The sequence below is a fragment of the Gigantopelta aegis genome, chromosome 10 (genome assembly GCF_016097555.1).
Source record: "Gigantopelta aegis isolate Gae_Host chromosome 10, Gae_host_genome, whole genome shotgun sequence".
In the NCBI taxonomy this organism is placed as follows: Eukaryota; Metazoa; Mollusca; class Gastropoda; order Neomphalida; family Peltospiridae; genus Gigantopelta; species Gigantopelta aegis.
Genome location: NC_054708.1, coordinates 28,051,632 through 28,178,422, shown reverse-complemented (window position 1 = coordinate 28,178,422; position 126,791 = coordinate 28,051,632). Strand labels below are relative to the sequence as shown.

Here is a 126,791-nt window from a genome sequence, read left to right as displayed (position 1 = left end):
CAAGTTAATTTGGTGTCTCGATTTATTCCGCTGTAATGACATATTTCATCGATACAGCGACGCATGTGCTATCATCATTTAAACACTTGCAAGGCATATAAAACTACCCTCATACTCACCCGCTCATGTGAAGCTAAGTCTCACTACCAGATGTCATCTGTCACCTGAAACCCATGTGAACTGCCCCACTTCCAGCGAAGATGTGCCCATAGAACGGGTTCTCGTTGGCACTAATAACATACACCATTGCGAACATACATTATATAAGCATTTATATTCACTCCAAAATTGTGAACATTTCCGTCTCTGTTTTATAACCGCATCTGGCTGTAGTACCGGTCCGAACAGGTGGTTCATTAACCGATTCACTCCGGCTGTCACTTACGCTATATACCCATGTCCCAAAAGGTCAATGCACAATATTACAAAATAACATGGGCAAAATACAGCCAGAAGGCTTACCATTAAACATACATATTGTTTTAATTCTTCACCATTTCCTAGAAGTGAATATGTGAACCATAACATGTGCCACAATTAGGAACTATAGTGGATCTGTGTAGTGAGACCTAAGGTGATGTGTGGAGTTATCTCCCCTTCAGAGTATAAAGTGATGACACATGGAGTTATCTCCGTTTCTATATAATACACACACGTTTCAAGGTTGGACTATACCAATTCAAATCCCATAGGCGACCATGTTAACGTTTGCGTTTAAAAACACTATATGCAATATATCAACCAAATTGTGACCCATAAATATCAGTACTACAACCCCTACCTCAAAGTATTAACTGCAGAAAATGGTACCTTTCATGGCTCATTTTCGGTATAACCAGATGTTTCTGCAACACCCCTAGTTTCGCACAAAATTTTAGTACTTTTTTTTACAGGTACCCATACATGTTCCAAGCACAAGGCTACTTGACCACTGTGGTACTACATCAAATAAAATTGCATACATTTTTTAGCCCAGATGAAAAACTAATTTTGTTTTTTAACAACCAACACACTCACATTTATAACCAATCACAGGACTTGTGGTGTTAACTTCTCTATCAAAAGGTCGGTACACCTCGAACTTCGACCCAGCCGGAAATTAATTGGTATAGTGCAAACCTATACTGATAACATACATGTTTCAAAAGGTGGTGAATCATGTGTTTTTATGACAACCAGGATCTGGTTGTCTTCTGACATAAACTGACAACCTCACTGAAACTGTTGTTTCTACAGTGCAACCTAACTTTAATGTACACCTCACAAAACACATGTATTTTGTACAGTTTTGTACAAATGCAATATTTCATATTTGAAAAAATAATTTTTTTAAAAATAATACTCCTGAAGATATTTATTGTCAGATGTGTGTGTGTGCTCAGCTATATATGTAGAGACAGCATGGCTATTCAGAGTACCTCAACTCCTTAAACGTATTCCATTGAAACACATGTACTTGACTGACCCCTAGATTATGAAGACCTCAATAGGCACATCAAAGAAATATCAGTATTAAAAAAATACAATGTCTGAGGAAGGAAAAAACCAAACATGACTGCATCTGTATTATGAAGTAATGACTTAATGTCCTGCACATCACTGTTGGAAGAAAATCCTGTATGCTGAGTGTGGGCATCTTCAAGTTACCATGTGCGGGAATTTCAAATCCATCAGCTATGCAGATTTTCAAATTGGACCATCAAAAAAACCATTGGCAGCCACCAATATTCCTGACTATATTTTATGTATACCCTACTGTAGTTGGAGGTTTAAAAATTTGTTATATCTGGAATTATCATGCAGCTTTCGCATATTTATTTTTGATTCATTACTAAAAAAACCTGTTTTTTAAGTGACATTTATTTTTTTTTTTTTTTTTTCTTACCCGAACATCTATTTTTATTGCATTATTTTCTAATCCAGATCAATACAATATGTATATTGGATGTATTCCTACAATCTGTAATCCAGCATATCATTTAGCTATTAACATGTGGATAATACAGCATTACAATAAATAAATCATCAAATTACACCAAAGGTAGATAATCCAAATCTGGAAAAATTGGTTCCAAATCTAGTATACACTAAAATACACTTCATGGGAGCAAACTAAGTGATTATTTTTAAAAAAGATTTGATCTGGAGACCTAAAGATATGTTTAACAAGCTTATTGTTATGTATATAAATGAGAACAGAAGGCACAATAGTGACAAAAATTTAATTATGGCTTTGGGTAAAAAATTCTTCAAAGTAAAAAAATGTTTCCCCTAAACTACAAATTTGTCTAAAATATGACTTAGCACCCTATAAATATGCCAAAAGGACAATATAAAATCAAGGTCTTTAAAAAAGTTAAGCTAACATAAGTAAGTACACACATGAAACATTAACTATGTTTTATAGAAGTTAAAGACATTATCAAAGAACCCCCCCCCCCAATATTGGCACATGTTATTTTTTAATAGTAAAAATAAATTGCTATTAAATCTAAGTTCAGACTGCCTAGATATATTAACATATTTAAGCGCAGTTGTATATGGCAAGTCAAACACCATGTAAATAAGAACATTCAAATCTGTATAGTATGAATTATAGGCCAAAACCAACTTTTCCTCAGTGCTAATTTTTGTTCAAACTCCATTCAGGAGCTAATGTACAGTAATATTTGTCAAGGTCAAGGTCATTTTGTGTGAACTTGCATGGCCCGAGTGACGGCTAATTAATCAAATAGTGTAGTTTAATTTAATTAAATCACAAAAATCATAATCTTTTTTATTATGCACTGAATATGTGCTATAGGTTGGACTATACCAATTCAAATCCCATAGGCGACCCCCATGTTAACGTTTGCGTTTAAAAAACACTATATGCAATATATCAACCAAATTGTGACCCATAAATATCAGTACTACAACCCCTACCTCAAAGTTAATAATTGTACTTCTCCTACTGTACAATATAAAATACGCTTCACAGAGTTTATATTTAGAATTGAACATGTTTCAAATATTTTTATATTAAGTCTTAATGATAATACAGGTAACGGTTAATTCTCTATTAAAATGCAGTATTTCACATCACAAATAGCCTTTAAACCACTGCTCCAGTGATCAACCGCCATTATGCTGTTCTGAAAGTACCACACTTTCGCACCAGGCTTCACCCTGTTGCTACACGATCTAAAATACTGCTACATGATACAAAATACAGATATATGCATCAACAACCTACTATACCCATTACAACATACATACAAGGTGTTTTGGAAAGCTAAAAGATTGATATAGAGAATGCCCATAATATCGCAGGTGCGTTCGACAGTTCAAACGGACTATCTTGCAAATTTCTAAAACAACTGTTCCCGGTTAACCGAACACATTATAATCTATTCTAGTACATGGGGAACATGTTTGCGAGTGTGTTTTGATGCTTTTACATACCTGAAATATATAAAAACAAGTTAAGTTGGTGGTCATCGGATTTATTCTGCTGTAATGACAATATGGCGTCGAGACAAGCGACGCATGTGCTATGACGTCATTACTTCTTGTGATTACGTCTGCCGACGACACATTGAAACATTTAAAGTAGTCTACTCTGTTGGCAATCTAATTAAAATTAGCTCCGCTATTACATGTGGATCTAAAACCAGCCAGTTGGAGCTCATGTCCACCAATCAAAACCTTACTTGCAGAATCCTGCCAGTGATTTAAAAATAATTTGAAAACATTCCGAATTATCCTGAGGGTATACTACGAATGCCTTAAAACATGTTTTATTTTATAAAATAAATAATTTGTAATGTAAAACTCAAGACTGATTTAGTTTGTTTCTTTTTATAAATAAATAAATAATTTTTCATGTAAAATTGAAGACTGATAACCCACCCCGTACGTATTGGTATGGTTCGCTATACTGCGGCCACTAAAATAGACTCGCCCGATATTTTTAGAATTTGTATGCTCCCAAATAACGTTATAAAAGGCGAAGTGTGATTGGTCAATATTTAAATTATTATTTACAGACAAAATGTTACCTGAACATTGGGGACTACGCAGTGTTGTTAGTTTTAAATCACTGGCAGGATTCTGCACGTAAGGTTTTGATTGGTGGACATGAGCTCCAACTGGCTGGTGTTAGATCCACATGTAATAGTGGAGCTAATTTTAATTAGATTGCTCTGTTGATTCAATTATAAAAAAATTATATAGGGGTAACCTAAAACTCTAATAAAAATACAAACAACTATTGGTCAGTTTGACCAGTTCAACATATGAATCCTTGTCTGTTAATGATAACATTATACTCATCATACAGCCCCTCACAGGTGTACGGGCTCCAATTTTTCCGGGGGTGGGGTGGGGTGAGCAGCCTACGTTTTGCCCGAATTTAGAGGGTTTTTTTAAATGCCCGAATTCTCGACATTGCACCTTCGACGAATGAAGATGGGGAAAACGTTTTTCTATTTAAACTGATCACTAGTCGTTCCAAATATGTTTTTCAACAAAATACTTGAACATAAGCGTGAAATTAAATATCAAGACTGATCATTTTTACCTTGGACACGCATGATCGGATCAGACATAAAGTATATATTGGCGTATTTAGAAATTATCATAAAATAGTGTACGAGATGTACCCATTATATAAGCATATATGCATGTTCCATATATTTACGTTTCTTCTATCCATACACATATGCAATATACTCAATTAAGTACATTATTCAATGTTAACGGTTTTACAGTAATGTAACAAGACAACGTGTCACACATTTAATGTAGTTAAAGTTTACTGCTACTCTAAAAATGTACGCGCTTCGACATCAAAATACCTGATATAAAATATTAAAACCCCATCACAAATAGCTCCAGAAAGAAAGAAATGTTTTATTTAACAACGCACTCAACACATTTTATTTACGGTTATATGGTGTCAGACATATGGTTAAGGACCACACAGATTTTGAGAGGAAACCCGCTGTCGCCACTACATGGACTAATCTTTCCGATTAGCAGCAAGGGATCTTTTATTTGCGCTTCCCACAGGCAGGATAGCACAAACCATGGCCTTTGTTGAACCAGTTATGGATCACTGGTCGGTGCAAGTGGTTTACACCTACCCATTGAGCCTTGCGGAGTACTCACTCAGGGTTTGGAGTCGGTATCTGGATTAAAAAATCCCATGCCTCGACTGGGATCCGAACCCAGTACCTACTAGCCTGTAGACCGATGGCCTACCACGACGCCACCGAGGCCGGTAAATAGCTCCAGAATGCACGGTTTAGCATCTACATTTAAATATTTTACGGGGAAGCATTCCCCCGAACCCCCCTAGACCTCTCGCGCCTTTAGGCGCTAGATTCGGGTGCTTTCGGCACCCATGATATAAATTTAGTTCCACCCCCCGTAAATATGGCTGGCTACGGGTCTACCCCCCCCCCCCCCCCCCCCCCAATGTCTACTTGCTTCCGCCGCACCTGAATAAACAGACAAAACAAACAAACAATCAAAGACTTACCTCTATCGATATATTCACTCAACACTTGTAGAAAGTATCAAATCCATGCGCAGATATTTTACATTTAAAGTTACATTCTCTGGTTACCATATTATAACATCATGTACAAATGTGAAATAAAAGCTCAAATGCACTTGTAAAAAAGTCGTGTGAGTTTGCTGTGAACGGATATCGTCAAACGTATATGCTTGATTCGTCGCCTGTGCTCGGCAAAGCACAAACGACAGCCTGTTGTCAGTTTCAGTTAACACGTCCGTTTGCCGATTTCAAATTGTAGGGTTCGTCTCAAAAAATTAAAAGAGAAATCTTGCGCTGTACGAAGAACGTTCGGTTGAGGATACGGTACTAGAGTCTTTAATTAAAACCGTTTTGATCTTGACAACGTATTATCGACAGTCGTACCTTCCTATTTCAGAATTGATATTTTATAAAGTGTTAGTAGAACTTTCAAAGTTTACTTTGTATACTAGTAACACATTAATCGTGTATATATTCTTAATTTTACGTGTTAAAATCGACAAATTCAAATAAATATTATTTCGTTTGGAAAGGGTAAAGTTCGGGGGGGGGGGGGGTATTTAACGACATCAAAGATAAAGCATAGTGATTTAATAATCATCCGATCCTATACAACCGTAAATAAAATGTGTTGAGTGCGTCGTTAAATAAAACATATCCTATCCTTCCTTCCATCTGCTGTTGGATGTCTAACATTTGGTAATTTGACATATAATGTTAGAGAGGAATCGGGTGCATGTGCAGGGGGAGGGTATTGAAGGTCGAAACCCTTACTTGCCGAAGCTTAAAAAAATTGAAGTGTATTTTTGGGGGGAGCATGGCCCCATATAAATTTCGCTCAACAGTCTATAACCCCAACCGTACTGAAATCCCTGCACACGCGCCTCGGAAACTCGCTACATTTGTTTTTAGCAAGGGATCGTTTATATGTACCATCCCACAGACAGCATATCACATAAAATGGTCTTTTTGTATACCCGCCGATGGGGATCGATCCTAGACTGACGGCGCATTTCCATAAAACATCTTTTTAGGTCTAAGTAATGAATAAAAATAACGTATAGTCTTGAAAGAATGTTACGTAAATCGAACACAGTGCCCTCTTCCTCTACCCCTAGAGCGTTACGTAATTAATAACACCCCCTTACATGTAACGCGTATGCCAACAGCTGGCCACTAAAAATTTCAAAGCAAATCCCCCACTCACCGACCCCTGGAAAGGCGTTGTACCATACCTCTATGGATATAAATATGTTTTGGAGATATGAGACGACCCCTCAATCAACACAGTTAAATTTGTTCAAAAATTGCGAAATCTCACGTGATCTCTTGTTGGGGAATTCTATACTTGTGATAACCCAATGAAAACCGAGATCGGTACGAGCCCGTCAAAAGTGTCCCACTTTCAAAATACTGGCTTTGTTTTTGACCTGGATAAGCCAGCGTAGTGAAACCATTGCGGAGTGCGGCGTCATATATGCACCAAATGTAATTGGATTTGCTGTTCTATATGCTTAAATAATAAAAACATTCCAGGGAATGTAGTTTTAAAATAAATATGATTATAAATGTTAAATAGCGATTCTTTTGGCACATTTTTAAAATTAAACTTCTTCTTTTTTTAAATGTACTTAGTATCGCTTTGTCATCAATAATCATATTAATTAAACGTAAAAGTATTGTTGACGTCATGTCAAAGGAATGTTGACGTTTTCATGGGATCGTTTCCAGTAATTTTTGTAACTTAAAACAAAAAATATTGAAATATCATTGTAATGACTGCACCTCATTTCATTCATTTCAACTTATTTTCGTGCTTATATCCAATTAAGGTTCAAGCACGCTGTCTAGGGCACACACCTCAGCCATCTGTCTGTCCAGGACAGTGGGTTAGTTGTTAGTTGTTATAGTCAGTGAAAAGAGGATGTAGTTGTCTTACACCTATCCACTGAGTCGTTCTGAGTGGGAGCCGGTACCGGGCTGCGAACCTAGTACCTACCAGCCTTATGTTCGATAGCTTAACCACGACACCACCGACGCCAGTAGTAGTAATACCATCATATCAATTAGACACTATTACATCATCCAATATGTCCGCCAAACTGTGCAGTAGGCGATGATGCAAGGCAATGAAATAGGTGACGTCTGGAAGCCACGCCCCCGTGAAGAAGAATCTCTGACGTGACGAGCTTCTAAGTGGGTGTGGTCTGGTCAGTGAACCCATTTACCAAAGGTTAGAGCACGCAAAAACAAAACAAAAAAAAGAGTTTTATTTTGAAACAAAAAAGAAATACAAATAATACTGAACGGCCCTTTTCTTAATACAGTGAAAGTTTTTTAAACAACTATTTTTGTGAGATAAATGGTATCTAACGGACACGAATGTATTATTCTATTTCTTACATATCCTCAAAAACCAGGTTTTAAGCAAATTTTAACATCTTTTTCGATTAAAAGTTATTTAGGCCCTACAGCCGTTGCACTTGTAGCTGACTTACGTGTCACAGACAAGATTGCCAGGTTAACTATACGTCACAGTGTAATCGATTTCCACCGTGCTGTTTGTTTTACTGGAGGTATGGCATTGATGACCTGGGCCCCGTTCCACGAAGCGATCTTAGCCCTAAGATCCACTTAAGTGCATAGGGTATAACAGACAGATTTAGACCAATCTAATTAAAATTAGATCCAAAGACCTATTTGGCAAGATATAACTCAGTGATAGTGTGTTTGTTTTAGCTTTAATGGTAGAGTGTTTTTTTTTAGATCTGATGGCTTCAATGGTGGGGAGAACCATTTTTTTAAAATCCAATCATTGCTCCATAACATGTATATCAAGGACCACAATGTGTGCTCTCCTGTCTCCATACTAATAAAACTTACAGAGTCTGGACTGAAGACTCTAATAGTCTGAGACTTTAGCGTCATGACAACGCCATACAAAGTGTATGTGTGTGATGTCATTAAAGATCAAGTCTGGACTCTAATAAAAAGGTTTTATAAGCATGGGCACTGAAGCCAGTTGGTAAGTTAATGTTAGTTTTGTTTAACGACTCCACTAGGGCACATTGATTTATTAATTATCGGCTATTGGATGTCAAACATTTGGTAATTCTGACATATAGTCTTTGAGAGGAAACCTGCTACACTTTTGAAATGTGTTCGGTTGTTTTTAATGAAACCATCCTTGTCTTTCTACGGATCCATGTCATTGATGGGGGATTTATATGAACTGATGGTGTGTTCCTTTAAGATACACTAAAATAAAAAATAAAGGAACACTTGGCATTGTACACTGAATTTCACATTATTAGCTTCATAATGTCTGTACAAAGATGCAATCTGGCATGGGCGTAGGAAGGTGCCAAAATGGGGGGGGGGGGGGGGGCACACACACACACACACATATATATATATAAATATAAGTATAAATTTTAATATATAAAAACCAACGCTGCTGCTAAAACAGGGAACCCCCTGCCCCCCACCACCACTTCCTACTCCAGTGTGTCTGATTTAATGTCAGTAACGTGAGACTGGATATCAGTAGCACAGTTAACTTTCCGACACTATGAATGAAGGTTTTGGTGGCAGTCACTCTCTCCAATTATTGTTGGTGTGATCACTTATTCTTTCCATCAGTATATTTGAAAATTTGATGTTTTCCTTTTTCCCCCAGGTAAACAAAAGTACACACTTCCCATCTACAAAGCACTTATGAAAGGCACCAAAGAAGCCAGGCAGTTTGCCACTGAAGTTTTCCAACAGACCAAGGATAAACTTCACTGCACAGTCAGCAAATATATCTCAGAAATTTTGTCTGGAAAATAGTTTTCAAAGCGACCAAACATAAACTTTTTATAGTCAACAAATATTTTTCAGATAATATCGTATGGACAAATGACACTTGTGTTGACATTATACAGATATTTTCACTTTCTAATTTTTACTGTACATCAACCACAATAAAATTGATTGTCATTAGACATCAATAGTGAAAATTTAATTTTACAAGCTTTGTAGATATGAGTGGGTGCGAAGGAATGAGAAAGGAGAGCAAAGATGATGGAGACAGAGATCAAATATAATCATATAGGTTAATCATTATTAATTACAGAATTCAAATAATTTACTCATTTTCATATTGCAAGCAAGTACAGTGAAACTCCTTTAAACCAGTCACCTTCGGGACCAAGTAAAACATCCAGCTTAAGAGGTATCTGGTTTAGAGAGGTTCTCTTCTGTACAGATATTTAAAAGGGGGCCGCACAAAATGTCCAGTTTTGAGGGAAGTCCAGTTTACAGAGGGTTCTGTTTTGAGAGGTTTCTCTGTACATCTATCGTGATATTTTCTAAATATTAATACCTACATTTAAATAATAAACATTTGCAAAAAGTGTTAACTGATCCAACGTGAAATGTTGTTGAAATATAAATATTTATATTTATTATTTATTATTTAAATTAATGCATTAGACAATTCACTTTTGGTCTGAATTGGAAGGGATATGTAATTTCACAGATAACAGTTAAAATTATGTATTCAGTTAACCAAAAGATAAAATTAAAAAACAAAAGATTAGAAAGTATTTTTTAGTGATACCATTATTTTATTTTTTAGTGTTATTTTCTTCAACATTAGCAGATAGTGTGCGATTGTAATCATGCTTGTTTTGGCTAGTCTAGAGTTTGCATTAGTCCTCCTTTCCTTTCTACTAATAAATACACTGTCTCACACCTGATTATTGTTGTTTTTATCACCAGGCAATTTCAATACTAGATAATGTTTTCATTATTAAGGCTTTGAAACAATAATTAAAAAAACTATAGTTTTAGTATGGTTGACTGGTGTGGCCAGGAAAGGTAGTCATAGGCATATGAGCTCCCATTTTTGTAGGGGGGGGGACAGGCTTGTTTTTGCCAAAATTAAATGAAAATGCCCGAATCTGGATAACATTTATTTATATTTGCATTACTATCAAACAGCTACATGTATATATGGTTGCAAACGAATCACTATGCATTTTTACATGGATAACAACTAATTTTGAGGGTAAACTGATGAAATTTGCCTGAATTTGAGGTTTTACTCCTCGACTAGGATAAGAGATAAAACAATTTAAAAAGATTAGAAAGTATATTTTTAGTTTAATACCATTATTTTATTCTTTTATTTTGTGTTATTTTCTTTAACATTAGCAGAGAGTGTGCGATTGTAATCATGCTTGTTTTATCTTGTCTAGAGCTTGCATTAGTAGTTGTTTCCTTTTTATAAATAAATACACTGTCTCACACCTGATTATTTTTGTTTTTATTACCAGGGAATTTCAATACTAGATAATGTTTTCATTCTTAAGGATTTAAAGCAATAATAAAAACTAGTTTTAGCATGGTTGACGACTGGTATGGCCAGGAAAGGCAGTCATAGGCGTACGGTTTCCCCATGTTGTAGGAGGGGGCATGCTTTTTTTTGGCCAAAATTAAATGAAAATGCCCGAATCTGGGTGACATTTATTTATATTTGCATTACTATCAAACAGCTATATATGGTTGCAAACGAATCACTACGCAGTTTTACGTGGATAACAAGTAATTTTGAGGGTAGAATGATGAATTTTGCCTGAATTTGGGGTTTTCCTCCTTAACTAGTGGGGCAGTTGCACAACACACAAACACATACACAAACATCACCCCATGTCTCGTACACTTATGAAGGTTGTAAGTGCACATTTTTAAAACGAGGGAAGTAGGTAGCCCCAGTATAAAAAAAAAAAAAAAAATTCTTATTGTAGAGCTTGAAGTAATGATCGCACCAATGGCAATTATCATAGATAAGAAATTTGCCCTAGGTCATTGACTATACCGATGGATTACGACTGCCATATATGTTGATGGGGTAATTATTTTATTTTAAGTTATGGATATTTACAAAGTTACTTCTTTAAAATTGCTGTAGGGCAGGCTTAAAACTGCCATGGGTGAGCAATATGCATTAGTACGAGCCCTGTAATATGGTAGGTTTCTCAAGAATTTGTTTTTCCTATGGACGTTTTTTTTGTTTTTGTTTAATGACACCACTAAAGCACATTGATTTATTAATCTGCGGCTATTGGATGTCGAACATTAACTGCGACAGTCTTAGTGTGGAAACCCGCTACATTTTTCTATTAGTAGCAAGGGATCTTTCATATGCACTATTCCACAGACAGGATAACACATACTATAGCCTTTGATATACCCATCGTGCTGCACTGGCTGAAACAAGAAATAGTCAAAAGGACCCATCGACAGGGATCGATCTCAAACTGACCGTGCATGAAGGCGAGTGCTTTACCACTGGTCTACGTCCCGCTCCTCTTTTCCTATGGAAGACGAGATGTACATAATATTACATGTAATATATTCATCCCTGGTTGATTAGTACAAAAAGAAGACACTTTTTGGCAAAACTTTTGTTTTTAAAAATAGCATTAAAAAATGTTTTGTATTTGAATTGCCATAAAGTATAGGGGTGATACTAGCCCAGTGGTAAAACCCTCGCTTGATATGCGGTTGGACTTTGATGGATCCCAATCAGTGGGCTCATTGGGCTATTTCTCATTCCAACCAGTACTCCACAACGGTGTAACAAAAACTGATGTGTACTATCTTGTTTGGGGTGATGCATATTAAAAAATTCCATACTGTAAATAAATAAAAAAGTAGCCTGTGGTTATTCATCAAGATAAACGTTTCGGCTCGTTACATTATTATTATGATATGTGTAGTCTGTGGTAAGCATGGTCACTGTGGATCTCTCATTATAATTATCTGAGTGGTCCTTAACCATATAACCATAAATAAAAATGTGTTAACTGTGTTGAGTGCACTGTTAAAGTAAACACGTCTTTCTTCCAATATTGGTAACTTCAGTCAGTGGGAAAGTGCATATATATATTAAAATACCTTGTTGCTAAAATGGAAAAGTTTAGCAGGTTTTCTTTGAAGATGCGTCAGAATAACCAAATGATTTGGATGTGTTGTTAAAACAAACGTCTTGGTAGGCTACAAGACAGAGTACCCGGTACGTGTAGTGTGACAAAATTTTAATGGAGTATATTCATTGGACTGGTTTTTAAATAGTCAAATTGAAAGTCTCGATTTGCATATATCGGTTTATCAGATCTTAAGTCATTGACTTTTTAAAAATCTTTACTTTCGTTAACTGCTTTCTGATGTTCACTGAACATATGATTACCAGATACCCACGTGGATTTGTTTACGTGTCGCTATTAGCGCCACCTGGCCACGTAGTCAAATTGAAAGTCTCGATTTGCATATTTCGGTTTATCAGAACTTAAGTCATTAACTTTTTTAAAATCTTTATTTTCGTTAACCGCTTTCTGATGTTCACTGAACATATGATTACCAGATAGCCACGTGGATTTGTTTACGTGTCGCTATTGGCGCCACCTGGCCACGTAGTCAAATTGAAAGTCTCGATTTGCGTAGTACGGTTTATTACCTTTTAAAAGCATAGACATGGTATTGAATAGCCAAGGCTAGACACATACGTCAAGATGGCGGCCTCCACAAAGATGGTGTCACGTTCTTGTCTGCTCTTTGCATTTGTGGTATTCTGTAGCTATTTATTTACTAATTTTGAATTTGTTCATGGCCATTCTCACGACGATCACCACGGTCATAGTCACGACAAACCAGCACATTTTAAGTACTCGAAAGAAGCAAATGCTGACAGTGACCACGGACACGGTGACGATCACGTACACGATCACGTACACGATCACGGACACGATCACGATCATGGACATTCACATGATCACGGGGACGATCACGGACATTCACATGATCACGGGGACGATCACGGACATTCACATGATCACGGGGACGATCACGGACACTCACACGATCACGGACACTCACACGATCACGGTCACTCACATGATCACGGACATTCGCATGGTGGAGAACCCTCACACACAATACAAGCAGAATATGATGCATGGGAAAGTGCCAGACCCAAACCTTCAAAGCCCAGAACATCCGCCGGTTTATCTTTATGGCTGCAGGCGCTAGGTGCCACAGCGATTATTAGTGTTTCACCGATTGTCATTCTTTTATTTATCCCTATTGAAGACAGCACAGATCATCAAAGTCTGTTAAAGGTTTTACTCAGTTTTGCATCAGGGGGATTGCTGGGTGATGCCTTTCTCCATTTGATTCCTCATGCAGTCTCACCCCACAGTCATGGGGAAGATGGTCATGGACATAGTCATGGTGACAGTCATGGACACTCACATGAACATGGCGGACATGACATGTCAGTTGGGTTATGGGTTCTTGCTGGAATACTTGCGTTTCTGATAGTTGAGAAATTTGTCAGATACGTTAAAGGTGGTGATGCTCATGGCCATAGTCATTCGCATGTTAAAAAACCAGTAAAGAAGACGGAAGATAAACCTGGCAAAAAGAAAGAGAAATTAAGCGATGATGAGGATTCCAAAGAAAAGCCAACAAAAGAAAAAGATGAAGAGAAAACTTCCCCAAAATTGCCAAAAGATAAAGAAATAACCGGTGAGAAAAAAGAAGCCAAAGATGAACAGAAGGAAACCGATGTAGCTGGTGAGTAACACTACTAACAGTTGGCTATGTACATGTAGGTGTTGGTTATATGGTACAGTAAAGTACACGTATAACAAACATGCTCAGAACAAACTACAGCATAGAACAAACTGATCGTAAAGTCCCATTTTATTTATCTTCCTATACACTAATAACCAACTTGTGCAACAGTGTACAATGAACTACTAGTACATAACAAACTAACTAACATAGTCCCTTCCGGTTCGTTATAAGAGTACTGTACTTTCCTTAGAAACATTTACTGATGGATTTATCAAGCATGTTTTTCTTAAACACAGATGTTTAACACTTTAAGCATTTAATTATAAATTTATAAACATGTATCAAGTTACATGCATGTACATTTTAAGTCAAAAATGGGCTTTGTAAATTCAGTCTTTAGTCTTGTTATTTTGCTTCCTTTGGTGCATTTTTCTGCAAGTTACATAAACATGGACGTATACATGTAATTATATTTTTACAATGCTGACAGTTGATGATATAAAATCTTATGTGTATATTTTATGATATTAAGCATGAAAAGTTGGCAGCACTACATGTAGTGGTAGTAGTATCTTCAGGTGATCTTGCTATGGAAATAAGATAGAAAGAAAGAAATGTTTTATTTAACGATGCACCACACAGATTTTGAGAGGAAACCCGCTGTCGCCACTACATGGGCTACTCTTCCGATTAGCAGCAAGAGATCTTTTATTTGCACTTCGTCCTTTGTTGAACCAGTTATGGATCACTGGTCAGTGCAAGTGGTTTACACCTACCCATTGAGCCTTGCGGAGCACTCACTCAGGGTTTGGAGTCGGTATCTGGATTAAAAATCCCATGCCTCGACTGGGATCCGAACCCAGTACCTACCAGCCTGTAGACCGATGGCCTACCACGACGCCACCGAGGCCGGTTGCTATGGAAATAAAGTCATTTCCAAACTCATTACACTTTGTGCGACACTCCTAGTTACTCTATATATTCATGTACTTTGTACTATATTCAACTTTTTCTTGGTGGATTACATATATTTTTTTTTTGGTATCTAATTTTAAAAAATAAAATAAAATTTTAGTCATGTATGTATTACTAGGGTGATGTATGGAACATATAATCTCAGTGATTTTATGTTTCATAAATTTAAGATGTATGTACAAATCATGAAATGGTTTATCATGACATATATATTTGGTATATCCCGAGTAACAATTGAGTAACTATATAACACTTGGGCCTATATGTACCTGACTATGTATGCATATAATTTATGTACATTTTGTCTTTGACCATTTCAGAACATTTTCAAATATATATTATTGCAGAATCTTAATATACATTTTTGTGGATAACTTGGTGATAACACACATCTCTGTTTCAGTTCAAGAACCTGACATTAAAGTGGCTGGATATCTCAATCTGGCAGCTGACTTCGCACACAACTTCACAGATGGACTGGCCATTGGTGCTTCATTCCTTGCTGGCCAGAATGTTGGGATCATCACCACGATCACAATATTCCTGCATGAGATTCCTCACGAGATCGGAGACTTTGCTATTCTTGTGCAGTCTGGTTGCACAAAGCGCAAGGTGAGGAATATAAATCCACATATATATATGTACAAGAACTGTTCCACATGTACAGGAATGGTTTGACAAATCATTTTGTTAATTCGTGAACACATTTATATACATGTTTAACTCTTTGACATCATTGTGAACATGTACTTGAGAATTAACACTTACATGTTTGTGTGTGCTTACTTACAATTTACATGTATACTAAAAGGCAAAAGTTATTGTGACATGGATTTTTTGGAGTAATAAATTTGTGAATGGATTTATGGATGTAAACCAGAGAAAATGTGCATGAAACAGCTCGAAGAAATGCAACCAAGCAGATGTTGCAGCGATTGCATGCTTTGTGCAAGCAATCTAATTAAAATTAGCTCCACATGTCGTATACCCTCAGGATAATCCGGAATGTTTTCAAATTATTTTTAAATCACTGGCATGATTCTTCAAGTAAGGTTTTGATTGGTGGACATGAGCTCCAACTGGCTGCTGTTTGATCCACATGTAATAGTGGAGCTAATTTTAATTAGATTGTGTGCAAGAAACATGGAATATTCAGGGGAAATCCTGTCCAGTGTTCACCATAAACGGCCAGATTCTGTCCCAAATCATTGCCACTCTGTGCAGCCTTCAGAAGTCCACAAGTCAGAAAAACACTATTAGTGAACTGTTTGATGCAATTCCATCATGCCATGCCTCAGTGCAAATGACAGATGTCTAGTCATAGGGATGCTTGAATCTGGGACCTCGTAGCTTGACGTCGCACGTCAATTCAACGTCCACAGAAACACTCCAGCGTTTAGTGGCCTCAATGAGACGATGGTGCCAGGCCTGTATCAATGCTCAAGGTGGACACACTCACTACTGACTGTGTGAACTTCGCTCTGGCCCCCTTCTAGTGATGTGGCTCATTTGCACATGGCAGGTGTGCCCTTTTCATGGACTATTGCTCGTTTCCATACCTTCGGACATTTCTCTTTCCATATTATGTATCATACATGGCAGTAAAAACATATCATCAATTATCTTTGTCTTTTGTGTGTCACAATAACTTTTGCCTTTTAGTATATTTTGTGTAGTGATACTTAATAAAATAAGCTGTAGGCAAACATTATATGTAATAATATTTGGTCTGATAAATAAGTACATATAGAATTTAGTAATTTTTTCACAACATAATATACTCATAGTTATACCCTTCCCCGACATAAATTTACATTCATTTTTATATACCCTACGTACCAAAAAATAAAAGATCATCCCCAATAATTCTCAGTCTTTTTTTCTTTTTTTGACACATTTACAATTATACTGTTTGCACTGAGTGCATGGGGATTTACACATCACCACAAACAGTCAACTGGTATTTAATTTTTTTAAACAAATATAATACTATATTGGATTATGAATTGCTTTTTTAACTTTGCTTTTGTGTAATAGTAAATCTATATAGCTTTCAAAACTGCTCAAATGGCAGTAATTACATGAACCTGTTTTTGCATGATGAAATATCAAACCAAATGCATCCGTAAAAATAAATATAACACCTGTAGTAGTCTGTCTTTTAGTGTTTTCTCCTGATGATGTCAGCATTTGGTTGATGAAACATCAAGAAGTTTACCATGTGCTTGTAAATTGTTTTTAAAATTTATATTGTTTAATTTGATGTGTTTACTATGTATGAATGCTGGTCAAATCGCCCCAAAACCAACTCACCCCAGTATTTAGACAACTTGCCCCAAATTTTACTGTCCGTAAATAATTGTGACGAAATTAAAAATGGATGTCTACAAATTTGGTGTCATTTTATTTATTAATATTACAGTAAAACTCCGTTATTACGGCCTCTTATTAAATGGGTTTTTTTGTTAGGGAGATCCTAAAATGAACTGTCAAGCTTATTTTAATGACGTTTTGAGTTTTAAAGGAATGATCAGGTAAAGGCTTTTGGATTCTGACTGGTGTGCATATTCAACAATATTTAATGCACATTATTGCTCAATCTATTGATGTGATTACTATTATTATGTTTAATTAATAAAATGGTAATGATATGAGTTGACTAAACAGTGTGGGGTGAGTTGATCAACCACTGAGGCGAGTTGGTTTTGGGGTGAGTTGACCTGCTCCCCTATGTATTACATATCTTGTAACCTCCTACTGTTTTTATCATTAAACAGGCCATGATGCTACAGTTCTCCACGGCCATCGGTGCTATGCTTGGTACGTTCTGCAGTCTGGCTGCTCAAGGTATTGGTGACGCAGCCATAGCCTGGATCCTTCCATTCACTGCCGGGGGTTTCATATACATCGCCACGGTTTCTGTCATACCCGAACTGCTCAAGGATACCAACCTTGTACAGTCAATTAAAGAAATAGGTGCTTTGTTTGTTGGTGTATACATGATGGTGCTAATAGCAGCTTATGAGTAAATGATGTTAAGTATTGTTGAAATTGAAAAAACCCAAAACAAAATGGTTTATTCCACCTTTTAAAAAGAACTGATTTATTCCATTGTGGTATCATATTAAACATTTGTTGACAATTGTTGCTAACTGTTATGGAATCTCCAAATTACTTATTTGCATTATTGACAGTATGCTGTTTAGTTATTTTTAGTGACAAAAATCCCATAAATATTTGTTTCAAACTATCAGCTTGGATATCATTTTCATTTTTGAAGTATATGTGCTTAAATAAAGTTATTGTTTTTTGTTGGCTTGCTTTTTCTTCTTTCTGTTTTTTTTTGGTGAGAGTCAAAAAAGATAATATATAACTATGATGTCGATAATCATAAAATTTGTTTTTCAAGTTTTTGAGCAAATGGGACAATGAAAATATTTTGCACTTATTTACTCCATAACATGGATTACAGAACTGATAGAAACATTTTAAATACAATCAAAGCAAAATATTACTTGTATGTGGCCTGTTGTGTAACTGATATTGTAAATTGCTCAAAATGGTGCATTTTTTATTGAGCACATTGAAAATTTATTTTGAAAATGTTTCGTATCAGAGTTATTTATTTGTAGTTGCAGTTCACAGATCTATATAATTGTGGCAGATATAAAACTGTATAGTCCTTTACCTTGATGGTCCAGTTTGACCGTGACCTTTAATATTATAAAACTGTTTTTCGGTTAAAATACATATAGGTACATGTAATTTGTATATTATGTTCTAGTCACATCCTGTTTAATATATATATTTTTCTTTATTTAACAAAATTAAATGTGTAAATACTCAAGTACAGTTAAAAAAGGGAAATGAGAAAACTATAACAGTTTCTGTAACAAACAAAAAAATCACTTGTAATAATATTAAATGAAATTTTTATTTGGCACTTTTTGTTTAAATGGTGTATCTGTGTGGAGGTTTCTGCCATTGTTAAGATTTGCTTGACTAACATGGCTTTTTTAACCACTGCAAATGCAGGTTAATTTTACATTTGCTATTTAAAATGCCAGTGTCTGATCATCCTAATGTTTCTTTATGTGTCCTAATTATTTTGATGTAAAATCCGGTTTGGGCTACTATAAACATTAGGATGATCAGGCCTGGTGCTTTTAAAACGTTTAGAATCTAGACGTGAGACTCTAATACGGGTCAGAGACACTAATGTCATGACAACACCATACACATTGTATGCATGTGATGTCATTAGAGATTGAGTCAGTCAGAATCATGTTACAAAGGGAAAAAAAGAAACCTGTTACAGTGGCATCAAATTTGAGACTTCAAAAAATGCTGAATTGAATTTTTAAAATGGAATTAAAGAATATGGGGGAGCATTTCTTTTCCTTGGCATTAAACCACAACTGTGTTATTGCATAAAAATATTTTATTGCTTCTGTATCCCTTTTATGTCTGGAATGGAAATTGATTGAGGTTTGATTTAATGTAAAATATTGGTGATGCAAATGTTTTAATAACTGTGGGTATGGAAGGTATTTTATCATGTGTACTTAAAACAATCAGTGTACATTCAGTTTTCATTCATCATGAGTTGCAGCCAGATGTGTTCAATACATCATGTTGTGCTTATTTATTTCCCACCACTATAATCCATTGATCCATCTCAGGCAATCACTTTATTATCTTAGCCGAATCCAACCCCTATCGATGGACTTTAATGTATTTTTTCCTGTCCCAATTGGTACTTGTTAGGGTTTTTGCCAGAGGGTACAAAGGGTCAAATTACATACCCTAAAATCTTGGAAATTAATTGACACATTTTTAGAATTTTTACAAACATTATGGGAAGAGAACTGTTGTTGTGAAAGTACATGAAATTCAGTGTCCAAATATCAAAAGATCTCTCACCCTCAACCACCTAATAAGGGTAGGCCTACTTATGATCGGTTTTATTTTTTCTTACATACCACCCTCAAATAATTTTTTGACAGATAAATAATCTATTGTTAGAAGAAACCAATGTGGTGGTAGAAGACTTCCTCTCTTGTAGGGGGCGCGATTTAGCTTGAGGTGGTTGCATCGCAGGATTGAACCACCTCGGTGGATCCATTTAGCTGATTGGGCTTTTTCTCTCGTTCGAACCAGTGCATCACAACTGGACAAATGCTGTGGTATGTGCTTTCCTGTCTGTGGGAAAGTGCACATAAAGGACCCTGCATTAGAAAAAATGTAGCAGGTTTCCTGATAACTACGACTAGAATAACCAAATGTTAGCCAATGATTAATTAATCAATGTGTTCCAGTGGTGTCGTTAAACAAAACAAACTTTTTTTTCCTCTCTTGTACTCGTGTCAAAATATGTTGGGAAAGTTGTGTAGTCATTGTTAAAATGTGTTGAGGTGTTGTTAAACAAACATTCCATACTTCTCCAAATATTTATAACACTGGTCCATATGGTTGAAAGGTATGTAAACAAGAATACTTATCCCAGAAACTGTTACTTTCAAGAATTTAGTTGTTTTTCATATTTTCAGTCTTTTCACTTGTGAAAATGGCATATCATATTTTAAAAATATTTTTCTTTGTCATTCCATGTCTGTGTACATATATATTTCATCTTTATTCACTTGGCTTATGGTAAGCATTTGAATTAAAAAAACCCCAAAAACCCAAAAAACAAATACTTAATGTACCATAACTAAACTGAGTGCAACGAGAAGGGAAGTAACTCTGTATTATACTCGATAATAAAACTGGATTATTTTGATTAATGAGAATATCTCTATTTGTTAAATGGTCTATCCTTAGTTTGCTGCATTGTAAAATGTTTCCGAGTAATAAAAATTTTTAAAAACTAAAATAGCATAGTAGATATAGTTTCTTGTTTAAAAAGTCACTGTCTGAATAATATGCAATGTGTTTCCGAGTCTTGATGTTTGTAAGTAGCACAAACTAGATTTGATTTTCAAATAATTTCAAGCAAACAAGAAAAAATACATTAGGAAATAAAACGAAGTTCGAACTAGTGGTAACATTTTATGCAGAAAAATATACCGTATTTAATAAATAATTATAGTTGTTATAAAGTATCTGTTAGTCGGCAACATCTTAACAACTGCAGCAAACTTAGGACAGTCTCTATAATGTGTTGTAAGTACATTTAGTACTTGATTACTCAAAGATTAACTGTTACACATACAGGTATTTTGTACTGTTATTGTTGTCTTTTTGTTTTTAATTTTTTGTGTTAAGAAATGGTGGTGGTATTTTGTTATTTATTTGATCTTTTTGTGCAGATCAACATGTACAAATATTTAATGGACATCCACATTTCTACCATGGTTCATTCTACAAATTATATTAAAATTGTAAAGTAAAAAAAAAATAGTGTCAAAATAGTGTCGCATAGTAAATGCTGAACTAAACCAATTGATTATGGCATCACTTACAGTGAATTAATAAATTTATTGTTGGCTAGATTTGTTTTTATTCATTACATGTATGTTCCATGTATACATTTGTTTCATGCTTTTGGCAATGCATTTAGGCATTCATAAAATTCACAACCAGAACACTCACAAACTGTTGAGAATCAGTCATTTCATCTCCTAATTTTTTCTGGCACAGAAAATTATTTAAAAATCAAAATCAAAAAGGTTTTTTTTTGTTTTTTTTTGTTTAAAACAAATACAAATATATATAATTTTCCAGTTTGATAATTTGAGGTCTTATTTTTCGTATTCAGTACTTGTACAGTTGGTTGTGACATATACAGGTAGTACTGGTTTTGGAATAAGGGGCATTTTTGCGGATAGTAATTTTATCCCTTGCTGCTAATGCGGCAATTTTCATCTGTAGACTACAGGGTGGGATGTAGCCCAGTGGTAAAGTGCTTCTTCGATGCACAGTCGGTCTGGGAATGATTCCCATCGGTGGGCCCATTGGGCTATTTCTCGTTCCAGCTAGTGCACCACGACTGGCATATCAAAGGCTGTGGTGTGTACTACCCTGTCTGTGGGATGGTGCATATAAAAGAACCCTTGCTGATCGAAAAGAGTAGCCCATGAAGTGGTGACAGCAGGTTTCCTCTTTCAATATCTGTGTGGTCCTAAAACATGTCTGATGCTATATAACCGTAAATAAAATGTGTTGAGTGCATCGTTAAATAAAACATTTCTTTCTGTAGACTACATGTCACAATTACCAAATGTTTGACATCCAGTACCTTATGATTAAGAAATTGAACTTTGGTTATCAGAATTCTTCATACAGTGTTTGTGACTGACCTTGTTGACAAAGGCTTTTGTGTTCTATGTGCTAAAAGGTGTACCAGAACTGATCATATTCAGGTTAGCTAGGCACCATAATTATTTTGTTATGCTTGGTGTTTTTTGGCTGCAGTTTTTTCTATGAATAAATTTTAATTATTTGGGTGGAGGGTATACCAACATTTAAAAAAAAAAAATGTCTCCTGCCTCTTGCATGTGATCAACTTTGGAAAAGCTGCCCTAATTTGTTTTGTTGTTGTTTTTTTGTTATCAATTACTGGTCATTACTAAGATTATTTTGTTTGAATATTCTCTGCACTTGATAGTACTTTGTCATCTGCTAACACTGTTGAGTATTTCTTGCTAAGACCTTGTTTTTTGTTTTTCTTAAAAAAAGTGTGTTGCCCCAGTCTCAATGGTGGCTTTCCATATGTACCTCAGCCTTACATTATCCATCACCTGTTATCCGTTACACAACATTTTGTATGAGATTTCATCTTCTCTATAATTATGGCGGTAGGCCTAACTTTCATGTTGTAGTTTAACATATGTAAAAAGTATGAAAAGCTCAAGGACTAGATATGATCGAGTGCAGGGAATTCCATGTTCATCACACCAAGTTGTCTCCGAAAAAAAAGAGGAGAAAAAATGCACTGGGTGGCAATTAAAATGAGTGGAATGACCTGTTGGATATGTGGTAAGGGTACGATACATTTTGAGCAGGTTTTCTTTTTTGTGCAACAATTGATGGATGTGAAAATAGTACATATGGAAAACCACCTTTATGCTCTCTATATGGTAACTTTAAAGCTGAGAAACCTTGAATCATTACCAAAGCGATCTTGGCGTTACGATTACCTTAATTGCGTTGCCTTCATATGCACTTAAGGTGAACTTTAGAGCCAATACCAGTAAGATCACTTCGTAAAACGGGGCCCAGCTGTTCTCAATATAAAACAAGTAAAATACATAAAGTTTAACATTTGTTATTTTACCATACTGGTACTGAACATTTAACTAAAAAATATATATTTAGTTTTAAAGCTGAAACTTCAAGAGTTCACCCGTAAACGCTTTGCACACACACGCAAGTCTTTTCTCCTGATCACAATTCTTATTACCAGCTGTTTGAATATTGAGTAAGCTGACTTGTTTAGAATAGAATATTTAAAAACACTATCAAGATATGTTTGTAAATATTTTAGTTTATTATTTTGAATGTTGAAGTAAACATGTATATACTTGTCATTAATCTTGCACATGGATACCTTTTTAGTTGGGTCATTATTCTGTATGTTATTAAAGTAACATGAACACTTTATAAAACTATTCCTGTAGGTATTCAGATTTATAGATTCACATTTTCAGTTAAATAGTATTACACAAATACAGTATATATCAAAATCATAAGCTCACAGCCTTCCGAGATAACTGAATTAAACAAATCTAAGTATCAAGTGTTTGTTTTTAAATACTTTTAGAGTAGAGATTCATGGATTCACATAGTATTACACAAATACAGTATATATCAAAATCATACGCTCACAGCCTTCCGAGATAACCGAATCAAACAATTAAATACTTTTAGAGGGGATCACTGCTAACCCTAACCCAGAGGGAACATAGAATAGAGCTGACCCCCTTTTTGTATGCCCGTCTATGATGGGTCGTATTATGGTATGACGTCCGTCTGTTAACTTTTTCTTGTCCGGACCATACAGGAACTTGGGATGGTGGTGTCATATACAATTACTAAAGAAAGAAAGAAATGTTTTATTTAACGACGCACTAAACACATTTTATTTACGGTTATATGGCGTCAGACATATGGTTAAGGACCACAGATTTTGAGAGGAAACCCGCTGTTGCCACATAGGCTACTCTTTTACGACAGGCAGCAAGGGATCTTTTATTTGCATTTCCCACAGGCAGGATAGCACAAACCATGGCCTTTGTTGAACCAGTTATGGATCACTGGTCCGTGCAAGTGGTTTACACCTACCCATTGAGCCTTGCGGAGCACTCACTCAGGGTTTGGAGTCTGTATCTGGATTAAAAACCCCATGCCTCGACTGGGACCCAAACCCAGTACCTACCAGCCTGTAGACCGATGGCTAACCACAACGCCGGTCCATACAATTACTAGGTCACTATGATACAAATAAATAAAATAATTGGTCTATATTCTGATCATAGAAAAAATCTTGTTTAGCCTCTGAACTGTTCTGTTCATCCATCCCATTGCAAAAATTTCACATAATTATAACTGAATCATACCCGTAACATATTTATTAATATTTATGGTTTTCCATCAAACAACTGATGGGCATATCATGTACTTCATTGGTACTCTTGTTTTAAGAGTAGAGAGGGCTGTACATTCTACCTGTACCTTTGAAAAGTTGGCATTTCTGCTTTCAATATATTCTATAGCATTTTTTCTCCAGCACTTATGGCCCACTGCATCTATATTAGGTATTCAAAAGCAGTTTACTGTATTGTGTATTGTCTACTGATGGAGAAATATTCATTTTGTAAAATGGCCCACTTAAAAAATGGCACACAATGCAACACATAATGTAAAAAAAATGCTATACACATCTACGTACTATCAACAATGATCAATCATCACACTATTTTCTTTTCACACAGCTCATATTTTTTTCTTTTGTGGGATAAATAAAAAACCCACTTCTGTGATTCTTAGTGTAATTTTGCCCCCAATGTTTCAAATTTCCTTTTTAAAGTCCCCCAACTGCAACCATATGGACTATTCAATACAGGACTGTCCATCAACAGATTGTGTGGACAAAAATAAACCTCTTAAGAAATAAAGAAGTGTATTTCATCCTGTAACAACAGACTATGGGCTGTAAGAAATAAAAATAAGCCAATTGACCATCATCAGTATGTACAGTAGATGCTGAGTGAGCTTTCATTGGTATAGTAATTTTTTTTTTTACATCATATTTTATATTCTGGTGCAATTTTAATAGTAAAACGTACATTTTTTAAAATTGTAACATCAATACACAGCACAATGAACTAGTTTTGTCAAACAGTTCTTTGTTCTGTACAGTATACTTTCCTGCTATTAAACTTTAAAAAGTGTTTTTTTGTTATTTTTTGAATCACCTGATATTATAGGTAGGGTAATCTAGTCCATCAGTTCTAACCTCAAGTGCTTGTGTCACAGAATCAAACTACATGTGCATGTACCCCAGCAGACCAATTGACTGTTTTTCCCTATCCATCCAATGCCCCATGAATGGTATATCAAAAAGTGGTATGTGCTGTCCTGTCTGTGAGAAACTGCTTATAAAAGATCACTTAGTACTAATAGAAAAATATTACTCAGAATTACCAAATATTTCACAACCATTAGTCAATGATTAACTAATTGATGTGCTGTTGTGGTGTTAAAGATATTTAACTACAGTATGGCTATTTGATATACATGTAGTTGTTTTCCACTTAATAAAGAAAGAAAATCTGCTACCACCACACTTTTCTCTTTGGAATTAAGATTCACAAAGTGTTTGGATACTAGTACATAAACAATATGATTTAAAAGATACATTAATTCTACAGGATCGCGGGCAAAGTACTTGTCTTGACAATTTACAAAAAACTCAAAATGATTGTGTACATGACATTTTATTTTCTATTTCTGATACTGAAAACAAGTTCAATGTAAAATGCACCATGTAATACTGATACGGTGGCATCATAGTAAATAATAAAAAAACAAATTCTACTATCGTAATCACACATTTAGGGCCAATAACGACAGGAAAGGAAAAGAAAATTTGTTTATCCAGTATACATTAATTTTGTCTTTTTAAACTACAGCTATTTTGTGTTCAATACAGGACACAATATTTCATGTGAAGTGTCATTTTGTTTGCATATTGGTTAGGCAACTTTTAAATTCAAGTGAACTGTCATTCGGTTACATGGTAAAACATGACAATTTCAGGATCACCAATATTTTATTAACAATGTGTGCAACTTAACATGAACAGCTTTGTTCAGAATTACTTCCCCACACATATCGCAGGGTACAATATTTCATGTGAACCTGTCGTTCTGTTCGCATGTTGGTTACACAAATTTAAATTCATGTGAACCGCCAACTGCATATTTATAAAGTCACTTTACTATGTATTAAAGAAACTGCTCTTCAATAAAATATTTTTATTTTATATTTTATTTTGCAAAAATTTGCATTATTGGCTTAAAATAGTCATTAAAATTAAGTATGAGTTAATTAAAGAAAGAAAAAGAAATGTTTTCTTTAACGACAACACATTTTATTTACTTTTACATGGCATCAGACTTATGGTTAAGGACCACACAGATATTGAGAGAAGAAACCCACTGTTGCCATTCAAGGGCTACTCTTTTTGATTAGCAACAAGGAATCTTTTATACGCACCATCCCAAAGACAGGGTAGTACATACCACAGCCATTGATATACCAGTCGTGGTGCACTAGCTGGAACGAGAAATCGACCAATAGGCCCACCGACGGGGATCAGTCCGACGGCAACCATGCATCGAGCGTGGAGTTAATTAAATACAGTGAATAGTTTACACTATGTGAAATGACTTTCAGTTACCTAAGATTTAGGGGCAGGATCTAGCCCAATGGTAAAGCGTTCGCTTGATGCGCTAATCAAAAAGAGTAGCCCATGAAGTGGCGACAGCAGGATTCCTCTCTCAATATATGTGTGGTCCTTAACCATACAATGTATGTCTGACGCCATATTTAACCATAAATAATTTAAAAAAATTATCCAGTGGATTAGACACAAGATGTACAACTTACTCGGCCTTCTCCATAATTAGTCACTATAGTAATACATTTATGCAATTTAAATATGAACAGAAATAAATATTGAAAGAGAAAGAATTTTTTTTTGTTTAACGACACCACTAGAGCACATTGATTAAATAATAATCAGCTACTGGATGTAAAAAAAAAGAAAAAAAAAGAAGAATAAATGAAAAAAAGAAAAGAGAAGCACTAAAGTTCACTATGGGGAACTGACTGGGATAAGAAAAGAACTTGTCCACCAAGGGCAGTTAGCCCATAATAACCCGACCGCTCAATATTTGCAACAAACATGGCTGGAAAGAATATGCATTGTACTTTAGTGACAACAATTAGAAAGAGAAACATGCAAATACTATTCTATAAATCTGTCTTTTTTTTTATTTAATTACAGTACACATTGCACATATATTTGTAGGCGAGTATTGCAATCGTAGCAGCATTAATGGGACAACATTTAAGAATAACACAAGCATGCATGAATATCTATTTGATTTTCATCATCATTAAAAGGTTAATTTAATCTAAATGTAGTCTATGACTATGTGAGAAAGAAAGAATAGTAAGAATTGACTGGAAGACAATTAATATTAAAGGTTTAACGTCGATGCTAAAAAAAGAAACTGATAAAGAAAACGTTAATCACAAGTTCACAACAGTCAAGATAATGTGTAAGTACACAGCAATGTCAAGACTAAAAACATAGTACACATTCATATCACATATTAAAAAATTGATATTAAACCATGTAGATAATAAAATTCACTACACATTACAGAATATACAACATGGCAATACACAATATTTGTGACATTTAAATTTAGCAGGATCAATTCTGTACGTTCATGAATCCTAGAGTTTGGGTCAGAAATTTATGAGACAGAATCTCAAAAAAACTCCCAATTCAGTGCCTGCATTACCAGACATCCGACTAGACACTTGGTACTAATTTCAGTACCATTAGTGAACAGCCATCAGCTTATGAAGGAATGTTTGATTAATTACTTTCCTTGGGACATAATATACAGTGGCTACAGGTATACACCTTGATCCCATTCCTTAAAGTGATCTTAGCACTACGATCTCCTATAGTGTATAAGGTAGTTATATATCTTAGCACTAAGATCTCCTATAGTGTATAAGGTAGTTATATATCTTAACACTAAGATGTCCTATAGTGTATAAGGTAGTTATATATCTTAGCACTAAGATCTCCTATAGTGTATAAGGTAGTTATATATCTTAGCACTAAGATCTCCTATAGTGTATAAGGTAGTTATATATCTTAGCACTAAGATCTCCTATAGTGTATAAGGTAGTTATATATCTTAGCACTAAGATCTCCTATAGTGTATAAGGTAGTTATATATCTTAGTACTAAGATTGCTTAGTGGAATACGGCTCTGGAAATTAAGCACCACCTGTTAAGTGGTTAAAAAGGTGCGTAGAAGTACATGTGTAGAACTTTGTTTGTGCAGACGAGGTTCAAACCAGATATTGACAATTTTTACATATCCTGTGACCCAGGCTCACACAGGAACACATTTTGGTTCAGCCAACTTTTAGATATGTACATGTATGTAGAGTATTTCCTTGAAAATTGTTAAAATGTGGTTAATTTAAGGAATATTTTATTACCCATAAAAAAGAAAGAAATGTTTTATTTGATGGATGCACTCAACACATTTTATTTACGGTTATATGGCATCAGACATATGGTTAAGGACCACACAGATAATGAGAGGAGACCTGCTGTCGCCACTTCATGAGCTACTCTTTTCGATTAGCAGCAAGGGATCTTTTATATGCACCATCCCACAGACAGGGTAGTACATACGACAGCCTTTGATATACCAGTCGTGGTGCACTGGCTGGAACAAGAAATAGCCCAATGGGGATTATTAGCCAAAAACTAAATGTTGTAGCCACTTTTAATAAAAATTAGCAATTGGCTAATTTGGCCATGTACAAGCTAGGTGAGCCCTGCCTGTCTCTACAGGGTATTTATCAAGATGAGATCACTAATGAGAAGAACATAAGTACGATTCTTGTTCCCTAGAATACAGTAAATATTGATGTGATGACAATCTTACTTGCTGCCAATCATCATTACTTGCTGCCAATCTTTTCCAACATCCTCTATCATGCTTTAGGCTGAAACCCATAAAATATGAGCAATTATGGCAAATTTGCTAAGAAAATCTGTTACCAAATTCAGCTCATTTAACCCAACAGTAACAATGGTGGTACATCTACAAACCACAGATGATTTTCAAATTATCGTTTTGGCAAATTAGTACTGTAATAAAATATATTCCATCTTTAATTGGCATGTACTGTGATTTGATGAGCGAGACTGTTTAAACCCTGCTCTATATACACAGAATTTTAATGTCTTATAACGACAAAAAGGTCACAATTATTTGCCAAGTTTAAAGTTTGTATTGTTTAACGACACCACTAGAGCACATTAATTTATCAATCATCGGAAAGAAAGAAATGTTTTATTTAACGACGCACTCAACACATTTTATATGGTGTCAGACATGTGGTTAAGGACCACACAGAGTTTGAGAGGAAACCTGCTGTCGCCACTACATGGGATCTTTTATTTGCGCTTCCCACAGGCAGGATAGTACAAACCATGGCCTTTGTTGAACCAGTTATGGATCACTGGTCGGTGCAAGTGGTGTACACCTACCCATTGAGCCTTGCGGAGCACTCACTCAGGGTTTGGAGTCGGTATCTGGATTAAAAATCCTATGCCTCGACTGGGATCCGAACCCAGTACCTACCAGCCCGTAGACCGATGGCCTAACCACGACGCCACCGAGGCCGGTTTATCAATCATCGGCTAATGGATGTCAAACATTTAGTAATCTTGACTACAGGTAGTAGCCACCACAGAAAACCTGCCACATTTTTCAATTAGTAGCAAGGGATCTTTTATATGCACTTTCCCACAGACAGGAAAACCCAATCAGTTGAATGAATTTACCAAGGTAGTTCGATCCTGCGATGTAAGCACCTTTTGCTAAAGAATTATGACTAGCAGACATGCACATACATTTGTACATTTTCAATTTATTTTAGTGTTGGGAATCTGATAAAAATTCAACATCAGTCATTGGCTAGAATTAGTATGCACCAACCAATCAACTTTTGATTACAAAATTGGTTAAAATTATATGATAATAAAGAGTATTTGAATTATAAAGGACCACACATACATTGTGTATATCATTGTTGTGTTCACCAGGAGAAACCCTAAACATTTCAAATTTGACCTACAACCACTACATGCACATTGTATTTAATCTCTTTTTTCTTTATGAAAACAAACACAACTCCAAAATACATGTACATGTGTATACATCAATTCCACTATCTAAACTGGAGGAATAAATGTTTAGAAAAACAAGTTTGGCAGTTAACATTTTCCGTGACAATTGATCATCATATTGGTAGAGCTCAACAGATTAAAGGGACATACCCTAGTTTCAACCCTTGAAAATTAACACTATGTTTAGTTAATCTACAAACTTGTAACACATTTGGATAAAGTTAAATTAAGTGAAACATGAGTCTGTGACTTTGAAATGGTGAAATACCCTCTAAAAATAGACTAAAACTCCACTCCATAACTGTTACTTCTAAGACGCACATGTGTTTTAAAAAATATGAGAAATGCATTTTGTAATATTAAAAACACCAGGATGACCAAAAACACTTTGAATGTAAAGAAATTTGATATCTAAACAATAAAATCTTAGATTCTAAGTAAAGTATGATTTAAGTTATCAAAAACGGTTATAATAGTCTTTTGACTATGTGTTAGTGTTTAAAAAATATGTCCCTTTAATTTTTTTATCATAATTAATCATTGGAACATCAATTCTATCCAGGGAAGCATACTTTCATTGGCCCTTTAAATGTAGCGACTTGTCAAGGACAGAGGTTATGATACTTGGTTAATGAGAGTAAAAGTCAGTGTAATTGCAGCCACCGTAACAATACATGTATCATGGCTGATATGTCTACATATAATTTACATGCCCGAGTACTGCAAGTCAGAACAAAAACAGTTATCTAACTTTTAAAAAATAATTATTTGAGGTGGAGAGAGGAGGTTTAAAAAATAATTATTTGAGGTGGAGAGAGGAGGTTTAAAAAATAATTATTTGAGGTGGAGAGAGGAGGTGCCAATACATAATCTTTAAATGTTTGTAAAATATACTCAAAATTTGTTACAAATAGACATGAAAATTACCTTTTAAGTTTTCTAGAAAAAAGTCTGGAAAACTTTGCACTGTCCTGAAAAGTAGAGATTTGATAAGCTTTCCAGGAAACTGTTCCATAGAAATCATAATGTCTTCAATCCCTTCAGTAATGGGTTTTAGAAATGATTCACCTTCCACTATCCATATAATTATTTCCCAAACAGCCAGAACAGTAAACATTGCACGCCATTCCTTACATCTACTACACGGAAAAATACTCCAAAAGGAATTATAATACATGTGTATTACAAACTTATAACTGAATTTTCACTAAATGTATTGCAGAAATATAATTCTTAAAATGCACTATCCATATACCCCAGTAATTATTTCCCAAACAGCCAGAACAGTAAACATTGCAGTCATTCCTTACATCTACTACAGGAATATAATTCTTAAAATGCATGTCACTGTACATTCGTTGTTAAAAATGAAACACATTAATTAAATAAAACTGCAGATCTGAATATTTATTCAAAAACCAATGTTACGTACCTGTAAACATCTAAAATAAATATTAAAAAAGACAAAAATCTTTTGGTATTTACACATAGAAATACCTCTGAGATGTACGTACAGTTTATATTATGTATATTAGTATTATTACCCAGTTGCTACATTATTTTCCTTTCTTAGCCTCAGTTGTTTGGACTTTTCCAAACACCGTTTCGCTTGGCTGATAGCCATAATATTTCCAATTTTCTTCGCAACAACCAGAGCATGACTGCAAACATTGTGTGCATTATCAGAGTCTGCTTTTCGGAGGAATATTGCACCCAAATTGATGTACAACACTGGCGTTTCGGGAGAATCCACTCGCTCCCCAATCTTAATGGCTTCTCTGAGATTACTCTCCGCCTGTACGTAGTTCTTGTTGAGTATGTCCAATGTCGCCAAGTCGTTCCTCAAAATCAGCGTCTGCACATGATCCTCGCCAAGTGTTTTCTTGGCGATTTGCAGAGCTCGTTCAAAAAGTGGCTGAGCCTCTTCCAGCTTCTTGTTGTACATCAGGTAGCGACCATAGCTCTCCAGGGCCAGACCCAGTAAAGCCACCGTATCCTCACTGCTGTCAGCATTTTCCTTCACCTTCTTTTCTTGTGCGTCGATGCAGAACTTGAATCCCTGCACTGCTTCTTTGTCACGTTTCATCATGGCGTAGATGCTCGCCAGCTTCACAGACATTTCGATGAGTGCGTTGTCATCCTGCGATTTGCCCATCTGCAAACAACACTTCATAGTTTCTTTGTACAGTACTTCAGCATCACTGAAATGTCCCCGAGAAAGAGCCATGTCGGCCATGCTGTCGTATATGTTCGATTTTGCATGAAGGTATTCGCTCTCATCGATTTTATTTTCTTTCTTCTGGTCATTCACGACGTTCAGACAATCATGGAAGAGCTTTTCGGCAACGTCGTAATTTTTCTGAATCTGTGCAGTACGAGCTTCGCGGAAAAGGGTGGTAACAGGATCTTCTTTTTCTTTTTTGCTAAATCCCAACAGTGCCCGAGATGCTCCCATGTAGCCAATCACATACGGCAGTGCACTGAAAAAGAATAAAAATGATAATTAAATATTAAATGTAGCTGGTTTAAAAAACAAAACCATCTTGAGAAAACACCCCCTTCATCCAGTGGTTTCAGTTTTATGTTTACTTTTTTTTTTTAAATATTAATTTCATCCATCTGCAGGCCCTTTTATAATGTGTGTCAGGTATAAAAAAAACACACCATATTTAACGGTCATGTTTTTTATATGAAAGGGGGCGAGATGTAGCCCAGTGGTAAAGCGTTCGCTCGATATGCGATCAGTCTGGGATCGATCCCCGTCGGTGGGCCCATTAGGCTATTTCTCGTTCCAGCCAGTGCACCACGACTGGTACATCAAAGGCCATGGTATGTGCTATCCTGTCTATGGGATGGTGCATATAAAAGATCCCTTGCTGCTAATTGAAAAGAGCAGCCCATGAAGTGGTGACAGCGGGTTTCCTCTCTCAATATATTTGTGGTCCTTAACCATATGTCTGACACCATATAACCGTAAATAAAATGTGTTGAGTGTGTTGTTAAATAAAACATTTCCTTCCTTTCTTCCTTCCTTCCATATGAAGATACTCTTTAAAACTTTGAAATTGTTAAGTTATAGTGAATACTAATAATTAGCATAACAGTGTTTAAAAGTGTGGGAAATACAGATAACAACCGAAAGGCCCATGTTTAGAACGTCGTCATGCGTGTCTGCTGAAATTGTCTGCCAGCGTAATTGGCTGCTAGAATCCACTCGGTAAAAAAAAGAAAAAAACAGTTGGACTTTTTTCCTTTAATTCAAAGTGAATATCGTTTCAAAGTAAGTATTTCTTGGTCTCCATGAGCTCAAAATACACAATTAGGGTGTGAAAACGTAATGGTAGTTGTTACTTTGACGGCAATTCAGTACCGAGCAAAATTCCCCGGATCCGTTCAGATCTGCTAACGGCTTAATGCCTCGGCAGGATTAACCTCGCATTGTGCTTGCACTCAAGGTTAATCCTGATTCATGATCTAAGGTCGACGACAGTCACTTTTCACACCCTTATTTTGGCTTCGTACACAGTAAATAAAACATATCCAACGGTAATGTTTTGATACGATATATTTGACAAAAGGTACTTTTTATTTCTTTCATCTTTTGAAACTTAAAATTAATATTTTGTCCAGAATTATGAAAAATACCAAAATACCAACCTGTAAACAACGTTGTCCGCTTGTTATAGAAATTTGACAGGGGTCAAGGTTAGTAGACCAGTTTTTATTTTAATGTGGCGAAGCATTGTAATAATATAGCTAATTTTAAATTTGAATGACGTCAGTATTCCAATGACGTCACTTTGAATCGCCTTAAGTTACAATAACCATACATGGGTACATGACGATTCTGTTTTAAGAATGCTGGAAAAATTTCAATGCAAACTTGCTATTGAAATTTTTTTGTTTGAACATTACTAATGCATCTGAATGTGTTTTAAGAAAATCTTGTGATTAAAAAATTGTACCTTTTACGAAATATAAATTTCAAGTGAAATTACAGTAAGATATGTTATATTTATTGTGTACGAAGCCAAAACATGGGTGCAAAAAGTGACTTGTCATCGACCTTAGTCATTCTGACAGATAGCCTCTAGCCTCTCCGAACCAAATTGTTAACAACTACAAAAAATTACTCTCCTACCTTTAATTGCCGTTAGATTTCCTCGAAAGTTTGTCCAGACACAAATCGCAAAAAAAACACTACAAATATAAAGCCCAGTAGGAAATAGGATTTACGTACTTCCCGACAGATAGCCTCTAGGCTACTGACAGTCATCAGAGGGAACCCCCTACATTTTCTTGAAGTTAATGCAGCAAGGAATCTTTATATGGACTTCCCACAAACAGGAAAACACATATCACAGCCTTTGACCAGTTGTGGTGCACTGGTTTGGGGTCACCCGAAATATGCCAACCGGGTTTTTGGAATATTTACAATCAAAAAACCTTTTTGCAATCCAAAAACCTCACAAAAACCATAATTCTGCCAAAATCGTATCCAATAAGGTTTTTTTATATACTTTATTGACAGTTTATTAACATTATATGATTTACGATTTACATGAAGCACAAATATTGTTGTCAGACCTAAACATATGCATACGTCCGTTTCTGCCTTGTTTGTAAAATGCGGAACAGGAATGATTTTAGGGTCCGACTATTTACTCTCAAGATACCCAAAAATACACACAGACACCACACTTTTTTGTATTGGTGTACTCCCTGGGTATATTGATATGCTGTTTATATTAGTTTTATTAGTAAACGTTAACAGAATATAAATATAAACCTTTATACAAATGAATACCTTTGGAATGACCGTTGGCCTATTATATTACAAAGTTCATTTGGCCATTTGAAGAAATAATTACATTTGTAATTACAAAGGCAAAACTTGTGATGTGTGAAATAAATGATTTGGCTAGTTATTATTTCACATCTACGTTAACAATAATAATGAAAACAAAGGTGCTGTATTGGCATCTTTTTTTTCTCTCTTGAATATAATAGTATTCAAAAAAAATAAAAAGCTGTTACACCCCTGCACCGGCGTGAGGTGCAGCACTTGCAGGGGAAGGGCTTCTTTAGGAAATTTTTTAATATATGCCTACATTTATTAATAAAACCCAAATAACATTGTACATAACTGTATGTCTGTATACAAATCGTCCAATAACTCTTGTCAGTTAACGTATAAACCTTTTTTACTCATAAATAATTGGACCCAGTATAAATGAATGTATTTAAGTATAAACGTTTCTCTATGCTAAGACGATAATGAAACATCATTCGCTACACATTTTACATGACGATTTTATTACTAGCCTAATATGTTAAAAAACGTGTGTCTGTAACGTTGACTATTGAACAGTCGAATTGATAAAGTGAGTAATGTCATAATTAATTAATTCCCCAGTGCAGACACTGAGGAATTTATTGTCAGCTTAATTGAATCAATGGATGGACTTTATTAATGATATCACTGACACATTCCTATAACATACATGATAGAGCTATTTTCCTGACATATTTTCATTTATTAGTGCCAGACTTACTGACACATAAAACAGACATTTAATTTTAATTATAAATGCATAAATTTATTACTCTGGTATAAATAAATATAAGTTAACTATAAAACATTATTTAAATTTAAAGATAATCATAATAGAGGTATTGAGACATACTGATATGTTTAATGTATAATGTAATTAGGCACGATGTCACACGTACAAAAGATACTTTTAAAATTTCCAATTTATTGCTGACATGTACAATATTATTGGCTGTTGTCGTGTCGATGGGTATAAGAATAAACATCTAAAGAAGCCCTCTGTCCTATAAAATAGGACAAAACATAAACCGCCACCATTAACAAACACACATTACATAAATAACTATATACATTTAATTTGTCAACCAGACCTACTACAGTGAATATCCAAGTACACACACTACACACAAGCAGCAATTGGGGAATCGGTTAGAGGAGACCGGTACACCTAAAGGTGGTGTCAATATGCCCTATACTCGCTACCGTCCCGCCGTTAATCCCCAGGTTGGAGTGCCTGGTCGAGTGCTTAAGGTCGCTCTTCCATCCAAGGGATGTACAGGCGGGTGGTTTTGAGTAATTGTTAATTTATATTGCTAATTTATGCCAGCTAATTTGGTTGAGTATATGCTTTTACTTTTGTCGTTTCACTGTTCTCCCCCCAGGTTGGAATACGTGGTCTGTTTGAGTGCGTAGGGTGGATGTTCCACCAAGGGGGGACGATTCAAGCATTGTCATATCTAGCGGTTATTAAATCATTCGCTACCATCCCGCCGTTGATCCCCGGGTTGGAGTGCTTGTTTGGTCGAGTGCTTAAGGTCGCTTCATAAACTCTCAAATCTGTTCTGTCCCGCTTTTGTGAGGGTTTTTGATTGGGAAATGGGGGTTTTCATTGTAAATATTGTAAAGCGGATTTTTGGTATATTTACGTCACTAAAGCAATAGGCCTACCTATTAATTATTTCGTATAGTACAATCCCGAAAGCTGCTCATCCAATACCGTTAACGTTTACTAAAAAGTGTGGTGTCTTCGGTGTATTTTTGGGGTATCTTGGGGGTAAATAGTCGGATCCTAAAAACTGTCCTGTTCCGCATTTTACAAACAAGGCGGAAACGGACGTATGCATATGTTTAGGTCTGACGACAATATTTGTGCTTCATGTAAATTATAAATCATATAATATTGATAAACTATCAATAAAGTAGGCCTGTATAAAAAAAACTTATTGGATACGATTTTGGCAGAATTATGCTTTTTGTGAGGTTTTTTGATTGCAAAAAGTTTTTTTAATTGTAAATATGCCAAAACCCAAGTTTTTGGCATATTTCGGGTGACCGCTGGTTTGAACGAGAGAAAAAATCTATTGAATGGACAATGTGGTTCTTTAAATTTTAAGTAAAAATCAAATACGTACCGCCGACGGTCATTGTTAAAAAAACACCTTTTTGCAAAGTAAATTACACCATAGTTAGACTGTGAGAATGCTTTGTTTTGGACAAGGTTAACATATTTTGACACATGATATCGACAAACTCGAAAGACACCAAACACACGTGATGCAAGAGTAGCCATTCTTCTTTCTTCTTTGGTTTATTTTGTCCTTTTACAATAGCACCTACGAAGAAAGTGGACACAAAACGTACCCCCAAAAAAACGTGCCTATTTTTGGTCAAAACGTACACATACCAAGACGTACACATTTTTGGTCAAAACGTACCCATACCAAAACGTACCCTTACTTTGGTCAAAACTTACCAATATGTTTATACATTTTTAATTAATATAGAATTGTGTAAAATGTAATACTAGTAATTATATGTTGTACCAGGTTTTAATGTACCATTATGTTTATAACAATAAAATAATATGCCTAAGTAAATAACGTGAATAACGAACAACAGACGTGCATTATATTTAGGGGATAAAACGGTAAATTTGCTACTGTAAAACCACCGATATACGTACGCAAATCGGAAAACACAGTATGGTTATCCCTATTCTAATTAAACTGTTTGCTGGTTGATTTTAAATAGGAAATTGTCACATTTGTAGTAAGAGTAAGCCTATAAACGTCACCAGCTGGTGACGTCATTAGGCAGCCCATTAACAGACGATGGGTGGTCGGACAGCTAGCGGCTCGAACACAGATGTGTAATTTGACATATTTAATCTGGTCTCATGATTAGATAACGACTAATAAAGAATAATATGTTCATTTCTGACATAAAAACTTCACAGTATTTAACGACTTCTGTACGTAATATGAACGCTACAGAAATTGTCTTTATGACGTCATTACAAAACAACCCTGTTCCTCGCTTAACCTATGACGTATTTCTGCCAGGAAATTTGCGACCGGTATATCGGTGATTTTACCACCTGAAATTTTTAGCAGGGATCCAATCAGATTCGTTCTTAGAAATGTGTTGAATTAGAATATAGATTAATATGAAATTGTATTTTTATGCAATTAGTGAATCGACCATATCATAAAAGCGGTTGTACTGTATATTTGCAACAACGATGTAATGTTTTGTTGTTGTTTTTTTTCCCCTTTATTTTGACAGTTAGAAATTCAGAACACGTTATCGTGCAACGTTATTGATACTCATAATACCCATCAACTGTTAACGTATTTCCATCTTACCTGACCTGACCATTTACTACTAACTGTCAACTTCTACAGGTTGGTCCTTACGTCGATCATGTAGCAACGTCCTGGTAAATAAACTGTCAAAAACAACAAAACAACGTAACAGTGGACCAAGAACATTTTTTTTTTTTTATTACACCGTTTATAAATTTTCACTTGTTTCTTTTCTGATAACAGTTACAGATTGTTGTTTTTTGTTTTTGTCTTTTAAGAAGTTTTATATGTAATGTTATTTTGTTAAAGACACTACAGGGGTGATATCACGTCTGACATTACAAATTTTGGTTATGGTACGAAATGACTTTTCACAATGGTACGAAATAAATATGGTATGAAATGACTTTTGCAATAAAAAATAAGAGTAAACATTCAGGTGTTCCATATAAAATTCTGATTGTATACATTGCCTTTAGCACACACACACACACACACACACACACACACACACGCACGCACGCACGCACGCGCGCGCGCGCGCGCGCGCGCACATTAATAATTTAGTCTGACCCAAGAGGCCATCATATTTTAAAATGCACAGATATGACTTAGGACAAAAATTAATTGCATTTTGGATAATATATTGATCAATAAAAATATTATAAACATGGGTACGTTTTGGTATTTCAGCAAATTTGATAATTAATTTCCTCTCCACAAACTTTAAGTTACACTGGGTAAGTTTTGATAAAAAGTCGGTACATTTTGGTAAGGTACATTTTGGTTTAAATGACAAAAACAAAAATGTTCATGATTCCTCTCATTCCTAGTGTAATATGGATATTTCGTTTCTATGATCTAGAAAAATCCAAGGTTACTTAATAATTACATTAATAATTTAGTCTGACCCAAGAGGCCACCATATTTTAAAATGCACAGATATGACTTAGGACAATAATGAATTACATTTTGGATAATATATTGATCAATAAAAATATTATAAACATGGGTGCGTTTTTACCAAAATAAAGGTGTGTCCTGGTTGGTACGTTTTCTATGGTCACGTTTTGATTGGATACGTTTCGGTATGGGTACGTTTTGACTCAGCCTTCACAAGTTCTTAAAACTATAAATAATGTTTAAACGATAGCAGAGAAAAATAAAGAAAACAAAACAAATTACCTTTTTCTAAAATGTTTCTCAAAAGTTATACTATTAGTATTACACCAAATACATAAGGAAACTGAATTGGAAATCTTACCTTTAATTAAATCAATTATATCCAGGATTCATACGGGGTGTTTCAACAGATTTCGTTCCAAAACATACAATTATGTTTTTATATAAACCATGGTCAAAGAAAGTGTAGTTTGAAAGTGCTGGAAGTTTATTTTTGTTTTTCATTTGTTATTTTTGCAATGATTTATGTCCAATTGAAGAAGTGACATTCGCAGAAAAATATCATTTATAGAAAATGTGATAATATTTTATGTAAATTATAATGTCTTTCAATGCATCCATTAAGACAGAAGTATTAAAACAAATAAGAGCTCTGCTGCTTTCTTCTCCTGTTGGTTTGACCCTTGGAGAACTGAAAAAAGACTATGAAACGTTTATTGGTACACCGCTCCCGTTCAGAAAACTGGGTTATAATACAGCAGAAGATTTTGTCAAAGACATACCAGAAACTATTAGTATCTCATGGAAAAATGGCATGCTCGTGTTGCAGACACCTTCTGACTCGACAACAAAGCACATTGAACGTTTAGTCGCTCGTCAAAATATCCCCAAACCTAAAAAATATGCTGTTTTACGAAATAGAACTGGTTCGTCAAATAGTCGAAACTGGAGATCAAAACATCAGCCATCAGTTCCTTTGTTTATTAGAAACCAAATAAACCAATTGTTTGCATCATACCCTGATGGTTTACCACTAACACACTTTGATATAGCATTTTCAAGGAGATTTGGGGTGGCATTAGATAGTTGCAGACTGGGGTTTACTTCTACTCAAGATCTACTTGGCAGTGTTACAGATATTGTCAAACTTGATCAATGTGGCAGGGAGTGGAGAGTGATTCCAGCATTTGTAGATCGCGAGAGATACAGACATAACAGCAACTACCAAGCTGCTCCCAGTTACAAACATTCAGAATCAAGAACACATTATTTTGGTAATGTTATGGTGTCATATTAATTAATTATTAATACAATAATTATCACTTGGAAGAAAATTAATGCCTGTTTTGTTTAATGACACCACTAGACGGGGAACATTATGTTCAGTCGCTTTGCATGTTTCGGAGATTGCTACACAATTTTAAAACATTAAACTTAGTTGCTAATCAATTTTCAATTGACTTAAAATATTGCAAATCAAGATTTTGAAAACAAAATGTTCTCTGCAATTGGATTTATTAATCATCAGCTTTTTGACATCAAACATTTAGTAATTTTAACATGTAGTCCTAGGAAACCTGCTACATTTTTCATTAGTAGCAAGGGGTCTTTTATATGCACCATCCCACAGACAGGATAGTACATGTATACTGTATGTATTGGCAGATTTGATAAAAAAAAAGTGGCAAATTCAAGTCCTATTTAGCCAGACAGCCAAAATGATGATTGTTAAAACAGCATACAGTTTTGAAATTACCTCTGCTTTTGAATTATTAATAAAATATCTATAGGTGGACGGTCTGTCTAGAATTTTTATCTATTTCTCATTCCAGCCAGTGCACCACAACTGGTATATCAAAGGTCGTGGTATATAATGTGCTATGCTGTTTGAGGAATGGTACATATAAAATATCACTTGATACTAATGGAGAAATAAAGCAGGTTTCCTGCTAAAGACTATATATATATCATAGTTACTGAATATTTGACATCCAGTATTTCATGATTAATATTTAAATCAGTGTTCTTAGTTGTGTCATTAAACAAAACAAATTTAAGCTGAATAATGAAATATATTCACCCAATTGAACCTTAATTAGCATTTGGCAATTTTGTGAATGACAACTTAATCCCTGCACCTTTTTATAACCGAGAAATAAAGTTGGTATGATTCAAGTTGAAACTTTTTTAAATGTCTACTTTCTGTTTTGTACTACATAGAGGAATTTAGTCTAGATGTAAATTACTGTAAACCAGGAAAAAAATTGTGTGCATATTCATTTTGCGTCATTCACATCCAACCTCAAGTTGCGAAATTTATACACACACATTATTTTCACACACGTTATTTTTTACAGATGCCATCAGTCATTCGCGAAATTTAAATTTGCGAACATGCACTAAGGTGTGTGTTCGCAGAAAAAACATGTCACAATATTAATCCAGTTTACAGTAGTAAAATTTTTTATTATATGTGAATTTTTTATGTTTACATTTTGCAGAAAAAGAAAGACGTGTTTCTGATGAAAGTTCAAAATCTGCTCATGATGTGTCATGTCCTCCATCGCCAAACAGTTCAATTGAGCCAGATGCCAATTTTGATGATGTGGCAATTGATTCAATTATACAGGATAATATAGCACAGGTATTGCATACATGTATAGGTTGTCGATAAATCTACACACAGTCCTCACCACACCCCATACGATTTACAGAGAATAATATATAACACCAGCACTTGAAATTCACAGAATAGGATGTAGCCCAGAGGTAAGGCATTCGGTATTGGATTGATGCCTATTGGTGGACCCATTGGGTTATTTCTCGTTCTAGCCACTTCACCACAACTGGCTAGAGGTTTCTCCTCTAATGTCATAATTACAAAATGTTTAACATCAATAGTCTATGATGTATATAAAAGGTTGTGGTATGTGCTATTCTTTGTAAGATGGTGCATATAAAAGATCCCTTGCTACGAATAAAAAAATGTAACAGGTTTCTCCTCTAATGTCATAATTACAAAATGTTTGACATCAATAGTCTATGATGAACAAATCAGTGTGCTCTAGTAGTGTTGTTAAACAAAAAAACTTTTAAGTTTAGAACTTTGCGACGGCAATCAGCAGTGCCACAGCAAAAAGTTGGTTCAAAATTGATCTTCAACAGCATTTTGACCATTAATGAGTATTTACATTCATATTATTTGTATTAAATTGCCATCGCAACATGATCTGAATTCGAGGGCTGAACAATGTATGTATTTTTGCCAAGCTTTAAACATTATACATGTATGTTAATATACATAAAACAAGGTGATGTCAAATTGGTATTGTTATATGTATCTTTTATCACTTTTCATGTCAAATGTTAAAAATACTTACATGTACATACATATATATATATATGTAAATCTACATCTATATTACATGGTTTTATTTTTTAGCTTTTGAAATCTCGACCTGAAGGGATCTGGGCAAATCAACTTTCTAATGAATACAAGGTTTGTATATATATATATATATATATATATATATATATGTGTGTGTGTTTACATGTGTGTATAAATATATTTATCCTATAACTTACCCATGATATTTATGTCAAAAACTCATGTGATAATTTTGTGTATTAAAGCCGCACACCCTAGTTCCATCCAGCGAAAATAAATTATAATTTGGTTAATCTACAAACCTGTAACATACTTAGATCACGTTTTTATCAAATGGAGTGAAAAAGCAGGTTTTATATCGATAAATACCATAGGAATCCCCATGTCCCAATTGCTTGAAATAATTTTGAAAGTTTGTATTCTGATGTCACCGGTAGATGTCGCTCGAAGCACAACAATGCCTACATCACGACAAATTTCACAGACTTGGGGTGCGTTCTTTTCACCTCTCCTGGACATGTTCCAACTGTTCTGTCCTGGTTGTATCCCCTCTCCAGATATCGTAGGACTTAGCAAAATTATTGGTTTTAAGGGTTTGTAACATTTTGTATTGAGATACTTACTTGTCTGAACTTTATTGTTACTGAAAATGTTCACGAACTGTGAAGAAAAATCTCACAAATGAACAACAACAAATCGGATGTTGATTGCGCGAACCGTGCACGAGAAAACAAAACCGAACCAAAATGATAACGGTCACGTGGTATACCAACGTCTGTGACATTGAAATGGAAATATCCCGTCTAAAAATAGATTAGACCTTGTCTGCTCAACGGTTTTTTCTCAAACGTATGTCCGTTTTTCAGAAATACGAAAAATGCATTTTGTGGTATTACAAACACCAGGATTACCAAAAACACTTCAGGTGAATGGAAATGTATATTCTAAATAATAAACGGTAAGTAAAGTGCAATTTTATTTGTGAAAAAAATGGATTTAATAGCGAAAAACAACGCCGTAATGGTTAACAACTAGCCGTAACTAGGGTGTGTCCCTTTAACCTGGTTAATAATGCTATACAGATTTGCAAGGCCTCTAGGTAATGTGGATGGGTCATTTGCTTACAAGCCAACAAGACCTGTGTACCTGAGCATAACGTTTTCAAAGATTTAGTTAAAATGTGTGACGTCAAACTAATCTGTGCTAATCATGATGACATCATATTACTGGTGGTGGCGACTTTAGAACTGTGATTTACTAAAAATTGAATTAAAATGTTATTTTAGAAGTGTTATAGGATTAATAGAATTCGCTACTCCTGTTTGTTTAATATTTAAAAAAAATATCAACCTTGTCTAGTTAATAGGTATTTGTCTCGGCAGAGCTTTGACAAATACCGATTAACATAGACTTGGTTGATATTTTCTATATTAAAAAATACTTGTGACGAATGCTCTATATATCCTTTCTTTTCAGTGCCTTCCAAAATTATTTACATTTATATCAAGGTTCATACAGCTCTTTGAAATACTGAAATTTTTCATGTCTTGGCAGTAATGAAATTTTGAGTTGGTCCATAGAAGGTTATGGAAAATTAACTCAAGTTGAGAATTTGTTTTCTTCAGTTAAAAGAAAAAAAGCAGAAAGAAGCAATTTGTATAAAAACTTTGAAATGTTATTAGATTATGTTGATGATACCAGAAAATTCTTTAAAAAACCCAATTCCTGGTGTTAGTTTAATAAAACTGTGTGAGCCCTGTTAATATCAGTGTTATACAAATGTTTTGCAAAGTCACTAGCCCTTACAGAAGGTTTGTCTAGTGCCCCATGTATTATAATTTATAGTAATACAACTCGATAATTTACACTAGCCAAGATGAAACATTCACAAGCCAGGAACAAGCAGGGCTACATGTAGCTCTTAGTGATCAGAAAATTTCGCCAAATCATCATTTTAAACTTCAAAAATTGCCAAAAAAACCCCTGTTATTTTCTAATAAAATAACATTTATTATACGACATTTATGTGCCAAATTAAAATAAAATTTGCTAATTGTTTTTAAAATTCGCAGTTGGTGAATTTGGTGAGTGCCAGAGCTAGCCCTGGCAAGTGTAGTGGATTTGTCGAATCCTGATAATATATTAATTATTATGTAATAGTTGGGATGAGTTCACAAATGGAATTATAAATATTACCGATATTCAGCCCAGCACTTGACTATTTGTAGCAAAATGTCGGCAAGGAGCTGCAGTTCAAAGAGCAGGGTTTCCTCAGCATCATCGAGTTTGTGTCTGCTCTGCCTCACATTGTCAAGATTGAACGTCCAGTGCCTAAAGGGGACTGGTGGTTGACCCATGTAGATCATAAGAAAACTGCTGGTAAGTGAAAAGGCAAGCAGAAATATCGTACGTAGTTTAAGGTGGACACCACTGACTTACCCATACAGTCTTTCTGCCAGAGAATAATTTGAAGGTATGTAATAAAAACAAAATGGACCATAATTGCCCCAACAAGGTAGTTACGGGTTTGAAATCTTTTGAAATTCAAGGCTATATTTATTGTATTTTTACAAATTTTAAACAGCAGTTCTCGTATTATAATCTTTCTAATAATTGAAAAAATGTATCCACTAATTTCCTCGATTTTAGGGTACATAATTTTACCTTCGTACCCTCTGGCAGAAACCCTGCCAGGATTTTATATTGGGCATGGGTTTGGATCCATATTGCCTATAAGTGTGTTATGGGGGAAAAGAAAAGAAGTGACAGGAGGGGGGCATGACAGGAAAAGCTTGTTAAAAATTGCTTGTTTGTGAAGCCATAGTTGCATTTTAATTCCCTAAAAGGAACTTATTTTTGCTATACGTTTTACAGGGCTCAAAACGGCATTTGGTCAGGTCACCAAATGCGACCAATATCCCATTTGGGAGACTTAAATATTAAAAAATAATGGCGTTAGTCACCCAAATAGTATTATTTGGGCGATCTTCTTTAAAGCTATGACATATGAGCCACTATTAATATTTGTATTGCATATATTTATTCCACATTAAAATCTTGCTCATGGTTCGCTTTCCATAATTTGCCAACGTCCATTAATATTTTTGGGGCCACCATATTTTTTGGCACGTTTTGAGGCCTGATTTTAAAACAGTGCTAACAATCGTTTGTACCCATCTAAAATAGCCAGTATGATTATAATCTGTATTATTTGACTGATAATGTATTTTCAGAGCCCATTAAAACCAAGGCAGCACCTGTTGAGAGTTCTGAATACTTTGGATCTCCACCGACTATTGAAACGGAACTGCGGGAGAGTATTCGACAAGTGCTGCAGGCTCATCCAGACGGGGTTCTCATGAAGGACTTCCCCGATGTATTTTTAGTATGTTCATTTGCTGTTTGTACTGCACACCACTCAAAATATACTGACTTCCAAAAGAAACTTTACATACATAAAATGTGAATAATTTGATCAATATTATTGCTAATTGAAAAGAACCAATTTAAAAACCACATTACAAACACTTTGCATGTATCATGAAGTGCACTGACATTCAGTTGTTTGACTTCATGATATAGAGGATACTCACCTCATGTCTTGTGATATCATAATTTATCATCACGAGTTGATAAAAGTATCAAATCTGAGGCTTGCCGAGGATTTTTATACCTTTATCAACGAGTGCGGATAAATTATGATATCACAAGACACGAGGGGTGTATTCTTTTTATCATCCATTATCATTATTTTTATTGGCGACAATTGTAAACAATGTCAATATTGTGGGTTGAATGTCACTATAGCCTATTTGACAGCAGTAGACTCGTTAACTAGCAGAACGACAGTGACGTGACGTCACTAATGATAGGTTTAGCGCTGAAACATATACAGTGACGTAACACAAAAAGTGATATCTCCTAGGAGAATATCGAGTAGATATCACAAATTATAGTGCCAGCGATATCTCCTACAAAAGACTTTAATGGATGATAAACTTTCATATCCTACCATACCGTTTTTTTTATTTTTATAATACAATTTCAAGCCTTGTAAAGTTTCTTTTGGACGTTAGTATAGTTGTTGTGGTTGTTAAATAGAGAATGCTACTTGAGTGGGTGTTAGATATAGTAATTATTTATTTTAAACTGAGTTGTTTTAAAACATATGTAATTATTTGAAGCAAATTGGATACATTTTAAAACAACAATGTATAAGAAAACACTTGAATGACCAGTGCTAGATCTGGGTAAGCAGAAAACGTTTGTCAAATTATCTGTTCAGCTTTTAAAAACGGCAAAAATGTAGTTATTTTCCAACAAAAACTCATTCCTTAGTTGAAAAATTTAAATAAAATTTGCTATTCGTTTTTAAAATTCACAATTGGCATATTTGGCAAGTACCAGAGCTAACCCTAATTTGTTTTCCATCTAAAACTTATTTGTGGTGCTTGCAAGGTTAATTTATTCACAACAGAGCAATCAGTTTCGATAATAATATTTCATTGAATACATGGAAGATTGCTGTGTGATACTAATAATTTATAGAAAACATGTTTTTAACCATAATCGTTAATAATACATGTGTTCAATGTTTTTTCCAGGTGATGACTGGCATTAGTCTTGAGGAAATGTCGACAAAGTTCAAAACACTGGAGCGTCTCCTCTTGTCCGTCACTGATGATGTCCTACAGGTCCAGTACAAGGGAGAAGGTTGGTATAACATTGGGAGCTGGTTGGTGTACATTATAACACAGAGAATGTTGGTGTACAGTATAATGCACGGAGCAGGTTGGCGTACATTATAACATGGGGAGCAGGTTGGTGTACATTATAACATGGGGAGCAGGTTGGTGTACATTATAACACAGAGAATGTTGGTGTACAGTATAATACAAGGAGCAGGTTGGCGTTCATTATAACATGGGGAGCAGGTTGGTGTACATTATAACATGGGGAGCAGGTTGGTGTACATTATAACACAGAGAATGTTGGTGTACAGTATAATACAGGGAGCAGGTTGGCGTACATTATAACATGGGGAGCAGGTTGGTGTACATTATAACATTGGGAGCAGGTTGGTGTACATTATAACAGAAAGAATGTTGGTGTACAGTATAATACAGGGAGCAGGTTGGTGTACATTATAACATGGGGAGCAGGTTGGTGTACATTATAACACAGAGAATGTTGGTGTACAGTATAATACAGGGAGCAGGTTGGCGTACATTATAACATGGGGAGCAGGTTGGTGTACATTATAACATTGGGAGCAGGTTGGTGTACATTATAACAGAAAGAATGTTGGTGTACAGTATAATACAGGGAGCAGGTTGGTGTACATTATAACATGGGGAGCAGGTTGGTGTACAGTATAACGGAGATTGTTGGTGTACATTATAACATAGGGAGAAGATTGGTGTACATTATAACAGAGAATGTTGGTGTACAGTATAATACAGGGAGCAGGTTGGTGTACATTATAACATTGGGAGCAGGTTGGTGTACAGTATAATGGAGAAGGTTGGTGTACATTATAACATAGGGAGAAGATTGGTGTACAGTATAACAGAGAGAATGTTGGTGTACAGTATAACACGGAGCAGGTTGGTGCACATTATAACAGGAAGAAGGTTGGTGCACATTATAAGACGGAGCAGGTTGTTGCACATTATAATAGGGAGAAAGTTGATGCACATTATAACACAGGGAGCAGGTTGATGCACAGTATAACAGGGAGCAAGTTGGTGCACTTTGTAACATGGAGAAGGTTGGTGTACATTATAACAGGGAGCAGGTTGGTGCACTTTGTAACTAACACGGAGAAGGTTGGTGTACATTATAACAGGGAGCAGGTTGGTGCACTTTGTAACACAGGGAGAAGGTTGGTGTACATTATAACAGGGAGCAGGTTCGTGCACTTTGTAACACGGGGAGAAGGTTGATATACATTATAACAGAATGGTCAGAATGCTTGCCTGAGTTGTCATATCTTTTTTTTTTATGATCTGTGGCACTGAAAATAAGTGTTAAAATCTAAAATTAATGGATGGCTATTTACACAAGCACTTAAAATAGGTGGGGTGATCTGGAGTCATTTAGCAATACAGAAGGTATTGGCAACAGATCTGATAGGAAAATATTAAATTTGAATAAATAAATTGGTGAGGAAATGGGCATTTATAACCAACTGCGCCCCCCCCCCCCCCCCCCCCACCACACACACATTCGCATTTGAAGATTGATGCCTCTTGATAAACCGTTTATAACATTATTTCCATTCCATGCTGGTACATGTATATCAAAGGCCATGATATATCATACTGTCTTTAAACATTTTTTATTTAAAGAGCTACATGTACTGACATAGTTGTTATCATGAAACAGTTTATGAACATATAAATTATCAACTATATTTTTATAACATGCCTAATTGTTTTATTAACAGGTATGTTGATTGAAACATTACATCGCTTCAAGAAATGTGCACTGAACTGCATAAATTTGCATACGTGAAATAGATGCATAGGAGAATGTAAAGTGCAATGTAAAGAAATCTTCTTTGATTAAAACTTAAGTTCATTGTATTGTAAATGTGAATAAATATTTACTCTCTGATTACCTTAGAATATAGTAAACACATCATCATGCTGTTTCTTGTATTTTTGTGTAATAAGCCAAATTTGTTATTTTACATATTTCATTGTTTTGCAGGCCGCTTAATGTTGTATGCAATTGAAACAAAAGATTCTCGAAAGTTTGATCGCTTGCTTGAAAAATATCGTCCTCATCTTTCACCAGAGGTGAGAAGGAACATAGCTGCTAGTGCCATGATGACATCCAATTGATTGTATTTCACATTACCTGAGGGTGGGTGCGGCATTGTCCAGTGGTTAAGCAGTCGCTCGATACCTGTTGGTGGGCCCATTGGGCTATTTCTCGTTCCAGCCAGTGCACCACGGCTGGTATATCAAAGTCAGTAGTATGTGTTATCCTGTTTAAGGGATGTTGCATATAAAAGATCCCTTGCTACTAATGGAAAAATGTAGCAGGTTTCCTCTTTGTCAGAATTACCCAGTGTTTGACATCAAATAGCTAATGATTAATAAATCAGTGTCCTCTAGTAATGATGTTAAACAAAACAAACTGTAACTTTCACATACATTTTGATAAGACACGAAAGAAAATGACCCTTCTTTAATCATATTATTGACCTTAAAGTAAAGCATATTAATATAAATAGTCGGTGTTAGATTTGGCTAGTGCCTTATATATTATAGTGATAGAGTTGATTATTTCCATTAGCCCAGACCAGATACTCACTAGCCAGGACCGAGAACTTGTGGATTTGTGGAACCCTGAAATATTTTAGAGACACATGAATATTCACGGTAGACACTTTTTATTTAAATTGTCATGCTCTGCTTTATGTGGTAATTTCAGGAGATCTTTCCCGGGACAGTTAGTATTTCAGAAGATGGATATTTACGGTAGACACTGTACATTTAAATTGTCATGCTCTGCTTTATGTGGTAATTTCAAGAGATCTTTCCCGGGACAGTTAGTATTTCAGAAGATGGATATTTACGGTAGACACTGTACATTTAAATTGTCATGCTCTGCTTTATGTGGTAATTTCAAGAGATCTTTCCCGGGACAGTTAGTATTTCAGAAGATGGATATTTACGGTAGACACTGTACATTTAAATTGTCATGCACAGCTTTATGTGGTAATTTCAAGAGATCTTTCCCGGGACAGTTAGTATTTCAGAAGATGGATATTTACGGTAGACACTGTACATTTAAATTGTCATGCTCTGCTTTATGTGGTAATTTCAAGAGATCTTTCCCGGGACAGTTAGTATTTCAGAAGATGGATATTTACGGTAGACACTGTACATTTAAATTGTCATGCACAGCTTTATGTGGTAATTTCAGGAGATCTTTCCCGGGACAGTTAGTATTTCAGAAGATGGATATTTATGGTAGACACTGTACATTTAAATTGTCATGCACAGCTTTATGTGGTAATTTCAGGAGATCTTTCCCGGGACAGTTAGTATTCCAGAAGATGAATATTTACGGTAGACACTGTACATTTAAATTGTCATGCTCTGCTTTATGTGGTAATTTCAAGAGATCTTTCCCGGGACAGTTAGTATTTCAGAAGATGGATATTTACGGTAGACACTGTACATTTAAATTGTCATGCTCTGCTTTATGTGGTAATTTCAAGAGATCTTTCCCGGGACAGTTAGTATTTCAGAAGATGGATATTTACGGTAGACACTGTACATTTAAATTGTCATGCTCTGCTTTATGTGGTAATTTCAAGAGATCTTTCCCGGGACAGTTAGTATTTCAGAAGATGGATATTTACGGTAGACACTGTACATTTAAATTGTCATGCACAGCTTTATGTGGTAATTTCAAGAGATCTTTCCCGGGACAGTTAGTATTTCAGAAGATGGATATTTACGGTAGACACTGTACATTTAAATTGTCATGCTCTGCTTTATGTGGTAATTTCAAGAGATCTTTCCCGGGACAGTTAGTATTTCAGAAGATGGATATTTACGGTAGACACTGTACATTTAAATTGTCATGCACAGCTTTATGTGGTAATTTCAGGAGATCTTTCCCGGGACAGTTAGTATTTCAGAAGATGGATATTTACGGTAGACACTGTACATTTAAATTGTCATGCACAGCTTTATGTGGTAATTTCAGGAGATCTTTCCCGGGACAGTTAGTATTCCAGAAGATGAATATTTACGGTAGACACTGTACATTTAAATTGTCATGCTCAGCTTTATGTGGTATTTTCAGGAGATCTTTTCCGGGACAGTTAGTATTTCAGAAGATGGATATTTACGGTAGACACTGTACATTTAAATTGTCATGCACAGCTTTATGTGGTAATTTCAGGAGATCTTTCCCGGGACAGTTAGTATTTCAGAAGATGGATATTTACGGTAGACACTGTACATTTAAATTGTCATGCACAGCTTTATGTGGTAATTTCAGGAGATCTTTCCTGGGATAGTTAGTATTCCAGAAGATGAATATTTACGGTAGACACTGTATATTTAAATTGTCATGCTCAGCTTTATGTGGTATTTTCAGGAGATCTTTCCCGGGACAGTTAGTATTCTAGAAGATGGATATTTATGGTAGACACTGTATATTTAAATTGTCATGCACAGCTTTATGTGGTAATTTCAGGAGATCTTTCCCAGGACAGCTGGTATCCCAGAAGACTCTGTGGGTCCCGGGGCGGCATATGTATCAGTCGATCTTCCGTCACTCACCGACTACACAGAGATATACGTGTCGAACATCTGTTCACCGTCGATGTTCTGGATTCAGTTGCGAGGAGCGCAAACCACGCTAGCTCTCGAGAGTCTGATGGATTCACTAGAGTAAGATTAATCAGTAAAACCCGTTGTGCAAACCACCATTTATAATACTGTCTATAAGGAGATGGGACATGGCTCAGTGGTAAAGCGTTCACTTGATGCACTGACGCTGTGATCGATCCACATCGGTGGGGCGATTGGGTTATTTCTCACTTCATCCAGTGCACCACGACTGATATATCAATGGCCGTGGCATGTGGTGTCCTGTTTTTGAAAAATATAGCGGGTTTCCTTCCTAAGACTATATGTCGAAATTACCAAATGTTTGATATCCAATAGCCGATGATTAATAAATCAATGTGCTTTAGTGGTGTCGTTAAAACAAAAAGCTAAATTATATTACTGTCTATAGAGACCTGACTGTAAAGGCCATCTCGGGGCTGACACTGGAACAAAGTTTGGTTGAGCCAGTTTTCAAATATGTAGAGTATATCTTTGAAAAGTATTATAATGAGGTTCATTTTAGGAACATTATATTAGCCAAAGACTAAATGTTGCAGCCAGTTTTGATAGAAATTCGCAATTGACTAATTTGGCAATAAACAGGGTGAGCACTGCCATCTTATATAATTATTATATCTCTATAATGGCCACCCCATGAAATAACTGTTTTTACTGCTGACCTTGGTAGTGTCGTGGTTAAGCCATCAGAAATAAGGCTGGTAGGTACTGCATTTGCAGCTCGGTACCTGCTCCCACCCAGAGCGAGTTTTAACGAATCAGTGGGTTGGTATTAAGACCACTGCACAGACTTCTCTCTCGGTAACAACTGACCAATAATCTACTGCCCAGAACAGATAGTACAGATAGCTGTATTATGTGTCCAGGACAGCTTGCTTGAACCTTAATTGGATATAAGCACAAAAATAAGTTGAAATGAAATAACTTGTTTAGAGTCCATATTATATGATAATGTATGTTTAAAGACCACCTTGTGAGTCTGTGGAGAAACAATGGTCTCAGTGTTTATGTCTGTCCTTATCTCTGTCTGTCTGTCTCTCTGTCTCTTTCTCATGTTAATAATATAAAACAATTCACAGTGACAATATAGTTTTATATGCTCATCAGTTTAAGCTTCAGTGGCAGCTGTTAAAATAATGATAATATTTGACAAGCATTCTGTAAAACATATGATGTACAATGGTAGAGAAATAATTTTAACATCTAATGTTTTTAACGTTTTCACAGGCGTTACAAGTTTGCCGATGGAGAGAAGTACCGAATGCCGGAGTCGTTAATTGCAATAGGTCAGGCATGTGCAGTACTCTTCCCGGAAGATAACAACTGGCACCGGGGGATTATTACTGGCATCCGGGACATCGATTTAGTCGAGGTAAGAATTGCATGTTGTATTTATTGTCCTGACAAGAAAGCTTTTCTTCCTGTTTTGTCACACGATGGGATAATGTTTCTTTTTGTCTTTTGAAGTAGCTTAACTGAGGTGCAATGGGTCACAAGATTGATTTCCCTCAATGAAATCCAACCAGTGCACCACAACTGGTCAAAGGCCATGATATGTGCTTTCCTGTCTGTGGGAAAGTACATGTAAAAGATCTCTTGTTGCATTAGGAAAAATGTAGCGGGTTTCCTCTGATGACTATGTGTCAGAATTACCAAATGTTTGACATCCAATAGCCGATGATTAATTAATCAATGTGATTTAGTGGTGTTGTTAAACAAATCAAATTTTAACTTCTAATGAAATCATCCCCCCCAATCCCAATCAGTGCCCCACAACTGATACATGCATATACAAGATCCCTTGCTGCGTATTTGGTAGGAGTAGCTTATGTGGCAGAAGCTGGTTTCATCTCTTGCACTCTCTCGAAATAGCCATGCGTTAGACACAATGTAGCTGTAGTTGAAAATATGCTGAGGTGTCGTTAAATAAACATTGCTATCCTATCTTATTATATAAATGAGAATAACTCATATTATCATCCATTAAAGGGTTTTGTAGGAGATATCTCTGGTACTATAATTTGCGATATCTCCTGTGATATTCTCCTAGGAGATATCGTATAACCGGAAATTTTTATTTTCGTGGGTTTCGAGGGTAAGTAGTCCGCATCGAAAATATAAATCCTTGAAAATATTTGAAAAAATCAACAAATTCTAACTAAAATATTTATTGTGAAAACCATAACACACTGACAATTTACCGGAACATTTTATTTCCTGTCATGCGCAGTCCACCGGATATGACAAGAGAATAGTATAGTCAAAACAAGTTAGAATTTTTAAAAAGTTATTGCGTGAATCTCACTGTTTGTAGAATATAATTGAATAGTAGAATAGCATACTGGGTATCACAGTGGCCAATTAGGCTATTGTTTAACTTTACACGTCGGTAGTATCGAACAACTGGCATCCTAGGTGAAACTTTAATCAACAATAGCAAGTATTCTCGCAACTAGACTTGCTAAAACTCGAAAATATAATCACTTTCAATTTAGATTTGGCAAACAACGAAAATAAGAAACCTTGAAATGTTTTTATACCCCAAACCACGAAAAATTAAGACCACGAAAATTTCCGGTTATACGGTATTGCTTCTTTTGTTATGTCACTGTGTATGTTTCAGCGCCAAACCTATCATTAGTGATGTCACGCCACTGTCGTTCTGCTAGTTAACGAGTCTACAAATTTAGTGATATTCAACCCACATTATTGGCATTGTTTACAATTGTCGCAAACGAAAATAATGATAATGGATGATAAAAAGAATACACACACACACACACACACACACACCCTCTCATGTCTTGTGATATCATAATTTGTCAACTCTTGTTTATAAAGCTATAAAAATCCTCAGCAAGCCTCGGATTTCATACTTTTATCAACTCATGCTGATAAATTATGATATCACAAGACACTCTGGAAGTATCCTCTATATATTTTTTCACCATACTCTTTCTTTTTAATTTATGCTTTCATTTCTTTCTTCAGTTTATTACCCCAACAGGCATTGATAATGGGGAAAATAAAAATCAATTTTTCACTGAGAAAGCACACACAATGACGGCATGTAGTTTAAAGAGTTTGCTTTTACGTCTGTCTGTTTTTGGTGTTAAATTTAGAACAAAATGTCATTTTAATGCAATTCGTTATAGATTTTGTATCAGAATAAAGGGAACTTTTGTTTTTGAAAATTATCTATGAACGTCATTAAACTACAAAGTTATAGCACTACTCAGAACAGTGTGTAAAGTGGTTTATATCGTTTCTATACATGTACGTGCATGTGTGTCGAAAATAAAGGCTTTTAAAGATAAAATAGCTCAGATAATAAATAGAATAACAAACTCGGCACCAGTTACTATCAAATTTATGTCCCTCGTGAAATAATTTTCATTTGTTACCCGTTGAAGCTCGTGACAACTGAAAATTATTTCACTTTGGACATAAATTTAATAACTGGTAACTTGTTTATTATCCTCTATATAATATATGTATGTTATAATATATACAAACATTTCTGAAATATACAGGGTCAAATTTTACCCAACCATAAACATTTTCTCTAACCTGAATATCTATTTTTTTTTGTACCTTCATCACTATTTTTCATTTAAATGGAATTTTACTATAATGTTCCGGTTTTTGTTTTAAATAAAGTTTTAGAATGTTTTCAATTGCCTTCAATTTAGTGGCTTCATTTTGTATTTCAGGTATTTTATGTTGATTATGGAAACACTTGTTCTGTGCATAAAAACACATTGCGACTCCTGAGGTAAGTCATTACAGTGAAAATAAACATTGTGTTATTGGGATATTTGATTACATAAATAATATATGCATGCATATAAATCATTTTGGTAAAACAGTTGTTGATGATATTAAATATTGTTAAATATATTGCTATGCTAAAAGAGTCTTTTTTGTTTGTTGCCATTGTAGGGTGTATACTGCCAAATCAAGTGAATCAGAAAGAATTGGGGGTCAAGCTGCTCATTTCTGAGATAATGAGTAGTATCTATGACTACCCTAGTTCCGCACAAAATTTAGTACTTTTTTGTACAGGTACCCCATACATGTTTCAAGCACAAGGCTACTTGACACAGTGGTACTAGATGAAATAAAATAGCATACATTTTTTGCCCAGATGAAACTATTTTTATTTTACAACCAACACGCTCACATTTATTACCATTCACAGAACTTGTGGTGTTCACTTCTCTATCAATAGTTGGGTGCATCTCGAACTTTGACCCAGCCGGATGTTATTTGGTTTAGTACTACCTGTAACACGTTTGTGACAACTGAAGTCTTTTTTAACAAATAAACTTACACAAAATATATTTAATGTTTAATCGTAGTCATTAAAAAGAAGTTAGTTGGAAACATCTTACAATGGCAGCTAACTTAGGACAGTGCCTTCAGTTTTAATTTGGATTATGAATTTTAATTTCATATACAGTAAAAAAAACTAATGCTAATCTTATTTGTTCATATGAGTTATATATTTGCATGTTGTTTTTATTATACATCATACAAAATACAGTCAAACATTATCAGTAGTAGTAAAATTCTGGGTTCCATGTAGCTGAGAAAGAAAAAGTGATTAAGCAACATACTGTTAGGCCAAGATATATTTGTTATAAAGTTAACATCGCTCTTTTTTTTCTTCTCTTTTTTTGTCTTCAGATCTAGATATTTTCGGCTGCCAGTGCAAGCGATTCAGTCACGTCTTGCTAATATCAGTCCACTTGGTGGTGTAAGTAAAACTTTATTATTTGTTTTGGACTGACATGGATGGATAGATAAATGACAGATAGTTTATTTCCGAACAACAGCTTTCTCTGATTATATAGTATGCTTCATTCCGGGTGGGTGCTCAGTAGTAAAGCGCTCACCTGATGCGTAATCAGTCTAGGATTGATCCCTGTCGGTGGACCTATTGGTTTATTTCTTGTTCCAGCCAGTGCACCACGACTGGTATATCAAAGGCTGTGGTATGTGCTATCCTGCATATAAATGAAACAAACTTTAACATTCAAGGTGGAACTGTTTTGTTTTCCTGTCCCAGTCAGTGGATCATCACTGGTATGTCAAAGGCCATGGTATGTCTTGTCCTGTATCATGCTAATAAATGAATTCTTGCTGCTCCTCAGTAGAAGTACTGATGTGTGATGGTTGTGGGTTTCCTCTCTGATCTAGAATAAGTTTCGAAACAGCCATGTAGTATACACCAAATAGGCTTAGTTTAACTTGTGCTGAGGTATTGTTAAAAGAAACATCCCTTTACCTTCCTTTCATACTCCACTGTATTGAATGTAAAACTGAATAATTCATGTTTGTTTTACTTTCAGACATGGACATCACAAGCCAAACAAAGGATGCTTGACCTCTGCCGATGTAAACCACTGATAGCTCTGGTCACTGGAATCAAGGTATCCTGACATTACAGCAGAATCTCGGTTTTATGGCCATGTATTATACAGTTGTCCTTAGCCCCATTCCACAGAATGACTGTTCTACCAAAATTACATACTATTCAGGCCTCTTATGTTAAGACTTCTCCACTTGCTCGGGACAAGTGGAATTTAGTGTAGGACTAGTAAATTTTTCTAACAACTTGTCTCAAATTGAAAAGTACAGGGCCCGTGCTTCCAGACTCAATCTTTAATGACTTTGCACACATGCAAGTTATATAGTGTTGTCATGGCATTACTGTCTCAGACTCAAGAGCAAGGAAGGAAATGTTCTATTTAACGACGCACTCAATACATTTTATTTACGGTTATATGGTGTTGCATTTGCATGTATCAGTTACTTCATAAATTAATAATGCTTGGTTTTCACTCGCCTTAGCATTTTGATGAGTGCAATTTTTTACTCGCCTAAGCATTTTGAGATGTGCGATTTTTTACTCGCCTTTGTTTTTCGAAGCCGAGGACTGGGTATGTTGGTCATAATATAGAGATTAACTGTGTTGTTTTTATTTTCCAGATGTTTGATTTTCTCTCTGTGTTTCAGGACCGTGTTCTGTCGATCTGTCTGACCGATACGACATCCGACATGGACGTTCACATCAACGACCTTCTGGTCCACGAGAAATACGCCATTTTCTCCCCCGACCATCTCCAGAAGGCAGACTCTAACACGGTAAGTTTAGTATTCTATAAGTTTTCTACATGTGGATCACAGCCATCCAGTGCCCAAACTTTCTGCCAGAAAATAATTTGAGGGTACGTAATAAAAACAAAACTGACCATAAAGTTTATTTTGTTTTAACGACACACCTATAGCACATTGATTTATTAATCATCGGCTGTTGGATGTCAAACATCTGGTTATTTTGACATGTAGTCTTAGAGAGGAAACCCGCTACATTAGTAGCAAGTGATCTTTTATATGCACCATTCCACAGATAGGATAGCACATACCACAATCTTTGATATACCAGTCGTGGTGCACTGGCTGGAACGAGAAATATCCCCACTGACAGGGATCGATCCTAAACTGACCGCACATCAATCAAGGGCTTTACTACTGGGCTATGTCCCGCCACAAACAGATCATAAGTTCCCCTTCTAGGTGGTTATGGGTTTGAAATCATTTGAAACTGGACACAGCATTTCATGTACCTTGATAACTTTTACACAGCAGTTGTCTTACTGTAATCGTTCTAAAAATTATAAAAATATGTCCAGTAATTTACAAGATTTTAGGGTAGGTAATTTTACCCTTCATATCCTCTGGCAGAAACCCTGGTGCCCTAACTAGTGCATTACTTTTACTAGAGTCAGTTATGGTTTTATTGAAGAATAATTTGTTTTATTAATATTTATTGCACTAAAGACCACTATACTGAATTTCTCATGAACCACCACCCATCATGGTCTGTCTCGGATAAACAACCCAGATAGCTAATATGTGTGCCCAGGACAGCTTTAACCTGACTTTGATGTAGATCCAAATATATCGTGCAGTTTCATGTTAAGATTTTGTTGATGATATTTTGAGTCGTTTTTTAATGTGTTAGGGAGCATTACTGAAGAGAGATGTTCACATGGGGCCAAATAAAAAAATATGTATGGTTCCAGTTGCCCGACCAACCATAATTGTTTTCACCAACCATTTTCACCAATCCTAAACCTTTTTCCACCTGATCTTCAAAACGGTGAGAGGACGCATCATTTTTTTAAATTGTCACTTTACTGCTCTTTGCCAAGACAAGTTTGACAGATTTTAGGAATAAATAATAATAATAATAAAAAGTTATAGCTTACCTACCTACATATCCAAATTTGATTTCATATGTAACCAGACCCAAACATACTTTTTTATTTGGCCTAGTGTTACTTCAGTTTACATAATCCATGACTTTAGTAAGCCAACTACTGTATGACCCAGAGCTGGTTTATCCTAGTAGCACATGCTACAGGCCCTGCTCTTTAGGGGGCCCCGCGGTGATGTGTATATTTATTTTCATCATGTCATTTTCCCCCTCTCCCCAAAGTGATTGCAAAATATATATCCTGGGAAAGGGACTGTTATTTGTGCTACAGGCCCTACAGAGTCTTAAACCGGCTCTGGTATGACCGCTGCCCTTAAAGTCATAATTTTAATTACTGGTGAGTTGGAGAGGGGGCAGTATCTAAGTCAGTCAGTAGACTGTGTTTTCCTGAAGTTCTTTTTTTAAATTTTTTTGAGAGGGGGCAGTATCTAAGTCAGTCAGTAGACTGTGTTTTCCTGAAGTTCTTTTTTTTTCTTTCTTTTTTTAAAATATATTTATTGTCCCAGATATTTATATATTGATAATGTCAGGGTTGGGGCCCTGAAATCATTATTTTACAATAGATACATAAATATAAAGTGCATTCAATAAAATTACTAGTTAATTGAAACAGTCAAACTTGGAGCACAAAATTAATGACAGACTAAATATATAATAAAAAAGAAATTAAACAGATAGACAGAGAGAAAAGAAGAAAAGAAAAATCCATATTTCCAAATATAGAAAACAAACGTTATTGGCTTTTAGGTTACAAAAAACCCACCACCAACAGTATGTGTCTTATATTGGAGTTATTTTTAACTATTAAGGCTAAGTTTAATTTTCTAGACATCTTTGCCAAGATGCCCAGTTTTCATCAAACTCTTTATGTGAACAGTTTTTATAGAGTATGTATTTCTTTATTTGTAATTTATCTGTAATTACATTTTTAATTCCAGTTATATGAAGTATATTCTTTTGAAGTTTTGTTCTATATATATAATGCTTTACATTGACAATGAGCCAATTCACAAATTTATGATTTGTATGTATGCTGCCGAATAGAACCATACTTTTATCAAACTGAATATATTTGTCTTTTTGTTGTAACCATTGTTCTATAGTTTTCCAAAGTTCACTGACTTTAGGGCAATCATAAAACAAGTGTTGCAATATTTCTGGTTGCTGATTACAAAAGTTACAAGTACTGGAAGCAATATACTTTATTTTATATAAAAACAAATTTGTTGGTATAATCCTATGTAAAATTTGGTACTGAAACTATAGTAGAGTTGGGTCTTTCAAAATCATAAATGGAAGACTATAATAATTTGCCCATTTTGAAGTAGGAAAACAGCATCCTTCATGAGAATATTTCAATTGTGATGTAGGAACTACAGTAGCATTATTCAGTACTTTATATATTTCTCTACTTCCCGATTTGTTTTTCGCAAGAAGCTTTATTTTCGAAGGAAATACTGGATGTTTAGGCACTTCGTATGTTTGTTTATTTAAATTTGTTTTGTTTGGTATAAATAATTTGATTGCACATATTAAAGACGCATATTCTAAAAAAATTGATCGTATATTATATTTTGCATTAAAAGTGTTATAATCCATAAACTGCCCTTGGCTATCTAGTAAATCATATAAAAATATAACGCCTTTTTCAATGAAATTCTTATATAATATAGGTTTTCTGTCTATTAGTATATTACTATTATTCCAAATGTTCAAACTTAGAATTTCTTCTTCATTTTGAAATGTTAATTTTTGTTGAAATAAAATCCAACTATTTAATACATCCTTCCAAAACATATTTTTAATTTTCTTTATCCTAAGCTGAATTAAAAAATCACCTTGTATAACCAAGTCTCTGGTTGTTAAACCTGTTATAGACTGAAACATATTTGCCAATTTAGAATTTGACCCAAACAGTCTTTTTATCCAAGTCAGTTTTAATGCTGTAGAGAAATGTATAATATCTATCATTTTAAGCCCACCTTTTTCATAATCTTGCACTAGTATTGTTCTTTTTATCCAGTCAGGTTTGTTTTGCCATACAAAATTAAAAAGTAATTTATTTATTTGTTTGCCTGAAGTTCTTGGTATGAAGGATTCAACATCAGTCGGTGAACACATTTTCTGATTGGGTTTCTACTCATCCCATCCCTTGTCCCATGACTGGTTTGTGAAAGGACATGGTATGTTCTGTCCTCATGTGAGAAAGTGTTTAGATAAAAGATCCCTTGCTACTCATGGAAAAATGTTGCAGGTTTCCTCTAAACATACATGTATGTCAGATTTGTCAAATGTTTGACACCGGCCTCAGTGGCACAGTGGTTAAGTCATCGGACTACAGGCTGGTAGGTACAGGGTTCGTAGCCTGGTACCGGCTCTAACCCAGAGAGTGTTCTTAAGGACTCAATGGGTAGGTGTAAGGTCACTACACCCTCTTCTCTCTCACTAACCACTAACCAACTAACAACTGGATATAAGCATGGAAATAAGTTGAAATGAAAATGTTTGACATCCAATGACCAATGTTTTAGACATCGATATGTTCTTGTGGTATCGTTTTAAAAAACAAATTTTAATTACTTGACCTCTTAAAAGTCCTGGACCCATATTCACAAAAAAGTGTAAATTTACGTCTACGACTAGCACTTAAGTGTGCCGTAGATTTACGTTTACGTGCAAGAAGCACCTTATTCTCAAAGATGGTCGTAAATGTAAACGTAACTTAGTTTGACGTAAATCTACGATTTAACATTCTCACTGGAGTAATTCACAAAAACACATTAGAAACGATGGCTACCGGGTAAATAACAAATGCGCAAAACGCAATTTTGTTTGTCGTCTGCTAACAATAACATTGCGAACAGTGAACCATGGCATTTTGGTATTGGTGGGGATCCGCGTTTTGGTACGAACTTGAGGACATTTCTTAAAAAGGAAAAGATAACTCAGGAGAAATTGGCCGAGTAAAAAACATCCGTTCGATCACGAACAAAAATATGTTCAATCCGTGGGCGTTCGCCATCGCAAATTGCTTCATTTATTGGAAATACTGCTAGTTTCCGTAAATAATAGTAAATAACGGCGATCGTGCTTGATTTATTATATGTACACAACTTACGTGCAGCGTTAGTTGCAACCTGAGGCACTCTTATATTTACGTCCAACTTTACACGTAACTTACGTTTTCGTTGTTTCGTGAATAGCTCTTCAGTCGTAGATTTACGTTTACGTGTAAAACTAGGCTTACGATATTTTGTGAATATGGGTCCAGTATGCTATTATTGGCTTGTATGAAACAAAATTGAAAGTCAGTAACCACATAAATAAGACTTTTATTTCACACAGTAATAAACAAACTGAATGTTGATTATGACTGGAAGTCTTTATTAATGGACAGTTATTTGATTATCACAAACACAAAATGGCTTTCTATGTACTAGCTGTCATGGACAAATATCAACAAATAAATATGAGATCACTGGAAGTAAGACATAAGTACACAAATGAAAACGTTTAGGACTGAATTTACAAAGCCTGTTTTTTGTCTTACATGCATGATGTAACTGCATGTATTTACAATGCTTTAACACTGTGTTCAAGAAAAATAACCCAGGCTTCGTAAATTTGGCACATTAAATAAATAGTGTATAACAAAAATATGAGATAACTGAAATGTGATAGACAAACAATATGAAGCCATTACAATAACTTGAAATGTGATAGACAAACAATATGAAGCCATTACGCTAACTAAGACACTACATGTATCTACTGATGTGGATGAAATATTAAATTAGCAAATTTTTGGCATAATTAAAATTGTGTATGGACGGAGAATTATAAAAATAAAAAATGCTGATAAACAGTGTAACAGACTTAGATATGTTATCTATCTACTAATAACATATCTAAGTCTGTCGGGACGGTCTGTTTTATAATGCAAGAAAATGCTGATTTCCCCCCCCCCCCCTGAAAATTGTAAGGGGAGACAACTCTGTTAAGAATGAAGACCAAAAATTTAAATGTTTCTCTTATGGGTTCTCTTTCTTGTAACAAGTGCTCCACTGTTAACTGTAAGCACCGGCCTTGGTGGTGCAGTGGTTAGGCCATCAGACTACAGGCTGGTAGGTACAGGGTTTGCTGCCTGGTACAGGCTTCCACCCAGAGCGAGTTTTCACGACTCAGTGGGTAGGTGTAAGACCAATACACCCTGTTTTTCTCTCACTAACCACTAACAGCTAACTCATTGTCCTGGACAGACAGCCCAGATAGCACAGACAGCCCAGATAGCTGAGGTGTGTGTGTGTCCACGACAGTGTGCTTGAACTGTATTTGGATATACTCACCAAAATAAGTTGAAATGAAATGAACTGTTAAGTATATATACTGAGAGGTATATACCTACTGAGAGCCATGCCAGAGACTGGGTGTGGGAGAGATGTGTCTGAACCTTAATAGGATAGAAGCACGTTCACGAATCGGGAATAAACAACACAATGGGTATTTTATTGATATTTTCTTGTAGAAATGTCATATCATATATAGTATACATGTATATGTGGACAAATGATTTACTGATGACAACTATAACTGAAAGAAGATTTTGTTTGGGAAAATGTAACAAAATACATTTGAAACACAAAAACAAATTGAAAAAAGACAGGAAAACTTCTTTTTTGTTGTTGCTTTCATAGGGAGATCAGTGCAGGCAAAGCATATGCAAAACGATTTTCATGTGCAATGCTGTGTTGTTGCAATAAACACAAAGTTTTTGCTTTCTCCCGATTAAAAAACATCTTAGTTCATTTACTGTTGTTACCAGTATGTCATTTGTCCACATACTTAATATATATGATATGACATTCCTGTAAGAAAATATTCATTGAAATATTTCCACACATTTACGCTTATGAAAATGCACAATAAAATAAATATGCACTTCCTGATAATCAGCTTGACAAAAGACCTTTGCTTCCCATGTGGAGAGTATTCCAGATATATTTATATTTTCCTAATTTTCAAACACGATAAACTTTTATCGACATTTATCTCTAACCTTTCACATTGTTGTTAAGTAGTTAAAATATGAGTCTTATAAGAAAACTAATTCTAATATGTTTCAAAGCAGCAGTTATTTCCCCTTTCACAAAATGAATTTTGAGCCGTGGTTATACATGTAATATGTATGGAAAGCACATTAAAATAATCATCAAGATAGACAGCCAGACTAGCTGACTAGATGTATCTGATAATAATTTACCGATGTGTAGTTGGTGTGCTATTTGTTCATGGTGGATAGCAAACCCAGTCAAATTGGTCATGACATCATCAATTAAACACAAATGTTTGATGTATCTGTGTCTAGACTTTATTCTTTGAGACCGGCCTCGGTGACATCGTGGCAGGCCATCGGTCTACAGGCTGGTAGGTACTGGGTTCGGATCCCAGTTGAGGAATGGGATTTTTAATCCAGATACCGACTCCAAACCCTGAGTGAGTGCTCCACAAGACTCAGTGGGTAGGTGTAAACCACTTGCACCGACCAGTGATCCATAACTGGTTCAACAAAGGCCATGGTTTGTGCTATCCTGCCTGTGGGAAGCGCAAATAAAAGATCCCTTGCTGCTAATCGAAAAAGTAGCCCATGTAGTGGCTACAGCGGGTTTCCTCTCAAAATCTGTGTGGTCCTTAACCATATGTCTGACGCCTTATAACCGTAAATAAAATGTGTTGAGTGCGTCGTTAATTAAAACATTTCTTTCTTATTCTTTGAGAGGGGCTGGACGTAGCCTTTGAAAGGGGCTGGACGTAGCCCAGTGGCAAAGCGCTCACTCGATGCAAGGTCGGTCTGGGATCGATCCCCATCGGTGGGCCGATTGGGCTTTTTTTCGTTCCAGCCAGTGCACCACGACTAGTATATCAAAGGCTGTGGTATGTACTACCCTGTCTGTGGGATGGTGCATATAAAAGATCCCTTGCTGCCTTCCCAACCCAGACATTATCAATATATAAATATCTGGGGCAATAAATATTTAAAAGAAAAAAAAAGAAAGAAAAGAATAGCCTATGAAGTGGCGACAGCGGATTTCCTCTTTCAATATATGTGGGTTCTTAACCATATGTCTGATGCCATATAACTGTAAATAAAATGTTTTTTTATTTTTTATTTTATTATTCTTCAAAAACCCCAGGGTCCAGCTGTTTAAAGCATGTTTAAATTAACTATTAAATTAAAAATGTATGGATACCTTTGGTTGTTCTAAATCAAGTTTCAACATGTTTTGAAGTATTATTTAACCGATTCAGTCCATGGTATTTGGAAATTTCTGTTAACCAATGATTAAGGTATCTATTCTTTAAACAACTGGCTTCAGGAGTTCAAGAAGTTGAGCTGAGTTGTGTGCACAGTTGTGATGCTTAAACCCTAATCGGATATAAGGAAGGAAATGTTTTATTTAACGACGCACTCAACACATTTTTAATTACGGTTATATGACATATAGTTAAGGACCACATGTATATAGAGAAAGGAAACCCCCTGTCGCCACTTTATGGGCTACTCTTTTCAATTAGCAGCAAGGGATCTTTTATATGCACCATCCCATAGACAGGATAGCACATACCACAGCCTTTGATGTACCAGTCATGGTGTACTGACTGGAGCGAGAAATAGCCCAATGGGCCCACCGATGGGGATTGATCCCAGACTGACCGCACATAAAGCGAACGTTTACCACTGGGCTATGTCCCGCCCCCTAATTGGATATAAGCACACATATCTAATTAAAAGACAACAATATAGTCATGCCCATGTCAGTAGCAAGTTGATAAACGATGGAGATTTATTATTTAACGTCTTGTGTCTGGAAGCATGGGTCCTGTCATTGTTTTGTGAAGAGGCTGCTGTTGTGGGATAAATTGTTCTTAATTATATTACCATCTTTACCAGACCTAACAGTGTTCTTGCTGTGTGAAAATTAAAGGAGGGTGGCTGCGTGGTACCACACCCTGTAAAATATAGTAGGGTGCATGAAAATAAAAGAGGGGCGCAGAAAGATAAAGGAGGGCGGCAGAACGTGAAAGGGCGGCAAAATGCAATAGTGGGGCTTAAATGGAGCAGCGAGAACACTGTCTAGTAAACCTTACTGTTACATTGCAGACTGAATATTACTAAGTGTCATACATGTAATTCTTCATGTAGTTTCAATCCTTAGAATTCAGTTGCCTGAAATATATCACAATGCATAACAATACATGTATAAACACACATTCACATTTGTGTTGTGATCACAGGATATGTGCTTTTAAATCCTTTATAATGATTCAGGTGTAGTGGTTAATACGAATTACATGTACAAGCCTACAAAGTAATATTTTTTAGTACAGTGAAACCTCTCAAAACCGGACCCTCTGTAAACTGGAATTCCCTCAAAACCGGACGTTTTTTCATAGTTCCCTATTAAATACCTGTGCAGAAGAGAACCTCTGTAAACTTGACACATCTTAACAGCAGACTTTTTACTTGTCCCGAGCGTGTCCAGTTTAGAAGAGTTTCACTGTAGTAGAAAATTGGAATAATTTAACTTTTTAGACTTCTGTAGAGAATTAAGTATTGTTTAAACAAAAATTAACTGATTTGGAATAATTATTATAGTTTTACCAGTAGGTACAAATTACCAAGTAAATTGAAAGAAGATGTAAAGTTAAACTTGATGTTGTACATCGCCTGAGAAACGCCATATCATATAATATCAGATACATCTTAAAGGACTTGCGACTAGTCATGAATATAAATATACAGAGGAGAAATAAAAATTGAAATCAGTTTTTGTTTCAGTCAAATAACAAGTTTCACCCACCCCAAGTTATATTTTTAAAATTACTATTTTATACCAAATATTTTTCAGGGCTAGCTCTGGCACTTGCCAAATTTGCCAGTTGCAAATTTTAGAAACAATTGGTGAATTTTATTTTAATTTGGGGAAATAAATTCATGTATTAAGTGATATTTTTTTGTAGAATATTAAAGGGTTTCTTACATTTTTTAACTTTAACAAATCAATTTGTTGAAATTTTCTGCTCACCCAGAGATAGCCCTGTGTTTTTTGCCAAATTTAATTAGGAGTGTTTAGATTTGTGGGTGTTACTGTCTATATGATTTCGCAAATGTCATTTTTGACCGAAGGTGTTAGCCTGAGGTGAAAAATGAAACATTTGCAGCCATCAAATGGACAATAACACCCACAAATCTAAAAACTCCATATGGTTATGTCCATTGTAAACTGAATCGTTTTTCTACGAAACCAACTGTATATTTGGTATTTGTTAAAAAAAATATCTGGCTACAATCTAACTGTAGACCATTAACTGTTAACTTGGCCTGTTCCAATTGCTAATGACGTCATTACCTTTCCGGGTGTTATTTTCATTTGATCCCGGAAAGAGAATGTAATTAACCAGTCACAATACAAAACACACTCGCCATCAGTTTACAATTAGCATTTGATTATGTTCAAGTATGACTTAAATGTATATAACATACCAACTTTTGGAGATTGACTGTTCCTGTAATACTCTGTGTCACCAGCATTGGTTATATCATATTACGTGTATGTCCAAAATATACTGATTGTAAGAAGTTTAATAAATAAGTGAAAATTATAGTGATTGCCTACTGTACGATTTCAGCAACAAATCAGCATCAAAGAAACAACAATAAATAAAAATAGTCTCCTTCTACAAATACTCGTAAAATTTTATTGTTCCTTCGACTGTTGCAACCATGAGCAAGTTTTCTGGTAAAGAAACTGAGACCGATTTGATGTTGTCTTCGGGATAGAGACATTTCAAAAGGTGACCGTGTTTATCGAGAACGTCAATCCTTCCCTCGCGTCTGTCCGTGACGATCACGTTCCCCTGCTTGTCTGTGCAGACGGCATCCGGCCCCTGGTATATCTCCTCATCATGGTCTGTGTTTCCATACTCGAACAACAGCTCTCCATTCTGAGTGAATCCACACACGAGATGACTGCCAGAGTCTGTGACGAAGATGTTGTTTTTCGTGTCCACGTATATTGTGTACGGCTTTTCCAGCAGATAGAGGCCTTGTTCGATGAAATCATCATTCGTGATTCGTCTCACGAGTTGACTGTCAGGGTTGTAGATGGCGATGTTTCCGCCCGACTTTGATGTTTTCGTGTGGGCCCGGTGCGTGTACCTGCTGGATGAGACGATCACCTGGCAGCACGAACTGGCCGTCATGTAGTTAAGACCGAAACTTTCCAGATGTACGTCTGCTAGAATTGCGCCCGACCCATCAGCCGACATGACCCTCACCTTGTATCGATTGTCTCCCCTTGCAATCATAAGTGCCACTTTGCCGTCTGCTGCCACCGAGTGGATCGTCCAACCTTTCTCTATCTGGATCTGTCCTCGAACTATGCCTCGTTTCTCTATGTAATATATCATATTGATTCCGTTGGAAACAGTCGCTATGACGATATCTCCATTGGCATTTATTGCAACACCCTTGATGCAGTCTCTCTGAATGTTCACAGGCAAGGGAAGCTCTTTTTGGGGCGTGGTCAGATTCTGGCACGGGACGTCATCCTGGCCCGATGACTGAAATGAAGATTCTTCCACCGGCTCATTGGAAGATGCCAGGAGATGCATCTGGTCGCTGGTGTTGCTGCTGCGGAAGGGATCGCTCGCGTAGCTGGCGCTGAGCATGTCACTATCCCTGTCCTCATATTCCTCCAGCTCGGTGAGTTCCGTGTTGTTCTGATCCACAGAGTCACTGGTGCTCGTCAGGCCAGACGTTGCTGCACTGGTCTTTCTCGAGTTCATTCTGGTGGAGTTCTTCCCTGCCTTGAGTTCACCAAACAGATCACAGATGGTTTCCACGTTGACGTCCGGCTGGTACAGGCAGTGATTCGTCATTTCTGTCTGCACCATCGGCAGCTCCTCCTCACACAACTCACGCACCCTCCTCCCGATCCTGTGCCGCATGGCCACCTTCTCCTCCGATGATCCAAACGAAACAAGCTTCTCTGTGAAGTCCGTAACAGCTTGGATGGATTCAAGCCGGAGATTTATTTCACACTCTTGTTCCTCAATGTTTTGTAGGTAGTTATTGTACCGCTTGTCGATCTCCTCCAGCACAAATGATTCGTACTCCTTTATCATCTTGCAGAGGAATTTAGTTCTGCTGTGGACAGTTTTTCGTAGTTCGCTCTGCTCACCGTTGATAATGTTTCTGGACATTTGTAGGTCTGACAACGAGGCGTTCAGCGTTTCAGCATCGTGGGCCAACTCTGATATGGGGACCTTTATCTTGTTCTCAAAGTTATCGGCCACGGCAGAGAGCTCAGCACACCTGTGATCATTGTGGTCTTTTGGGTGACACTCTGAGCACAGCGTCATGTTGCAGTCCACACAGAACATGGAGCCGATGTCGTAGGGATCGTAGTATTCGCAGCAGCGTGGCAGTATGTCGGGATCGGTCGGCGTGGAAGACCCAGTCGACTTGGGCTCGCCTTCTTCCTTTATGCTCAGCATCTTGTGGCTGGCGGTCTCCACTTCCAGCTGGTGACTCTCTGAGCATGTCGTACAGAGGAAGTCATCGCAGTTGATGCAGTGCATGTCGGCCTCCGCTCTGCTGCCGTTCTGCTGGCAAGTGCGACACGACTGGAGCTGTCTGTCCCTCCTGGAGACAGGCACGTGGACGACGGGGTTGCTGAGTCTCCGAGCGAACATGTTGTCGGGCAGCTTCTCGGCGTGCTCCTCCTGGATGGTTGTCTCTGTGCCGCACACGGGGCACGCGAAGTAGCTGTCTTCGTCCTTGTTGGAGTCCACGTAGCCCTCGATGCATGTCTTGCAGAACGAGTGCAGGCACGGCAGCATCTTGGGCTGCTGGAACTCGTCCCCGCACAGCCGGCAGCACAGGAACGGTCTGGGGACCACCTCGCAGTGCTCCTCCATGATACCTGCAAGTAGAGCCGTTATAAGATCATTAATGGTAGGTAAGACACTTCATTATGTGAGGGGGCAGGACGTAGCCAAGTGGTAAACTGCTCGCTTAATGCACGGTCAGTTTAGGATCAATCCCCGTCGGTGGGCCTGTTGGGCTATTTCTCGCTCTGTCCAGTGCACCACGACTGGTATATCAAAGGCCGTGCTATGTGCTATCCTGTCTGTGGGATGGTGCATATAAAAGATCCCTTGCTGCTAATCGAAAAGAGTATTCAATGAAATGGCAACAGCGGGTTTCCTCTCCCAATATCTGTGTGGTCCTTAACCATATGCCCGACGCCATATAACTGTACATAAAATGTGTTGAGTGCATCGTTAAATAAAACATTTCTTCCTTCATTATATGATATGTGGCAGGGATTTTTAATATTTTCGTTTATTATATTGGAAAGAAAATTAAGAGAGTTATGAACTATAAAGCCCATAAACAAAGCAGAGGTTACTCTGGACAATTTGTGTTGGTAAGTTTACATGTACACCAAACAGTATGTGGTTTTCCTGGCTTGATGGCGAAAAAAATGGTTAAGCAGTCAGATTTACGGTGCTGGTTTCCTTTCCCAGTACCTGCTTCAGCTGATAATGTCCACACAGCTATGTAGGGAGATAACCTGGCTATATATTAGTATTACACTAACTTCTCTGTCATCATTTACTAATCACTAACCTGGACAGACGGCCATAGATACAGGTAGCTGAAGGGTACATGTATGCGCAGGATGGTGCATTTAAACATTAATTGGATATAACCAAGAAACTAAATAAATCAAACAAAATGACAGTTTAATTAAATTCAGTGTCTGGGGCATATGTTCCTTGTAATGCACCCTGATGCGGTCAGTGACTTGATACTTGTAAGCTGTAAAGTAAACAAATAAATCAACTTTGGTGTGTAAGTGTTTTGGAGTGCCTGTGACTTTACTGGGTCAGTTGTAAGTAGGAAAACAATTACACGTGAAAATAACTTGTGCAGATCGGGGCACACTTGTTTAAATCATGGTTAGGACAGTTTCAAAATTAATCTCATGGCAGGCCTACCAAGGGGTGGATCAAGAACACATTTTTTTTTTTTATCTCATATTGGCAAAGTTAAAACCAAGATGTATATGTAGGTATTACTTCTCTAGTGGCAGCGTCAGCGTCAAATTTTGTGGAAATAGGAAATAGCCCAGCAACGATTGAAATTCAATCTGAGGAGCGGGAAGCACTCTTTGCTGCTCATATTTCAAGATTCAAGGCCATGCTAGAAACAGAAGCAGTTCTAGAAATTATACTTGTATAAATAATATTAAATTTTAAAAGCAATGTTGGTGATTTAACACAAATGTTAATAAAAGCATAAGATTTATTTTATCCCTTGTGAAAATTAAGAATTCTCAATACATCTGATACACTGTCAGACTCAAAGCAAACATTGCTTGTTAAGCGGATTATCAGAAAGCATATTATGCATTTTGCATTTTGAATGGCATTTGCTGCCTGCTTCCTGTAAATGTCAACCCTTGGCCCAGTGCTAAATAGTGCTCGCTTGATGCTGATTGATCTGCGATTGATGTCTGTTGGACTAGTTCCTGTTCTAACCAGTTCTTAACAATTGGTGAACAAAGGCTATGCACATACATGTACTATCCAGTCTGTGCGATGGTACATATAAAACAGTGCTACTAATTGAAACTAGTTGTCTCGCAAACTACATGTATATGTATACATGTACGTTCAAGAACAATAAAACATGTCTTATACATGTAGTTGTATCTACATTCAGGGCACAATATTTCACGCGAACCGCCGTTCTGTTCGCATGTCGGTTACGCAAAATTAAATTTACGCGTACCGCAAATCGGTTATGTCGTGATCTGTAGACATTCAGAAATTAAAACTTTCAGACTTCATGATTACAGTAAGTTTATTCATGCAGACATACTACTAGTATTCCGACAAATGTTTTCGACTGATTTTTAGATACTTGATGCGCGGCAAACCAGTAGACAACGGTATATTGCAACGGTTGTAACTTGCGACCAAAGACTCAGTATAGAGTCGAGCCAAACGTTTTAAAGAAATGTGCACGGACCGCTAAGACGCCTAAATTATCTGCTGCTATTCTATCTCTAAAGGAATATATGTAGACATAATATTGGATTGCCTATAATTTTACAAAGGTTGAAAACGGTTTTAACGTAAACAAAAATGCAAAAATGTCACAAATACTAACATCGCATAATGAGCTTTAAATAACAAACATTTGGAACGTCACTGTAGTATAGAAGTACCAGCGATAAAGTGAAAGTAGCATCGCCACCGCAAAATATCAGTGTCAAATTGTGATCTTTCTTTTTATGTTATTATAAGATTTATTTTTATTAATCTAATCATGCACCAATGAGTAGCCTGTTTTATAGTTCAGAGGAACTGGACATTTGTTGTTTGGGTTTTTGGTGGGCTTTTTTTAATTGCTGTATACTAAATTTTACATATCAGTGACAAATGGTAGCCTTTATTTATTATTTATGAAAGAAAATTATTAGTTTAATCATGCACCATGGAATGGGCATTTTCCCTCCAAATGTATCTATTTTGTTTCAGTACTGGGTTGATATTTAGTCCTTTTACAATAGTATTAACTTCCGCAAGCTGCACAGAGGTTCTAGAATACGGTGGCCCGATGCCCGAGGACAGTGGTTTTTAGATTCGGGCAACTAAAAATTACTTTTTGCGATCCCGATGGCAAATGGTGAATGATGATGATAATGATAATAAATCTACAACGCTACGATCGTACGAAAACAAAAGAAACATCTACAAGTCACTTCTTTTGATTTGCAAGCATTAAAGAAACTGTTTTATAAAAAAAAAAAAAATTGTATTTTGTTTTAACTTTATGTTTGAGCTAAAAATTATGTATTTAAAATATAATTTCAACGTAACTTTGAGGTAACCGATCAGGTAATCCACAGGTTACGCAAATATAATTCACGTAACCCAACAATTGGTTACCTAGGTAAAAACCACGTGAACCGACTTCCGGTTACCTCAGATTTCGAAATATTATCCCCTGACATTTTAACTTATTTTCGTGCTTATATCCAATTAATGTTCAAGCACACTGTCCTGGGCACACACCTCAGCTATCTGGGCTGTCTGTCCAGGACAGTGGGTTAGTTGTTAGTTGGTTAGTGAGAGAGAAGAGGGTGTAGTGGCCTTACAGCTACCCACTGAACCCTTAAGAACTCGCTCTGGGTTGGAGCCATTACATGGCTGTGAACCCTGTACCTACCAGCCTGTAGTTCGATGTGCCACCGACGCCAGTTACATTGTACTGCACATGGTTATCTCAATGCATGTTGTTAAAACATTTTTGATTTTGAAATATTTGTTATAAGTTTTTTAAACAAACATTTATGCATGCAAAGTTCTGTAAGTGACATTGAGTAAGTTTATGTTAGATGACATTTAATTCTGCAAAATTCTTGTTTTGTACATGGATGTATGTTGTCCCAACCACAAAATAAAATTGTATTTACACTAAATATGTATATGGTACGTGTACATATAGGAAGGAAATGTTTTATTTAATGACGCACTCAACACATTGTATTTATGGTTATATGGCGTCAGACATATTGTTATAAGGACCACACAGATTTTGAGAGGAAACCCGCTGTCGCCACTTCATGGGCTGCTCTTTTCGATTAGCAGCAAGGGATATTTTATATGCACCATCCCACAGACAGGGTAGTATATACCACGGCCTTTGGTATACCAGTCATGGTGCACTGGCTGGAATGAGAAATAGCCCAATGGGCCCACCGACATGGATCGATCCCAGACCGACCACGCATCGAGCGAGCGCCTTACCACTGGGCTACGTCCCGCCCCTTGTACATATAGAGTAAACAAACTGCAGCAGACTCACAAGACATAAAATAACATAATTACTGTGCCTCCTGTCTCCTGCCTCCTCCGTTGATCAGTACTGGAACTGCCCTAAACCTAACCATATGTTACCAGGGCAGGGTTTCCTCCAGAGGGTTTTAAAATGGGTATGGTGCCATACCCAAATGTTTTTGCAATTTTTTTCTTAAGTTAAACTTTTGACAAAATTAATTACTCTTATCATTAATGTATGATTTTCTTAACCCAAACTTTAAACTTAACCCACTTTCTTTCTAGGGGAGGCCCCCCACCCCACACCCACCCCACCCCCTGTTGACTGGTTGGATTGAATTCCATAGCGCCATGCATACCCCAAAAATTCTTTCTGGCAGAAACACTGGTTACTAAATATTTCTCCTTTTGTATGATTGTACATAAATACCAAAACAAGTTAGGATTTTGTTGTAATGCAATCATCTCTCTACATGTTCTTTATAATAATATTGATTTAATGTTTGGTCATGCAGAATTTAACTTAACAACAGATTAAGCTAACTTAATTTTCAACTGCTTTATTACTTTGTGTGTGTTAGATTATCTGTGAATTATGTGGTGAACAATAACCAGCCTTGGTGTTGTTGTGGTTAAGCCATTAGACTACAGGCTAGTAGGTACAGGGTTCACAGCCCGGTACGGGCTCCCACACAGAGCGAGTTCTTAAGGGCTCGGTGGGTAGGTGTAAGGCTACTACACCCTCTTCTCTCTTACTGACCACTAACCAACTGACAACTAACCCACTGTCCTGGATAGACGGCCTAGATAGATGAGGTGTGTGCCCAGGACAGCGTGCTTGAACCTTAATTGGATATAAGCACGAAAATAAGTTGAAATAAAATGAAAATGGTGAACAATATCATTCCTAGCTGTTGCAGTATACATGAATGTGCATGTTACTGAAATGGATGGGTGCAGCAGTGGTAAATGAACACAATTAAAATTTTCTGACAAGTGTGAAATCACTTGTTCGTGGTGGTCTACTTCATGGACAAGTGTGTTCAAGAAATTCAAGAACATAACAAAACATGTAAGATGTGCTTATGCAGGGGTCTCACTACATGTCATAAGCAATGGCGGGCCCGCCATCTCTTAAGACTAATTTCCAATACGCCCGCCATCCATTGGAAGCGATAGTAATACCCGCCATCCATTTATTTAGGCTGCCATCCAAATTCACAAGTTATGCCATCGTCTTGAACTACCACTAGTACCAGAGTAATCAGGTTCACCGTCGTTTACAAAACATTTTACCCTGCAAGTCGTAGGTACTATCCCTTCCTACAAGTGGAACCAGCGCTACCAATTCCCTCCATCCCTTTCCTGAATACTGGAGAGACCACTGTTACGAGAATATATTGATACTATTTTTTTGATCCAGCAATTTCAGTATATTACAAAATGTGTATCTTTGCAAAACCACAAACATTTGTGCCCATAGGAATAAAGTATTTCACAATATATGAATGCTTTACATATATGTGTATGTAGTGGAGAATGTACAAGAAAGTGTGGATTAGTGAAACATAATTCAAGAGCCTCACCGGGTATATTGTCCAACATAATACATTATTAAATTTAACATGACTGCCAAATTCACTTCTATATCATATTTTTTAAATGAATTTTTTTTTGGGTTAAAATGGCATGAAAAATGCCAAATTAAATGGATTAAAATAGCAAGGAATAGGTATAATACTAATGACCCAAAATAACAGGATCCTTTTGAACCTATAACCTGAATGATACAGCCAGTAAATCCTCAGGAGTGGATAACTGGTATTAAGCATGATTCATGTGCATAACATCTAGGGGCGTGATGTAGCTCAGTGGTACAGTGCTCGCCTGGTGCCCGATGGATCTAGGATCTAGGATCGATCCCTGTCGGTGGGCCCATTGGGCCATTTCTCGTACCAGCCAGTGCTCTATAACTGATGGAACAGGCTGTGGTATGTACTATCCTGTCTGTGGGATGGTGCATATTAAAGATTGAAAAGAGTTGCCCATGAAGTGGCGACAGCAGGTTTCCTCTCTCAGTATCTGTGTGGTCCTCAATCATAAGTCCGACGTCATATAACCGTAAAATAAAACGTGTTGAGTGCGTCGTTAAATAAAACCTTTCCTTCATTCCTTCATAACATGTAATCTTTTACTTTCTATTTAGTATTTGGAAATCTTCATTGTATTCCATCTGAATACATTACTATTACCAGTATCAGGTTTAAAAGGCTTAAATTACATGTTCTTTCGATGAAGCACATGGGAAGTCCAATGGGCTAAAGTGCTGTACTTGTTTAAAATGTACAAGTTCTGTCAATTGTGGGTTCAAATCCCTGATCAGAATGCATAAAACATTCACTGCATTGTTTCACAGCTGTAGATTCATGAACAAATAATCTGCTAGAACAATGGTGTGATATCAAGACCCTGTATGGATGAATACCTATAGTTGGGTTATTATCTTATCTGGACATAATTATGTACCATTACTAAACTGCTAATTTTCTACTAACTATTTCTGATTCATCCTTTGGCATGTAATTATAACAGCCAGGTCTTGTGTATTAAAATATCATTTATTGAAACAAAAAATACTAGATGTTTAGAGAAACCAAAAAAAAAGAAAGAAGCAATTTTGGATATACTTGATTTGTATTTTTGCTGTCCTCAAGCAACCAGTGTTCCTCAAAAATTAAAGAACAAAAATATTTGTGTTGTGAGAAATTATATGCTAGCTACACCCAAAAGGTATATACACCAGATAAAACTTTAATATCCCCTTCATAATCCATTCCTTGACGTGGGGAGGGGGCTTGTATGTATCAGTGACCCAGAGAGCTATGCCAGCAGGAGCTTTGGCTTCTGTTAGGGACACCAAAGCTGGACTGGTCAGTGGGTAGAGGCTATACTGATATGGACTAAGGGTGAGGTAACCCTAACAGAAACCTTGAGTGCTGAAGTCAGAGGTATTGGCTGCACAGCGCACTCTGATAGACCACAATACCATCATCAACAGCTATTATGACTACAAACTTTAATATAAATTGTTTACTGAAACCTGACTGAAATCACACATGGCTCATGACCCTCCCTCAGTCCTACACAGTAAATAGATTTGTTCCTAAGTTCTTCCTTCTATTTTAAAATACCGTATTTGCATATACATGTATACATAATGATAAATGACAAAGGTATATATCATTAACATGTACATGTACATGCATAATTAGATTAAAATAATACATAATTGTATAAGTATTTAATAAAATAATAAATAAATAAATGAAAACTGAAATACTGGATTGACAAAAACACCCCCACCCCCCCACCCCACCCCACCCCACCCAATATTCCCCACTTGAATTCATTTTAGCGCTACCAGAGAATTGTTGCTGTCCTTATTCTTTGATAAAATGTTCAAACTAAACCCACACAAGACCCTGCAAAGTTTTCATGATTTTTTGTCTTATGTTATTTTCATCTCAGATTTTTTCTTATAAGGAGCCTGTGCCCAGGTATGGCTATTATGTCTGGTGCCATCTATTTCCATACATGTGTAATGATTGATGGCATTATTATACACATAAGTAGATCGACTGATGCTGCACACAATAGCTACCTGCCCATTACAATGCCATATTGATCAGGCACCATATTGATCTGTTCATTGGCTAAATGTTACAATCTTTCGCGATTCGCATTACATGACAGTTCACTTTTCTCCGTGCAGCGTATACTGTTTGCTGCAGTCACTTTTTTCCTGTAGCACTTTTGTGCTAAGAGCATCTGTAGTTTTTAACTCTTAACACATTACAAGCTCGGTACATGTATATGTACCTGAAGAATGTGGTGTTAACAACATAAATTGTTTACAGTTGCTATAGTGATCAATGATGCTTCTTTTGTATGAAGATATTTTATTAAGGCCTGTTCAAGACTTGAACCCAATGATGGGTGCATCATGGGAGGTAATTTTGTTTACGCACCATCAAAGCTCTGGGTGTTCAGAAAATTGTGCCAAATTATCTGAACATTTGAAAACCTATAGCTATTTTCCAACAAAATATCAATATTACACAATTTGTTTTGGTCAAAATAAATTCTTGTTTACACTAAGTACATGTATGCATAGACGTGAAACATTGTACATACCATTTAGGCATTAAAAAATGATGGTGCCCTGTGACCCTCCCCAGATGATCAATTTGAGAACAGCTCTAACTTGTTTAATAATTAAGTCCAATGCAGTGAAAGTGGAGACTCATATGGACGGTGAATTAAGTAATGTCGAGAATAAAACCAATCATCAATTTTAGAATACATTGCCGATTGGATTGTCTGTTGCCGTAAAATCATTAATACTAATAATAGTGGCAGTCTTGTCTCCTCATCAGTTAACGTAATATTTTATTAATGAAAAAACCCCACAACGAAACACGAAGTTCAACAAACTACTGATTTTGCTGTCAATTGATTTGATGCAATAGATAAACAGGCATCAAAATAAATTGAGGGTAAGTATTCAGAGGTTGCCATATATGCCAGAAAATCTAGAATAGTACTTTGTTGTACACATAGTTATTAAATAAAATTACAACTACTCCTAAATGTAAATGTTGATAAACTGTATGTGATTGAAATATAAAATACACATACATGTACAAGTATTGGTACAGTAAGAAGAGTTATATAATGAACAACAAAATATCAGTGTGTTTGAAATTTATACTCTGACAAAATTTATCTTAGTGGACCCATATTCTCTGACTGTTTTTCCCATTCCAACCAGTGCACCATAACTGGTATTTTAAAAGCTGTTGTATGTACTGTCCTGCCTGAGAAAGTGTATTAGTATATAAAATATTCCTTGCTACCAATGGAATAATTAATGTAGCAGGTTTTCTATAAGACCACAAGTAAAAAATTACCAAATGTTTGATATCCAATAACCGATGATTAATAAATCAATGTGCTCTTGTGGTGTTAAAACCGGCCTCAGTACCGTCGTGGTTAGGCCATCGGTCTACAGGCTGGTAGGTACTGGGTTCGGATCCCAGTCGAGGTATGGGATTTTTAATCCAGATACCGACTCCAAACCCTGAGTGAGTGCTCCGCAAGGCTCAATGGGTAGGTGTAAACCACTTGCACCGACCATTGATCCATAACTGGTTCAACAAAGGCCATGGTTTGTGCTATCCTGCCTGTGGGAAGCGCAAATAAAAGATCCCTTGCTGCTAATCGGAAGAGTAGCCCATGTAGTGGCGACAGCGGGTTTCCTCTCAAAATCTGTGTGGTCCTTAACCATATGTCTGACGCCATATAACCGTAAATAAATGTGTTGAGTGCGTCGTTAAATAAAACGTTTCTTTCTTTCTTTCTTGTGGTGTTAAGAAACAACAAAAAACTTTTAACTTTCAAACGGAGAAATACATCTACTCTCTAAATTAGACTAGAGGTATTTGCATTTTCAAAATTATGAAAAGTTCATTGCATGACATTACAAACTCCAGAATGACCATAAACACATAAGATGTGCAGTTCTAAATGGATACTGAACAATATTATATAACTAATATCTGATTTCAGTTGTCAAAAATAGCTTTAATAATGAACAATACACTGTAGAGTTTAAAATAATAAAAACTAGGGTCTGTCACTTAAAGTGACCATTATTTTCTAACTTAAGGTGAAACACGTCCATTCTTCATTTGTTTATTCCTTGTAGCAGCTTAATATAACCTGGTCTGACAAATACATGTAGGTAGGTCGATCTTCATTAAAAAATAACACTGAAATGCTTTTTTAATATGTTTTATAGTTTTCTGTGGGTTGCATATAGGTTAATTGACCTTTGGAAGTATTTAAATAGTCTAAGTAGGTACTCTTTTGCAGTTATTTGTTATGGTCTTTAATTACTAGTACTCAGTAATAACCAGTGTTCAAACTAAGCACTTATCCGTTTGTCCTGACAAGTGATAATCTGCTGGGACAAGCAAAATGTACCTCAGTGGTTGTCCAGTGGACAAGTAAAACATTATAATGCTGTTTCATTTTGACCAATCAAAAACATTGTCCTTGCTCTTGAATAAAACTAACAACTTATTTTGGACAAGTAAGAATATTGACGGACAATTAAGTAGATTTGTAGATGTAATTGTCCGATGGGCTAGTGAAATATTCTGCTTATTTCTAACACTGATAACCATTATACATGTTGGTTGACCCGGATCTTAAGGATGGATAAGTCAACAATTAACGTTTGTGGTCATCTTGTATTGTTTTTTACATGTCCGTTCTTCGATCTAGCTCAGTCAGATGAGAGTTCACTTTATGTCCTTGGGTCATACTCATAGCACTGATAACCTCTTCGGTCAGTGCCTCCTGGCTGGTATATGAAATGTTGTGGTATGTTCTGTTCTGTGTGTGGGGAAGTATGCGTATAAAAGGTCCCTTGCAGCTAGTGGAGTATTCTACGAGCTACTCTCGGCCTACTAAATTCTCTACCTCCCTACCTTTTATTTTTAGAATGACCATCAAAATTGCACCAAATTTCCTTCCATCAAAATGTGCACTCATTTCCCTTTGGCTTAATCCTATGGGACATTCCAAATTACATAGCACCATACCACCACACCACCACACCACCACCTGCCTGTTACCGACTACGGTTGGACTGCTGGTGCTCCCTTGCACCTGCCAGTGCAGGCAGTCCCTCCTTCACCCACCCCAACCCTTTCCTGTCCTGGACGGAGGAACCGTCTGAGGCTGGTACCTGTGTCCAGGACAGGCATGCGCTACAACAGCTTGCTTTGAATGTGCACGTTTAAACCATTTTCCAATTCCAATTCCAATGGAGTACTGTAGCTGGTTTTCTCTTAGAATAATATGTTAGAATTATCAAATGTTTTAACATTCATTTAAGCTTATGATTAAGAAATCAATTACGGCTCTAGTGTTTTGTTTTTGTTTTAAGTAAAGAATTTTTTTCTCTTCTGCACGTACATACTAAATATATCTGGCAGTCACAGTCTCTTAATATTGTAACATTTTCCGCAGAATTATTCTAACATTTGATAGTAATTATACTACAAAACATGCAAGTGAATGGTGGTATGATCAAATGGAAACCCTATGACGCTTAATACTGGTTGTAACTGAACATGTTCTGTTGTGTTGACGCCACTCCTGTTTGGTGTATAGAATACAATGTTTATTCACAGTGATATAACATTGTAATGTAGATCTATGTTTGGTAGCAGTTTGTTTGATTACCTTAATAATGGCATACAGAGTTCCATGTTTGTTGTCGCTGCCTATAGAAACTACTACCAGCCCTACTTAATAAAGTATTCTTTGTTGACTTATTTTTACTGTTATAAAACTTAACTTACATAATTATACAGGTACATGTTCTTGTAAGTTTCACATGCATGTAGTTCTATCCAGTGATACATGTTCTGTATTTAGGTAATAAGCAATCATAATGTGTGTTTATATGCAGAGAACATTTTGTTCAGGATCAATCACTTCATGATTTGCAATGAAAGTTTCAGAGATCATTACACAGTTCTAAAATATTAAATACTAGTTTTAAATTATTCAACTGTCGCTAATCAAAATTTGGAAAACAAAATATTCCCTGATAGTTCTTTTGTTAATGTTCTTGGTGCCAAATTGTGTTATGTATTACATTAGGTCAAAGAAAAAGACGGTTATACACATGTATTAGTCACTGCATGCAGAGGATCTATCGGTGGTCTGATGCCTGAAGCCTGTGGGGTTTTTCATACTCGGGCCACCAAGCAATTCCAGTGGACTGCCCACTGGCAAGTGCATGGAAAAGAAATAATTTCTTCAATATGGTGCTTTTATAAAATTATGTAAAAGTATATTTCAAATGACATAATGCTGTAACAGACTTTTTCTCTGGATTGTTTATACCAGATATGAACAATATCAAAATATAGGAATAAATTTGTTTTCTCCTACTCTTCTTGTTGGATTGCAAGATAAACACTTGTTTGTTACACAAAATATTAGTTTTATTTTATTGAAAAGAAATAATCAGTTTATAAACATAACAATAGAGTTAGCTCTCATTGTTAAGAACAATAACCTGATAGGCCATGAAAGACATACATGTACATTTATCTTATCCTCAAGTATATATTTTTGTTTTTGTTTAACGTACGACACGATTAGAGCAGATTGATTTATTAATCATCGGTTATTGGATGTCAAACATATGGTAATTTTGACACATTAGTAGCAAGGGATCTTTTATATGTACCATCCCACAGATAGGATAGCACATACCATGGCCTTTGATATACCAGTCGTGGTGCACTGGCTGGAACAGGAAATAACCCAATGGGCCTCACTGACGGGGATCGATCCTAGACCGACCATGCATCAAGTGAGGGCTTTACCACTGGGCTACATCCCCCCCTTCAGGATTATAGGACAGCTAGAGCAATCCCCCATGAAAGAAAGCTACGTGTATGTATGAAATGTCTATGCCACATGAGATATCAGTTGCTTGTGCTTAATAGGACGTTGTTGGTTATGTGATGTCATATTAATGTGAGATGGTGATGTGAGGTCGTCAGACAACAATTTGGAATCGATATTTTGTTATTAAAGCCTTCATTATAACAGCTAGAGCAATCCCCCATGAAAGAAAGCTACGTGTATGTATGAAATGTCTATGCCACATGAGATATCAGTTGCTTGTGCTTAATAGGACGTTGTTGGTTATGTGATGTCATATTAATGCGAGATGGTGATGTGAGGTCATCAGACAACAATTTGGAATCAATATTTTGTTATTAAAGCCTTCATTATAAAAGCTATCTTGTTAATTTGTAGTGTTACATTTTATTTAACATGTGAAACAAACACGGCAAATATGATAATGTAGTTTATTGATGATAAAATGGTAAAAAAAAGAAGTTGCTTTTGTCAGCCAACTTTGTGTGTTCATGTAAAATAATAGTTTATTTACTGAATGGATGAGAGAAAAAGACTCCCATCATATGTGGTCATGTGGGATAGAAAAGTATACCCTCTGTGGTGGAATTTTCTACCTTGGCACTCGGCAAGCCTCATCCCAGGTCAACATTATAATAAACTTATAATAATTATGAACTATGATCTGTACTGTTTAAATCTATTTTACGGTATTCTTTGTATTTACAGTAACAAGTAAAAAGAGTTATTCCTATTTTTGCTTTCAAACTGTCTTGCAACATACCTATGCTAAATATTCCAAATTTTATCTGAATTAAAACAAGAATGCTTTATATATTACGTCATTTTAGTGTTTTTAGTACATACTATATATAGCAGATGGGTGGTATCATACAAATTATGTCACTATTCAAGAGAAAACCTCACAAACTGCATCACTATTCAAGTTGGTGAACACTTAAATTGGTCCTTTTTCGTTGTAGCCAAAAAAGCAATTTTAAAGCAAGATTTTCAACAACGTTTAGAAAATTAAAATAGGGTTTATTGATTACAACTTCGCAAAAACAATTTGGTCTGGTTTTAACTTGACTTGATTATACGGTTAACGTTTAAGAAACATGTAGTCACAAGTAAGCAGGGTTTCAGCCAGAAGGCAAGTTTTGGGTATGATTCTACAGAAGACAAAATGATGAATCCAATGGAACAGAGTGGTCGATATATTTATATAGATAATCTCTGTTCGCTTTGTTTTCCATTCCTTCCTGAAGGGATCATACTGCTGCACATATGAAAATAATAGTTTTATAACTATTTAAAGCCAACATTAATCATACAGTAATGATAAAAGTTATTGATTTTGTCAAAAGGTTAATTAAAAAAATTACCTGTTTTACCATCTGGCAGAAACCCTGGTACGGTTTAACATGAAAACTTTTTTCTCTTTTAATCTCTCTCTCTCTTGCTCTTTCTCTCTCTCTTGCTCGCTCTCTCTCTCTCTCTCTCTCTCTTGCTCTCGCTCTCTCGCTCGCTCTCGCTCTCCCTCTCGCTCTCTCTCTCTCTCTCTCTCTCTCTCTCTCTCTCTCTCTCTCTCTCTCTCTCTCTCTCTCTCTCTCTCTCTCTCTCTCTCTCTCTCTCTCTCTCTCTCTCTCTCTCTCTCTCTCTCTCTCTCTCTCTCTCTCTCTCTCTCTCTCTCTCTGTCTGTCCTTTTGTCCCCTTCCCCATTTCTGTCTCTCTCTTTCTCTTTCTCTTCCCACCCACCCCACCCCTGACTACTAGTTTACACTATACTACTTTTAATTCTAAACCCACATTTACTTGAAATACACTATAACATACATGTGCAATTAGGATCCATTAGTATAGGACTAGCATGCATGCAGCAATTTAGGCAGCTGCTGTTTCTGCAAATGCTGTCAGCTTCTCCTGTTAACAGCTACACACCCCACTGTGCTCAGTACAGAGATAACATTGTATAGATCTCTTTCTTGTAAACAGGTTCATACTTTCCAAAATAATTAATCTCTTGTTTAGATTTTACAGGTTATTTGTATGTCAAATTTATTGATTTAATGTACGTAATACATGTATATAACACCAAGAGACTACCTAAAATATTTATTGCAATATGCATTCATTTTACTTTCAATATGCATTTTTTTTTACTTTTTACCTTTGTTTGACATCTAATAGCCAATCTCTATTTTTCTGGTGAGGTGTCTTTTAAACATACATGTATACATATAATTCATGCATTTTAACATGTCATATGAAATGGGCACTCGTACTAATTGTAAACAAATGCTTGTCTTACCTGGCAGGTGAAAAAAAAAAGGTATTGTTCCACTAAAGACAGCTCATCACAAGAAGTACTATTTGTGTGGCTGCAGTATTATGAAAACAGCAGCCTCTCTGGAGTAGATTATATCCCTACTTTGGAGCCAACTGACCTTGTTTAAATGACCAGTTAGCTATCATTCTGGTATTGACGTCTTGTCCTGGTATATTCTGGCACGGTGCCAAACACAATAAACAGCTCTTAGAATTTATCACTGGTTGACTGTGGACTAGAGATACTTGGAATGCTAAGGTAGATATCGGATTCAATAGAAAAACCAGTCATTTATTGGAGTGGGGGCAGTGTCTGGGGCCCCATTGTGTACGCACTGTAATCACACCACCTTTCTAAGTAGCATGGAAAAGTATAAATTTGCCATGCTCCAGTTGCTCTTTTAAGTTTTTTTTTTTTTTTTTTTTTTTAAATTGGTAAATGTTGCTGCATGTCAATTTGTGCTACATGTCAACTTGTGTTAACACGTTTTTTGGACAAGTTTAATGTGTTTGCCTGAGTGTATGTCATTCATATGACCTGCTATATAGTGGGATCACATTGAAATGGTAAAATTGAACTTTCTGCTTGAATAGATAAAGGAACTCGTCCATGTCTCATAATGTTGCCCAAATTAAATGCAGTAAAGCCTCCTGGCCAACAATGGGGTATTCAGAGCTGTTGTATACGAGGCTTTTTCTGCAGTATCAAATAGAGACATTCATTGATTGGGCACAGCTACACGAGTTCGATCAACCTGTGTCGAGCAGCCACCTTAATAGCATGGGCCAGGGCCCATGCCACGAAGCGATCTTAGCCCTAAGATCAACTTAAGTGCATAGGGTAGCTATGCGCTTATTGTAATCTTAGGGCTAAGATTGCTTCGTGGAACGGGCCCTGCAGAGTATATTTTAAACTGGGGGGTGGGGGTGGGAACTGTTAAGTCGGATGTCCCAAAGGATGGAAATATGAGGGCCTAAAGTGTTGGGGCTTGTAACTTGAAACAGTTACAGCAGAAAGATCAACCTCCTCTGAAGGAATCGATCTACGCACTCTCAGTAAGAGAGTCCAGCGCTCTACCAACTGAGCTAATAGGGAAATTCCCAATGGCTACTGCCAGTAGGAGTACTTTATACCAACACTACTACAAATGTTTTACTGTTAAGTGTTTGCCACAACAACACTTCAACAGTCGTTATGTAGTAATAAAATTATACTATAACCCAAAATACATGTGGTTTTGGTTTTAAATTGTATGTAAAGCTAGATTAACATGACAGTTACTCAAAAGTTTTATACAGTTTTAACAAAGCGATTGTTTCTATCAATTATATGCTTGTAATACACACTGACAACCTACTGGTTGGATGTAGTTCACTGGTAGAGTGCTCTATTAAGGTGCAATGGGTCAGCGAATAATTGATCACTATCGGTGCACTCGGTTTTTTGTTTTTTTTTCACAGCTAATGCCCCATAATTGATTTATCAAAGGCTGTGGTATGCACTGTCCTATCCATTGTTTAAGGTACAATTGATCGACAAAGAATCGATCACCCTCGGTGCACTTAGGTTGTTTTCTTTCCCATCTAGTGCCACATGACTGATTTATCAAAGTCTGTGGTATGTACTGTCCTATCTATCAGAGATTGCATATAAATATCCCGTGATAACTTTTTGAAAGGAGTAGCCTGTGTGGAAGCAACGTCTGCTCCTTTACTTCTTCCTTTTCCATCTCCCTCCCTCGCTCTCTCACTCCCTCGCTCTTTCTGTTTTTCTATCATGCTCTCTCTCTCTCTCTCTCTCTCTCTCTCTCTCTCTCTCTCTCTCTCTCACATGCGGCGGGACATAGCCCAGCCAGTACACCACAACTGGTATAACAAAGGCTGTGGTATGTGCTATCCTCTCTGTGGGATGGTGCATATAAAAGATTCCTTGCTAATAATGGAAAAATGTAGCGGGTTTCCTTTCTCAGACTATATGTCAGAATTACCAAATGTGTCTGTCTCTGTCTCTCTCTCTCTCTCTCTCTCTCTCTCTCTCTCTCTCTCTCTCTCTCTCTCTCTCTCTCTCTCTCTCTAGCTGTCTGCCTCTCTCTTTCTGTTTCTCTGGTGTTAAATCACCATATATATGAAGAATGTAAAAGGTTATAAATTTAATGAGTTGATAGTCATCATTATTTTAACTGTTGCTACCTTTTCAATACACATGTATTAAAATTAAGTCAATACTTCGATATTCATTCATATATTTTGTGAATAATGGATAGTTTTGTGTGTATAGTGGGTAGTTGTATGAGTATAACTGGTAGTTTTGTGTGAATAACTGTTAGCTTGATGTGAATAGCTGTTTTATGCATATAAGTACGTGATAGTTAAAATGAATAACTGATGATTTGTCACATGTCATGGTATGTATGGGCAGGTACATTGTATGAGAACGAACTAAAATTTACTAGCCCGCCAGAATTTATACTAGCTAGTCTGCCAGCTTATAGAACTATATATTAATGTTTAATAATAATATAATATGCATGCACTGTCTTCACATCAAATGATTTTTTTTTTTTTTAATATTCTAATAAAGATAGTTTTTCACAGTTCTTTCATATAGATTTACAAAATTCAAAATTTATAAAATAAAAACAAAATACCATCAGTCAGAAAAATCACCCGTCGGACTAATAGTTGCATTTTTCAACTCGTCCGTGAGAATTTTTACTCGCATTTGGCGAGCAGGCGAGTACTTTCTGCACCTCTGATTTTAAACATTTTGAAGCCAGAAATCTTTACAACAAATAAACATAAAATTAAAAACCAAAAATTATCCCTGCAACTGATGATGATATTTTTTTATTCAGTAGCAAAAAAACCCACCCTGTTATCAATGCATTAATTGGCAAAGCCTCTGATCTATGTAAATTGATATTACAGCTATACATGGCCAGTGTTTCTGCCAGAAAGACATTTTTGGGTATGGCGCTGTGGAATTGATTATTTATAATGTGTGTGCTGAATGCAGTCACAGTTGACAGAAAGAAAATGGGTTAATTTTAGGATTAGGGTTAAGAAAATGATACAGTAATGATAAGAGTTATTAATTAAAAAAAAAAAATATTTGGGTAATGCGCCATACCTGTTTTACCCTCTGGCAGAAACCCTGATGGCAATTGCTGTTGGTACAACCAATATGTTAGAGCCCTTTTACCAATTATCCTTGCTGTTAACCTAGTACAACAACAGTCTAAATTAAATACTGACCTTCTCGAATGAGTGTCAGGTTTTTTCTGATCTGGCACCATCTTTCCTGCGGTTTAGGACGAGTGTTGTTCTCATCACCATCCTGGCTATTGGGGATCTCATCCTGACCAATCTTATCTTCAGCTCCTGGTTCACTATCCATGTTTGCCAATTCAAATACAGTGCTATTGGTATCTTGTGATAGTTCTAATTACAGCCAGGTGCAGCACACAGTGTATTTTTCACTGTTCGTTAGGTAACTACAATGTACAATATTTACTTATGTAAGTGTAGTTCTGCTACAGATGACTACAACAGTTTGCCTGAGATATTGGGAGTGCTAACAATTATAGTCCTTCCCACAGAGAATGCTTTTTTCATACTATGAAATTTATTACAAGTTATTTATTTCTGTGCCAATTGTTTTCTAAATTGCACACAAATGTATTTTTTTTTTTTTTTTTTTTTTTTTTTTTTTAAATACACTTTTACTTTTCTTTTTACATCAAACCAAACTGAAATTATTAAAATAATAATAATAATAATAATTCTAGGACAATGAGATGGACGGATTAGATTAGTGTATTTTCCACATTTCATTTAGTATACATTGTAGTTGACCTGTTGTCTCATCTTTCAACTGTTGGAAATAATACAGTTCTATAACATTTAATCTGTTATATAAATTGGATGGCACATTTGTTCCAGCTATGTCAAATATATTGAATGTTATATTGGGGGGGGGGAAATATGGGCTCACACAAACACTTGATGCTCTTCACAATGTTTAACACTTTGTTTGCTAAAGATTAAAGTAGCAGTTGAGCATAATCCCATTCATCTGGTACAAATGGATCAGATGGTAGTCTTCTGGTATAAATAAATGACAGGGTAGACGTGTTCCAGCTGTATTAAATAACAAAGTCCAATCACGCATCACACCTCTTGTGACAATAAATTGGACAGCACACTTGTTCCAGCTATATTAAATAGCAGTTATAATACAGGTAAAATGGTTTCCAGACCTCTTCTATAGATACCTGTAAACAAGACAGTAATACATGTAAAATATTTCCCAAACTATGGTTTTCTGGATGTCCTCCTTCTATACGTGTAGATTTTGGTACATGTATGTAGGACAGTAATATGCACAGAACATTTTGCACAACTTCTCGTTAGAATTGAGTTTAAAACTTGTCCACAATTCCTTTGGGATATCTGTAAAAGCTTCTTATTAAAATTAAAAGAGTTCTTTCATCTACTAACACCTGTTAGCTAGCTGATGTTCCATAGATTGTGTTTCAAGTTCTTTTCACACAGAAAACACAAACCTTTTCAAATCATTGCTACTCTTTGTTTTTCCATATTTTGAAAATGATGATGTACATGTAGTTTCAGTTAAAACAAAAAAGTGTAACATTTTCTGCTTCATCCTTACTGCTGCGTAGTTTTCATTGTGTCTGAATGCTAGATCTTTGCTTTACGGACTGCGATTACTTAGGAACATCACACGAATTGTTTATCCCGTTCCGGTATCCTGGGAGATTATAAAGGTAACTCATCAATACTTTATGCTATTTGTGGCTGTTCAATACTTTTCATTCTGTTCTCATCTGTCATTGTGTAGGTATTTGGCTGCAGTATTAGTACACATTGTTCCCTGGTATTTGATGTGGATTGGATAATTATTATATAAAAAAGGAATAGCCTATGTGATGTGAATTTATAGTTATTATAAAAGGTGCCAGCTGCAGATTGGCGTACACATTCTAAACTTCACTTTTCAAGATTGTAGGTGTTTGCTGTCCAGCATTCTAAAAGATGTGTCCACCTGTCTTTCATTCTGTCAATCCACCTTGCATCCATCCATGCCAGCAATCCACTTTGCATCCATTCCATTGATCCACTCTGCATTATTTATCAATTCGCCATGCATCCATTCCTTTAATCCACCTTGCATCCATTCCAACAATCCACCTTGCATTCATTCATCATTCCATCATGCATTCATGCTGTTGACCCACATTGCATCCATTCTAATGATTGTCCTTGCATCCATTCCATTGACCCACCATGCATCCATTCTACTGATCCTCCTTGTATTCATTCCATAGCTCCATTTTACATCCAATCCATCAATCAATCTTGTATTCATTCTATCAATCCATCCATTTCTTTACTTTGTATCCAATTGATCCATCTTATATTTGGTGTAACCTTTAAATTTGTTCACATAATCCATCCATCTATCCATCTATCCGTCCATCCATCCATCCATTTATCTGTCCATCCATCCATCCATCCATCCATCCATCCATCCATCCATCCATCCATCCATCCATCCATCCGTCCATCCATCCATCCATTCATCATTCCATCTGTTCACCCATCTATTATCCGGGGTGGGACGTAGCCCAGTGGTAAAGCATTCGCTTGATGCGCAGTCAGTTTAGGATCGATCCCCGTCGGTGTACCCATTGGGCTATGTTTTATTCTAGCCAGTGCTCCACAACTGGTGTAACAAAGGCGCATATAAAAGATCCCTTGCTGCTAATCGAAAAGAGTAGTGTGTTGTTAAATAAAACATTTCCTTCCTTCCATCCATCATCATCCATCCATCCATCATTCCATCTGTTCATCCATTCATCCATTCATCCATCCATCCATCTGTCCATCCATCCATTCCATCCATCCAATCCATCTATCTATTCATCCATTTATGTAATCCTCAAACCATTCCATCTATCCATCCATCCATCCGTTTATCTAACCCTCAAACCATTTCATTCCATCTCATCCAGGAGTCTAATGTAGCTTGGCTACACAATTCTCACCTGAGATCACACGATCGACCCCCCTTGATGGATGAACTCCGTTGTTTTCCCCAGTCTGGTCCCAACCAGTTCCCCACCACTTGTACCAGAGGCCAGAGAGCATATTGTTCTGACTATGAAAAAATGCATATAAAAATCCCTTGCTGTTTTTCATCAGGAATAGCCAATATAGCTGCAGCATATTTCCCTCCTCTTGCTGTCTCTGTCTTGACCAAATATTGAAACAACCACATGTTTGACACACAATAGCTGTACTTAAAAATGGGTTGGGGTGTCATTAAGCTACAGTAACATGTAGGCCAGATGTGAGCAGCAAATTAAAAAAAAGAGATAAAGATTTTTTATTTTTTTCACTTAAAATTGCTGTTCATTTAGATCTATATGTACATTAGTACACCATAACAAAGCTGGTCAAAGCAAACAGTCAATATTAGTTACTGATGTTAGTTACTGATGTTTTGTTGCCTGGGTGATAATGTAGAAAAAAACATTAAAAAATCATCCATTATGCCATCAATACACATGTATGTTTACAGATGTGTTTTTAACACAACTCATATCCATACAGGTGTTTGACAGAGTCATCGGTGTGTATGTGATTTATTCATTTACATTATCAGACCTGTCAACCTTTAGTCAAGAGAAAGCAGGAGGTGTGTGTTGAAAAAGCAGGAGATTTTGTCAAAAAGCAGGAGATTTTTTAAATTCACACAATTTAACCCAAAATCGCAAGATTTAAAAAAAACATTATTACAATAAGTTATATGAATACTTTATAATGTCATATATACTTCTTAACCTTAGATCTTGGCATTAAAAACAATATATATTATTAAAACTTCTTTTTTTCTTTTCTTTTTTTTTCTTTTTTTTTAAGTTTAAATATTATTATGATTTAATACATATTTAAAAAAAAAAAAAAATTATCCAAAAATGTTAAGAACATGAACAAGAAATAATTTTTTTAATTAGTACATTTACGGTATTACAGGTTGCGTTACATTATCATTTGTGGTTAGTGTGCCTAAGTACCAAAGACAAATTTATATAAATCTTATAAATTAATATTCAGTTTTTACTATAATGAGGAACGGTGGCGTGGTACTTATTTAAAATCATTATAATGATGCAATAAACATTGAATTTTCATTAATCATAAGTAAAACCTCATTACGGACAATCGTGTGAAATATACCAGAATTATACCCATTTCCGTGAGTAACTTTATGTCAAAGTCAAACACAACATTTTTTAATTGTACAAAAATTATTTCTTGAAGTGTACCCTTATAACCAACATTTTACCGCACAAACATACAAAATTAACTGACACAAGTTTGTTTATACAGCTAATTGGTCTTTTCGTTGTCTTGCTGTGACATGTGATTTTAACATGCATGTGTATCGCTGTCAACTCGGGAGTCTGGCAGTTCAGATTCATCATAGTTGCATTATCATTATGTAATCCAGTGGGAAGACATTTTACAATTCAGAGGTGTTATTAGAACTAAATTGGATAGTTTTTTTGTTTTTTTATATGGCAACACTGAATGTCAATACACAACCTGTTGAATTAGCGACACACGCTTCGTAGCCATTACGATGACAACAAACATTATAATAACACGTCATTTTATAAACTTCATGTGCTTTTTTAACAATATAAATAGGCTATCCCACAATTCTCACTTCGGCAAAGGTTAAACAGTCGGGACAATTCGGCCTGTTACATTCTCGGAAACCGAAAGTAGTCGACATTTTCCGAATGAGAAAAAAAAGGCAGAGTTACTTCCCTTCTGTTATTTTGACAAAAGAGGATCGATTTTTTTTTTTTTTTATGCTTACAAAAATGTCATTTAACAGGAGAAACTGTCTCCCGCACAGGTGAAAGGAGATTTGATCAAATACCGGGAGGGTTGACAGGTCTGCATTATAGTTCATGGCTCTCAGTGCAAATTGAGATGTTATTAATATTCCTAAAATGTTATACATTTTTTGGAAAGGCAAAATGTGTCTTATTAAATATGCAATATATTGATTTTCGAATAGACATTTGACATTTGTTTGCAGAAATATGATATTTTACTAATAGCTGCATACATGTATGTTTTCGAAATTGTCAGCAATGTTATTTATGTGTGGTAGTTTTCCCAGGCACATTGGGGGAAGGTGGGTGGGTGGTGGTAAGAAATATTTTTAGTTCTTGTGGCTGTATGTTTCAACTTTATGCAGAGCGTCAACTTAAGAATTATTCACCCACAGCATTTAAATGAAAAATTGCCGTGCGTGAAACGGCCCACCGATGGCAATTTTAAGCCTGCCTATGGCTGTTTTTTAAAAGGTGACTTTTACAGGAAATAAATATGACTGAAAGGTTATTTTGTTGCATATAGACTTACTTAAATGTACAATGTTAAATACTGGGATATAATGTACATGTACACCAGATATATTCAGTTTGCTGCTGTTGAGGAGTTTACTGATGGCAGTAATTTTTATCCAGCAGCACAAAAGTGCCATCGGTGATGCTTCTAACCCACAGCAATTTATATCTCAAAATCTTGTTAAGTTCGAGCCCTGTTTATGTACGGGCATATCATCTTTGTTGGCATTATTTTCTCACCTGTAGGGTGTATACTTCCAAATCAAATTCCATAGACGACAATAGTAACAGTATATGGCTAAAACTCCTACCTGCAGCATATCAATTGACATAAACACCACAAATATAAATACTACCACCCCTCATCCTTAAAGTGAATCAGAAAAAATTGAGCGTCAAGCTGCTCATTTCAGAGATGACTACCCTAGTTCCGCACAAAATTTGAGTACTTTTTTTACAGGTACCCCATACATGTTCCAAGCACATGACTACTTGACACAGTGGTACTAGATGAAATAAAATTGCATACATGTTTTGCCCAGATGAAACTACGTTTTTTACAGTCAACACACTCACATTTATCAGCAATCAAAGGAATTGTGGTGTTAACTGCTCTATCAAAAGTTTGGTGCACCTCAAATTTTGACCCATCCGGAAGTTATTTGGTTTAGTACTACCTGTATACTCATACTAAGGTCGATAACATGATATTCTTGCACTATCCTTTATCCTTTATTTTATTCATTGCAAACAATAAATATAACATATCTTAATATAATTTCAATTCACATCGGGTCCAGTCAACTAACATACACACATCATGCTAAATATTATGTACAAAGATGAATTGCATAAATACATAAACAAAACGAGGAAGATAAGCACTTGTCCATTATCCTGATAAGTGAAAATGTACCTTGTTGGACGAGTGAACATTTTCAAATCCATTTCATTTTGATCAATAAAAAACATTGTTCTTGTACTTCTTGAATAAAACAAGCCATTTATTTTGACACGTGAAAATATTGGCGGACAAGTAGCTTTCTAGATGTATTTCTCCGGTCGACTAGTTAAATATTCTGTTTATTTTTATCACTGCATATATAATGGTTGGAATGGGTTCACTGAAGGCAAGATCCTGCAACTCATCACACTTTAGGGGGCAGGACATAGCCCAGTGTTAAAGCACTTGCCTGATGCACCATTGATCTATAGGATCGATGCCCGTCGGTGGGCTTATTGGGCTATTTCTCAATAACCCCTGCACGTGCTGTAACCTCACCGTGGTGCAGGGGTGTAACATTCTGTTTGAGAATGGCCAATTAATAGAGCACAAATTGAAATTTTTAGTAAAAGTCAGTATCTATCTGTGATATTTGTATTTTTGCACAGTTCTTTACACTGTTTTTATTTAAATCTTGAATTTTTATATTGATGTTGATCATCGCCTTATTTATTTGTATTACCATAGTTTGATACCCAATAGCCGGGTATATTTTTCTTGCTGGGGTGTTGTTAAACATTCATTCATTCATTCATTTATTTCTCAATAACTATGTCGTCCTTAACCATATAACCTTAAATAAAATGTGTTGAGTGCATCATTAAATAAAACATTTCCTTCCTTCCTTCTGTCGGTGGCCCACTGGGCTGTTTCTCATTCCAGCCAGTGCACCACAACTGGTATATCAAAGGTTTGGTATGTACTATCCTGTCTATTGGATAGTGTATATAAAAGATACCTCACTACTTTAATGTAACAGGTTTCTTCTCTAAGACCATATGTCAGAATGACCAAATGTTTGACATTCAATAGCCGGTGATTAATAAATCAAAGTGCTGTTGTGGTGTCGTTAAACAAACCAAACTTTAACTTTCTTTTTAACTCGTCACACCTCAGTCGAGCACTATGACGACTGAGCTACATGCCACTCTTTTTGACTTAAATGACACGATTGGCATAATGTTTATATGGCAACGAATGGGATTTGCAGTTTCCAATATCCCCTCCCCAAAAAAACAACAAATCCCATATTGTTCACGTACTTTTACTAATGGTGCCAGTACAAATAACTGTTAATGATATTATTTGATGCTGAATGAGATTTGCAGTTTTCAATATCCCCCCCACCCAAAAGAACAAAAAACCCATATTGTTCACCTACGTTTGCTAATGGTGCCAGTACATATAACTGTTAATGATACTATTTGATGCCATGGTGATGTCGAAAACATACAGCACCATCAGTTTGAAAGGACAATAGCGGAATTAAACGTGCTTAGCATTAACGTGGTCAATACATCTTTCGTGTTCTCTACAGAAATAATCACACAGGCTTCTCGTCTCTTTGTGATGAAATGTTAGTTCTCGGTCGACGAGATAATTAAAAGTCTTTGATTTCACGTGACTGTCAGCAGTAGATCATAGATGACATATGTGCCACATAACAATTTAGCTCTGATTTTTAAGGGGGTGGGGCTGAGGTGGAATACATTAGTGTATTGGAGAATTGGCTGTCCTCCTTTGTAATAATATATTAGAGAACAAACAATAGCACACACCAGGCTGCACATTTAGCAGGATTCTGTGCTTCTGAGATTTTGGGTTTGAAGCATAAGATTATGAAATGGAATGCTATGGAATACTAACAAACAAACAAACAAACAATTTTTTTTAAATTTTTTTTTATCTGAATGTGCAAATACAGAATGTGACTAATTTTAGACATTAATTTAAAACAATTATGTCATATAGGACTGTTAATGGAACGAGAAGCTTGATGGTGTATAGTCACTCACTGAGTGAAAATGGAGAATATTACCAGTGTCCATTAGATGCCATTTATTTTATGAGATGTTTTGAAACTTGTCTATATATAAAGATCAAAAGTACATGTAAGTTGGATATATAAAACAAGTTGTGATATGAAAATGATGTCAAAGGACATTACTAGTATTCTATTTATTACATATTCTCAAAAACAAGTTTTTATGAATTTAAAATGGGGTTTTTTTTCTTCAGAATTTTCCTCCAGCTAACACATATTTATAGTGCATGTTCATGCACTTGCACAGTTAACTTAATTATACATTATATACATCATACATGTACATGGAAATTGGTCACAGTGATGTTAGGTTCGGAGCATTGATTGTCTTTGATGTCTATATGTATATAGTAGGTCATCATTATACTGAGCAGCCAATCAGATGTCTTTAAATTGATCAGCAACACATTATTAGGGTTTCTGCCAGAGGGTAAAATGGGTATGGCGCCATACCCAAAATATTTGACAGATTTTTTTTTTTTATGTTAACTTTTGGATAAAATTAATTACTCTTGTCATTACTGTATGATTTCCTTAATCCTAACCCTAAACTTAACCCATTTTCTTTCTATGGGGAGGTCTCCCATACCCCCTGTTGACTGGTTGTAGTGTTTTCCCTAGCCTGTTTTAGGTTGAACTATACCAATTCAAATCCCATTGGCGACCATGTTAACGTTTGTGTTTAAAAACACTATATGCAATATATCAACCAAACTGTGACCCATAAATATCAGTACTACAACCCCTACCTCAAAGTATTAACTGCAGAAAATGGTACCTTTCATGGCTCATTTTCGGTATAACCAGATGTTTCTGCAACACCCCTAGTTTCGCACAAAATTTGAGTACTTTTTTTTACAGGTACCCCAGTCATGTTCCAAGCACAAGGCTACTTGACACGGTGGTACTACATCAAATAAAATTGCATACATTTTTAGCCCAGATAAAACAATTTTTTTTTACAACCAACACACTCACATTTATAACCAATCACAGGACTTGTGGTGTTAACTTCTCTATCAAAAGTTTGGTACACCTTGAACTTTGACCCAGCCAGAAATTAATTGGTATAGTGCAACCTATAGCATGGTGCAGCACCATGCCTCATTAGTCTAGCACCATCTTGCCTTAATTAGCACCATGCTGCCCTGAGATTAAACAAGCCTTTTTCACTAATTCATTCTAAAATTGCCTTTATAAAACACCCAAAAAGGTATTATTAATTAATAAAATATGCCTTTTATATGTTTTGCATTCATTTATTAAAGCAAGCACATAAATTACATTAATGTTTATTTCAATTAGTTTTTGTGTATTTTTAATGGAAAAAAAAGTGCCCTGAAAATGGTGAAAATGCCCCAAAAGTGTTTAGTCTAGCATGCCTTGACAAATTTCTAGGGAAATCACTAGGTTGTATTCAATTCCATAGTGCCATACCCAAAAAAAAAATTCTGCCAGAAACCCTGATAAATTATGGATATTGCTGTGTTATATTATAATGGAGAGAAATGAGGGATCACATCAACACTATAACAGGAGAGAGTGACTAGCTGTAATCAAAACTCTCATCCACAGTGTCTGGAAGTTAACTGTGTTATTGTTACTGATTGTGATTGTTACCAACATTCGATTTCACATTACTGACATTCAGTCCCACATTATATCTGTGTTCTTTATATCGACATTATGACACTAGTAATAACTTTGGTGTACAGTACCAGGACCCATGCTTATAAAACGAGTGGAGTTCAGACACAGTCTCGAATGATGTCACACACATTTTCATGACATTAGTGTCTCAGACTCTTGTTAGAGCCTCGAGTTTGGACTTTAAAAGTTTCATAAGCACCAGGCCAGGTGTTCCCATATTTCCTTCTCTCAGTATGTGTATATATATATATATGTGTCTGTAAGGTGGTGCATATAAAAGATCCCTTACTACTAATGGAAACAAGATAGCAGTTTTGCTCTCTAAGACGTAATATGTACAAGTACATGTATATCATAAATCTCACACAGTGCTCTGTCAATGGCTACCGGCCTCGGTGGCGTTGTGGTAGGCCATCGGTCTACAGGCTGGTAGGTACTGGGTTCGGATCCCAGTTGAGGCATAGGATTTTTAATCTAGGTACCGACTCCAAACCCTGAGTGAGTGCTCCGCAAGGCTCAATGGGTAGGTGTAAACCACTTGCACCGACCAGTGATCCATAACTGGTTCAACAAAGGCCATGGTTTGTGCTATCCTGCCTGTGGGAAGCGTAAATAAAAGATCCCTTGCTGCTAGTCAGAAAGCGTAGCCCATGTAGTCGCGACAGCGGGTTTCCTCTCAAAATCTATATGGTCCTTAACCATATGTCTGACGCCATATAACCGTATAAATAATGTGTTGAGTGCGTCGTTAAATAAAACATTTCTTTCTTTCTTTCTGTCAATGGCTACATTTATGTATATACATGTAATTATAAGACATTAAAATAATTTGTAACCATCCATAAAATTAAATATATTTTAATGTAATATACAAACTATAAAAAGTAATATTTAAAAAAAGACACTGACAAAACCGTCTGGTTTGAATGAATTCTGGTTTATTGAGGGTTTGGGTTTGGGGGCTTTCGCTGTATTATGCAATGTATGTAAAAGAAAAGGAAAGAGAATGTTAATTTGGATTCATGACACCTCGGCACATTGAAAAAAAGATTGTTACCTGGATGTGACATCAGAACGTAATAAATTATACATGTACATGTATGTGCAATTAATTTTTAAACCTTTTAACTAAACCACTGTACATTTCAATAAACTTTTTATCAGTACTGATAATCATTCTTGCATGTTCGATTTTGCATTCTTGTGTTAAACAGTTACACCATTGTCCAACCTTATTTATATTGCACTTCAGTATTTGATCCAGTGACTCACAGCTTAACTAGAAAGAAATGTTTTATTTAACGACACACTCAACACATTTTATTTATGGTTATATATGGCGTCAGACATATGGTTAAGGACCAAACAGATTTTGAGAAGAAACCCGCTGTTGCCACTACATGGGCTACTCTTCCGATTAGCAGCAAGGGATCTTTTATTTGTGCTTCCCACAGGCAGGATAGCACAAACCATGGCCTTTGTTGAACCAGTTATGGATCACTGGTCGGTGCAAGTGGTTTACACCTACCCATTGAGCCTTGCGGAGCACTCACTCAGGATTTGGAGTCGGTATCTGGATTAAAAATCCCATGCCTCGACTGGGATCCGAACCCAGTACCTACCAGCCTGTAGACCGATGGCCTACCACGACGCCACCGAGGCCGGTCACACAGCTTAACTAGAGACCTACCGGTATGTTCTTAGAACAAGTCGGTACAATCTTTGCGGTATCAAACTAATTATTAGTATATCTGTGTGAATAGTATATGTTGGGCAACTATACAAACTCTAGATATTTTATTGTTTTGATGGTGTCAAATTGCCATAAACTGAGGACAAATATGTGCAGGTATAAATTTTGTCGTTCCCACCAAGCCTCAAGTTGTGGAATTTATGCACATGCATGCATTATTTATATTGCAGATGTACATGTATATGCATTGCAGAAACTGACAGTTGTTGGCAAAATTTACATGTGACGAATATTAATGAAAACCCCAATGACATCACAATATTTAAAGGTGATTATACAGATTAAAAGCAGGGTCACATATGACAATTGATCTACTAAAAGTTAAAGTTTGTTTTGTTTAATGACACCACTAGAGCACATCGATTTATTAATCATCAGCTATTGGATGTCAAACACATGGTTATTGTTTTATCTACTATAACTAAGGCCATGATATTGTCTCAAAATATATATAAATGGTATTTAATTTGTCTCAAAATGTGTTCATTTCATGCTATTTGGTCATAAATAAATCGGAAATGTCCCCTCCTCCCCCCCCCCCCCCCCCCCCCCCAATTTTTTTTTACAAATTGGCATATGAATGTGACTATTAACTGTAGAACATTATACATGTAGGGCTGAATTTATGAAGACCAGTAAATTTATGCATGTAAGTGAAAAACAGGCTTTGTAAATTTGGCCCGTAGTATATATTTCACGTTTTTTAATCTACAAGACTGCACCTTTAATCTATAGATGAGAAGTCAACAGTTTTAACAAGGGTATCATGCACTCAAGGAATTTTGTTCAGACGTCACCATAGGCCACACATTGTTTAGCTGCTGTCTAAAATTATTTCAGCTTAAATTAATCCACACCTGTGACGTCATGCTATTGTTCTGACGGTAATTTATTTTTCAAGAATCTACAGCTGAGAACAATACAGTTTGAACTTCTTTTGTACGTTCAGGTCAGGGATTTGAACCGACAACTGACTGAACACATATACATTGTTAAACAAGTACAATGGGGCTTGTTAATTCTTCTTCTTTTTACGAATTCACACTTTGTTATGCATTCTCCATTATATCTGCTGGTAAAGACCTCATTTAATAATCATGAAAATTTATTTACCATTGTTTGACACTCAAGTCAAGGGCTGATGTGTATTTTTGTGAAGAGTTGTTGTTAAACATTCATTCATCCATTTATTCATTCATTCAATCATTCAATCATTATACGGAAAATCCATTTAATTAGTGTTATTTTATAGGCAACAATTAACTATGCAATGTCATTTATAGTTTGTTCCATCCTCCCACAAAAATGTTTTTTGTAAATAATTTCAGCTTTTGTTTGATGTAAGAAGAAAAGTAAAGTGTTTTGGAAATTAAAAAAACAAATACTACACATCTTTTTGTGTGCAATTTAGAAAAAAGTCTGCTCAGAAATAAATAACTTGTGGTAAATTCCATAGTATGAAAAAAGGCGTTCCCTGTTGGAAGGACTATAGTATATACTCATGTCTTAAAAATAAAGGAAATGTTTTTATTTAATGATGCACTCAACACATTTTATTTACGGTTATATTGCGTTGGACATATGGTTAAGGACCACACAGATATAGAGAGGAAACCCGCTGTCGCCACTTCATGGGCTACTCTTTTCGACTAGCATCAAGGGATCTTTTATATGCACCATCGCATAGACAGGATAGCACATATCACAGCCTTTGATGTACCAGTCGTGGTGCACTGGCTGGAGTCTTAAAAACGAAGTTTAGTTCAGAAGATATTTTAATTTTGCCTAATATCAAACCAAGATGGAGATTCCTTTGTTATGTGGTATGCATGACAAACGTCCTAGTTCATGAAGATCGGAGTACAAATCAATACCTGCATGCAATTACCACAGGTTTTCTGCATTGTTATGTACAACATGTATATCCCAGCAACTAAATGCCCTGTGTGTGGGGGGGGGGGGGGGGGGGGGGGGCATTCTGTGTGTGACTATTTTCATTTGTTTCACTCTTCGTGTTACTTACAGTGAAACCTGTCTAAACCGGACCCCGAACAAATCGGCATCTTGTCAAAACCAGTGAATTTTCATGGTCTCAAATTTTATAGATCCTAAAAGACGACCCCTCTAAACACCAGATCCTGTCTAAATCTGAAAAATATTAGGTCCCCAGCGTGATCCGGTTTAGACAGGTTTCACTGTATATTGATTTTCAAAAAAAATAATTTCAAAACAAATAGATGTCTAACTTGTAGGATTGATGTACCTGCATGTGTGTGTGGTTTATACGCCAGCACAAATAAAATATTGCTGAAACGACGCACGCAAGACTTAAAGAAATTATGCAGTTTTATACACACTTTTGCAGAAATAAATGTTCATTGCTGGGTGGATGCACATGGATGTGAAAGGAATTTGTGCATGGACATGTTTTATGCCCACTTAATTTAGCACAAATAAAACTCTATTGGAATGATGCATGTGGATCTTGAAATAATGTGTGTTGTACATGTTATACGCCCACTGCACAAATAAAACATTGTTGAAAAGGATGTTCATTAACCTTAAAGAAATCACTGCATGGTTTATATATGCCCACTGTAGCAAAAATAAAACATAGCTGGAATGATGTACCGTACACATGCAGATCACTGTTGCACAAAGGAAATGTTGCTGAAAATGATGCATTTTGACGCACAATTAAGCACAAAGAAATGTTCATTGTGAATCTTAAAGGAAATGTACATGTTTTATGTCGCCTTTAGCTGGCTATATACCATATATAACGTCGGGTATCGGTATCATGTCAATATTAATTTACCGTACTGAGCAAATATTAAAATACCAAAATTTCAATATTGAAAAATTTAAAGTTGAATATACAGAAAATACCACTCGATATCGATATTGTGTCCATACTGAATGCTGTACCGATACTGAGATAAATCACCCCAATAATACTGATACTGAGCCTGAAATTTCAATACTTCCCAGCTCAGATGACATACATGTATAACTAGAATTAAGTAGATGAATCTTGGAGGAATGTGTGCATACACATGTTATATATACGCCTAATGAAGCACAAATTAAATCACTGCTGAAACGATGCCCATGAACCTTAAAAAAAATCACTGTAGGTTTTTGTGTGCCCACTGCAGCACAAATAAAACATTTCTGGAATGAAGGAAGGAAATGTTTTATTTAACAAAAGAAAGAAAGAAATGTTTTATTTAACGATGCACTCAATACATTTTATTTATGGTTATATGGTTAAGGACCACACAGATATTGAGAGAGGAAACCTGCTGTCCACCACTTCATGGACTACTCTTTTCGATTAGCATCAAGGGATCTCTTGTATGCACCATCCCACAGACAGTATAACACATACCACGGCCTTTGATATACTAGTCTTGGTGCACTGGCTGGAGCGAGAAATAGCCCAATGGGCCCACCGACGGGGATCGATCCCAGACCGACCATGCATCAAGCGAACACTGTACCACTGGACTACGTCCCTCCCCTATTTCTAGAATCATGCACACACATATTAATCACTGCTGACTACAATAACACCAAAGAAAACTTTGATGAAACTGCATGAAACTGCATGAAACCATTTTATATTTTTGTACAAATTCTGTATAAAATTTTGCTGGATGTACACGAACGACTGGCATGAATAAAATGGAAATGATGCATGTTAGCACAAATAAATCATTGATGAACTGTCTGTTTGTTTTGTTTAACAACACCACTAGAGCACATTGATTTATTAATCATCAGCTATTGGATGTCAAATATTTGGTAATTTTGACATAGTCTTAGAAAGGAAACCCACTACATTTTTCCATTAGTTGCATGGGATCTTTTATATGCACCATACCACAGACAGGATAGCACATACCATGACCTTGATATACCAGTCGTGGTGCCATGGCTGGAACGAGAAATAGCCCAATGGGCTCACCGATGGAGAACGATCCCAAACCAACCGCACATCAAGTGAACGCTTTACCACTGGGCTATGTCCCGCCCCTTTGATGAACTAATGTACATGAATGATAAATATTCCTTTCTTTTAATATCAACACAATCTTTTAATCAAGTAGCAGTTAATTTTTTTTACAGATGATGTTAAAGAATGTGACACCACAGATCACTGATATTTTTTTATATTTTCTTTTTATTTTTATATATTTTTTAATCCTCAGATTCCTGATCTGCACTCCACCAACCTCAATGACCAATCAAAACAAAGCATTCAATCCACCAGTCAGCCTCCGGAATCTGGCAATCAACGGTTTGTCAGAGCGTAAGTGTGCATTATACTGACTAGAATTTATAAAGAAATATTTTTGTATTAAAGGGACTCCAATTAGTTTTCAGATTTAGCAAGACCTAGAATTCTGTATGTTCTTCACCCTACCCTCACCTACCCCCAGACAAAATAAACATACATTCTGCTTTTTAATGTTTTATTAAAAACATTTTATGTTAATATTTTAAATATATTTAGCATTATATACATAACCCCTGCGCGTGCTGTAAGCTCTCCGTGGTACAGGGGTATAACATTTTCTTTGAGACCAATACAGCACAAAATTGAAGTTTTGAGTAAAATTCAGTATCTATCTGTGATATTTGTGTTTTTACACCGTTTTTATTTAAATCTTGAATTTTTATATTGATGTTGATCATCACTTTATTTATTTGCATTACCATAGTTTGACACCCAATAGCCGACGTATTTTTCGTGCTGGGGTGTCGTTAAACATTCATTCATTCATTCATTATATACATAAGTACATTTAGAAATACCTTTGGCTGAATTAATAAAAAAATTGTTTCGCAGAAATAATAATTAAGGATTGTCTGTTATAAATTTTCTTTTACATGTACGTTCATCGGGGTATGAACAAGAAAAATCATCCGCAAACTGTTTGAATCGGCAAAGCCATTTTGACATAAGTTTGCAGAATTATTTTTTTCATACCCAGATGAACAGAAAAGAAATAACAGACAATACTTATAATTAAATTTGAATCATACTTGCTAATAATAATGGGGTGGGAGTGAACCTTCCCATGCTATAGATTGAATTGAATTTTAAAAAATAATGTCTGGGTTTTTTTTTCATTTTACCCGTCAAACCACTGCTGGCATAACTCGGCTATTATCAAACGAGCCTTAATGCATTTGAAGTAATTGAGGGGTTGGCAGAGTAACAGTGGGATCTGATTTCTGATTGAGATAATCATGGTATAGTTATTGACTTTTGCTTTCAGGTGTGAAATGACATCGGAAGTGACACTTCACATTGTCAGCTTACAGTCCGAGTTGTACATCCTCTCAGCTGAAATATCAGCCCTGTTTTGGCAAGCCGATATTTTGAGATCCATGGTAATGTATTTTGAACATTTTAATGGGTGGTAGCCATGGTTTTCATAATGTTCATAATACCGTATTTTGGGGGGGGGGGGGGGGGGGGTAACTATTATTTTTTTTAATTGAAAAAAAAATGGTTGACAGTTTGGATGGTGTATTTAAAAAAATTGTTAAACATTAACTCTTTCCCTCCCATTCTCAATTGCAGTCGAGACGTGCAAAACTATCGTAAAACCCATTCTCGACTGTTGTTGAGGCGCGACCGGTCTTCGAAAACATAGCTGTCAACATTCACAGGAGTTATCTATCTTGATTATGTGAATGCTAGAACATAGTAGAATGACAATCGAACATGTTGAGTGTCTTTTGTTTACTGGTATTCGTACTTAAGTTGTTATTGTAATATCGAAAAGAAAACAAAAAACGGTTTAAATTTGTGTAAGCGTTATTGATGACGTAACGTACACATGGGTTTGATTTCTCTCTATTTGTATTATTATTTCTTTTAAAACATGTTGGACATTATTATTTAATGAAAACTGAAGATTTGTAAAAGATGTATTAGCCGAAAATAACTGATAATACAGACTTTGAAGTAGATGATGGATGGATTACTCATCGTCGATTGAAAGTGAAAATAAACTCATAAACAATGACATCATAGATCATAATCGTAGGATTTACAAAATATATTAAAAAAAAATATTAATAAATTCTTCTGTAAATTTTATTTTGTTAATTAGACTCACTAATATGTCCTCTAAACTATGACACACATCAAAATAGTGTTAAATTAGTTGGGGGGGGGGGGGGTTTACAATTTGAGGTTGAAAAATGTAGGTTCAAAATTACATATTTCACATTGGATACTTCAGTCAGTGATGACGTTTTCTGGTTGTAAAGCTGGGTGGATAAGAGTTAACAGTTGCCATACTTTCCAGTACAGTTATACTCATTTTCAATACTGCAAGAAGTCTCTTGTTTTCAATTATCTAGATTATTTTTTTGAGTTAGTTTTGATTAGATTTTTTTTATATTGATAATTCATTAAAGTTGATATCATTCTCCCATCCATCTCTAAACGGATCAGATGTAACTACCATATCACCGTATGCCAAGTTTCATAATATTAAGCATTTCATTAATTTGGTTATAATTTGTATTCAGCATTTCAGCAGGATCTAGCTACCTTCATCAACAGTGTGTAATGCCATTAACAGTATATATTCATTAAATTAAATGTCCATTTTCATCTTAAGTGAAGATTGACGTTACATACTAGAAATTGAATAAATAGAGTTTATATAATTATGTAAATACAGAATTAAATATGCAAATGTTTCAGGATTTTGTACAGGTGGAGGGAGGGATAGGGTGGGGGTCACAGAATTCTGAAAAGGGCAATTTTTTTTTTTTTTCAGAGGCAAATGAGCTGACTGGTATTGTTAGGTTAACAATTAACAGTCACACAGATCTGTCTTGTGCTATATTGGCTTTCATCACTGAATACCAAGAGAAAGGCCATTCACTTATTTTGTTTCACCTTTATTATTGAAAGATCATATACCTTTCCGTCATTTTCAGCTTAAATTGCCTTCATTACATTTCACACTGTTATAAGTAAGGGTGGAGTGGGATTTTCATCCTAAGTATAGATGTACATTTACTTTTGTATACAGTGTTCGAAATACATTGTAGGAAGTAAAATATGGTCTGCTGTTCTGTGGGGTTTTTTTTAATAGCGGGTCAAAAGAAAAATGTCTTGCTAAGAAAAAGAATATGGCTTGATAAAAATAAAAACAGAACTGGGTGAGGGTCGAGTTTGGCAGGGCTCACCTTGTACATTGGCCAAATGATTAAGCTTTATCATATCGGCTTCATTTTTATTTTCAGTTACAACGCGTATGCAAGACAATGAATCGCAAGAAAGTGACGGTTTCAAAAGATGATTACCCTTCTTTGTTTACAGAGCTCATAAGGTACTTTATTCAAGTCAGTTTAATCTATTTCCATCAGTGGTGAAAGTCTGTTTTTCACAATTCCTGATTCTAGTGCTTTTGAAAAACTGCCTGTCTGTGTTCTTTGATGAAAGTTTGTTTTGTTTAATGACACCACTAGAGCACATTGATGTATTTATCATCGGCTGTTGGATGTCAAACGTTTGGTAATTCTGACATTTAGTCTTAGAGAGAAAACCCGCTACATTTTTCCATTAGTAATAAAGGATCGTTTATATGCACCATCCCACAGACAGGATAGCACATACCACAGCGTATGATGTACCAGTCGTGGTGCATTGGCTGGAACAAGAAATAATAACCTCTTACTTTTTAAGATCCTGTAAAGTTTTCCAGATTTTCAGCCCAGTGTTATTTTCATCCCTGTTTTATGCTTCAGCTCCAATGAGGTGCTGGATCAAGCTCATTCGGTAGAGCGCTTGGCTGAGGTGCTTTCCTTTAGAATTGAACTATCTCAGAGGACCCATTGTTTGATTTGTTTTTTTCCCGTTACAACCAGTGCACCACAATATTTGCTTTCCTGTCTGTGGGAAGTGCCTATAAAAGATCCCTTGCTGCTAATGGCAAAGGGGTGCGCTACAACAGCTTGCTCTGAATGTGCACGTAAAGCCCTTTGACCTGACCTGACCTAATGACAAAATGTATCGGGGATTTCCTCTCTCTTTTTTTTTTTTTTTTTTTTTTTTCCTCAAGATATGACTATAATGATATGAGTAAAAAAAATTACCAAATGTTTGATGTGCCCTGATGATTAATAATTCAGTGTGCTCAAGTGGTGTCATTAAGCATTTTTTTAAAACTCCATTGAGATTCATGCTCAGCTCATATTACCAGTCTGGACTATTGCAGCTGTGCTCTGACAAAAACATGTATGTGACAATTTAAAACCTTTTAGAAAATGGAGTTTTAATACTTTTTTCACAAAGCTGATTGAATTTTAAAACTTATACTCCATTTTTTTGCAATTGCCTCTATATGGAAGAGTGTTATCGCAATGCCTGTCGTAATCTAATTAAGCTTATTTTTATTGGTAGTGTTACATACCTCTTTTTGTCATTTTAAAAGAATACAAAATCACAATGTAATAACATGATAAAACGCAGCTTGTATTTCTTTATTACCAAATTGAACATGGTATTTATTGAAAAAGATAGAGAACTGTTGAACACCTTGTGGCAGTTTCTTTAATGTTCTTATCTCTCTTGTTAAAGTCTCTAAGAACTTGGTGGTGTCGTGGTTATGCCATCGGACATAAGGCTGGTAGGTACAGGGTTCACAGCCCGGTACCGGCTCCCACCCAGAGTGAGTTTCAACAACTCAAGACCACTACACTCTCTTCTCTCTTGCTAACCACTAACAACTAACCCGCTATCCTGGACAGATATCTGAGGTGTGTGCCCAGGAGAGTGTGCTTGAACCTTAATTGAATATAACTTTTTATTGTAAGCACGAAAATAAAATGCAATGAAATGAATGATTTAATTATTGAACACTGATTAAATCTTTTGATGCCTCGTTAGTTGGCAGTTTTTCACAAAATGTCATATCTATTTGCTGGCATTAAAGGAGATGTTGCCCAGTGGTACAGCGCTCGCTCGATGCACAGTCGGTGTGAGGTTGATCCCCGTCGGTGTGCCCATTGGGCTATTTTTCGCTCCAGCCAGTGCACCACGACTGGTATATCAAAGGCTGTGGTATGTGCTACCCTGTCTGTGAGATGGAGCATATAAAAGATCCCTTGCTGCTAATCAAAAAGAGTAGCCCATGAAGTGGCGAGAGTGGGTTTCCTCTCTCAATATCGGTGTGGTCCTTAACCATATGTCTGATGCCATATAACCGTAAATAAAATGTGTTGAGTGCATCGTTAAATAAAACATGTCATTTGGCTTGGTAGACATATTAAATGATATTTAATGTACAGTATTACTTAATATCAACAAATACATTGGTATATTCAATTAATACAACAACAAAAAGTGTGTTGGCTATTGTATATAAAGGATGCCGCCATTTTTCTTCCATGCTGCAAATACGCCCCCTAGTGAGCACGTACATGTAGTCATGTGGTGAAAAACGCGTCACATCAACAAAAAGCACTCGTGATATCAGCACTGTGACCTGCAATCACTTCATGCCACAGTATACCAACAGGTGTTTGAGCTTTACCTGAACGTTTTCCACCAAGAGGAGCAAAGGTTTCGTGAAATAGAACAAGATGCCTGCTAAAGACGCATGTTTTAACACCAGGCATGCTAGGCAGCATTATTATTTTTTGGATATCTGCAGAAAATATTGTTTCTCTCGCCGTGTGTTTCCTCACAATTGGCTTTATAAGCAATTCTGCTGTTTTTTGCATGTTCCACGTGAATTTCCCATTCAGAACATAATTCACATAATGCCATGTCTTCATCTGGAACATGCTGATGATTTTTGGTATATGTCACGCACAGATCGCACGACTATTTCTCACTCCAGTCAGTGCACCATGACTGGTATATCAAAGACCATGGTATGTGCTATCCTGTCTGTGGGATGGTGCATATAAAAGATCCCTTGCTACTAATGGAAAAATGTAGTGGGTTTCCTCTGTCAAAATGATTGACATCCAATAGCTGATGATTAATAAATCAGTGATCTCTAGTGGTGTCGTTAAACAAAATAGACTGCTTCTTCTTTGCCGAGTTTGGCAAAGCTTATATTCATATCTTTGATAACGCAACGGTACGACTCGTATCGCCATACATATCAGTGATAGTCAATTCGGTAGAAAGGTATTTTTTTAATGGTGCGTGTGCGCATCTGTAATGACTAATAGAAGGATTGAAGGAATTAATGTTTGTAACCCAGGGTATTCAGAAAGAACCGTTGACAAACAAGCGCAGAATTACCATATTTGTCGGGGAGCTTGTAAAAAAATAATTGTGTTCTAGTGCAATCACCCTTACTATCCTACCATGGGCGCTTCGTAGGTATAGTTCGAACGTGATGGTAAATCCAAGTTTGTATTAATAATTTTGGAATTTTAAATTGATGTTATCACGTACCTTTGTTTGACACCCAGAAGCCAATTTGTGTGTGTGATGGGGTGTCATTAAATATTAATTCATCGTCATTCAGTCATTCATTAATTTTTTCATTCATTCTTTTCATTCATTCATTCATTCATCATCCATTCATTAAAGGTCAGTGGTTGCCATAGACCCTCCGTACTGAACTGAGTGGCCACTCAGAGCAGTCTTTATGATCTGATGTGAGCAACTGCTCTCATTCATATACACTCGCGTAAAACGATTTCTGCATGGGTAAAAAAGTGCACGCTTCATCACACAGTGATATTGCTAAAAACAATTTACTCAAAATTACTGTGACTTTGACCTGAGAGCAATTGCTCTCCTACATTAATTTCAGAAGAGCAGTTTATTGCTCATCAACAATTTTTAAACCAGTACTAGAAAGAAAGAAAGAAAGAAATGTTTTATTTAATGACGCACTCATCACATTTTATTTACGGTTATATGGCGTCAGACATATGGTTAAAGGGACATACCCTAGTTTTTAAACACTAACGCATATTTTTGACCATTATAACGTTTTTTGATCAAATAAATCATACTTTACTTAGATTTTATTGTTTAGATTGTCAATTTCCGTACATTCGAAGTGTTTTTGTTCATCCTGGTGTTTTTAATATCACAAAATGCATTTCTCATATCTTTAAAAAAGCATGTGCGTCTGAGAAGTAACAGTTATGGAGTCGAGTTTTAGTCTATTTTTAGAGGGTATTTCACCATTTCAAAGTCACAGACTCAGGTTTCACCCAATTGTAACTTTATCCAAATGTGTTACAGGTTTGTAGATTAACTAAACTTAGTGTTAATTTTCACGGGTTGAAACTAGGGTGTGTCCCTTTAAGGACCACACAGATGGGCTACTCTTTCCGATTAGCAGCAAGGGATCTTTTATTTGCGCTCCCCACAGGCAGGATAGCACAAATCATGGCCTTTGTTGAACCAGTTATGGATCACCGGTCGGTGCAAGTGGTTTACACCTACCCATTGAGCCTTGCGGAGCACTCACTCAGGGTTTGGAGTCGGTATCTGGATTAAAACTCCCATGCCTCGACTGGGATCCGAACCCAGTACCTACCAGCCTGTAGACCGATGGCCTAACCACTACGCCACCGAGGCCGGTCACCAGTACTAGAAGCTAGTAGTAGAGCCTGAACCCATCTCCTACCAGCATGATGACTTCACCACTGGCAGAGTTTCTGTCAGAGGCTAAAACGAGTATGGTGCCATACCCAAAATGTTTTGCAGATAATTTTAAAGTTGACCTTTTGACAAAATTTATCTCTCTTATCATTACTGTATGATCTTCTTAACCCTAACCTGAAATGTAACCCATTTTATTTCTGGGGAGCCCCTGTTGACTGTGGTTGACTGGTTGAATTCAATTCCATAGCACCATATCCAAAAATGTCTTTCTGGCAGAAGCACTGAAGTCTGGGTCAATGAACTTGGTTGAAAATACTTGGTGTAAATAATCTGTGAGAATACTTCTGTTTGTTATCACATTATTTGTAGATAAACAAACTGAAGGTTGTATTGTTATTCTTCAATAATTTAGTATCCATATATATAATGTAGAGCGAATAGATACCTCAATCATTGTGAAGCCATTGAAGCATCCATGATTGCATTTTGACATGCAAGTTGCAACTTCTATGTACATGTTCTATGTTCTATGTATGAGCCTGTCATCATCAAGACAATTTTTCTATAAACCAATCTACTATTTTAGTAGTGAGGTAGTCAGTAAGCATGATATTATTATTATTTTAATTTAAACATGGATCTATTTTATTACATTAAAACATAAAACAAAAAACACACCAGAAAGACCCTCCCAAATTTTTTTTAAAAGAGAAAGAAATTATCAAAACAATTACGAGATAAATCAGTGTTCTGAGGGAAGAATGGCAGATTATATATATGGAGAGAGAGAGAGAGAGAGAGAGAGAGAGAGAGAGAGAGAGAGAGAGAGAGAGAGAGAGAGAGAGAGAGAGAGAGAGAGAGAGAGAGAGCGAGAGCAAGAGAGAGAGAGAGCAAGGAGAGAGAGAAGAGGGAGGAGAGGGGGAGAGAGAGAGAGCGAGGAGAGGGAGGGGGGGGGAGAGAGACAGAGGGAGGTGGGGGAGACACAGTTAGAGATGAAGAGAGAGAGAGAACTTCATATTATTTTTGTGTTGATTAATTAGAATTCCTCTTTTTTCAGCTATGGTGTGAAATGTGTCGAAGATAAGACATTTCTTACTCTTTATCCACTTGATGCGTAAGTAAAAGAAAATTCATATGTTCATGTTACATTTATCTCCTTACAGTGGAGTATCATCTAACTCTGTTACTAATCAGATGTTGTTTGTGTACAAGTGACAGGTTTCTTCTCAGCATTTCATAACTGAACCCTGTTATGTGCCGTCTATTACAAGTCAAAGACCTCTTGCTACAAAATGGTAGTCACTGTGTAATCAAATCTTTTCTATCTGTCTGTTTTATATATTTTTAATAGTAAAGGTGCAGTTGCCTTTACTATCATATATATTTTTTTATGAATTGTTATGGCCCAAATTTATTAAGCCTGTTTTGGTCTTAAACCTGTAACTACAAACATTTACAATTCTTAAACAACTATGTTTGAGAAAAACAGGCTTTGTAAATTCGGCTCCATTTGTCTTTTGGAGAAAGGAGTACTTACAAAAACTTTATTAAACCCTCCACTTCTTTTCAGGTAATGGTCATATTAAAGGGACACACCCTAGTTACGGCTAGTTGTTAACCATTACGGTGTTGTTTTTCGCTATTAAACCCAGTTTTTCACAAATAAAATTGCACTTTACTTAACGTTTATTATTTAGAATATACATTTCCATTCACCTGAAGTTTTTTTTTTGGTAATCCTGGTAATCCTGGTGTTTGTAATACCACAAAATACATTTTTCTTATTTCTGAAAAACGGATGCACGTTTGAGAAAAAAACGTTGAGCAGACAAGGTCTAATCTATTTTTAGACGGGATATTTCCATTTCAATGTCACAGACGTTGGTATACCATGTGACCGTTATCATTTTGGTTCGGTTTGTTTTCTCGTGCACGGTTCACGCAATCAACATCCGATTCGTTGTTGTTCATTTGTGAGATTTTTCTTCACAGTTCATGAACATTTTCAGTAACAATAAAGTTCAGACAAGTAAGTATCTCAATACAAAACGTTACAAACCCTTAAAACCAATAATTTTGCTACGTCCTACGATATCTGGAGAGGGGATACAACCAGGACAGAACAGTTGGAACATGTCCAGGAGAGGTGAAAAGAATGCACCCCAAGTCTGTGAAATTTGTTGTGACGTAGGCATTGTGCTTCGAGCGACATCTACCGGTGACATCAGAATACAAACTTTCAAAATTATTTCAAGCAATTGGGACATGGGGATTCCCATGGTATTTATCGATATAAAACCTGCTTTTTCACTCCATTTGATAAAAATGTGATCTAAGTGTGTTACAGGTTTGTAGATTAACCAAATTATAATTTATTTTCACTGGATGGAACTAGGGTGTGCAGCTTTAACATTGGGTTTTTTTTGTCTCACCTTTATAAGAAGCAACTATGGATGTTCAACACAATGCATTTGAAGACCAACAAATTCAATTAAAATTTTAATATAATTTTTTAATATTTAATATATATATATATATATATATATATTTTTTTTTATATATATTTTTTTTTTAATCTGCATTGAACTGGACATTTATGGATGCAACGGTCAGTGAAGTCAAATAACTTTATGGTAGGTGAGACATTTAATTCAGCAGAATTTTAATTTTTATTCATATAATCCCTTTCCGGTCTTTAATTATCAGGGGTGGTGGAATGTAGCTCAGTGTTTGCCTGAGGTGCGATTGGTTGTGTGATCGATTGCCTGTGATGGATTAAGATTTTTGTGTTGCCTTTAAAGGCGAGATAAACATGTAGGTATTACTTTCCAATGGTGACAGGACAGCACATGTCACAATGTTTGCATTAACATTTCACTTTGTAGTTGCACCTATTGGTGTTCATCACTGTGCATCGAAAATGTTTATGGCAGCTGAAACATTTAATTCCACAGAATTCTTGTTTAGCATCCCAAAAAGTACCTCACAACTGGTACATCAAACAACATGGTATGTGCTCTCCTGTCTACAGGAAAGTGTATATTGAAAATTTCTTGTTGCTTTATTGGTAGGAGTAGCTCTGGTGGATGTAGCATGGTTTTTCTCTCTTTCTCACTAAACCAAATGTTGAAAATGATATACAGTGAAACCCTCTAACCCAGAGACCCTTGGTACCAAGACAAAAGTCTGGTTTTATAGATGGATCCGGTTTAGAGAGGGTAAGTTCTGTACTGTTTTTCAAGAAGGGACTCTGTAAAACATCCGGTATATGAGGGAATTCCGGTTTACAGATGGTCCGGTCTTGAGGTATCACTGTATATGTTTGACACTAAATCAGCCATTGTTTAAAGCTGCAATGTCTGGTTTCAATCGTATACAGTCAAGTTCTAAGTTCAAATACAAGCATAACTGCACTTTTAATTCACTTGCAAGTTGTCGTCATTAACGCATATCGTCAAATGCTTACTAGCCAGTTAGAACAATTCTCGCCATTTTGTAATACCGAGCACATTCTAGCAGCCACTTCCTAGCAGCCAATTACGCTAGCAGCCAATTTCAGCAGACACGCATGGCGACGTTCTAAACACCGGACCATTACGCCTTTTATAATGTGTGTTGTGGTGTGAGCTATATGATACTAGTTGGACATCCTATATTACCGTAGTACAGACGGATTTTTAAAGTGATACTTCAGATATTATAAAAGTGCTTAATAAAACGGTTAAGTTGTATTTTTTATACGGATATTAGTAACAATAAGACTGTGAAAATGAGTCTTGGTTGTTATTTTGTTTTTGTGTTGTTATTATATAAAGATACTCTTTAAAACTCTAAAATTCTTAAGTTGTAGTGAATAATTAAAAATTAGCATAACAGTGTGTATAAAAGTGTGTGAAATACAGGTAACAATCGAAAGGCGTATGAGTCCGGTGTTTAGATCGTCGCCATGAGGGTCTGCTGAAATTGGCTGCTAGCGTAATTGGCTGCTAGGAATTGGCTGCTAGAATCTGCTCGGTTTTTGTAATGCAACAATAGCCGAACCGTACTATTTTTAGCCCAGAGGGAGCCCGGCAAAAGTGTCACATTTTCAAAATAGTGGGTTTATTTTTAACTTGGAAAAGCCAGTGTAGTGAAACCAATTCGGAGTACGGCGTCTTATATGCACCAAACGTAATGGGATTTTCTGTTCTAAATGCTTAAATAATAAAAATATTCCAGACATAGCCGCTTTAAAATGTACTCAGGCAAAGCTATACAAACATTCCTTTCCTTTTCCTTCCTTCCAGTCTTCCGTCCATCCTGTCTGTGTTCCAGCACTCGTCCTCGGAGTTGAAAGAGTCGATTGATGCAGCACTGCAGGCGCTCAGTCCCGAAGACTCGTACTGGAAGGTATGGCAGCAGGACCGAGGGCGGTCGCCTTAGGATCGATCCCTGTCAGTGGGCCCATTGGGCTATTTTTCGCTCTAACAAGTGAAAAGTAAAAGGTTCCTGTGACTCTTCATCAAAGAAAGGCTGAACGTAGCCCAGTGGTAAAGTGCTCACCTGATGTGCGGTCACCGTAGGATCGATCCCTGTCAGTGGGCCCATTGGGCTATTTTTCACACTAACCAGTGAAAAGTAAAAGGTTCCTGTGACTCTTCATCAAAGAGAGGCTGAACGTAGCCCAGTGGTAAAGTGCTCACCTGATGTGCGGTCACCGTAGGATCGATCCCCATCGGTGGGCCCATTGGGCTAATTCTCACTGTAACCAGTGCACCCCGACTGGTATACCAAAGGCTGTGGTATGTGCTATTCTGTCTAGGATGGTACATATAAAAGATCTTTTGCTACTAATAGAGAAATGTAGCGGGTTTCCTTTCTGACTATATGTAAATAATTACCAAATGTTTGACATCCAATAGCCAATGATTAATAAATCAATGTGCTCTTGCTGTGTCCGTTAAACAGAACAATCTTTAATCTTTGGTAGCAGGGCCCGAAACTGCCAGTCGCCAGGTCACCAAATGTGACCAAAGTTCCATTTGGGAGACTTCAAATGTTAAAAAAAAAGTGTTAGTTACCCAAATAATATTATTTGGGCAATCTTCTTTCTATAACTGTTAATAATTGTATTGCATATATTTATTCCACATTAAAATCTTGCTTGTGGTTTGCAAAACTAAAGGTATCGGCTTACCTTAATAAACATTGATGTTGTAGACTGGATGTAGTTAGGTGTAGTGATAATAAAACAAAGACTTCCCTGGTCCAGTTCATAACCATTTGGAACATTTTATTTCAATATTATACATGTGTATATCTTGGTATCTTTGCTCTCTAGAAGTGGTTCCTCAAATAAATATTACTTTACTTTCTTATACTTACTTAAAACAATTGATAATTAAATGTTTTCAATTCTTTAAAACAAACCTGAAATATGAATAGTTGTGTTTTGGCTATCTAAAGCAAATTTGGGCTAGTGAAAATTAAAATTTAATGGCCCAGATATTATATTTTGGGCACCATACTTTTCTGATGAGTTTTGAGCCCTTGGTAGTCTCAGATGAATTGGGATTTCTATTTTACCGTACCTTGTTAAAATATAACCAGCCTTTACATTGAAAGGAGAAACTTGCTATAGTAGTTAAAATAAAATAAAAAATGGCGGGGTTATTAATTATGTCACATTTTTTAAATTAGTATGAATTTTCCTAAAACTGATGGTTGGCCAACATTTTTTTGATTAGTTTATCCTATAAAACTATATTTGATGGTTCTGTTTTGTATCTGTGTACCTGTAGCGTCGTTAAATAAACCATTTCCATTTCCATGTACCTATGTATATGTAGGATATAAAACGTTAGAGAATGTTAATATAATTTCAAACTCTTTGAGCAGACGACATTCTTCAATGTAAGTGAATTTTGCTCTTTTATTTATATCATGACAAATATTTTTACCAATTGCACATAAAAATTTAACATTTTTGTCAGTTTAGTTTCCTTCTTGTTTTTTTCTGAAATTATTGATAAAACCCCCACTTTAAGTGAAGATAGGTGTAGGGAATAGTTTTTGACAGGTTTTATTTTGTTTGAGTTACTGAGTAATTGAAGTCATTGTTTTCACGTCAGGGAGTGGATTCGGAATCGGACTCATGTTCCGAGTTGAGCCGAGAATTTGAAGATCCACTGCTGGGACTGGATGAACTGCGGTTAACGTTGCAAGCTCTTCAGTTTAAAAGGTAAGAATTATGTTAAAGTCATTTTGTTTCAGTAGGAATGTAAAATAAACATATAAACAAAATGTATCTAATGAAGAAAATTAAAAATATCTTATTGAAACTAAGTAGTACTACTTATCTGAGGTTTAAAAAAAAAAAAAAAAATGTTTTTAAATTATATATAATTTTAAAGTCTACTGATCAGGGAAAAATTGATTTGCACTATAAAACAAATCTCAACAGATAAATGTAATGAAATTTACCCAGAAAAGGTTGTTTGATAATTGTTTCATAAATGGAAGATCAGGCCTCTGATAGTTAAAAATCAGCATGACCCATTTATCGTTTACGCAGAAATAAATCCTTGTAATCCATTTGGTTTTTGCATAACCCATTATATCCATGTAAATGGTGCTTGCAATTTTGCGCGCACAAAAAAAATAGGTTACTCAAAATTATCGCCATTTTCAGAGGCCTGAATATTACTGCTGGAAGATGAATTAAGCGTAACAGGGTAAAATATAACCCACCCAGAAATAGTTTCAATTTACCTATGATAACATCTAATTGACACAAAAAAAAGAGAAAAAAAAAAGAGAAAGAATTAAAGAGCAATTAAGTCATGTTTTGTGCAAACAGTAATAAAAAACATGCTGTAAACTGTGGCTGAAGACACATAATCATCCATGTTTGTGTCATGGATAGGCATGAATGATAGTATTTTCTGTCATGAATTGGCAGTATTAGGTTTCTGAATATATGTCATCAGTGTTTTGTGTTAAAAGGCAATGTCTTATGTCATGAAGAGTCGGATGTTACCGGTATATCACGAATAAGGCAATGAATTATGATGCTTTGTGACATGAGTAGATAATTATGGATTGTATAATTGTCAAACAGGAAACGGATCATCCAGAGCCTGATGGGAGAAAATGTGAGCCATGTGGATTCCGTGAACCAGATTAATGAGGTGGAGATGCAGATCACTAAAACCAAAGAGCTCATTGACGAGCTGGAGGCCATGGAGAAAGGTAGACAACTCCATTTACAACAAAGTGAAGCTAGGTTTTAAACTGGCTTAAACCACTGCTAATGCTAATGTGGGATGGTGGCATGGATTCTAAGATTAATGCCAATGGTGGTGGGATGGTGGCATGGATTCTAAGATTAATGCCAATGGTGGTGGGATGGTGGCATGTATTGTAAGACTAATGCCAATGGTGGTGGGATGGTGGCATGTATTGTAAGACTAATGCCAATGGTGGTGGGATGGTGGCATGTATTGTAAGATTAATGCCAATGGTGGTGGGATGGTGGCATGTATTGTAAGACTAATGCCAATGGTGGTGGGATGGTGGCATGTATTGTAAGATTAATGCCAATGGTGGTGGGATGGTGGCATGAATTGTGAGACTAATGCTATCAGTGGTGGGATGGTGGCATGGATTCTAAGACAACTCTGTACTGTATACAGATTGATTGTTATTTATTTTTATTACTCTCCTCACTCACTCTGATCGAAAATAATCAATTTACTGATGGAAATAAATAAATAACATAAATTGTAACAGCAAATGATAACTGTAACAAAAGTCCTCATCCACAATATCAGGAAGTTAACTGAGTAACTGGTAGTTTATTAAACTACTGACATTCAGTGAAACTACTGACATTCAGTGAAGTTAAGTGTGTAACTGTCAGTTTATTCAACTGTGCTGACATTTAGTGAAGTTAGCCATGTAACTGACAGTTTATTCAACAGTACTGACATGCAGTGAAGTTAGTGTGTAACTGACAGTTTATTCAACACTACTGATATTCAGTGACGTTAAGTGTGTAACTGACAGTTTAGTGTGTAACTGACAGTTTATTCAACAGTATTGACATTCAGTGAAGTTAAGTGTGTAACTGACAGTTTATTCAACAGTACTGACATTCAGTAAAGTTAAGTGTGTAACTGACAGTTTATTCAACAGTACTGACATTCAGTAAAGTTATAAGTGTGTAACTGGCAGTTTATTCAACTGTACTGACATTCAGTGAAGTTAACCGTGTAACTGGCAATTTATTCCACAGTACTGACATTCAGTGAAGTTAACTGTTAACTGTTAACTTCAGTTTATTCCATGTTTTTCAAATTATAAAAAGAAATAATTTGTAAAATTCAGTATTATTAATGAAATCTTTTTTTTCTCTTTTTTTCTCTTTTTTTTTTTTTTTTTTCTTTTTTTTTTTAGAAGTACTATAAAATATCTTTAAAATGTTGATCAGAGAGAATGTCAACTTCATAAATTCTTTCTCCTTACAGACCTTGCTAATGACAGTCAGTCAGTTGATTTGGAGCAAGATAGCAACACATCTGAAGAAAAGGTATGCAGAAATACTTTACAGTGGAAGATCAGGGGTCGAAATTGGCCAGACATTTTGTCTGGCAAGCTACAATTATTTCTGCCCAAATCAAATGCCACCAGACCAAACTTGATTATATGTTATAATTATAAAGAATGAGACATTTTTTGAAACAGAAAAACAAGGTAAACTTAGTGTCTAATAAAAGTCCACTGTAGTGGCGACAGCGGGTTTCCTCTCAAAATCTGTGTGGTCTTTAACCATATGTCTGATGCCATATAACCGTAAATAAAATGTGTTGAGTGCGTCGTTAAATAAAACATTCCTTTCTTTCTTTCTAATATATGTCAAAATTGCTTAATGTTTGACATCCAATAGCTGATTAATAAATGCTCTAGTGGTGTCATTAACAAAACAAACTGAATAATTATGGTATATTATGTATAAGTTATACTCTAATATATATTAAGTATGGGAAATCGCAGAATGTGCATTTTTATAAATATGACAAATACATTTCACGGTATCGGAAACACCAGGATGATCAGAAACACGTCAGATGTATGAAAATATATAATCTAAACAGTAAACTCTAAAAAGTGTCTGGTTTCATTTGTCAAAAATGGCTATTACAGCTAAAAAGAATAAAGTACAATGTTTAAAAACTAGGGTCTGTCACTTTAAGAAAAGCCCCACAAACTTTCATTGTCCACATGGCGGCACTTTGTTTTCCATTACAGGTCCAGAAATCCATTACAAACGCACGGTCGCCCATTAAAACCAATGTTTCAATGTACACATGGCGGCACTTTGTTTTCCATTACAGGTCCAGAAATCCATTACAAACGCACGGTCGCCCATTAAAACCAATGTTGTGGCTCCGATGATTGTCAATCCTGTGCCATCCACGAAACCTGCAGACCACAACAACCCATCCTTGAGTTCACTGCAAGCAGCCAATCAGGACCTTGCTACCATGATGCAGCAGCAACAGTTGCTCCAATCGGTGGCCTCGTCTCAGAGCGGCACGGGTGTCTGGGATCCGTCCATGATGGGCGTCATGTCTGGATTCTCCATGCTGTTTCCCATGATGCAGACTCCCGCAATGATTACCCAGATGTCATCGATGGGCCGTGGCCAACCGGCGGTGGCGGCAGACATGACATCCATGCCAGCCTTGCAGAACATCCCTTCCATGCCTGGAATGTCAAACATGCCAAACGTAGCATATGTTCCCCAGTTTCCCAACATACCAAATTTATCAAATTTGCCAGGTTTGCAAAATCTCATGAACATGACACCAGTGACAGTACCACAGAATACTTCAGCTAACAACAGTGCCGACGTTCCCGGAATGAGTATGGGTCAAGGGGCAGACAACCCTATGCTGTTGCCAGGGTTATTGCCTCTTCTGCAGAACCTACAGCTTGGTCGTGGAAGAGGCGGACCCAGTTCAGGGAATGGGGGTCAGTCATGAGAATACCTTTGTGTATCCTCTAGACTTGGTGATAATGTAGGTTAGAGATCAGATTTTTTTTTTTTTTTAAAAACAATTTTAAATTTCAGTGAATTAATCTACTGTCAAGAATTATTGACAAATTATGACTTTAGTTAATATTTAGGTTATTGATGATCATCATATTTTTTGTATGACAAGGTGTCTGTGATTGTTTTTATTGGTTTAAACAGAGGTTAAAGACAGGCTCGCACATCATTTGATCTACTAAGTGACTCTAGAAAATAACCTGCATTACGTAAAAATATATTGAGCAGCAAAACTGCAAATATTAATTTAGTTTTCTTTAATTTTATTTAAAATTATTCATTTGGAATCCCATTAATGTCTGTCTATTAAAATTATCAATCTCTTGTGAACATTTAGGCCCATTTTTGACTGTGTTAAAAATATATATAAGTTTACTTATTAAGATATTGGCTTTTCTGTTTTTGTTCAGTATATTGCATATTTAATTTTATCCGAAAAGTACTGCCCCAAGTTCAGCCAGCAAACGTTTCACTAACATTTGTGAACTATTTGATTGGTTCCCGAAGTGGTAAATTGGTTTACTGTGTTACTTAAAAATTAGTCTAGCGAATGTTGGCAACAAGCGGTTGATTGAACTTCCGCCTGTATTCACCCAGCTACACCGTTGTCGTGTTCCACTTGTTATCAATGTTTTGGTATATAGTTGAATTATGGTTATGTGGCTATAAATATATTATTAAAAACCTTGTAGTTTAAAATCAGCCCTCTACATTGCGACTGATTTGATTGCAAATGCAACCATTTATTTTCATTTGTCGACAAAGATTTCATACTATTTATATAAAAAATAGGAGTAGGCCACATCTGGCTCCTAAATGGAAACGTTAGCATAGAGGGCTGTTTAAAATGTTTAGAAAATGCCTTGTGGAAGACAGCAGTAAACAAACATACACAGTGTGTATACTACAGGTCACTGTCTTTAGAAGGTCAAATGCCTGTGTGACCCTGACATTAACATCTTTGGTGTGTTAATGTATGCCATAATTTCAATGTGATAGTGTGGTAAAAAGTAAGCAACAAATGATATCAGCTAACAATATATATACTCTTCAAAAGAAGAAACGCAAAACCACATTGTCGTAACATTTGGAGAATTGATTTAATTATTGAATGGTGAGTCCGATAATTACCAAATGTTGCAGGATTGTTCACAATTCACTCTAGTCCATTGTGAGTAAGTGATAGGACACACCACCAAGGTCAAGGTCATCTGGAGTCAATACCGGGTGTGGCCTCCGCGTGTGTTGACAACTGCCTGGCACCGCCTGCCCATTGAAGCAACCAGAGTACGGATGACGTCCCGGGGGATGGTGGCCCACTCGGCCTGCAAGGCTGCTGCCAGCTCGGGCAGGGTCTGGGGCTGTGGTTGTCGCTGTCGGAGGCGTCGGTCCAACTCGTCCCATAGATGCTCAATTGGGTTCAAATCCGGTGATATCGATGGCCAAGGAAGGACATTAATGTTGTTGTTCTGTAGGAAAGCCGTTGTGAGACGTGCTGTGTGAGGCCTGGCGTTGTCATGTTGGAACACTGCGTTGGCGTTGGCCATAACTGGAACGATGTGTGGCCGGAGGATCTGGTCAATGTAGCCCTGTGCATTCAGGTTGCCCTGCACGTGGACCAGGTCAGTTCTGCCAGTGTGTGAGATGGCTGCCCACACCATGACACTACCCCCGCCGAATCTGTCCACTTCCTACACGCAGTTTGCCACATAACGTTCACCACGACGCCTATACACGCGATATCTTCTATCATGACGTCGGAGCAGAAATCGGGACTCGTCACTGAACCACACCTGTCTCCATCGCAGTTGAGGCCATTGTCGATGAATCTGGCACCACTGCAGTCGGAGTCGACGGTGTTGTGGTGTTAAGATGACACCTCGAACTGGACGTCTGGCACGAATTCCTACCTCACGTAGGCGGTTCCATACGGTCTGGTCGGATATCCTGCGCAAACCTGGTATTGCTGCGGCTGTGGAGGTGGCAGTAGTCAATCGTTCCCGAAGGTGGCGTACCCGGATGTAGCGGTCCTGCCCGGGGGTAGTGACCCGTGGTCGACCGGATCTAAGGAGGTCACGTGTTGATCCATGTTGCTGGTAACGGTCCCACAGTCTGGAGATGGTGCTTGGGGACACATGGAATGCCCTGGCAACGGCCGTTCTGGATTCGCCTGCGTCTAGTCGGCCGATGGCATTGTTTCTCTGCGGTTCACTGAGACGTGGCATGTCCTGGATTGTCAACTGTCGGCCAGATACAGAGGCCAGGCAAGCGAACACCCTGCACTTTTATACTGTCGGTGTTCATGTTGCACGTGCAGACAACGCACGTGCAGTGGTGACATGGTTTGCACGTGGCTGCGTTTTTGCGAATATTCACATTTTGGAACTTTATTGTACAGTAGGTGCGTTTTATCCAATGTAACCGTGGGAATGTGTTTGGGACATGCAATGACCTTATATTCACAAAGCATGAACCGGTAGGAAACATAAAATCGGAGTTATAACCCATTTGTACCCTTTTGCGTTTCTTTTTTTGAAGAGTATATATATATATATCTACATATACATATACATACATAGATACACACACATACACAATTAATTTTTTTTTTTTAAATAAAGCTTTGATTTTCATTTAGTTGCAGTATTTTCACAAATATTACAGATAAAAGCATTGCCAAATCAAATTTGTTAGTAAGTGGGCTATACAACATTTTAACTTAAAAAGAAGGCACAGTTTAGTTTATACTACAAATATATATACCTTGATAACAGTCAACAGTGATAAAACTAAGTGGAGTGATAGTACTAACAGAATGAGGACATCATGAAAGTAAACTCAGGTAGACAAAAAGGGACTTTCAGGGCTCACACTAGAACAAATTTTGGTTTAGCCAATTTTTAGATATGTACCGGTACATGTATGTTAAGTATTTGCTTGAAAATTATTAAAATGTGGTTAATTTAAGGAATGTAGTTCATTAGCCAAAAACTAAATGTAGTGGCCACTTTTAATAAAAAATTAGCAATTGGCTAATTTGGTTATGTACAGGGTGATCCTTATTTTATTGAAGGTGCAACTGAACCCCGGACCACGACTAGGTTCAGCCATGCTCATCTATGTGTTTTGGATTTGTGTTGTGAAAACATATAACCACACACACACAGACACACACAGAGACACACACACACACATACACACACAGACACATAAAACACAAAACACACACACACACACACACACCAAATGTCACCTAATGTGTATTATTTTTATACGGCCTTTAACCAAGTTTATAAACAGTTTGTTTACACTTGTCACTGGTAGTGATTTATGCAGTTGTGTTTTTGTAACCAAATTAGTTTAGTTCTGCACAAACAAGGTCAGAGGTTGTACCCAGGGTGGACACGCCTTAACCTTCACTGCAGCTGAAAACAGTTTGGACTTGACACTCTTCTATTGCTGTGAATTTAATATGAGTGAAAATGTAATACCTCATAACCTGTGTCATGTTGTAAATACATACCAGACTAACAAATGTTATTTCTTTGTGATCAGTCATTTTGAAATCAAAATCACAAAATGTTGCCGACTGTATATCTGAAAAAGTTAAATGTAGTTAGTGCTCTCTCTTTTTGTTGTATGCATGAACCGTATGCAATCAAATTGACTTTTCTGTTGACACATGTGTTAGTACCACATTTATATGTTGGTAAAAGATGAAAAGAAACCCAATATATACCCTTTCTAGACACCTCTAAAGAAGAAATTTACATGTGTGTCTCTGGAATTTTTTACATTAAATGATCTCTTGCTAATAGCAACATAATGGTATGTGGTGACTATGTGCCCCCCCCCCCCACCCCCCACCCCACCCCGTTACATTCGCTGTATGACATCTCTTATATTTGCTTATGTCAGGCTTTAATAAAGTCTGTACCATACAATTCAAGACACAAAATTAATTTTGTGGACTGGGAAGCATTCTTTGCTTCTCAAATTTCGATGTCGAAACAAATGCTAGAAAGTGAAAAACAGTTCGAAAAAAAATAGTCTGAAAATTTAGTCTCCTAATTACACTAAGAAAAAAAGAGCTAATTTCACAGATGGTCATCAGGAGCCAATTCACAAAATATCATAACTTTACGTTTATGGCGAGGAGTTGTTTGTTCACAAGTATTTGGTATCCATTACACACATAAACTTGCAAAATATGGATCATGGCAAAGACAAGAGAATAAGTTTATTTTGAACTTTCCAACTGTTTTTAGTTGTGAATTTAGTAGCCTAGTTTTGCATGTAAACATACATTTATGACTGTTAAACTATTGTTATAACTGCATAGTGTACAGATAATACAGTTCAAAATACTGTATACATAAATTATTTTCTGTTGTTTTTACCCACCTTCCATACTGACCTAATTTTCTTCATGTGTGATAAATACTAAATACTTGTAACTGTGAATGTGAAGTTACGATATTTTGTGAAATTGGCTTCAGAGCTATAGTCGATGCCAGTGCTCTGTGGTAGGTGCTTTTCTGTGCAGTTGAAAATGCATATTTCCTTGGTATCGAGTTGGAACCGTCTATGCTGATGGTCTGTTTCTTCTCTGTTAAAACATCTGTCAAAAACTATTTGTCTAGTCAGGGCTCAATAGAACATAGGACTATATTAAGCTTCTGCAATTAACACCATAATGGTGAAATCTAGGGTTGATGCTTATGAATTCCAAATAGGTAGGCTTATTAATTTTTAAACGTACATGTATAAGCATTGTTTTAGTTTGTTGTAGATGACTTGCTTTTGTTTCATTTACAAATTGAGAAATTTATGTGCCGTTTTCATTAAATATATTTTATATAATCAATATTCTGTTGTTTGTTAACCTGATACATGGTCAGTCTAGGATCGATCCCCATCAGTGGACCCATTGGGCTATTTC

At 36.2% G+C, this 126,791-nt stretch overlaps 4 protein-coding genes across 4 annotated transcripts; 2 read left to right on the top strand and 2 right to left on the bottom strand.

Annotated features, from left to right (window-relative positions):
• Positions 1 to 13,078: 13,078 nt before the first annotated feature.
• Positions 13,079 to 18,453, top strand: LOC121383004 (protein catecholamines up-like). The gene is made up of 3 exons (XM_041512727.1): positions 13,079 to 14,164; positions 15,546 to 15,754; positions 17,920 to 18,453. The coding sequence occupies exons 1-3, from the start codon at positions 13,102 to 13,104 to the stop codon at positions 18,169 to 18,171; spliced, it is 1,524 nt and encodes a 507-aa protein (XP_041368661.1). The 5' UTR covers positions 13,079 to 13,101; the 3' UTR covers positions 18,172 to 18,453.
• Positions 18,454 to 31,999: 13,546 nt separating this feature from the next.
• Positions 32,000 to 37,724, bottom strand: LOC121383393 (tetratricopeptide repeat protein 19, mitochondrial-like). Its single transcript, XM_041513396.1, has 2 exons — positions 37,572 to 37,724; positions 32,000 to 33,085 (listed from the first exon to the last, which is right to left on the bottom strand). Exon 2 carries the CDS (start codon positions 33,058 to 33,060, stop codon positions 32,146 to 32,148), a length of 915 nt encoding a protein of 304 aa, XP_041369330.1. The 5' UTR covers positions 33,061 to 33,085; positions 37,572 to 37,724; the 3' UTR covers positions 32,000 to 32,145.
• Positions 37,725 to 40,121: 2,397 nt separating this feature from the next.
• On the top strand, positions 40,122 to 123,000 carry LOC121382796 (tudor domain-containing protein 5-like). The gene is made up of 22 exons (XM_041512409.1): positions 40,122 to 40,921; positions 42,149 to 42,291; positions 43,090 to 43,146; positions 45,264 to 45,414; positions 46,269 to 46,420; positions 47,640 to 47,748; positions 49,750 to 49,838; positions 52,261 to 52,457; positions 53,643 to 53,787; positions 56,129 to 56,190; positions 57,105 to 57,174; positions 57,770 to 57,850; positions 58,437 to 58,565; positions 104,351 to 104,451; positions 105,425 to 105,539; positions 107,418 to 107,503; positions 112,814 to 112,870; positions 116,043 to 116,145; positions 117,867 to 117,976; positions 118,856 to 118,986; positions 120,264 to 120,325; positions 121,131 to 123,000. Exons 1-22 carry the CDS (start codon positions 40,249 to 40,251, stop codon positions 121,779 to 121,781), a joined length of 3,474 nt encoding a protein of 1,157 aa, XP_041368343.1. The 5' UTR covers positions 40,122 to 40,248; the 3' UTR covers positions 121,782 to 123,000.
• Positions 68,085 to 85,588, bottom strand: LOC121382797 (E3 ubiquitin-protein ligase TRIM56-like). The gene is made up of 2 exons (XM_041512411.1): positions 85,439 to 85,588; positions 68,085 to 70,685 (listed from the first exon to the last, which is right to left on the bottom strand). The coding sequence occupies exon 2, from the start codon at positions 70,678 to 70,680 to the stop codon at positions 68,437 to 68,439; it is 2,244 nt and encodes a 747-aa protein (XP_041368345.1). The 5' UTR covers positions 70,681 to 70,685; positions 85,439 to 85,588; the 3' UTR covers positions 68,085 to 68,436.
• Positions 123,001 to 126,791: the final 3,791 nt, after the last annotated feature.

Coding starts and splice junctions, on each gene's coding strand:
- LOC121383004 (XM_041512727.1), top strand. CDS start 13,102: ATGGCGGCCTCCACAAAGATGGTGTCACGTTCTTGTCTGCTCTTTGCA. Junction 14,165..15,545: donor GAAGGAAACCGATGTAGCTG/GTGAGTAACACT, acceptor TCTCTGTTTCAG/TTCAAGAACCTGACATTAAA. Junction 15,755..17,919: donor CTGGTTGCACAAAGCGCAAG/GTGAGGAATATA, acceptor ATCATTAAACAG/GCCATGATGCTACAGTTCTC.
- LOC121383393 (XM_041513396.1), bottom strand. CDS start 33,060: ATGGGAGCATCTCGGGCACTGTTGGGATTTAGCAAAAAAGAAAAAGAA.
- LOC121382796 (XM_041512409.1), top strand. CDS start 40,249: ATGTCTTTCAATGCATCCATTAAGACAGAAGTATTAAAACAAATAAGA. Junction 46,421..47,639: donor ACTTCCCCGATGTATTTTTA/GTATGTTCATTT, acceptor TGTTTTTTCCAG/GTGATGACTGGCATTAGTCT. Junction 52,458..53,642: donor AGTCTGATGGATTCACTAGA/GTAAGATTAATC, acceptor ACGTTTTCACAG/GCGTTACAAGTTTGCCGATG.
- LOC121382797 (XM_041512411.1), bottom strand. CDS start 70,680: ATGGAGGAGCACTGCGAGGTGGTCCCCAGACCGTTCCTGTGCTGCCGG.